The sequence below is a fragment of the Ascidiella aspersa genome, chromosome 4, assembly GCF_963924565.1.
Source record: "Ascidiella aspersa chromosome 4, kaAscAspe10.2, whole genome shotgun sequence".
Lineage (NCBI taxonomy): Eukaryota > Metazoa > Chordata > Ascidiacea > Phlebobranchia > Ascidiidae > Ascidiella > Ascidiella aspersa.
This window is the reverse complement of record NC_139450.1, coordinates 8,101,719-8,215,359: the sequence shown is the minus strand read 5'-3', so window position 1 is coordinate 8,215,359 and position 113,641 is coordinate 8,101,719. Positions and strand designations below refer to the sequence as shown.

The 113,641-nt window shown below is 36.0% G+C and overlaps 6 protein-coding genes across 6 annotated transcripts in view; 2 read left to right on the top strand and 4 right to left on the bottom strand.

Moving 5' to 3' along the window:
• Positions 1-22,987: 22,987 nt before the first annotated feature.
• LOC146146972 (solute carrier family 68 member 1-like) lies at positions 22,988-34,532 on the bottom strand. The gene is made up of 10 exons (XM_083387808.1): positions 34,180-34,532; positions 33,082-33,247; positions 26,683-26,831; positions 25,977-26,101; positions 25,693-25,867; positions 25,204-25,326; positions 24,286-24,440; positions 23,973-24,056; positions 23,755-23,850; positions 22,988-23,192 (listed from the first exon to the last, which is right to left on the bottom strand). Exons 1-10 carry the CDS (start codon positions 34,315-34,317, stop codon positions 22,988-22,990), a joined length of 1,416 nt encoding a protein of 471 aa, XP_083243934.1. The 5' UTR covers positions 34,318-34,532.
• Positions 34,533-38,397: 3,865 nt separating this feature from the next.
• Positions 38,398-66,137, bottom strand: LOC146146971 (huntingtin-interacting protein 1-like). The gene is made up of 25 exons (XM_083388501.1): positions 65,977-66,137; positions 64,450-64,513; positions 62,830-62,972; positions 62,076-62,132; positions 61,365-61,445; positions 61,101-61,177; positions 59,096-59,157; positions 57,605-57,745; positions 55,978-56,111; positions 54,038-54,139; positions 53,155-53,325; positions 52,458-52,641; positions 51,473-51,561; positions 50,866-51,040; positions 48,794-48,967; positions 48,372-48,479; positions 47,898-47,945; positions 46,353-46,483; positions 45,739-45,908; positions 44,564-44,657; positions 43,613-43,713; positions 42,722-42,827; positions 41,817-42,011; positions 40,259-40,375; positions 38,398-39,767 (listed from the first exon to the last, which is right to left on the bottom strand). Exons 1-25 carry the CDS (start codon positions 66,040-66,042, stop codon positions 39,615-39,617), a joined length of 2,943 nt encoding a protein of 980 aa, XP_083244627.1. The 5' UTR covers positions 66,043-66,137; the 3' UTR covers positions 38,398-39,614.
• A 66-nt stretch (positions 66,138-66,203) lies between these two features.
• On the bottom strand, positions 66,204-68,568 carry LOC146146970 (cancer-related nucleoside-triphosphatase homolog). Its single transcript, XM_083387378.1, has one exon. It carries the CDS (start codon positions 68,536-68,538, stop codon positions 67,996-67,998), a length of 543 nt encoding a protein of 180 aa, XP_083243504.1. The 5' UTR covers positions 68,539-68,568; the 3' UTR covers positions 66,204-67,995.
• Positions 68,569-85,097: 16,529 nt separating this feature from the next.
• Positions 85,098-102,248, top strand: LOC146146969 (sodium- and chloride-dependent creatine transporter 1-like). The gene is made up of 14 exons (XM_083387559.1): positions 85,098-85,501; positions 86,273-86,624; positions 89,135-89,266; positions 91,172-91,348; positions 91,974-92,055; positions 93,668-93,800; positions 94,906-95,040; positions 96,470-96,573; positions 97,498-97,735; positions 99,030-99,161; positions 99,613-99,715; positions 100,127-100,227; positions 100,878-101,051; positions 101,874-102,248. The coding sequence occupies exons 1-14, from the start codon at positions 85,499-85,501 to the stop codon at positions 102,138-102,140; spliced, it is 2,133 nt and encodes a 710-aa protein (XP_083243685.1). The 5' UTR covers positions 85,098-85,498; the 3' UTR covers positions 102,141-102,248.
• A 2,969-nt stretch (positions 102,249-105,217) lies between these two features.
• LOC146146968 (inactive ADP-ribosyltransferase ARH2-like) lies at positions 105,218-110,835 on the top strand. The gene is made up of 7 exons (XM_083387721.1): positions 105,218-105,437; positions 106,150-106,317; positions 107,041-107,160; positions 107,664-107,811; positions 108,154-108,274; positions 109,357-109,501; positions 110,687-110,835. Exons 1-7 carry the CDS (start codon positions 105,218-105,220, stop codon positions 110,833-110,835), a joined length of 1,071 nt encoding a protein of 356 aa, XP_083243847.1.
• A 1,564-nt stretch (positions 110,836-112,399) lies between these two features.
• Positions 112,400-113,641, bottom strand: part of LOC146146967 (17-beta-hydroxysteroid dehydrogenase type 6-like) — a 15,250-nt gene continuing 14,008 nt past the window's right edge. Inside the window, exon 5 of the mRNA XM_083387069.1 lies at positions 112,400-113,641. This exon is cut by the window's right edge and continues 1,303 nt beyond it. The gene's annotated coding sequence lies outside the window, so the exon portion shown is untranslated.

The window sequence follows — 113,641 nt, the reverse complement described above, 5'->3', positions numbered from 1 at the left end:
TTCAAGCTTACAACGCCAAACCCTCAAAATAGTTCTTAAACGAGCAAACAGGCAATATTAACAACGCGGTTATTAGGAAGTGGTTAGTAAACGTTAAGCCACGTCTACTACAAGCTACAGGACTTGCCAGCCTAACAACAAGTAAAGCCGTGTAGGTTCCGGCCTTAATCTCGTTACGCTTACTTGGCAGGGACTTAGCAGCGTCTGTATAAGTACCTTAACCGGCCAATTTTATGGCCGCCTATAAAAGCCAGCTCCCTTTATAAGGCTAGTTACGAATTCTTTGTGCACCACGTGAGTCCAAAAACGAAAACAGAGTGTAAAAAAACAAAAGTAGGCTGATAATATTATTAAAGCAAAAAACTTGCCTATTATGACAGGCTTAGAAACATTTTCAAAAGGGTGCCAAGTGCTTTTCAAATGGATTTCGTAAGCTGGGTTAAGCGCGTCTACATAAAAGCCTACTCTACGTGCTGCGGCTACGATTATGGCAGGCATTCAGGCAAGAAAACTTGCCGCATTCGCTCGCCTGTAAATTCGAGGTTTTAAACGGCGCTGTGCCTGCATAACTGGAATCTGAAGCTGGTGAAATTCGAATCACTTTTCGGGCAAACTTTTTTAGTTTTAATCCCCTTGATTGTGGCAACATTGTACACTCTGCCAACGCTAACGTCTTTTAATTAAACTAGTGATCTTTGAATTTAACAATAATGATGTGTTCAAATTGTTTCTACAGTAAACCAAAAATTACAAAACGGCATCAAATACTAAACGTAACTACAACCCTTGTCAGATAGAAAAAATCTATCAAAACTACATTAGGTCAAAAATTATAATAAAACTACGTCAAGGATTGTAGGACGTCGTACTACAGTAACGGATTATCTGATAAAAGAGAAAAAAGTACTTTTATAAAACCATTTACATTAGAATCAAAGTAATAAAAAGTATAAGCAAATATAATAAAATTCCACATGGCCCAGACCTAGGTTTCTTTAAAGTACCAAAGCATAACGAAAATCGAAACCGCTTAATCACTTTGCCCTAAACGCTGCAAACAGCTGAACTGCGTCGCGAAGAACTAGTAATAATTGCTTTAATCGATCCATAGGGGCATTCGCGAGCCAGAGGGTGCGACGTTTTAAACGAGCCAGCCACAATACCGTTCAGCCTAATTTGTGCCCAGAGCTCACATAATCAATAATTCGTAATAACAACATCACTTGTCGGCCTCTGTAGATCAGGGACCGGCTAGACTAGATTTCCCAGAAAAAATCCGATTCCTAAAAGGAAGGAAATTACTGGTACTATTGTCGGAAACTTGCTGCACGAGTGGGAAGGTATTTCTCGAAAAATGTAGGTGACACCGTTTGGACGCTTTGCATACAAATCTGAACGTTTTCAATACGCGTGTAAGCTAAGGTCAACATTGCTGCTTCAGAAAAATGATTATTCGAAATGTCTGCGAATCTACACGGGCTACGAGGTTCATTCACACTAGAGATAAACACCAATAAAAAAGACGGCTTGTCCAAATGAGCACAACCAAGCACACCAATAAAAAGAGTTTGATTTTTAGTTCGACCGTTTTCTTAAATCTATTTCAATTACATTACTGTTCGCTGCGTGATTTCAATCTTATATTATTGCGTTCATACAATACAATAAATGTTTTTGATTAACCGATTGTGTTTTATTGCGCCAACGAACAACTAGGTCGCAATGAAAAACATAAAATTTTGGAATATCTAAGCGAAACTAATTGAGACTCATTCAGTTTGACAACGTTTTTTGAGTGTTCGCAATTAAAAACTCTTGTAATTTCAGTTTTTTCCTTTTTTTCGATTTTTCTCTGGAAAATATTTGTCAAATGGGGATTTACATATTAACCACGAAAAAAGTTGAACGAGGTACAAGAATTACACACTATTATTAGTTCTCCTGCGAAATAATTACGAGCGGGAACTTACACATTGTACGACACAACAACTAGAATAAGTTAACAGTTACAACAGAAGCCTGAATTAGAGTGTTGATTGACTAGATACGGAACTTATAGCATGACTTCGCGCGTTCGTAAGGAGAATTTCCTTGAAAAACATAGCGAACGGTTCGTTGGGTTTCGATTTTTTGTCTTGCCAAGACAGAAGCAGAAACCAAGGGAGGGATTTCGTCGTTTCTTAGAGTTCCGCTATACACATTGACAATAACAACTTTATAAAAACCCTCTTACAATACAATGTTTAACGATTACGACACCGGTTGTTTAGGCAAGAAATACTCTTAAGTATACATACTCTGTTATCTTACTTATAGTACTTTTTTAAATGGTATTGACATCCTTTTTAGATTCGTGTAATAAACTAATACACACAACATAAAAAAATTATAGTTTAACCCTTTGCTTACTATTCTTATCTATTTTCTTAAACTGATAACACATGGGTTCTTAAACTGGGGTCCGTGAACCCCTTTTGGGTACCTGGACTAGCTTTAGGGGATCCATGAAGGCCTAATAAAAATATTATTGCATTATTTAAAATATGGAATAAATCTACAAAAGACATGGGTTTAATTAAAAAAAATACTTCTTCTCTTTGTATATTAGGACTATATTTTGGTTTTATATTTTTCGGTACGAAAACATTAATTTCTTAAGTCCACTTGTTTACGACTTCAGATTTTAAAATTAATTTCTTTCTGAAGCAAAACACAACTTGCAGATGTCAGCGTGAAAAAAAAGTTTAAGAAACCCTGTGATAACAACACTAAACATGCTTAGCTAGCTACGTCCAAACCAGTGTTTAACAGAAAAAACGGCTAAAAACATCGGATCCGCCGGCAAACGTCAACCATTTCCTTTCAAAATTGAAAACAACGCCTAGAAGCCTAGGCCTAGAGCTGACATAAACTCTATACGTAGACATAACATGAGAACAAGCAATACGACAACGTCGCTCGGTATTGTTGCCTCAATAAAACGACCACAAGTAGCCCAGCCCAGCTGTACGACAGTCGACAGCAGACACCCAGCACTTTCGTTCGCCAGTCGGGTATTCTCCAAACTACGCGCTCCCACTTGATGCGCAGCCACGCGGAACGGACACGTGACTACGGACCTGCGTCACGGCGATAACGGGAAATGGCATGGTCGCGAATGATTAGTGGTCACAAGTTATGGAACTAAAAATAGCACCTTTTAAACCGATTGTTTAGGATTTTTAGGCAATTTTTCGCCCTGTTGGCTTAACGTGGTGACGGGTGCGCCACTTTTCGGAGTAAATAATTATGCAAAACATTCGCAACAGAGTTCTATCATTGCCAATAAAAAAATAACAGACAAAGATGTCTACAATTTTTCGCACCTGAGGCTAAGGGAATATTAACTATTACCGTACGCAAAATGCCTTTAGAGCGCATACAGAACAACCGTCTCTAGGTCTATCCAAGTTTTCTATGGCAATTTTATGATTCATAAAGCAACAGGTACTATTTCGGGCGTAATTGTCATTTTTTAGGAAATCACGTGGCACTGTATTAAGACAAATTGTATTGAATTCTCGACAAGCTTTCGCACAACCGTGCTTCATCAGGGCAAAGTATAAATCTTTTTGTTTCTATTTTTACAAACGTTTTTACCTTTTGTTTCTAATTTTACACAACCGAACACAATATACCTCAAATGTCTTTATAAATAAGGGCGTTTTATAACTTTTACAAGAAAGACCATGCCAGATAGACTTTAAAACTTTGACAAATTAAAAAACAGAGGAATTTACAAAATAAGGTAATCAGGCAGGATATACCATCAAAATTAACTAAAAAACCTTTATTGTTTTTACCAAAACAATTAAATCGGTAGCGCTCTGTATCTTTAAAACTGCTCAATCTAGAAAAAAAAACGCATGTGGCCCTGTGAACCATCAAAACTTATCAGGCGACCTAATTTGAGCCGATTGAGAACCGCAGTGGCTAAAAACCAAGCCGGCGACATCTTAAACGTTAACATTAGGTAGGTCACACATATGGGGAAACGCACAACTTTCTCGGAAAAAAACTTGTGAATGAATGGGCACAATTTGTAAAGCGGTACTGTTACGTCATAAAGACATGCTGGTTTGAATAATCGCAACTCGGGGTTTGAGAGTTTCAGTCAACACTTTCAGCTAGCTGTGACGACATGTCAGTGACGTAGAGGGTTTTATGAATGATTTTCAGCCAGACGAATAGGCCTAGGCGAGCTGGAACGCTGACGCACAAACTTCCAAGAGCATAGCCAGAATTATTTGGATGAATTGAAAACAAAACTACTTTGCAAATCCTCGGTAAGGCGTCTGTAACTGGCCAGACTGTCTGAGCCGTCAGAGCATATTCACTTGGCTGGGAACTGGGACTATTCATGTGAAACCGACGTTATCTTGAAATGTGGTTTCAAACTCTTTAGTTTTCGGTGCAAACAAGCTCGTTCTACGATTTTACTGTTGCGATGCCAAACACAAATCACCTCTGTTCGTGGTATTGCTGTTTCGAGTCTGCTCTGCACCTCAAAGAGTAACTGGTTGTCACCCAGTTCGTCTTAAACGGTAAAACTCGCCTTCAAAAATTTGTATGCATAAAAACGTACTGAAAAACTTGCCTGAAACGTGCGAAAGCGGCCAAACTTAAGTAATAATACACCCAAGCTCGAACGTGTAATTTCAAATAGGTCAGTGCTTCTCAAGCTTTTTGATAGCAAACCTTTCAGTATTACAGCAAGCGTAGGCGACCCGATTTTCTTTGTAAGCTAGAAGTGAACAAAACATAAATAAGACAATGACATACATAAATTTAATTTTAATTCATGTGAGACAAGCCTTCTTTTTCCGTCCCTAAAAAATCTAACCATATAAAACTACTGCAGTCGACGACCCAACCAAATGAAACGGCCACCCAATTTTGGGTCTCGACACATGGGTTGATTGGGTTTGGAAACGCTGCCTTACGCGCTAACTGGCAAGCCACAAGACAAACAGTCGCTACACCCGCTGGGTACACACTTCACGATAAAGTTTAATTGCGCGAACTCAAATCCGACTTACGGACAGATGACGTAACCTGGTATTGCGAAACTCAAACAAACGAAATTTTAGTTGTCTTCCCTAAAGCAAAACTTAAAGAAAATCTCTACTTAGAGACTAGGGCTTATAATGGTAGAGTGCTTCGAAGGCTTTTTTTAGTTTTGTTACGTAAGTTTTTTTTCATACAGTGGGCTAAAACCCTGCTTTTTGTAAATTATTTGAACATTTACTAAAACACACTTAAAAAATATGGCAACAAGCCTTTAGAAGAGCCCTAGCTACCGACTGGTCCTGATATAACGCATCTTAGCGAAATTCCAGGAAATTGTAACCGTTTTTATCACCGTCACTCAACCACTAAAAATATTGTTCTCTTGTTTATCTGAACACTTAAATGGGTCCTAGCAAAACGGAGAATTTAATTTACCAACCACATCGGCGTAGTTAAGATGTTGTTAAGCTACCATCCGTGATTTCACCAGAGACTGCCTTCGTAACAATCCTTCAAATCACTGTTGCAAACTGTTTTTTTTTCTAATGGAAGAAAACTCAGAGAAAATATATAATTTCATAGAATGTTTAACCGACTTGAATGTTTAATCATGTCATTATTTTTTTTGAGGTAATATCGAAAAAAGAAACCTACTATATGTCTATATCTGCTTTATTTAACCCAGCGGTTCCTTACCATTCTCTGACAGCTTACCAACTGTTTTATGAAAAATAATTGTTTACTTAAACTGTTGAAATTTATTTGCCTAACAAATACAAAAAAAATTGCTTATATCGCCAGGCACTGAAAGGCGATTTCAGTATAATGATGATTAGTACAAGCGATGTTTTATTTCGCTTATAATTTCTCCACAGCTTTAATTCTAAACCGGTTATAACGTTCAGATAATATTGTTTTAAACGTTGTTAAGTACATATTTTGATTAAGGTAACTTATAGGCGTTTGTTGTTCTGTTTAGCTAATAACCTGCAACCTTTTTTTACAGCATATCGTAAAACGGTAACGCAATACCGGTGTTTCGCAAAATACACTAAATAGTACGTGCACACTGCACAGTTACGTGTACCCACCTTCCATAACTAGTTATAAAAGGTGGGTACACACAATTCGGAGGTAGTACTTAGTTGAAATAGTTGCGCTACCTTAGAATTTATTTGAGTTTTCTCAAAATAGCGGTCATCGAGTACAAACTGTAACCTGCGTTTCCAACAGACTTACAACCATTTAAACGAGAGTAGCGCACACGACTGTCAAAACTGAAATGCGAAAGGTAAACACTAGCTAAGACTAACACGGCCCAACCCATCTAGAAACATGACGTCATATTTAGCCCCAACCCACAACGTCGACAGGATATCTAAATTGTGCGTATTTTTAGCCCGTTTACTGGCGTTAGTACAACCGTGGCGTAAAGCGCCTATGACTCACCGAAGGGAATTCTATAAAAAGGATAGGACAAAAGTTCGCTGGGCGACAAAGGCAGGTGACCGTTGGTAAGATTTTGCTTTATTTAGATTTAGTCTTAAGATGTCGGCGCTGCAAATTTACTAAAAATATAGGGTCATCTCTGACGCTCGTCAAACCATTACACAAAACAGTTCGGTTCAGTGTTTGGCCACTTTTTTTCGGTCACAGAACACTAAGAAATATATTCTAATAATAAGGCATGGGGCCCTAACTCACAAACTCATTACTAGGGTGAATATTTTTTGACTTGTCAAAAAAGTCAAAATTTTGTCAAAATTTACACGTTAGGTCAAAATTTGTCAAAAATTTGTAAAGTCAAAATCAAATAAAAATGCACATGACTCGTTTACAAAATTAGCATTAATATATAGTCAGCTTTTTGAAATTCGTCGTTCAGTTGTTTTGAAATTAATCGTTCAATTTTATCAAAAAAATTTAGTTTTGATTTGTGTTCAAAGTCATTTTAACCGTATTATACCTTTATTAGAGCAATATATCATTTAAATTAAATCAATGTATTTCTAACAGGTCAAAATTTTGTCAAAATAAATTATATTTAGGTTAAAATTTGTCAAAATTTTAATTTTCAGGTCAAAATTTCCTATTTTCTAGGTCAAAAAATATTCGCCCTACTCATTACATTCATAGACGTAATACCTGGAGAATCCGAAGACATAAATAACCCTTTAAACCAAGGGTCTCAAACACGCGGCCCGCGGGCCGCATGCGGCCCGCGAGAACATTTTGTGCGGCCCGCGTTGAAATTTTGGATTTCCAAGTTCTTCACAATATTTAAGTGTCACATATCTTTTTTTTCAAATTTGTGAAGTTAGAATTCACTCTAAAATTGCTCTAAAAACCTGAAACAACTCATTAAACTTCACTATCACATCTCCTTAAAACGCTACCATTTATGCGGTAAAATATCTACTATTACGTCACATTGCCTATTCACATCTGAACAGTTGTCACAATACCATTGTAAATTGCACCAGTCAGGTGTTAGTGGAATTGGTCATCGTTCAATTTGATTGTCGAGGTGTAGGCTAGCCTTGTCAGAATAAATTGCTATAGTTTCAAAAGCCAAATTAGACATGTCTTCTGCTTCGAAAAAGAGAAAAATCACAGACGAAAGAAGAGTTTTTCAAGATAAGTGGGAGGAGTTATATTTTGTCACCGCGGTCAGAGATATTTGTCATTGCCTTATTTGCCAGCAAAAGATAGCTGTTATGAAGGAGTATAATATGCGCCGGCACTTCGATACAATGCACCGCGATAAATATGATGCTTACGAGGGAAAAGTAAGAGAAGAAAAAGTTAAACATCTGAAGTCAGCATTTTGCAAACAAAGAAGTTTCTTTGCAAATATTAATCAGTCCAAAGAAGATTCTGTAAAAGCGAGTTTTGTTATCAGTGAAATGATAGCAAAGTCATCACGGCCCTTTACGGAGGGTTTGTTCATAAAAGAATGCCTTGTGAAAGCAAGTGACATTTTATGTCCAGGTAAAAAAAAACTGTTTGAAGGTATAAGCTTATCCCCAAATACAGTTGCAAGTAGGGTCACAGATTTAGCTGCAAATGTGGAGAAACAATTAGTTGCGACCGCAAAGGACTTCGAAGCATTTTCGATTGCCCTTGATGAGAGCACAGATGTGTCAGACACCGCACAATGTGCTGTGTTTATCAGGGGTGTAGACTGCATTCTAAATCTGACGGAAGAGTTTCTGGAATTAATACCATTGAAGGGTACTACAACTGGACGAGATATATTTCAAGCCTTGGAAAAGTGCTTCGAGAAACATGGCTTGCCATGGGATAGGCTTGTATGTTTGGCCACAGACGGTGCACCGGCAATGCGTTCTAGCAATGTGGGTGTAGTTGGATTTGTGAAAAACAAACTAAACAGTCTTGAAACCGAAAGAATCAGCTTCGCTAGTGTACACTGCATTTTACACCAAGAAGCCCTTTGTAGTAAAAGCCTACAAATGAAGGAGGTCATGGATGTTGTTGTTAAAACAGTCAACTTTATACGATCTCGGGGGTTGAACCACAGGCAGTTTAAATCATTTCTTGCAGATATGGACTCTGAGTACGGTGAACTACTTTATTATACTGAGGTCAGGTGGCTGAGTCGTGGAAATGTTTTGAAGCGTTTCTTTGCACTCAGAAATGAAATCGCTTCATTTATGAAAATGAAAAACATGGCAGTTCCTTTGTTGGCTGATGCTACTTTTCAATGCAATCTTGCTTTCCTAACAGATATTACACATCATTTGAATGAATTAAACTTGAAGCTTCAAGGTAAAAAACAAATTATTACACAGATGTATGACCATGTGAAATCGTTCAAAGTCAAACTACGTTTATGGTTGAAGCAGTTGGGTGAGGAGAATTTGGCTCATTTCTCAACTCTGAAGTCTTTAGGAAAAGTTAAGGCTGAATGCATGAGAGAATATACAGATTTGTTGTCTAATTTAATTCAGCAATTTGACGTGCGCTTTGCAGAATTTGAAGTATTAGAGCCGCAGTTTCGACTTTTTTCAACGCCATTTGCTATAGAAATTGACAATGTAGCCGAGGAGTTGCAAATGGAGTTGGTGGAACTTCAATGTGATACTATCCTGAAGCAAAAGTATGCAGAGGTAGAAATTTACGAATTTTATAGATTTCTTTCACGAGAAAGGTTTCCGAAGTTAGTCTCTGCTGCAGAAAGAATTATTGCAATGTTTGGAAGCACATACGTATGTGAGCAATTTTTTTCATCGATGAAGATCAACAAGACTGTGCTAAGGTCACGTATCACTGATGAGCACCTGCAAGCAACTCTGCGATTGGTTTCTGCTGACACCCAATATCGAGTTCCTTGTTCATGAAAAACGCTGCCAGTTAAGTAGCCAGAACAAAAAACAACTAGCCTAATTCATCAACCTACTTATGTTTATCTTTTATTGTGTTTATATTTGTGTTATCGTTTTATTGTGACATTTCATCGTGAATTGCGGCCCTTGGGTATTTTACACGTGCCCATTTGGCCCTCAGAGCATTTTGAGTTTGAGACCCTTGCTTTAAACGAATAGTGAATATAGTTTGAAAGCAGTATTGTACATTGGTTAACACATTTAGGCTTTGGCAAAATCAGACCTGCACCGAATGTAAAATAAACCACGCCTTATCGTTAACCTTTAAGGACTTCGTATATTCACCAGTAAATTGAAGCATTTCAAATACTTAGGCTAAAAGTGGCCGTAATTGTTTCATCCAAAAGTTTTATCGAGGATTAGAAAGTGTTCAACTTGCGAGTGCCCCGAGTGGTGGTTTAGTAATAATATGGAATGTAACTAGACTAGACGAAGACAAGCGAACGCATATTACCGTTTTAACAGTAAATCTTTTCCTTTTATTTATGTAAATGTTTGTCCAATTTAACGATTGTATTATTTTAACTTGACAGGGGCAGCAAAAATTTTCGAAATTAAAAAGTTTAGCAAAGTATCTGAACAAATCGACCGCATAACACTTACTACTGAATTTAGATAACGTCGGAATTCAGTTTTAAAAGGGTTAGGTGGAGCAGATCATGGGAGGTTGCAAAAAAGGTTTTGTCTAAAATAACTGAAATAGAATGATTGATTGAAACAAAGTGCACCCATCTCACTATAGTGATTGTGTTGTTATTGCAATAGGCGCTAATGAATCACTTGAAAATTGCATGGGGTCCGCCATGCAGTTTTTTTTTAATTATATGGAAAACACCTGATCTAGCAAAGATGGACCAATCGAATGTGTCTTGCCAAATCTTTTGGTTTAGTACAATATTTCTTAACTTATGGGCCGCGACTTAAAATTGGGTTGTCGTGTGAATTTGTAGGTTCGCCGACTGCAATAATTCACATATGGTTAGTTTTATTGACATTGGTCGAAGCAAGATATCTTCTAAATTTAAAGAAATTGCTCCAGCAATATGACGACAGAGATCATAGTTACGCTTAGTATTCGGGTCGAAGCTAAAATCGTTAAAAACACTGGTTTATTAGCACCTGCCGATTTAGAAAGAAACCGAAAGCAAATGAGAACCTAATGGCTGTCGCAACATTAACAAAGCAACATCGCAACCGCACGCTATTTACCAAAGGCTCGAATTCCTAATTTGACCTTACCGCTATCCCAACAATGTTAGCGAGGTATTTACGCATCAAAATGTGACCTGATAAAACAAACCTCAAGCGAAAGTGAGTGGGACTGATAATGTTGCGCAGCGATGGCAATTAAAGCAAGCACAATCGATAAAAGCCGATAACAAACAAGGCCTATTAACATGGACAAGACTTATTTTTTAGTCGTGCTTTTTTGCGCTTTGTTTTACACGTTGGTTTGGTCATGGGCGGCTTTTTAAAAACCATTTGGCTTCATTATTCGGCTATGTATTTTGTGCCTTTTTAAACGAATATTATTTTATGCGTTTATTAAGAAAATTTGCTCAGCTTGTTTTAGGTCACACCTGCGTTTTTGAACCACTTTGGTCGGCTTGATTGTTGACCTAAAATTATCTACGTTTTATTTTTAATCTACGACTTGCGCGTTTTTTGAACCACTTTTGTTTTTCGAATGTTCGCCTGAAATACCGCCAGGTTTTATTTTTACGAAACACCTTGTGTCTTTTTTAACAATTATTTTATACACTAACATTGAAAAGAGTGTCGCTCCCATGTTTATCCATATTTCTGCTATATTTTCCAATGCTATAGCTATTTTCCAGAGACGCTTAAATAGCTTGAACATATTTCCTGGCATGTAAACTGGCCTGTGGTCCTTTAACCTTCAAGCAACTGTATTGTGTCCAATCACGCAGAAAATTACCGCGTATTACGCTTTGGGGAAATGGAAAAAACGTGATATCCGAGCGGAAAGATTATTTATAAGGACATGTAAAGCGACGGGACTTTTGGTAGGCCGGCTCCATCTTCAGACCAGTTTCGGAACCACTGAAGATCGTTAAAGTGCCACAACGAGACGAAAAACAAGTTTAAGTTAAATCAAGGCTGGAAAGAATCCAACCGGGGCTTTTAAAGTGTCATGTCTTTTTTATTATTTTTATTAATAAATAGAATGGCGAAAAAAGCACAAGGACAACAAATTATAATTGGTAAGCTTTCAGGCAGCTAACGATTCATTACTTTTGTGTATCGTCCTACCTCCTCTTTTTAAAGCCGAATAACTTAGAATGCGATCGCTGGTCTAAGGCGCACCCTTGTGGCAAATCGTTTCCTTTGTTTTTAAATTGTTTCTCATTCAGAGAGGCACACAAAAATAATTGTATTCTAAACATGTGGAGAAATTAAATATTTCATGAAGATTCAGCACCATGACGGGTAATCTGACCAAACTATTGTGATTCACAATCATTTAGGAAACTTGATTGTTGATATAACTTTCTCGTTAAAAAGAGAGCGTTAAAAAGCGCTTATTTGTGAGTTTCTGTAGAACTTATTCTTGTAGCCCCTGATTGGTTAAAACAGGAAAACGTCATCTGAAAATGAAAATAAAAACCGCAAGATTCGTCGTTTAGCATTTTCCCACACAACCGAACAACTAGTTAAAGTCTAGATCAGGGTTTCTTTACCCTTTTTTACCGCGAACCACGAAAAAATATTTTGGTTCGCGTGGATAATTTTTTTTAGAGAAAACGTTAAAAATTGACGTCATAAAATCATAACCTAAGAAACCTGCTGTTGTCGGTCTAAACTATGGGTAAATTGAAATGAAATCTGATTTTTAAGAAGAGGGAAAAGCGTTTTTTTAATTAAAATGTTTTATTATAAAAAAAACGTTTTTGAAAAACTATATTTATCAATCTATGTTACACTAGTATATCAATAAGGCGTTCATGGACTCCCTGAAACTAGTCCACGTACGACAAAGGGGCCCACGGACCCTGTTTAACCCTGCTTTAGATTGCACGTTACATACAGAAAACCAAAACTATGTTGAAAAAAATGACATATTTGCTGGTTATTAAAACCTTGCCTTAGAACTAGAACCTAGTCGATTGGAGAGCAGGCCGAAGCCATTAGGTTACTTTGTACAGTTAATGACTTAACTAAGTTGAAATTGAATGCATCACACGTGTATGTGCGTTACGTGGACGCTTTAATGGCCTACCGCTAATGAAATCGTTTTTGAATGGTGAATTTTTTCATTTTTAGCCTAACTATTTTAACGTTAGATTAGTTCTCCCGTAATGTGGGAAAAAAAGGGTTGAAAAATATTTGAGAAAAAAAAAGTCTATTTGCTAAAAAAATGGAAAACATCTACAACCTACTGCATGTTGCGAGCGGTGCAAATAACATGCTTGGCACAAAGGTAACATAACGCCACAATAATTCAATTTTTCCGCCATAAATCGGTTTCAAACAAATCAATATTAAATGTTACAAAACTCAACAACCAGCATGCTTTATGCCAGGTGGAAAATGTGACACAAATATTCGACTTTCATGTATTACGGCGGTTATAAACCAAACAAACATTTCTATCGCTTATACACACGGCCATGAAGTATAAAACAAACCAGTCAGGATGCTTTATGTTAAGTATAAAACAATTCTTTAGTAAAACAACGTTTCTACTGCACATACCAAACTAATATGCACAACGGCTATTCCGCGGTACGAACAACCAAAGCACACACTCGCCTTAAGTGTACCTTTTCGGGCGACTCGGTAAGCCTACAAAGCACAAGTAAGCATTACGCGCAAATCCCACCGATGCCGGAAGTAATACTTCCTCAACGAGCCTTACTTTTCCCACGTTGCTTTCAAACAAGGTGGCGCTCTTAAGCTGGCGAGCCTAGCGCTCTAGGTTTCCGAGCGTCTGACGCCGGCCAAAGAGAACACCTATTCTTAAAGTCACTGTGCACTTTAATATTTATTAACAGACATGTTTCAGTATAGCATCCGGGAGGTAAATTATGAATGCCAACTATAAATAATGTTAAAAGTGACCCACGTTAGCATCCAAACAGGCTTGAACCCTTTTTATTTTGTTTTCGAAACAGCTCAACCAGCTGTTCCTTGAAATAGATTGAATGATATTGTTATCGGTGCTTTCAAGCCATCTAGCGTGCGCGAACGATCTCGATATACTGCAGATTTTGCTGCTCCCCATATAAAATAAGGTGATGAAAACAAGAACAACATATAAAAAATGTATAAAAATTGTTAGAACATAGCACAACTTTTAAAGACTCTTGCTCTAATTTCTTTAACTTGCTCTAATAGGCAATCGACATTAGGCGAAAATATACAACACGTTTCCTGCTTCGAATCTGTTAAGTTCATCAGCCCTTTATTTTCTTCAAAAATCGACTTGTGTAATTTCAGCCCATTTACTGGCGTTAGTACAACCGTGGCATAAAGCGCCTATTAATCAAAGAAAGGATATCTATAAAAAGGAGAGGACAAAAAGTGACCGCTGGTAAGACTTGCTTTATTTAGATTTAGTCTTAAGGTAAGTGGTTTAACTTTACTAAAAATGTAAGATCAGCTCACACTACTGGGCGCTCTTTAAATCAGAAAAAAATGGCAGGCGGTGGTGCCCACGTCGAATAAGTTCAGTTTAACAGTCCTGTTTTCCACTATTTTCTTTAAAAATCGACTTTCACATTTTACGACCGTGGTCCGCGAACGTGGACCCACCCCTGTTTGCCATTATAAGTCTGCGAAGAATGAAAATCGGCGCAAAACAATGAACATAGCTACATATATTATCATCCTACACACAAGCGACGTTTAGGTAAACAAAACTAAAACACGCCGCTGATATTTATGTCGTCTTTGCCATTTTTTAAACTTTAGTATGGAACCTTTTGAATAACAAAAGCACTTTGAAGCATCTCTTTTATCAATAATAAATTCTTAGTAAAATAGAAAAATTAAAGATGTTTTAATCGTGATCCTAATAGACTTCAGGTTGACAAATGTTCTCTTTGTAGAATATGATCTTTTTACCGAATGATACAATGCGTAGATATGCAGCGAACTATGCTTCACTTAAACATGCGTGTGTAACATTGTGCAGTAGGAATAAAACTCAACTCCAACAAATGTAATGCAAGTGAAATTCATTTTATTACTTATTCTAAAAGTAGAACTAATAGCTTTCGATAAATAATTTAAACAAGAGAAAACAAACCAGCTGTGTAAAGTCAACAACGGACTGCTACAAAAACAAACCTCTCGAAAGTTATGCAATTTTATAACCAACTTACCTCGACTGCGTTTCAAACAAGCAACAATACGACTTGTTGCTTTGCATGTCGCAACAGTAGACAGCACAGCGAGATATTTGCCCTCCAGGTATGATATTCGGCAGTACAGCTTGCTCGACGGACGCGCAACACAAATTCCGGCCAAAACCGCTCTAAAATTTCGCCGGAAATAAATTGGTATCGTTAAGCTAGTCTGGCGCTCTGGGATTAAGAGTACAGTCCGTTATTAGTTAACAGAAAACGGTAAAAAAAATCTTTAGGGCGCCATAAGTTTGTAGTTGGGTAAAAACTATAAGTTTGTAGTTCGCTAAAACCTCTTTTAGCATCATATTTTTGTTTTTTTGTTATTGTAATTGTTAGAATTTTAGCACATGTTTGCATTTGGTGTTACATTTCTTCCGCCACATTAAGGCTAAAGGGGCAAGATGATATGCTTCGCCAAACAAACTACCAAGCTACCATAACAAGGTGCACGCGTCTACTAAATGACGTCAGCCAGTAGGTGGTCACGGCTGGCTGGCTATTGGCCATGGCAGTTTAACCCTTCAGTCACTGAATGTCGCAGGCAACAGCGTTTACTCGTTTTGACTGCGTTTTAACATTGGAATGGATAAATTTAAGAAACTCGGGTATTTACCTTTTCCTTTATCAGTTTAAACTCTTATAGTTTTGTGATTCCAACTTAAAAGTGTCGTTTGTATATTCTTTACAAAGCTTATATCGGAGAGTGTCGTAAAAATATGTTAGTAAGTTAACAACTTTATCTTCGTTAAAATATTGGAAACTAAAGTCTTTTCACGTGAGGTATTAGTCATCGTCGTCGATAAAAACATTGTACTTGCAATCTGTTTTTAGAATCTTCTACCAAAAGAGCATTATCAAGCATGTATATTTTAAAGCTTTGATGAGCCTATTACCCTTAAATATTCATTTTTAAACGATAAACACTTACAAGCATCTCGCCAAACACGCCATTTTAATACTGAAATCCTATCCAAGTCATTTGGAAGCTGATGACCCCTAGTTACCTTTGGGTAGGCGCAAATCCAATGACGTCGCCTGCCCTGATTGGTTGATCGTGTGCGCTTAAATGTGGTTCTGCACATGCCTTGAAAATCACTTTACCAGTAACAATATTGATCCGGAAAAAACGACTAAACGATGACGTAAACCCGATATGACGTCTTTTAAAACGTCACCGTCTCAAGAACTTTTATCGTTCCAAGTAATATTGCCACAGCTCAGTATACATTGCATTAATATATTGATGAAGCGACACTATCATTTGTGTCAGCAAATAAATTTTCACTTACTATTACCAGGAAAACGATCCATTTCCAGAAATCATGCATCATTTATCTAAAATTGCTATCGGTAGGATAATGCGCAGAATGTTCATCAAGCTATCAAATTATAACCGAGACAAAAAGCGTTTCACCAAAAGTTTGTTTGTATCCGTTTGAACATTGTCCACAATATATTTCTTCACTAAGTAATAAAGACAACTCCGCGCATCGTCCAATGTAACTATGCCCGCCAACAAACACTAATTAATTGATCCTCACAAACTCAATCAGCAATTACAACTTGAATGCAAAGTCCGACTTAGGCAAGCTAGAAGAAGAAGACCTACAACAGCAATTACGTGTTTTGACAAATTACAAATAGTCGGCAAAATTCATTTGACGAACTGACAACACGAAATAGTCTTAGCACATTTATCTCTCGACAAACCACAAACTATTTCATTTACACTTTAAAATAGCAACTAGATTTAAAATGTTGATGTTATTATGATTCAGCGTTACAATACCGTACACAAACACGATTGTATAAAGCTATGACGTTATTTCGCAGGACTGCCTTGAAATATCTGTATACATTCTAGCTTCAAACAGTATGTAACAGCTTCGAATTGTTTATTTGGCTGAGAAAAATACAAATAAACTTTTCTGGTTTTAGAACGCAAAAACATTGCTTTACCACGCTTTACTCGACAAAAGAATAAATAAAGTTAAATTCAGAAGTTAGAGAAAGGGAATTTTCGAGATGTTTTCCAGTGTATACGGAAAAAAAAAGTTTCTTGCGTTAAAACAGCATACTTCAGCAAAAATATGCCTTACTACACTATCACTTTCCAAAAGAACAAGGGAAATCTTTCAGCATATTTTCCAGTCAATTCGGCTGCAGTAAGACTATCTCGACTACGACCAGCGGGCGGCAGTTTCAATGCACTTCATCTCGGCCGAAGTAGAACGCTCACAGCGGCAGTCCCCCAAATAAAACGAGTCATAAAGTCGTTAAATTAAAGGTTCACAAAGCGCGGCCGTCGGACCAAGAAGTTGACTCGAGGGCGACCGTAATAGGATTAAGGGCGGGTATTTTCTTGACCAGGAGTTCACCTCGGGGTTAAACAGGTTCACTTAAAAAGTTAGGTTTCAAGATGTTTTTGTGGTCGAATCGCAGATTGCTTACTAGTCTGCATTATCAAAAGATAATTTTTTAAAGCTGTCTCGATTTATCAACTGGTCGATCGGAGTAAAACTTACAGCTCAAAAACGTTTTTTTTTCGTTTTCCTGCGTGGATCTTTTTTCGACTTCTTACGGATAATTGTGGCACCTGTTAATCATAAAACTCCGCACTAAAATGAGACAGGAAAAATCAATTCGTTTCTGTTCTATAATTTACAAAAACAGAAGAGCGACCATAATTAGCATCACTTTGAAGACCTATCTTTAAATGATGTAACGGATAAAGCCTAGTCGTTCACCATGTCGCCACTGTTACAGTTCGATAATTTTAAATTAGTTAGTAAGTTAGTATATTGTCTCTTATGCATGCAGATATAACTAAGTTAGTCATATAGGCGATTTCCATCCAAGTAATTCGATTTCTCAAATCAGCCAGGTGTAGCCTTTGAATTTTTTCAGAAGCAAATTTTTCTTAAAAAATCTGCGCGTTAAAAACTACAACAGTTTATAAAATATAACATCATGTCAAAAATACTTTTAGCTACACCAAAACGATAATAACCGAAAAAACCGTTAAGCAGAAAAATCTACAAAAAATATTTTATGTAGTTAAGCCTTAAATCCAAGTATCGGTTTTCAAAGTTAACGCTGTATTTTTAAATAGACTCGGAAAAATACCCTCGCAGCCAAACAAAAACACATAAAGCACTGCCAAAAATAAACTAGTTTAACACATGTTGATTTGAATAGTCTTATAAAACACTAACAGCAACGCAGCATATAATGCAAAAAACACAGACGATAATTTTACACATACCAATGTTTTCCTAAATTGATTTGAAAATATAACGACACACAACAACAACAACAACATAACAGAGAATGCCAAAAATACTTCTGGAAACCAACCAAGCGCAGAGCCTTCCCAGCAGCATTACGTAGCCAAACTCCATCTCCTTACATAGAGGGAGGAAGTTCGCACGCCGCGCGTGACGTCACGCAGAAACGTACGACGTCAGAGAAATGGAGATCAGCTGACGGCTGGCACGTGCTAGTTTACTAAGCAGAAAGCACCGAAAGTAGAAGTTGGTGTTTATGTCGAACGGTTAGGGTAGTGCTTTTTATATAGAACGCAAATTTATGTAAAAATTCTTTTTTTGAAAAATACAATTTTTATAAAAGAAAAAATACATTAAAATACTTTTGAACAAAATTAGTAGGTTTTTGAAATCCTAAAGTTGAACTGATCGACATTTTTTAATATAATTAAAAAAACAAAACAGCATAAATGCCATGGTCAACACTTTTTTTAAAAGAAACGCATAACTCGAACTGCACATTAAATAAATACAAAGACTTAAAAAAAAACATAGAATTTTTCAAAGACTTTTCAATATGTAAATCAATTCAAATACTTTGTGGCAACCCTATGTGTGGCTTTTCCTTAATTTGACTTCTTTTCAAAGAAAAATGCAAATTTTTAACTTCTGTTCTAGCCGGCTAAGTCTGTGCAGCCGGTTTAAGGTCCTACAGATTTTTATTTAAAAATCAATTATTCAAAACTGACTCCCATTTCTAGCTGCATAATTAAGATTTATTGGTTGGTTTAATTGTGTCAAATAAATATAACACTTTTTTTCATAATATTAAACCTGCAATAATTCTCTATACTTTGTCTCAGACCTAAATTCTACTTGCACCACACAGGTTGAGAATCATTATCTTCCATTTTATGATTTCTTTAGTTTAAACTTTTTTTCAATCAAACATGAATATCAAACTGATGTTCTAGTGCAGACCAAGTTAGTTAGTCAGTTATCTAAATTATTTATAAAATCAAACATTTATTTTAGAGGCTTTACTAGACGCTTTATTTAAAACAAATTTTTATTTAAAACAAAACAAATATTAGTTTAGTTTGATTTAAAAAAAACATAATTAGACATTTTATTTATTACTTTGAAGAGTTATATATTTAGTATAATATCTTTATTCATTTACTTTGTTAATAGCTTTGTAATTATAAAACAACATCAACATTTTATAGGCTCCTTTATTTTAGGTTCTAAAAAATAAAAACATCAAACCAAAAGATAAAATCTTGTAAAATATCAAATCATAATTTGTTCAGAAGGATATTTTTTAAACTGAGGCTTGCAACATCTGATATAACAAACATCTTTAGTGGTGTTCAAATTAACAGACACAACATCAACTAAGTCACGAAAATATAATAAATTCTGAGTATACAACTTGGTTTGAGTTATGCTCAGCATGTCTGACCAGTGACCAATCACATATTTTTAAATACTTTCAAAAAAAACAATGCTCATTAGTGTAACATGTTAAATACCAAATAAATTTTGGACTGTTTCGAAAAATACAGTACGTACAAATTCAATGTTGATTTCAATTAAGATGTCCATTGAATTGATTTTGATACACCAGACACATCTCATGGTGTACTTTACAGTCAAATTTTATGGTTTCAGGCAAATATACAATATATTTTGAAAATCACATACTATAAACAAGAAAAATTGAAGTTGTAATAGGTAATGTTAGTTTTACTGCACAAATATGCACAACCCTATAGCGATAAACTAGTTTGCAATTCTTAGCACTTCACACCAATATCTCAGGTGTGCTGTACAAAATTTTTAAGGGTGTAGCTGTGCAATCAAGTTTTCTGCACATTTTTGGTTGGAAATCCTACAACAATTTACCTTTTCTTCTAAGTTTAACTGCGCAACAAACCAATGCATGTGTGCATACCACACAAATTGCTTTAGAAGAAATATTGGGTGTGCACCTGTCAAAGAATGCAGACTGGCGATAGGTAATATACTTATTATTTAAACTTGTAAAATAAATTAAAAGAATTCAAAAAATACTGTTTTCTCAAAAAACATTTCAACTATATAAAAACGTGTTGCATTTACATAAATTGGCAGAGAAAAAACAGCTCATATTGTATCAAATAACAAACCTATATTAATCTGATTTAAATTACGGACACAAAACCTAAATAAAATTAACGTTGCATAGTGTTAAACAGCAATAACTAATTTCCTGCGAAGACAAACTTATCTCTTTATGTCCTTTGCTAACCTTTCACTACATCTACATCAACAACGAATCAAAAGTACAAAGAGTTGCTGCACGTTGAAAAATTCCCTTTTCTGCGTTTCCAAACTTGTTTTCAACTTAATCATGGCTCACGCTTGAATGAATACTATCGAAAACGTCGAAAAATTTGCAGATCTTAACAAAAAGATGCGAACTACATATTATTTAGGTATACTACATAAAAATATCAATAAATACAAAATTAAAAAATACATTTTATATTTTTTCTTTATTTTATTAAGTAGTAACTAAACATTTTTGGATTTTAAATATTTACGAAAGGACAATATTTTGGGTAAGCCCCTTATATGTTAACTAACATAGCAAAAAAAATCAATAACGATTTGTATGTAAAATATTACATTCTACATCCATTTAAATTAAACAATCATATCTAATTTAAGTTTTTTCGGACATTTGGTCTGGTTACCGTACAGGTATTGCATTAAGTCATGAAATGTGTAAATCGATTTTCATTGACGATTGTATCGACGTTTAACCAACGCCTAGATAGATAGGCGTTGGTTTAACGTTGTTTGAAATTTCGGTAGCTATATTATTTAAATCTGACATTACTGCTGAGGATTTTTTATATTTATTTACGTGACTTCGCTAGCTACATTACCGGTAGGCCTACATAGCTTACATACCGTGTGTTTTTTTATTTTTAAGGGTCACTTTCGAGCATAACAAGTTGAGGTTGTAGTGATATGACAAATGAATAATAATTCCCAGGAGGTACCGTAGCGTTTTTGTGAACGTTAGCGTTTTGTGAACGTTTTATTTATTATTCATTTTAAAGAATATATTGCTTGAAGTTAAATTTGGTTTCATATTTATGGCAAGACTGCCTAAATAGATGTACTATTCCAATTAAGACAGCGTAATTCTGTAAAAAAGATAACAACATGGAATACAAACAATCAAACATGGTTAGATCGTAATACTGCTATCAAAATTGAAATACTAAACAGCTTTAAACACGAGAGAGGGATAAGCATCTTTATTCCAGTTTTTTTTATTTGGTTTGAATTTTTTAACCATATTCTTGATGGTTTAAGCCGAATTTGCAACTATTAACCCGCACCCTTACTGTGTATTTAAGGTTATAGCCTATATCCTTACTTGTGCGAATTAAAACCAGGACAGCGAGACCTTGTAATGGTAAAGAAACAGCTTAAGGTAGTGGAAGAAAAAAACACAATTCATCGCAGAAGCTGCAAGAGTCGTGGTCGCATAAGCAGCGGAATTTCGGTTTAACATCAAAAACTTTTATGGTAAGTTAATCAGCCCACTTTCTATTACACCAAGGCTCGTATATTGCAAGCTAAACTATAGTTGTACCGGAAGAATTTTAAAACAGTTGTTTATTTCTTAGCCCGAGGCTTATCGCCCCTATTTTACCTGTCAAAGCTTCCAGTGTACTATGATGCGTAAGCCGTTATCGCTGATCAAAAAAACGTTATCGCTGATCAAAACTAGATGACTAAATCATAGTGGGTGTACAAGTATGTGTATACATGTTTCATTAACGTGTAAATTTTGACAACATTTTGATATTTTTTGCCAAAACTAAAATATTAATATTAAGGATAACCAACGGCACACAGTTGGGATAACCGATGCAAATATAGATCACCCCTTTCAATGATTTTCATCCTAAAGATAGTTTTCACAAATCGTTAAGAGATATCACGTGACAACAAAAAGCAAATATTCTTTAAAATTGCGTTGTTTTAGTTTTTAGGTTTTGCCAATTAAATTGCATAAGAAAATCTTTTAAATGTTTGTTCATCTTTAAAGGTTTCGTTAGTTTTGCCTTTTAGCATTAATTGCAACCCATACCAATCATGTAACTATATTAAGCAAGGCGTCACTTCTTCTGCTAACAAAAATATTGCAAAACAGACGAATTTTTTCGCTATCTCCGTGATTGCCTTTCTGCAATATTTTTCCGTAACATACTGACAGAAAACATTGTAGGTTTGTTAAGGTTACTTGTTTTTTGACGTCACTTTATGACGTAACTTTTTGATGTCTTCGCCCCGCTTAACAAAAAACCTATGACAAAAACAAAATGTCGTGATTTCTCAGTGTTTTAGAAGAACAATAATTGTCAGTCGTTAATGTGTTTCTCGTGTGGAGGCTAAGCCAGTGTTTTTCAAAGTTTTCTCCCCAGACCCAAATAATCAATGTGTAAGTTTAACAGCAAAGCTTCGGCATCCAATTTTCTCGACTGGACTTTTTGTACGATTAAAGTAAACAAATCACAAATAAGACATTAATAAATACAAATTTAATTAAAATAATCCATATATTTCTATTGCTTCCGCAAATTCCTTTAATTTAAAACAAATCTTGCTTCCAACCAATCTCTATTAACCTAACCATGTGATCTACTGCGACCCAAATAAGTCAAACGGCGACCAATTTTGGATGGCGACACATGTATACTTAAAGTAATTCAGGTTATTGTAAAATAAATTGCAAAAAGTCGTTTTCTCATTGAGAGAAAGGACCATCTTTTATTTATTTTTTATTTTTATACATTTATATTTGAAGCAGACCCCGCCGTAATGTGCCTTAAGCCTCAGTGTGCTTTGCTGCCACCGTGCGACCGTTCTTTAAGCTGTAGAAACTCCAAACGACGGATTGCACGAGGGAAACAACAAGCGGAATAAAGCAAAGTGCTGAAAACATTGCGGAATGAAGGACTTTTAAGGAATCTTCAGACGAAGCGTCTAGTTCGGACGACTGTGAAAGGTCCTCAAGTTGCCCATAGCCGTAACTAGAGAGATAACAACACAGAATATTTTTTTGGAAAAAAAGTGTAAAAATGGTTGCAAACAATTTAAAAGAATCAACTGTTTACAACGCACCAATAATTGTGTCACATTCTACTAAAACTTTAATCAATACTACTCAATAAAAGTAATCATAATTATATTTGGTACGCGAAATTTTTTTTTTCTGTTTGTTTCTTCTCGTATTATTTTAATAGTAAAAAAACATTTGTCAGCTTACAGACCAGGGGTACTTGATCTTTTTTAACGCAGCCCCAAAATATCTTGGGTTCACAGGGACTACAGTCGGAACAATTTTTCAGAGATGCCGTCATAAAACAAGTAAATTTAAGCAGGTCTTTCGTGAAACCTTGCAAGGTCTTTGTGAAACCCCCCAAAATAGTCTACGAACCCCCAATGGTTCCACGGACTCCAGTTTAACAACCAGCAATGAATAATTGTATGAGTAATGATTTCAATGAAAAAGTGGTTTGGCCGTGTGTATATATTTGTTTAGCCGTGTGTATAGCCTGCTTAAAACTAGGATAACACTGCTTGGGAACTCACTTGTTGAGAATGGCCACCACCATCATAGGAGCGAGGGAATTAGACGGTTTTGTGATCAACGCGTTTGTTCCAAACACCATCGAAGACTGCGGGGTACTAAAAATCAATACATATCTCCATGTTAAAAGCGTTTTCCATGGGTAACTATATGGATGTCAGATAATACCATATCAGACACTATATGAAGAAAATATTAATTTATCAACAAGTTTACTTACTTTCTGCCATGTATTTTCATATCTTCGTCGATTATATCGGATATTGGAATATTTTCCAACTTAAACGCCATTGACGACGTTGTTCTAAAAATAAAAACATAAACAAACAAATTACAATTGTTAATAAAGAAGTTACCAATTAGGCAACTTGTAAGTAGGCCTAAAATTGCAAATAAAACTGATTAAGGAAAAACTGTTTAACAATTTTATTTTTCTCAGCTCTATTTTCTTATCCCTCATATCAGTATATGCATAAATGAATTGCATGCGTGTTAATTGTTACTGTAACATTTTTAGTTTAAGTTTAACTTACTTGTCTAATATCATGAAAAAGGCCAGTGCCCAGTACATGTTCATGCCTAGAAGGTAGAGAACAGTTGCTGAAACCGCTTGTACGAAAAACGTGGACATTATAACTCTGTACACTCCACACTTGGCAATCACAGTTCCACCGAGGAAAATTATTAACTTCAAAAAAGCAAATAAATGGATTACTAGATGCAAACGGAATATTTTTGTATGATTTAGCCTGAGAAGTTATGCATTTTGCTAAAGAATTTCCCTCATAGTCAAATCGTTTTGGCAAATAGCAGGATGAAAACTATAGTACAAACTATATAGGCTGAAAACTATATAGTTTTTTTCCAAATAAACCTATAGTCAATCATTGTAGGGTTCAAAAATAAAAATATAAAAGATAGAATTTTTTTATGGGTTAACTTATTGGATTGCTCGTAATAGTTCGCATGGTTAACATCCAAATTTAGCATAAAAAGGCAAACCGTTAAAATGGTTAAAAAACTACAACGTTCCTAATACAAAATCCAGGCCACTTTATTTATAAAACTAACAAATAAAGTTCAGTCAAGACACTTATAAATAAAAAAAAATACTCTAATTATTCTCAGGACTAATACAACAAAAAGGGTCTGTTTGAGCTATAATAAAATTTGCGAGAAAGGAATTAGCGCCGACTATATCTACAATAGAAAATTCTCTAAAAAATATTCCGTCTATGTGAAGTCATTGACGTCAATTACAGGGGCAAGGAGATAACTACTTTGTAAACATTTAGTTTGATACCGGGGGGTCTGCATACTCAATTATGAGAACCACCGAGTCAAACGATTAAGAACAGTGTCTTAAGGTTAAGTCCAAGTAACACTTGGAAGCACGAAACAATTCGCAGGCTCATAATCTTCGTTCTGAAAACATTTTTTGTCAGACACACCTGTGGCAAAACAAAAGATACGCCGTAGATTGCACTCATCGCAAAAGAAGGTAGAACGCCCGCCGGAATCAAATGGTTTGCGAAGATCAACATAAAGTTGGCGCAAAACGTACCATGGAATACCTGAAATACAAATCATACTAAATATGAGTTTAGTTTAATTAAAAGGCAAGTTTTGTACTGGATTCTTAGAAACGACTATTTAGAAGCTTTATTTAGGGTACTTAGCATGGGATAATCGAGTTTTGTCAGTCTCACATCCCACATAACACATAACAAAACAATGGAATTTGCAAGCAAAACAAATTTTTTAAAGTACTTGAAAAATCTATCTTACTCTGTTGCGTCAGGATTTACAGATTAGGAGTATTTCATACGTCAATCCTTTACCAGCATCCAATATTCTATGGAGAAGAATCCAATACGATACTAATTGCACTAGTCATTCAAACTTCATTTTGCCATTTCAATTGCTGAAAAACAATTTACCTGAAAAAAGTTCATGATCACGAAAACTACAAAGTTTCTGTTGAAAAGGATCTCTTTGGTTGTTTTTAGAGCACTGCGAAAACTGAAATTCACACTATCTTTCAAAATAAGTGGCTTTGAATCTGAATAAATATCAGCGTCTTCGTATTGCGTCGTGACGTTTTTACCCGAATACCTACGTAAATTACAAAATAGTTTAGACTGTTTTCAAGGATAAACAGTATTTCGATTCATTAGAGAAAAGTGTTTGATATACAAATAAATGCGGTACATTGCATTTTTACCTGAGACAAAAGAAAGCGAACACAGCTACGCAAATACAGTAGATCTTTAAGTTGAAAAGATTTTTCATGTTGTCAGAAACCAAGCTGGACCAGAAGACGCTCGTACTGCCAATCAACGAAGCAACCTGTTTTAAAAGATTGCAGTGGGTAAAACTTGTTTTTAATGATCCCTTGTAACAGTTCACAAAATACTGATGATTAATTAATGACAGAGGTAACTCTGAATTTAACAGATTTAGAAAAAACAAAACATTCGCACTTATCAGGCGTAAAAAATAAAGTGGCTACAATAAATTCTAACAACCTTATTAAACGTTTCAATACTTAAATTCTTTTTTTTTTATTATTGAACTGAACTTGTTAACTTGGCCCATGGGTTTGGGAAAAATCTATCTTCGGGAATGTGGACAACGCTTATCGAAATTAGTCAACTAGATTATCGTGATCAGGCTGACTGGTTTCGGTAAGCCTTTCCAAAGGCATCTTGTGAACTATATAATGGGTGCCGTTGCCCTGTAGAACTCCAGAATTTCTTGATCACAGAATACACATTGTGTATATGTACGATTCAGCTGCTTTGGGAAATGTTCAATGAAACGCTGGTTTGCACCATCCGTTTAATTTGAAGAAATGTCAACAACCAGTTATAACGAATCGGCTGACGGCACATACTAGAGCAACATCTTGTGTAGAATCCTATCTTTACCTGAGTGTATTTGACGAGTCTCATCCTGTCCTCTTTCTTCTGCGATATTTCGGAGAAGAGCGCGCAATGAGCCAGAAGCACGAAAGTAAGCATTGAGTCGTAGGCGCAAAGTGTCACGATCAAATGAACCCCAGCCACCCAAGGGTACTCTGCAACAAAATTAATTGGGCGAATAATTTTTAACTTGAAAAACGACCAATTTTAACGTAAAACTATTTTTTGGCAAAATATTAGCCTTTTAGAAATACTTTGATTTAAACAACGCATTGTGGTATACAGTTCTGCAAATGACGTTTTGCAAAGAGGCAATGCACGAGAACTGACAGTTGTCTAAAAAACAAATACCTAATGATATTGGTGTACTTGTATAAATACTTCCTGTGGAATCAAGTCATTGAAATGTATGTACAAAATATACAATCATACTGAAATAGTCAAACAATATGCATTGCTCAGACGCAATACCTATAAGATAATAACGGATAGCACAATAGTTAAAATTAAAAATAAATAACATACAAAAGCAAAAATTCAATAAAATCGACATATATTTTCTTACGCGTGATGCCTCCGAAAAAGAATAAATCAGTCAGCCTGAAACGTTTTGGCAATAAACATGCCATTATCGGTGTTTTTATCTAAATTGCGGAAATTATTTACACATTTATTGCCGAGACGTTTACGTAAAAAAGAGAATGATTTGTCGATTTTTCAAACGTTTTAGCTTTTATATTTTTGATAAAATTACTTCTAAAAGCTGTGTTATTTTATTTCAAAATATATTCGCCTAGAATTGATGTATTGGGTTGCTTCAAACGCTAAAGAACACTCATCGTGAAATCCACTGGAGAGTTTTAAACTCCAAAGATATAATGGAAGATAAAGAGCTAGTGTACGGGCACTTTATAAAGCACGAGCCCCTTTGCCTGAAACGTTAGCACATAAAGTATCAGTAAGTAAAATAAACATATGGTATAGCCCGTTTTAACCGTGTCCCTCGACCTCTGGGGAGCCAAAGCGTTAATATTTTAAAATGAGTATAGCCATAAAAGGGTAAAAGGTTAAGAACCATCGGCATAGGGTTTAAAAAAAACTATTTCGGCTTTAACGTAATTTACCAAGGTTAGTTGGCTGTAGTTTCAATTTGATAGTTTAGTTGCAATCTCAATTCTTAATAGATAAGCTTTCATCTTTACCAAGCTAGATCACCTTTGTGACGTTCCATTGCGTATGTTGTTTAAATGTGAATAGTTGGCAACAATCCGTTGGGAGTAGGAATGTCTGGTAATATCTGATAGGTACCGATACCCGATGCCAAGTGGTAATATTGGTATGCGTCCGATACTAGGGTGCCGATTCAATTAAATATTAGAATGCCAAATTAATATAGGAATTTCAAGCATCATTAGCAATTCACTGCAGCAATTACTGTCTCGAAATAAAAAAAATATTATAAAAATAATAGTAGGTTAAAAACACAAGGTAACTAAATTTCCTAACTTTAAAGGGAACTTTGGCTTGATAACCCGTAAAACTTACATTTAAACGGTCCAATTTCATTTATTTTACTCGTTTAGGCATTGTGACTTGGTCATTTGTTGATCGCAATACTTTTTTTTCGGAGTATAGTGTTTTGGAATAAAATGTCAAGCATCAGACAGTTCAGTTGAAAACGAATTGAACTAGACAGGGTGTGCGGTTTTTGTATATTTTGCTAGGGGGTTATAGCGCGGTTCTACTATATTATACCAGGGGGGGTATAGCGCAGTTTCACTATACTTTACCAGGGTGTTATTCCTTGGTTATTCCATATTCTTTCAACGGGTCTTATTTGTCAGTGTCCATATATTCCCAATGTTGTGCTTCCAGTTTCGATGCTTTAGCAGGCAAAAGCGGATGTGGCCCGAAGTTGCGTGTTATAGATTGCACATGGTGCACTTTTACAAGATTGATTGCCAGTGGTCTTAATATAAATTTGGCTGCGAAGCAAACCTATAACTTGTCTTTATAATTGAAAAATATTTGACAATTTTTTCTTGCACCCCTATACGCCTCTCATTGGGGACAAAAGTCAATAGTGTGACGTAATCGAATTAGTTCTTTACAGCTATCTACTCTAATCTAGCGGCAGAAAACCTTCAATACAGAATTTGTTCATATCGCTTGCCTTATTCTGGCCGCGAAGCGGCTGGCTCCCTGCTGTGCTTTTTTTGTCCAGCGCGTGCAACATCCATTGTGCAAATAGTCTCGGTCTTAGTGAATTAACTTATTGCTCTTACAAAACAACATATTTTACCGCCGCAAGTTTAAATAAAAAATCTGCCAGGCAGTGTACACCACTTTGTTTGCAATTTTTTTTCCATCAAAAATCACTTTAATTTCTATATTTTTGGTTAATTATTTTCCCCCATGGGTTAATTATTTTGAGTTGAAGGTCAAAATTTTGCTGTGAAGCAACCTATAATTTGTCTTCATAATTGAAAACTATTTAACAATGTTTTCTTTAGTTTTTTAGACACCTCTAAACACAAAAATGGCCGAATTTTAATTTTGCCCCCCTAAAATACTCCCCTATTTTCAAGAGGTAAAATGTTTATTTTAACATACGCTTTAAATGGTTCTCTAACATTTGTGAAATTTTCAGATTTGTATGTCATTTCCTTCTAGTGTAAATATATCATTGAAATTTCCTAAAGTGTTGTGCATTTTGACCCCCCGGATAAACAGTTCAGGGCTAATGTTTAAAATTTTGTTACTTAGCATTGTATATGTCATGTATCCATCATCCATAAATATATCAGATTTTTTTTACATTTTTTCATCTCTGAAAAGTGCCGAAAACCAAAATTAACAAAAAATGACAGTTTTACCCCCCTAAAAACCACCCCTTAGAACCTAGGCAATTTTTTTTTATATTAGAAACAACTTTGGGAGGGTATTTAACATTTGTGAAAATTTCATGTTCCAACTATGTTTTTTTCCTTGTCAAAAGTGAGCCATAAAAAATTGACTGAAAAAAAAAAAAAAAAATAGACAGGGTGTGCGGTTTTTGTATATTTTGCAAGGGGGTTATAGCGCGGTTCTACTATATTATACCAGGGGGGGTATAGCGCAGTTCCACTATACTTTACCAGGGTGTTATTCCTTGGTTATTCTATATTCTTTCAACGGGTCTTATTTGTCAGTGTCCATATACTCCCAATGTTGTGCTTCCAGTTTCGGTACTTTAGCAGGCAAAAGCGGATGTGGCCCGAAGTTGCGTGTTATAGGTTGGACATGGTGCACTTTTACAAGATTGATTGCCAGTGGTCTTACTATAAATTTGGCTGCGAAGCAAACCTATAACTTGTCTTTATAATTGAAAAATATTTGACAATTTTTTCTTGCACCCCTATACGCCTCTAATTGGGGACAAAAATCAATAGTGTGATGTGTTCGATTTAGTTCTTTACAGCTATCTACTCTAATCTAGCGGCATAAAACCTTCAATACAGAATTTGTTCATATCGCTTGCCTTATTCTGGCCGCGAAGCGGCTGGATCCCTGCTGTGCTTTTTTTGTCCAGCGCGTGCAACATCCATTGTGCAAAGTGTCTCGTCTTAGTGAATTAACTTATTGCTCTTACAAAACAACATATTTTACCGCCGCAAGTTTAAATAAAAAATCTGCCAGGCAGTGTACACCACTTTGTTTGCAATTTTTTTTTCATCAAAAAATCACTTTAATTTCTATATTTTTGGTTAATTATTTTCCCCCATGGGTAAACTGATTTGAGTTGAAGGTCAAAATTTTGCTGTGAAGCAACCTATAATTTGTCTTTATAATTGAAAACTATTTAACAATGTTTTCTTTAGTTTTTTAGACACCTCTAAACACAAAAATGGCCGAATTTTAATTTTGCCCCCCTAAAATACTCCCCTATTTTCAAGAGGTAAAATGTTTATTTTAACATCAGCTTTAAATGGTTCTCTAACATTTGTGAAATTTTCCGATTTTTATGTCATTTCCTTCTAGTGTAAATATATCATTGAAATTTCCTAAAGCGTTGTGCATTTTGACCCCCCCGGATAATTGTATATGTCATGTATCCATCATCCATAAATATATCAGATTTTTTTTACATTTTGTTATCTCTGAAAAGTGCTCAAAACCAAAATTAACAAAAAATGACAGTTTTGCCCCCCTAAAAACTACCCCTTAGAACCTAGGCAATTTTTTTTTATATTACAAACAACTTTGGGAGGGTATTTAACAGTTGTGAAAATTTCATGTTCCAACTATGTTTTTTTCCTTGTCAAAAGTGTGCCATAAAAAATTGACTGAAAAAAAAAAAAATAATAATTCGGATAAAAACAACATGTGTCCAAAAAAAATTTTTTTTTTCGGGCCACATAATGAGGAACAAGCCATAAACTGTTAAAAGGTTGAGAACCACTGGTATACCGTATAGGGTTTGAACAGAAGGTGCGTGGTCTCTGGCGTAATTTACCAAAGATAGTTAGCGGTTATATACCCCTAATAGTAAAGGATGCTTAACTATAGTCTTCACCAAGTTTTCTTCTTCCGAATACGATTTTTTTAAATACTTTTCTAGTGGCAAGTATAGTTGTATTTTTTTTACTTTCAGAGTTGTTTGAAAGAGGGACAGTTAATATGCGCCTACGATCCCAGCAACAACAATAAAATATGTGGGGTTAGGCTGGTAACCGGGCCGTATTCGCCACTAAGAATACACAAAAAGTTGAGCAGACGCGAAGAAGACCGACCCTTGAAACTGAAGTACAAATGGTAAGTATATCAGGAATATCCGGTAATATTGGTCTGGAGCCGACATTCGATATCATGACTTGTGGTGCTTAACTGGTTTGCTATCCCTACACTATAGCCAACGGCTTGCTGGCATTTTTTAGTTGAGTTTGCTTACTCGTTGCCTTTGTAGTTTTTGGAGCATCTCTCGCACGGGCCAGACCAAGCGCTAATCACAACAGCCAGAGACCTTACTTACATGAAGGCCCTTTGAGCTACTCGCTTCTGTGCATCAAGACTACTTCCAAATGGTTCTAGGGAGCGCCTTGTGCGAAAAGTAACACCTTACTGACAATCGCTTGCTTTGTAGAAGTAAACGCACCCAGCCTTTTTATGTTAAATAAATTGAAAAGTAATTTATAGGGAAATAAAAGGTCTAATCAGTTTATATTTTTTGTCACTTGCGAAACACAGCAATTTTTGGACGCCATGAAGTAACAAAAACGTAGTTACTCCGAAAAAAAACCAGCCGAAATGTTCCCCTAAAACGAATAACAGCAATATATATTTTTTAGGAGTTTAGAGCGGGCCAAAGATGCCGGTTGCAAATTGTTCATTGCCGAGTGCACCTCGTTCTACACAGACAAAATATTCCACAAGTTGGGCGCGAAGTCAAGTATTGCGAGTACGTTGATCCCAACACGGGAAAAAGATATTTGCAAACTGCCCGCCACCGCATGTTTCTGCTAAACTTGTATCTGTTCAATGGTGAAAGACGTAAGGACTGTTTACAACCGTCAATTGTATATGGGTTTATGAAGTGTAACAACATACCGTTATTACATGAAACAATTAACCTAACGTAACCTTCAGTGTACTTATATAATAAAAGTCGAAACTAAACAAAAATGTGACGTGGCAGTGCCACACAAAGAAAAGAAGGATTGCTCAGATCGATTTTCCCAGATCGAATTAAAAAGTTAGGTGGGGACCTTTTCCGCTTCTGTATCGACACAAAACAATCTAAACTTGAAAAAACATGATAGCTAAGCCACAATAGATCCACGGTAAGCGCAAAAATAATTTAACTCGGTTACGTTGGCAGGACCACGATAAAAAATGCTGCCGAAACGGCATTTCGGTAAAATAATAAATTTTTGCAAGTACGTCGTATCGGTAAAAAAATATCTTTTTACAGGGCCATCATTTTCACCGGGCCATCCTGCTATCTTTTTAAATATCTTTTAACTGAAATTCCAGTTGCATATTTGTGCACTACTTTGAATGATAACCTTACCATTCGCTGTAATTACTCATTTTAGACGTCAACTACTCATTTTAGACGTTATGACTTAAATTTGCGACGTTATTTCTGAAAATTTTTTATGCGTTTCAGTGGGAAAATTTTCATCGCTTTGGTAAGAACATTATTCTACATTCACCTCTGCTTCAAAGTGCCTAAAGTACTTTTACTAGGAAAATATTTTCATAAATTCACGTATGTTTGACATTTTGGTCACAGAACTGGCGCTTGAAAGACCTTTTAAAACCAGATACCATACTTAAAAATTAAACAAGATTCTAATATAATTTGGACAAGAAAACAAAAACGGTGACATTTATAGGCCTTCGTTTTTGCTTGTATTTCCTTACTTGTGTAATCAGCCCAAGCAAACCAGGGCAGAAGGAAGGTGATCGCCCAGATAGGAGCTCCGTAATAAATCGCCCTTTTGCGTCTTCGGCAAAAAGACCAGTTGGAGTTGTCCTGGAAGTATCCGAACAGCGGGTCGTTGATCGCGTTCCAAAACATATAGACAACCTGGAAAGATTACTTTAATAAATAACCAATTCAAGTGCGATAAAGCAACGGTATTTTGTCGAGCAAAAAAAAATTATTGTTTTACTGGAAGCGTGTAAATTTTAAATGATCACTATTCAATATATGACCTATAATCTTATGAATCGAGAAAGATTGTCAAGTTATCACATTACGGGTCGGTTGGAAGTTTGTCCCGATTAGTGATTTTCTAAATGTTCCGCAAGATAAAAAGTTTAACAACAGCTGATTTATACTGTTTACTTTTCCTTAACTACGTGCCTAAAATGGTAAAACGCTAGCCAAATAATAGGGGTCAATTGTCATTATTAAGATAGATTCATAACAACTGAAGACTAAATTCAGCTGATAGCACTGCTACTAAAATTAAAATACTAAAAAACTGAAACAAGAAATGGGTGATAAAAACTTTTTGATTAGGTGTGAGGTTAATTTATTAAATATATTCTCAAAATTTAAAGCTGAATTACAACTATCAACCTAATCAAGGACCTTTACTGGGTATCTAACATCCTAAATTTCGTAGTGATGTAAACAAGTTATATTATTTTTTAAGTCCAGTCAAGTCATGTTTAACAAACAACAATTCGAGTCCCAGTAATTGCCAAAGCAAGTCAAACCAAAGTTACAGAATTGGCATTACAAGTAAACGTTTCACAAAACTGGTGAGAAATATTTAAAATAACAAACATCAAAAACCTAAACACATAACAGGTTAAAATTTACTGCTTTTTATTTTTGGCTTAAACAATCCATTTTTACTGAAATGTATTAATGAAAGCAGCTTAGTTTAAGTTAAGTTTTTTGCGTAAAATGACTGAAGTCCAGTCAAGTCATTTGTAAAAAAGTGACCTAAGAAACAGTCAATAGATTAAATTAAGTCACTGCAACATGTTCCGACACTGATAACTTACCTGTGCAAACTGAAACCAGGACGCCGAAACCTTGTACTGGTCGAGAAACAACTTGACGTAGTAGAAGAAAAACACCGAATCCATAGCAGACGCAGCAAGGGTGGTGGCTGCATAAGCAGCGGCATTTCGGTTTAACATCGAATACTTTTACGATAAGTTAAAGAGCCCACTTTTCATTATACAAGGCCTTGAACTAAAAGACTGCTAATACAAGCTACATAAGTTTGTCAGAAAGTTTACAACATTAAGTTGCGTCGTAGCCCGAGGCCATATTGCTTGTTTAACCGTAATCCCGAACAAAACGAGTTCAAAGGATCTGGAAAGATAAAACACTTTAAAAACTTTAATGTTAAAGTTTTCTATGTCTAAAACACGATTTTAACCCAATTTTATGCATCGCATAAAACAAGTCAATGTGGACCAAATTAGCGTTGTTGCAGCTTTGCAGCATCATAGCCGTTGATAATTAGCCTACACTCAGGAAATTATAAATAAGGAACACTCGCTAGCCAATAACAATGTAGGAGTTTTAATCCATCTCTATCGTTTTACTGCAAATGGTTGCCATCACTCAATCAAACTTTCCTCAAGACAGTTATTTCTCTGCTGTGTGATCCGGCTAACAACGGCTAAGCACGAAACCATTCTCTTCAAATAGTGAACAGTTTTTCACTGAACCTCGCGTTTGTTATTGTGCTAATCTAAAAGTGGGTCGTTCATTTCTTATGTTTTGTTCGCTTACAAAAAAGTTCACTGAACAGAATATAAAGTTCGTTAGGTTTGTTTAATAGTTGCAGTGCAAATATTTAAACTATGTCAACTTATTCGCTACGTGAAACGTTTCTAACCAAGTCTATGCCCGCCACCATAACGGTGCTTTTTTACTATACATTTAAACTTAGATAATGAAGTGGCGTTTTAGCTTAACCAAAAAGCAAAACAAATATTCATCGTTTGTTTAATTACGAGCTCTAAAAATTTAAAAAGTAGGCTTTGTAGCCAACAGCTTTAAAAAATGTTTTAGACTATTGGAGTATAACAAAATGTTTTGTTTCTATTTTAATGTATCTATAAAGTTTTTTTAATTTGGTTTCATTCAACACAAAATATTTATCGAAACTCCACTTAAACCACCGCCCGACAAACACAAACAAGTCAGAGTCGCAGTCTTAAATTACCTTAAAATATGAATCGCGCCAAATGCCGACGGCAAACCTGGCCTTCTGGTGGATCTAGGATGCAGCAATGGCCAGGCAATCAATTTATAGGTCGACTAATTTGACAAAGTCATTGCAAGCGACGCCAGCAAGACGCCAATTAAGGCAGCAATAAAACATCAAAATACGCACTCACATGTGAAAAACCTCGGAAAAGCGGAAAATATGTGTACAAGACAGCTTTGCTGATCTGATCGTTTGTGTAACCTCTGTACAAGATGCCTGTGCAAATTCTGTTACGGCTTGCCGCAAATAGGCAGACATGTAAATTGCCGAAGCTGCGTGTCGCCGATTAGCAACTGTTCGATTAGAACTTTACAAGTGTTATTTACACAGAAACATAAATGGCCGAACTCCTGCAAAACTAACTGATATGCGTGCCGGTCTTACAGCACTTATAATCGCTTCATAAAACGCCAAACCAAGGTCTGTGAAGCCAGCGGAAACGAACTTTACGACTCAATTGAAACACGCGGGTCAGCTTTAAAAAGTTTATGCAACCTAAATCATATTTCTAATGAAAATATCGCAATGCAAGCAGAATTCGATGAATTTTTCCTGAAGGCTCACGGACTAACTGCAAAAAGCTATATTCCAACACCAATGCTACTGCCATAACAAAAAGCAACTATATATATACAGCAAAACGTTGCTCCAAGTTGCTCAATAGGTGCATTTCTTTTTTGCTGTCCGTGGTTTGATTTCCTCTGTTCACTCATGTGTGACTGGCGCTAAAGCAGAAACAATGCAGAAAATATTTACAAGGTGATAACTCGAGTCTGTATTATAACTATGTGTAAAAACAATGCTGTCCATGTTTTAAAAACATAACCTCTTTAAGGCTAGTTAAAACGATCAGCTAAATTGTTTTTTTGTCCTGAACTCATAGAAACTTCACACAATTATTTATTGTGGGCAGCAAGTTTAATTAAAAATAATAATTAACTCTTGAGACAAAGAAATTCAATCTTTTTGGTTTAATAAGTACCTATACTAAAGTACAAAGTTAAATAAATTGAATAATATAATGCGGTAGTGCCTCGATTGATACGAGCTCTAACGTTTGTGCATAGCTTTAGTTTGCCCTCCTCTAGAGGCAATATCCATGAAACACCAGTTGTTTGCTGTTTAGAATATGTTATTTAGCACAACAAAAAATTATCTAGCTCACTGAAACAGCAGTGTAAAGGCACCTACTTGCCTTTAAAAGCTGTTATTTTTATTAATCCACTTTTTTGTAAAGCCTGAATTCCATTATATTTTGAATTTGTATTTTTCCACACTACCTCAATTTGTATTTTTAGTATGACTACACACCATAAAGTTTTCTTTAATTATGTTAAAGAACAATTTTTTAAGAAATTAACATCATAACTTGAAAACACAACAGTATATTGGTACCTAAGCACATTTAAATCTTGTTTGTTTTTATAAGTTGTTATACATTGTATTATAACCTGTTAACTGTTTTCTTGTTTTTACCTCAAACAAAACTTACTAATGTTGTTAATTGTACAGAAGGTTACAATCTAAATTCCCACAACTGCTATAATAAACTACCAAGCAGAATGCTAATACTCTGCAACAGTGTAAATTTATAAAATCAAAGATAAAAAGTACTATTTATGAACAACAAGTGCTATGAATTGGTTTGAAGATAAAAATGTTTCCAGTCTTTATTCACTTCACCGACCCACCTACACTAAAGAAATCCATGATGTTGTTATGAAATTTGCTAAAAGATTTATTCAGCCAAGTTCAGATGGAAAACTTGGCTTGTTGGTAGATGTGGGTTGTGGCAACGGACAGGCGACAAATTTGTTTGCAAACAGCTTTTCCAAAGTAATTGCAACCGACCTTAGTAGCACACAAATTGAAACAGCAAGTGTACAAAACAAATTTTCCCATGTCACCTATTCAGTAGGAAAAGCTGAAATAATCGAAGTAGATAACAAGAGTGCAGATGTTGTTCTCTGTGCAACTGCTGCACATTGGTTTGACTTTCCAAACTTCTACAAAGAAGCAATTCGAATCCTAAAAGATAATGGTTCCCTTTGTATGTTCAGCTACAGCCTTCCCAGGATTGCTAAAAGTTTCGAGAATCTTGAACAATCCACTATGGATGAAAACTTAATACATAAGCATTTGTGGAGTGTTTTGTACGCTGGAGAGCAAACAGAACACCAGCAAAAATATAGAAATATTTTTCAGTATGTAACTGCCTCACATAAAGAAAGGAATGATGAAATAACACTGAGTTATAACCTGAATCTCGAACAATCTTTAAATCTAATAAGATCGTATGGGTCCTTTGTGAGCTACATGAAAAAACAAGCTCATTCTATTCACCAAACTGGGAAGGGTTCATTGCATGATCCAACACAAGAGTTGAGAAAGGCCTGGAAAAGTTCATGGGGTCTAACTGACATCGCTGATTCAGATGTTACTGTTCAAATAAAATTTGACATCTTTTTTGTGATGGCAAATGGTCTTTTAGCCAAAAAAGTCTGACCAAAAAGTTGTTAATTAATTTTTATTTACTGGTGATGTTTTATCATTATGCAATTCTGTTTTTTTTTTTCTAAAGAACTGGTATGGTACTTTTTTTATTATTGTTGACGATGCAAAATTGTGATTCTTGCTTATTATAAACATGGATCAGATCAAAATGGCACCTATGCTCAAATGATAGCTACGAATTTTAAACCCTATTATGGGATTATATTTATTTTTTTAAATATTGATTTTATGATAAATTTTAATCACAAATCATGAATATACCTCACACTTGTGTTAACATTACATTTCAAATATATCTATATACCTCAACTTTACAAAATTGCTTGTTTTTCAACTTTTGTATTTGTTTACCACTAAAAGGCAATCACAAAAGATGAATATACCTCACACTTGTATTTCATTACATTTTAAATATATATAAATACCTCAATTTTAAAAAATTGCTTGTTTTTCTATTTTTGCAATTGTTTACAACTGAGAGGCCGAGACCTATGGTATATTTTATTACACTCTACAAGCTACGGTCATACCTGAAATGTAACGTACAAAAAACAAGAACGAATAAGTTTCCAACGAACATAAAAAAATGCAAGCTTGGACAACATTAAAAGTTGTTACACTATCGGTAACCGAAAGCGTAAACATTACTCAATGGCAGCTTTTATACAAGTGCAGTTAAAGAAGAAGAAAAAGAAAATCATGATTATCTTGTGTTAATTAAAAAGTATTTTGACGCAAGTATTAAATACCCTTAAAAATGACAAAGGCTAATATCATGGTAAGTTGCTAAATTTTCTACATTTGATATTTGTTTAAATTAGTAATATTTCTATAAGAGTTTTGAAGTAATTTAAATCATTTTAAAACATATAGCTAAGCATCTAATAGAGGCCAAACACTTCAGTACAAACTATATTGTTGATAATCACAAACCTTCATATTACAATGAATGACATCAAATTAGCTGTGCATTTTTGTCTCTAAAACATGTGGTATTACAATGCATGAAAGCTATAATCTTCACATCAATAGTTTGACCGTCCAGGCAGCACTTATCTTAAAGCGATATTTACCCAGTTGTAGACAACGAAAAATAAATGCTAAAATGAAAACACAATTAACTTAAAATGGACATTACATGATAACACGTTTATCATCACATTTTTCCAAGTAATCAACTTGTGTCTTTGGAGAAAAAATGAGTTTTAAAAACATTCTTTGTAAAATAAAAAACGTAATTCTGATTTAACTAAAATAAATATCTACAGGTACAGTGCACAAATTTCTTTTTTTGTGTGTAGAATGGGGGTGGTTAAAGAATTGCCAGCCATGGGAATAATTTCTGCTTTTGTAAACTCTATGTCTACTGAAAGCAATATTTTATACGAATACACCTTAGGGCTAGGCCAGCGGTCCCCAAACCTAAACGTTTTGAGCATGTGTATTAATGGCTAGTGCACATTGATTAACAATAGCTTTAACATGTATAATTGCAATTCCTTCAAATAGCTGTATGGCCACTGAAAATGGTCTTGTTGCCCACAGTTTGGACACCACAGGACCAACAAAAAAAATATTTTATTTAACTGCGGTGTTCAACCAAGTCTAAGTACTATATATACCGTTTGACCGGTGCTACAACAACCAGGTTTCAATCTCTCAACGATTACTGCAGTTTTTGGGCACCTAAAAAGCAACTCAACTTGTTTCGGGTTTCGGCAGAACTTGAGGCTTTTTGCCGATTGAAGGTCGTGCGTTCATCTTGTTCTGATTGTTGTTGTTGCTGTTGTTGTTGTTGTTGCTATTGTAATTGTTGTTGTTGTTTCCCTGTGGACTGCTTTCTTGCGAAGCCTGATAAAAGCACAAAAGGTTAGTTTGAAAGGTTTAAAGATAAGTTTTGTGTAGGTAAAATTGTTTTAAACTTATTATAATTAAAAAGTATTTTATGAGCGTTTACAACAAGGGATAAAAAACGAAGAAAGATCTTAAGTGGCGTTGTTTTACAGTTCGAAATACAAAATGTTAAAAATATTCAAAATACGTGCTTTGAATGGGCCGCCTCTAGTTGTTTTCAAGATAAACGATAGCTGAATAAAACACATTTTTTTAAAAATACGACGAAATTTTAGCTGCAGGTTTAAGTTTTGGCTTTAGTGACCGCTAGGGACTGCAACAAATTTACACCAACTGTTACAGTAGGCTATATTTTGAGGAAAATGTTGGAACAAAATTGAGAGCTCGTTTCAATTTTAGTGAGTTATAAATTCGTCGTATTTTTAAAAAATTGTGTTTTATTCAGCTATCGTTTATCTCAAAATTATAAAAAAATATAAATTACGTACATCAGGCGATTCGTTTTCTTCGTCTTTCACAGCAGCAAGCTCGTAGTGCTTTTTACGAAGAGTTCCCAACTTTTGTCGTTCCTGATTCAAAGCCTGCTCCAGTTCCAGCACTTTGACCTGGGTGAGGAAAAGTACTTAAATGGGAGTGCACCAAATTAATTCCAATTTCCAAAGTTATCTGTAACTATCGGTTAAGCATTAGGAATGTTTTTTATTTTGTTCTGCTACCGATACTCGATATTTTGGGCAAAGTGCGGCCGCCCCATCCTACACTAAATGACGTCATTCATAGGGTAAATTAGTAAATTTAGTAAAATTAAAGCGTGAAAGGTAGGTTTATGATCTGGGTTTAAAGGTGATCGACCGCATGGAACTGTATTGTACTTGCCCTTACTTCGGCTATCTTGTTAACTTGTGATATGGGTTTATCTTACTTATAAGTATACGGCAATATTGTTTGTAGGTACACTGGTGCTGTGATGATGTTGGTTTAGGCGGAACACTAATAGCATTGTTTTGATTTATTGGTGGTTGAATCTTATACGAATCCACTTGACCAAGAGTCATTGTGTTAATAATAAATACTTACAAACTGTCAAAAAATACTTGTATCAGATCGGATTAGCTCGTTTTTAACTGCAGTGGATTTTCAGTTTTTGTGGAAAGTGAAAGAGTATAGTGGCAATTTTAGTTGAAATACTGAAGCAATTACAGGTAAAACTTTTTTTTTGTTTTCTGGTCAAACGCTTCCGTAAAAAAACTTTTTTAAGAACATTTTATAAAAACACAAAAAATATTCCGCAAGAGTACAAATAAACAACAGAAATACCCAATATATAAATTGGTCCAACCAGGCATAATAATAATCAAATAAAGTAGTCATTCTTTCCAAAGAAGGCGACTTAAATACGTCGCCGAAACGTTAGGTGTCAATTAAAGTTACCAGAGGTGTTATTTTTGACGAAACTTATTTAAATTTACAATGACAAAATAACATTATAGAGTCTCTAATAGGGATGTGCGATAATATCGGATCAGAGCCGATACCCGATGCTAATCGGTACTCGTCCGATACAAGATTGGGATCGTTGCCGGTCCGATACCAAAGGAATATAGGAATTGCAGCCATAATTTTTAATTAAACTCAGCAATTCTACCTCGAAATTTAAATTGATAAAAATAAGAGGGTAAACTAAAGGTAACTGAACTTCTTTAAGCTAAAGCATTTTTTTCTTAAATACCTTTGGTTTTAGTAAGACGGAATAAGAATATCAAAGCCCATACAGAAGTAGGTATCGTTTTGAAGGTTTCGAATAACTGTTTATTCATTTTCAACATAGCTATGTTGAATAATAAAGAGTTATTCGAAACGTTCAAAATGATACCTATTTCTGTATGGGCTTTGATATTCTTATTTAGACCTTTGGTTTTAATTTCTGCTTTTATGCTTCAAGTACAGTAATGACGCCATTTGGTATTGGATAGCGATACTTTTTTCCAGCATATCGGTATCGGACTGAAACGTCAAGTATGGGACATTCCTATAGAAGTCTCTAACCTGGGAATCCATCTCTCGTCGTTTGATTTGAGTTAAGGTCATGGCCGAGGCCAGGTCGGCCAGCGAGTCGCTACTCTCATCCAGTTGGCGCCGGCCGGCCTTGGTCGAGGCCACCACCCGCGCGGTGGCGCCATTCACGCCACGTGACGCTGATTGGAGCTTAGTGAGTCGATCGCTGTCACGGCTGGCCTTCACCTGTCAATCAAAATAGTTTGGGCTGTTATTTAAAACACGCCTGTCAATCAAATAAGTTCGCCTCTCAATCAAAATATGTTTAGCTGTTATTTCAAGTAAGCCTGTCAATCAAAATAAATTCGCAAAAACATGTTTAGTCACTATTCAAACACGTATTTTAATCCAAATATGTTGGCCTGTCAATCGAAATACGTTAAGCCATTATATAAAACACGCCTTTAATCATGACATGTTGGTCTGTCAATCAAGATATGTTCACTTATTAGTTAAAATATATCCATTGTTATTTAAATTATATTCACCTGTCGAGTTGCAATTTTAAAGTTATGGCTATATTTTTTGTCCTTTTCGAAGATGCAGTGTTTTTTGACTTAATTGCAGGCAGTTAACACTTTAAGGTAATTTGACATTTTTTAAAGGTGCATTTTAACACCTTGGATAATAGGTCATATTTTGCCCGATCCCTGTGTACCACTAATTTATTTTTAATTACTGTAAATTAAGATTTATTCTAATTAAAAGATTTTTAAATAATGTAGTATTTTAAGGCAAATTAGAAGATTATTGTGTTCCCAACTTAGATCTTTCCTAAACTTTAAGCTTAATCCACTAAAACCCAAGCAAAAAAAACGATATTTTCGTGGCAATGCAGTTGATTATAAATAATTATTATTTTATTTAAATAAACATCTCTGCAAGTCACCCCTTACCCTAGAAGCGGCGACCAGTTGCGCTGTGCTTGCTGCGATTTCGTGTGAACAAACCATCAGCTCTTCAAACTTGCCGTCGCCCTGAATTACAAGGTCCGCTGCGTCCCTGAACACAAAATTACACTATCAACATATCATACAATATAAGCTACTGACGACTTAGACTGGGACTGGTTATTTGACTGGGACTTTAGTCACTTCAAGGAGACTTGTTTACAACACCGCAAACCGAAAGGATCTCCCAATTAAGGTTTTTCAAAGCTTCCTTACTAACAAGACTGTGATTCGTAGTACTACAAGGAAACTCTACCCTAAATAAAGCGACCGTCATTTTATATTTTTTTACGTTAAAGGGTCATCTGTAAATATCAGATCCAAGAGAAAATTTAATGACCGATTTCATTCCTTTTCGGTTTTATCGACTACGCTACCCAAGATAGGCAAACACATAGGACTTGTATAATGGACGAGCTAAAGGATTTTTTGCTAAAGTTTTTTGTTTTCACTTTTACAATATGAGGTATAATAATAATTACATATTCAACTATCTTATATAACCAGAATTTCACAAACGACCATTAGCCAAGATTGAAACTGTAATTTGTGATGTTCTAGTTGTTCAGAATTAGTTAAAAACACCTTTCTAATTCTGCATCAACACGATGCTTGGGAAGATTTTACTTGTTTTTTTCTAGTGAAACGAAAATGTCCCATATTTTTTCACAGCCAATTGGATAAATGTTGTAAGTACAAAACATTTTTTTAGTTCATCCGGTTGTTTACCTACTCAATCCGCTCCCCCCCATATTAAATTTATTGAGGAAAGCTGTTGTTTATACTTTAACAACAATAACAACTGATTGCCAAAAAGGGCAGATTGGCCGTACTTACGTGAGCATAGTGGCTCCCCAACCAACAGCTTTGGCGGCCGAGATGAGGCCTTCCGTCCAACGGGAGTTCTTCATGTAAAACTCTTTGGAAGATGAAGCGCCCTGAACAAAAGCAATGAAACGGGTTAAAACGGTCTTTGTTAACCTAAGGATCGCCGTTTGATTTTGTTGGGTCGTTCACTAAAGCAGTAAAATAGTTTTATTTTTCAATTTGCTTTTCTGAAGCATTTATTCATTTCAATTTTGGTTGTATTCAGTGTTTTTTGGGGTTTGATTTAACGGATTCCTAATTATTTTACTTTTATACTTCGTTAAGAGGTATTTTAAAACACCCCTAGACCGACGAATTGTACAAAATACTTGCTTAAAACTCCGACAGACCAACCAAGCACATACATGTACACCCAACATAAAAAATTACGTAGTAAAACTAGGCGAAAAATATAGTTTGGGGGAAGGTCATGACCAGGTGGTCCCCCGGGATTCGACCCTGCTCACAATGGTATTAGCCAATATAAAGACCAGCAATTGAAGGCTGATGTCTGCCTGGCCTTTAACATCAAACACTGCGTACTTTTAGACCAGTTTTAGAAGTCACATTTCCGCCTTGAGTGGACAAAATTTCGTATCAACGTATGGCCGCCAACCCTAGTACATTCCTAAGCACGTACACGGCCCCAAGCACGTACACGGCCCCAGGTTGGCAACCGCTGAAATAGCACAACTAGAATCCGATAAAATATCTTAGGCTAGAAATGTTTGAAGTATATTGTGACAAAACCTTGTGACATACCCCGCTAATCGCTTTAGTTACACCAGCTAATGGACCCTATATCCTTGCTAGATCCAGTTAAGCGACATATTGACTTGTTGACATAGCGACCGAAGGTTAACGAAAATCGTAATGCCGAACCCTACATATATCAGTACAAGTAGTTATAGTTGGTCCTACCCTTCCTTGGTTGACGATCTCCCGCTGCAGTTCCTTGGAGGACAAAATGAGGACTCGGATGCACTGCATCAGTTCCGTGCAAGAATCAAGGATCCTGGAAAACAACCGTTAACTTATAAGTGCTGAAATCAAAACATAAAAAAGGAAGACATAACTATTTGGTAGGAAAACATAAAGGCCAGTCAATATCAAAGGAGACTCCAGCCGTAAGACTGAAATGATAATATCACCAAGGTCGCAATACAACGCAGTTCGGAATAAGACCAAAATATGACTAATAGAAAATAGACGTAAATATAATTACGTCCAAATGAGAATGTGACCTAACCCGCTGGAATATGCCCTAAATGGCCAAAATAGGGACCACACGCCTATAACCCAAAACCCCACCCTTACTTTATCACTAACTCCCGTAATAATTCGCCGTTCAAAACTTCAAACTAGGGCGCCCAAACGTCGACACCAAGGCCGCCGATGCCAGCCAGGTAGGTCTTGTTCAGACGATTTTAAATCTTATTCTGACGTGCTGCTCACTGCGTTTTTATCTTTATTATGTCGTAAGTCTTAATCTTATGGCATTCTAGATGATTCTGCTTCAGATATTGTTGCTCGGAAATAAACTCGAGTCACTATTTTGTATCAATAAACATTGAGCAATATGTCTGGATTCGTAGGGACCTCAGCCATAAGACCGATATTAGAATAACATCAACGTCGTAACAAAACACAGTCAGGAATAAGACCAAAATGGGACTAATACAAAATAGTTGTAATACCGTCCTAAAGCAGAAAATGTCCAAAATTCGTCAGAATAAGAACTAAATGGCCATAATCGCACCTATATAACTTTTACTTAACCGAAATCACCTCTATCTCCATCACTTGGTCCCCTAATAAATTCAACCCCGACATTACCCGCCCCTAACCCCAAACAGGTTCAAACAAATGGCCAAATGGCGCTGTTCAAACTATGGCACACAAACGTTTGTGTGCAAACTGTATGTTATTCCGACGTTGGTATTGTTCTTATTTTGATCTTATGGCTGGAGTCCGCTATTACGCTAAAAATGGTCTACGTAAGTTATACTTTATTAACGTTATTAAGGATACATTAGTTTCGATATATTCCGGGTGGACATAGATTGTCCAAAATAAAACTCACTCAAACGTCCTACCTTTCGTTAACCTCGAGATTGACTCCCGAGTCCCTCTGCCTCGCTTCATTAAGCAGCGCTTCTATCCTCTGCGCGGCTTGCTCGATCGCTGATGACGTAGATGCCATCTCCTGCTCTACAAGGTCATGGAGGTCACCGCCGCGCACGTCCGACATCTTGGGCAGAAGCTCCTGTGAAGGTCACCGCGGAAAAAAATAGCATAATCGTCGGCAGGTGGCGCTAACTGGCTGATTTTTTTACGCAGGAGAAACGTTTACATAATAAAAACTTCAAATCGTGTTGTTACGAAACTTTTAACAGTGGTTTAAAGGTTAGGAAAATAGTTCGCAAAATCCAACTTTGATTAATTAATAATGTTTCCGATTATACCTGCTAATTATATACAAGTTGTCACGACTTTTTAAATATGTATCTAAACACCAAACAAAGCAAATTAACACTGTAAAAATTAACTCAAAGTTAAAAAAATCGTTATCCAATTTAGCTCAAATAGCAGCATCAAATTGAAGAAGACAGACTTCTATATACCTTAGAATAAAAGCATGTGTCACTTTACAATAGATGCTACTACTAAGCTTGAAAACAAAACTTAGTTTTTTTTATTTTCAACGAACCTGTGCAGTATTGAGTAGTTCCATCAGTTGTTTTTTGGTGCTCGTTCCATCTGCATTATTCGCGTTCAGTTTGATATCGGTAAGAAAGGATAAGGATTCCTTGCCGCAGTTTCTACAGGCGGTTTCCAACGCTGAAATATAATAGATGGCAGTTGTTACAATTTGGTAACAACGGTTTGTGTGAAAATAGGTTTTACATGGCTTTTTTAAGTTTTTACATGGTTTCTCCCGTTAAGGGATCAGAGAAAAACGCTATATTGGTTATTAAGGAAAAAAGTTGGATAGTCTTCGAGTTTGGTGTAAGAAACAATTTTAGTTCAATTGAAAACCCAATTCTTTTTAATAAATTTGTTTTACAAAATTTATACCAAAATTACATTTAAAAATATACCGTACATTGCTGCTGTTACGGTTAGTGCTCAACGAAGTTATGGAGTTTTTAAACAGGATAAAGGCACCGTTAGTCCAATTCACCGTTTTAATATTAATTTAGAAAGCTTCAGATGAGTTTAGATGATAAGAAAGAGCATTATTTGCGTGAAATTGTTAGTGAATGGAGAATGACGATTTTTTTTCCTAAAAGTCCAATAAATAGGCAAAGACATTTAAGTCAGTAAAGTAAAATAGAAATTGATACAAAATGATAAAACTTGGTAAAAATCAGAGAATTATTATTATCTTGTGATAAATTGGTATGTTTTAATTGCAAACAAACTTCACTGTAAACACTAAAACTATGTCGGAATTATAAAATAAACCAATTGGGGCACAAAATAGATAATCAGACCACATATGATTAATTTTTAATGTTTTATTTTTACAATTTTTTTTTGTCCTGATGTATATGCTTGGATTATTGAGAATATAGGTTGACGAGTTGATTAATAACTCGTTAATTTAATGAACCACCTATAGGTTATATTTATTTCTTTCGTAAAAATAACCCTAAATCTATCGCTGTTAAAGAGTCGAAATGATTACACCCAAATGATCGTAGCACTTTATTGCGACACTTCAAAAGCAAAATCACCTAAAGCAGTTCACAACAATTTAAAAATACAAGTTTGTTGCTTATAGCAAGGAGGCTGGAATGAAGATGCGTGGCTAGGGATGTCCGATAATATCGTTTTAGAGTCGATACCAGATGTCAACTAGCAGTATCGGTACTAATCCGATACTAGGGTGGTATCGGTGCCGATCCGATATCAAACAAATAAATGCAAGTGAAGCCATGGTTTGTCTTTTCAATGAAGAGTTTTTCCACTTTTAAAGGTTTATTATTACCTTATTTTATAAAAAAAAAAGTACAATTTTTTTGGCGCCAAACACTATGTATATTGTATATAAGTTGCAATTTGTCCAAGCTTGCTTGTTTGACCGTGTCATTTACAGTCAAATGGAAGATTTTTTTGCCTAAAATATCGCCATTGGCATGAAATTTATTGGACATCCCTATCGGTGACATGCAAAGTGCTTGAAAAGCGTTAATCGTGTTTCTTTGGTTATTGTCCATTGTTCTCGACTGAGGCGATAAGAGCAACTTACCCATGATCAACTGAGAGAGGCGATGTCTCCATTTGGTTGGACTTAAAGCTAAGCAGGCATGAAAATAACACACAACACTCTGTACAGGTGGGTGGAATAGAATAGGTGTATACTTATAAAAAGGGTGTTTTAGCGCCAAAACACATTGGTTAGGTTTTTAGACGTCTTGCAACTACAACTACGGTGAAACAACTCCATGCAGTATACTATGGTTGAGCTTTTAAATTATGATAACGTGCTTACTCAGTATATATCGAAAAAAGACAATTAGCAAAAAAGGAAAAACAAACAATATTATTCTACAAATAATCTAGCTTTTTTATATAGAAAATAATGAAATACTCGAAATTCTACTCATCATGCGCGACTTCAAAATGTGCTCGAACTACTGTGCAGGTGCAAAAATATATTGCAAAATACCGAATACCACATCCGTGTTTCCACACGAACAAAAACTAAAAAAGTACCGCTTACCAGCGCCCTGTTGGTCTGGGGCCATGTTACAAGTGGCTCCACCGTTTTCAACCGCCTCGGCCATCCAATGACCGAACGACGACAAGCTGCGAAGCACTCCTCCGATTTCTGAAAGAAACAAAATACGGAATCGGTGATTTACCTTGAGTCGGACTAGAGTTTATTTTTCAGAGTCGGACTAGAGTTGTTTTTACCAGACTCCGTGGTCCTGGTTGCAATAACTGATTTCGTAGTCATTGACTGACTTCATTTTAAACATAACAAAGTCAAACTTTACGAAGAAGGTCTTATCGTAAGTTTGCGCTATCGCCTTAAAAATAAAACAGTTTCGATAGGTTCCAACACTTCAATGTTGCAACATCTGATTTCGTACAGATTTTGGCTTACTAAAAAAGTTCAACTCAGCCAGTTCAATGTCTTACCATCGGTTTGCGCGTACAGTTTGACGTCATTCTCCAGGCTTCCAAGAGCGTCGCTTGCCTTAGTGGCGATGTGTAGAAGGGATTCGGCGCTGCAGGTGCGACTACTTCCAGTCTCGTCATCCAGTGAAGCCACCGCACTACGAACCATGTCGCATGCCTCGTCAGCTGCTAATGCTGTAAATGTAGAAAAAAAATTTAAGGGCGATTACAAATATTTCAGTAGAAATTTGGTGAGACTTTAGTCTTGCTTCTTAAACTGCGGCGATTTATGAACGCAGTTTTATAAGCATGCGCTAGTTAACAGCTTTAAGGCACGTGTTTTAAGTATTGCTTTTCGGGTCAATATGTCAAGCACAACGATTTGACATTCAAAATAAAAAAGCGACACGGTAAGATAAAAACGTTTCTTAACAAAATATCTCCTTACCAAAGTAAATGACGACAATGGACCTAAATTAGGGCAGAATTATTGAAATTGAAGGAGTGAAGAGACTGAAGGAGTGAAGGTGCATTTTTTGGCGAAATATATTTTTTTCTTTACATCTTATAAAATGACTGAATTTGATTACAACAGAAATGTCTTAAAAACTATCTGCAGGTCGATTTAAATCCATTGTCGTCATTTACTTTGGTCAGGAGATATTTTGTTTTAAAAATTATTTTATCGTGTCAATTTTTTAGCAAAATTCCCCAACTTCATTATCCGCTAGACCTGTTGTTAAAGAACCTATTTTAGGTACGTTGAGCGATTGTCGAGGTTTTAGTTTAGTTCGGGTCTAAGTTAAAATACTAAATGATTTCAATTCGCCGCCTATTATTGTGGTTTAAAAGCCTTCAATTTTGGATGGGATCTATTTCATTTTTTTGGCAGCTAGTGACGTGGTTCAAGATACGATTTTATAAGCGCAATAAGCGAATGCACCGCTCAAAGTTTATCGAAGTTAAATTAAATTAAAGTATTAAACAGGAAAGTGTCACCAGACCAGCAGTCCACATAGATGCTTCTTGGACAACATTATATTTTTGATTATTGTTTGCACCAAAAAATGTTACCAGATCAGTTGAAAAGATATCAAAAATCGGAATAAAAGTAAGCAGTAACGAATATCTCTACTCCCAACCAGGGATCTCAGATACTTGTTTTATCCCGATACCGGATATGTAGTAAAAACGTGCCGCCGTTCGACCGATAGTAAATAACTTAATTCTATGGCAAAACAGCGAAATTAGTCAACCGTACATTTAAGGGAAGATGTTTTCAGGATATTAGTTCAAAGTTTGTTTAGTTAACTTGACATGTTAACTTCTTTTGAGAAATTTATATTAAAACGCACAGAACTGTACGTTGATTACAAAACACGTCTGAGGTGTACAAATTAGTTTATCATCGAATCGGCACCGATATTACCGATATCAGACGAGAACCGATTCTAGCACTTGTCATCCGGCATCGGCACCAATTCGATACTAATGACGTCATTGTTTATTCAAATAAACAAAATCGATAAAATTTAAGGTTTTAAAGATAATTTGTTTAGGGTAGATCAAAACGTGCTTTACAAGTTGGAAGTTTAACCAACTTGAATCGCAAACTCAGTATTTTATATCAGTTTACATAAAAAGGTAGAAAATAAGCGTTGAGTCGCAAATCATGGCTGAAAATGCTTTCATTGATTTGGTATCGGCCAGTATTAAATTGCCACCTAAATCAAAAATATTGAACAAAAAACAGTTAAAACAATATCCTTTATCCAAATTACCACTAGGGAGACAATGTGATAATTTATGGGGTTAAATTGGTGAGTTGGGGGTCAAATCGCATAACATCCTAGCGATGTGTTATGTCAATATGTATTTGCGCAGTTGAAAAACATTGTATTTTTCAGCGTTTGTTTATCCACATCCTCACCATTTCGTTATTCGTTAATGCGCAGCTCGTTAATACAGAACAAAATAAATAAGCCTATACAAGAACAAACGTGGGGTTTGGGATGAATTTAGGTGTTGGATTGGAGAGCATTAGGATGAGGACGTGAATAAACAAAAGGTCATCTTCACTCCGCACAACTAACCTAGCAACTTCTCCTGCAGCTCTCTCTGGAGCCTCTTCGTTTCCTCCTCGCTCCTCTTGGATTCCTCCAGCTGGCTCCGAAGGAGCTGGATCTCCGCCAGGAGGTTTCCTCTCTCGCTCTCAACTGCTCCTGCGCTCTGCTGGAGGCTCTCCGCTTGACGACGAGTGTCCGCGTTCTAAGAGGAGGAATATGGAGTTGTGCAAGTTCATTCACATAAAATGCAAAAATGTATTGGAGCTTAACAGATTCAGTAAAACTAACTTATTACATACTTAGTTGTCATTATCTTGGGTCGCGAAACTTTTAAAAACATTTTTAGGAAAGTTTTTTGTTTGTTTATATTTTGTTGTTTTTTGGGAAAAATATTTATGGCTAACTTTTTTTCTAAATTAGTTACCTTAAAAAAGCGCTGTCGGAATTATTAGAATATGACTTTAGTCAGTGCACTTACGAAAAAAACAGACTCTTTAACCAAAGTGTGAAAGATCAACTCAGAGTGAAAAAAACGCTTTGCAGTAGCGTAGTATTCATTTGAAGTTTGCACTGGCAGAAACTTCAGTACTCGTCATTTCATGTAAGTATATACGGCCAATCTATAGCGACAAACCTTTCTGAGCAGGTCGGCGTGGTCTTTGACGAGCGCCATGTGTTTCTCCTTCATCTTCTTGTACATTTCCTCGCTACCCTGCGCGCGCTCTAAGGAGCAAAGTGAGATAAATGTGAGAGGAGCAACTTGTGAAGCTGGTCTGAGGCGCTAAACATTTGCATGCAAAAGTTCTCGCTAGGAGAGAGTGGGTCGCATTTTATTTAAATACAACTTTTTGGAGCGCATTTAGACTTACATGTAAAGAACGCTGCAGCAAATATAATTTCTCTGCATATTTTTTTTATACTTTAAAACTGGGGTGACCAAACTACGATCGCGGTCACAGAGCTAACTCCATTATCCGCGGAATGTTTTCATGATTAAAATTAAAGTTTTGTTGAAATGTTTTTGGAGGCAATTTTATATTAAAATTTGTCTGAATTTATGCAGCAAAGCTATCCACGTAAGAAAAATTCGTAACAAGTTTAAAAGTGAAAATTGATTACCGCTAAAATCGGTGGCTGCAATACGCGCGAGAATTGCCTTAACCATTGGGAGGTTAAACGCGCAACACTTGACTAAGTCCGTGAATATAATACACGCGGATATTAACAGACTAAATAAGTAAAGAACAAAATTAGGTCTTTCGCGGACCCTTTTTGGGCACTTTACGTTATTTTATTTGGGAACTTTGCGCACTGATTTTCGGCTCTTGCGCAAATTTGTTGGTAAAAACGATAGTGAACAGTGAACACTACTCTGCATTAAAGCTTTTGCTGCATATTACCACAAAACAATAAAAAAATAATTAATTCATTTCTTCCGACACGTAAAGTTGCGAAAAAACAATTGTTTTTATTTATTTTACACGTTTTTTTTTATTTATTTTACACGTTTTAATAATAATCATAATTTATTCGCACTTTCTTCGGACACTTTAAATTGCATGTTCAAAATACTTTCTAAATACTTTAAAACAACGCGAAAAAAAAATGTTCCCACTCACTTTCTACATTTTGCAATAGGCTCTGCGCCTTAACGGCGTTTTCCACTTGAGAATCGGCGTCGGAAACTTGCTGCCGCAGCTGTACTACGTCATTGCACGCATCACTGGCGATCATGCGGCTCTCGTCAAGGTCGCGCTCAAGGTTGGCGATTCGGTCGAGCAAGCGCCGGACTTCCTCTGAATGCTAGAAAGAACAGGTGAGAAATTAGACACGTGACACACGTTGGTGTGCAGATGAGGGGTTATGGACGGCATTTTGTGTCAACGATGATTTTTTAAGTCTAACGAAGGGTGGAAGCACAAACGTTCACTTGGACGGAAAAAGTATTTTTTGAAATGAATTTACTTGAGATTTTAATTTGTTTCACAAACATCATAACTTGGTCTTGTAACTAAATTAAAACGAATTCAGGTTATCTTTAAAACGAAATGTGCAACTTTTCCGAACGACACGATAAGTTAACTTGCTTACACACTTAATTCCTAAGTTTGCTTACACACTTAATTTCCTAAGAACTACCGCGAAAAGGCACATTTGTCCAACAATTATGACGAATTGTCAAAATTGAAATAGCAAGGGAGAAATAAGAGAATAAATATAACAATAGAACTTCACCCACCGAAACCTAACCGAAATAGTGTCAGCAATATAAACGCCCGAAAAAGTTATGCGTGTTTTCAATGTAAGCATTTTCACCTCGTTCTGCATGAGTTCGATTTCGGCCTTTAATCTCTGAATCTCGGACCTAAGCATCTCGATCTCAGCGTCCCTGTGATCAGGTTGAGGCGTCCCGTTGAAGTTAAACGTCTCTTCAGCGTTGCCGAACAAATCGTCAAAGTCGGTGTCGATCAGGGAGCCAGACTGCGCCTGCCAATGCCAATGCACGTGAAGTTATGTTGATAAGAAAATTTGTTTTAAGTTAAAAATCAGGTTTCTTAAATCTTGCCGCTTGCGTTTAACGTTTGGCAAATATCGGAGAAAACTGTGATAGTAAATGAAAGATACATTATACATGTATACGTGTAGTACACTGTACAATAACTGTGAACTAGCCTCGTTTAAGTCGTTTTTTGATCAAGGAAAACAGCTTACGTATTATAGTACATTGAAAGCCCTTGACAGACTAAAAACAACTAGCCTATGGGGAGGTTCGAACCCACCACCTCCGACCAAACCGGGAATATCGCTCTTCCAACTTATCTACACAGGCTCAGAGGGTAGCGAGTCGAGAAACAACCTTGACGCTATTATCAGTTGAGTAGGAACAACTTACTATTAAAGTTTAGTTGTTAATATTATTAGCGTTAGTACGAACAACTTAACATTAAAGGGGCTTTACAGTACCATATTAAGTCAATGAAAGATAAGTACACAGAAGGGAACAACAAATAGATCACAGTTTTCTGTCAAAGGCTTCCGTAAAACTAACAGTGCGTATTATTTGAAGAAAAAAAACGTTTTGGATTTTGAGTAGGACATACATTACGTTAAGGTTTCTTGTAGGAGTGTAGTGATGTACTGATGTTACTTACAGCATCACTTATCAAATACGATAATATCAGTCATCGGTGTGACTTACTTCGGGTTCTGGCGAAGGGGCTCTGTCCACTTCTTCGGGCATCACACGGACAGGACCAAGCTCATGGCTTCCATCGGACGCTATCAGAAAGTCCGGCACCGTCTGGAAAATAAAAATCGGACGGTTATGTTTGGTAATGGGGAACTTTTAACAGCCCTTCTGTGAAACGTAAAACAGCTGAAAAATATTGGTCTAAAATTACCGTAATTTGAATGGAATACGATCTCCTAAAAAACTAAATTGATTTGTTTGCAAGTTTCTACACTCTTTTATAAAGAAAAAAATTGTATAAAACAATGGCAGTCTTTTTAGTGCTGACCGGATTCGGTAGGCCCATCAAATCCACAGATGCCTGAATTTTATTTCGCTAAGTAGGAACGGTTACGTAGATAAAAACACAAAAAACGACTACTTAGATAAAAACACACACATAAAATTTTGTTACATAGGAATTTTGCCACCACATCAGGGGTCGATAGTGGCTCATCAGGGGTCGATAGTGTTCCTATTCTCTATTTTCATAGTTTAAAACCCTTCAAATTATAGGATGGGATCATTCAATCAATTAGGATTTGGATTGGGGTTAAGTACAACTGAACCTGTCGTAAGAGGATATATTCGTGCTGCATGAGGACATACAGATTTTAAATTTCTGTTACAACACAAACGGCATTGTTTTAACTGTAAGAAATTTAAAATTATCGACATTTTGTTATTTTCTTGAGCTAAACAACTAGAATGAGACAGTCGTCTAAGTCTACATGGGAAGGTCGTGTTTGTGGTCACAAGGACCTTGCCGTGGTGGCACAACGCACTTGAACAGAAATCACATTCGCTGTTCGAGGGGCGCGGCGTCGTTAACATTATGACGTCATAAATACCAGTTGTAATTATAAGTACTGTGGATTTTGTACGAAGAGAAGCCTATTGAAGACGGTGTCAACTCAATAGACGGTTTTGGTTCAGCTCTAGTAACAAAAATTTTGGATTTTAGACTAAAAATGCGTTGTGTTAACGATAACATATAATTCCTTTTAAGAGATTGATCAAATGGTAAACTTAAAGCGTGGGCCAAAACAAATACTGAGGGACTTTGATGTCTTTTTAGGGATATATTTGCTTTTTGAGCAAATTTTATGGCCTTTAATAACGTTAACTGGAACTGTTACCAAAGCTTCACCAACAACAAGTTCACAGCGTATTACATGCTGTTATGACCAGGCGTTGGCCGTTTGCCAATTAACCAGTTCTGTTATAAAACATGTACAATTTCATATCATAATCAAACACAATAGGAAGCATTTTTGCAAACTAGTTAATTTTATACAGTAAGATTAGTATATCATGGCATTCTAGCAACTCAACTCGCTACACTAACCTAAAGTTACAACTGTGTTTGGTTTGAAACCTAACGTAGATAAATGTTAAAACACGTTTTTCTACATAAAAAACTTAATATTTTTTGGAAAATCGTTTTAGACAATTTTAATGCCTTTTGCAGTAATACTTAAACTAAATTTAAATTAGACTGTTTAGATTTATACAATATCTTTATACGAGATTTTTCATCCTGAAACCTGCATTTCAACACGCAAAAATAATCGGCCGAAAAAAAAAGGCTTAAACGCGGGTGAAGGCTTAAACGGGTTAACCTGGTGTACGTGGACAAGTTTTAAGGGATACAATATGTCCTAAAATTTGAAAATGGAATAACTTTTTTCAAATGAAAAACATTTGCAAATAAAAGATAAAAAAAAACATTTTGCCGCCCATAACTGGTTAGATTGAACACACCAAGCGTCGTACTTGTTTTATGACGTAAATCTATAACCTTATCTTTTAAAATGTAATATAGACCCCACGCGAACCAACAAAAATTGTTAGGGGTCTCTCTGAAAACGTTTTAGAACCTCTGCACAAGATTGGTCAAAATTTTTTACCTGGTGCATTTGAGGGACTTGGATGAGTTTCTTAAAGTACTGAAGGTTGCTGCAGATGTAGTAGAACTTCTTCAGTTTTGCGTGGCAGTCTCGAAAACGTGCGCGATGTCCGCTTAGCGTGTCAGCGGGTAAACCTGAGGACGGGAATAAAAGATTGAAATCTAGCTTGCGTTCCATTTCTTTTTTCCCTTTGTTTATCGTGCACTGTATTAGTCGCATTCAGGGTTATTTACCCTGATGAAGACGACCTGTATAGGACGTCGAAACGTCGGAATAAAAATTACATTTGCCAGAAGAGCTCTACAAACTTGATTGAAATCTATGTACAACCTTTTGCTTAACTTTGTTTAACTGTGAACACAAAACGCAATTAGCGAGGCAACATACTAAAGGAAGTAAGAAAAATTAAAATGAATATTATCCCTAGGCCTGATTGTTTTAATTTTTGGTTTCAAAACATGTAGTATTTTGTAAAATGCAATGTAGATGTACAATGGTCATTGTCCTAAACTATTTCAAACCAAAGAACAAAAATTCTACCATTAACAAATATTTCCAAAGTATAGGGTAATTTCTGAAGAGAAATTTTAAACCTATTAATTATCAAGTTTGCAATTTTTCACCACACTCAAGGGTCTAGCACAGTGCTCCTCAAACTTTTCAGTTCACCACACACTTTCTATAAAACAAAGTTTCTTTTATCTGTGATACAATTAATTAATCAAGTTTTTAAGTGGGAACACAAGATAATTTATAAATATGTTGTTGCTACCAGGCATAGTATATTTAAAACAGGTTCCTCTGGCAATATATATTATTTTCTACCAACGTTTCGGCTTACTATCCGGCAAGCCTTCGTCAGGGCCTCCCCTGTTTTAAATACACGATAATTTATTTTGTTAAATTTGCAAAATTATCAATTAAAAAAAAACAATATATCTCAAAGCGGAATTATCTACGAATTACGACATTATAAAGCAAAATACGCAGTAATATCTACGAAGTAACAGTACCTAAAATAGTCGTAAAAGGTGACTGGGTTTAGGCCTTAAATGTTAATTAAATGCTAATTTCTGATGCCAATGCGGCGACTTGAAATTGACCTTAGTAAGTAACTCAGAGTACAAACAGTTACGAGGAGTCGCGATGCAATCAGGAAGCTCTAGAAAACTCCTATCAAGGAACACTGGAATGTCGCGGCACACTATGTGTGACTTAACGCTCTACGCTCTAGCACAGAGGTTCTTAAACTTTTTTTACCACAGATCCTAAAAAATTTTTTGCGCCGCATAGACCAGTGTTGGTTAGAACTTTTTAGAGAAAACGTCATAAATTTACGTCACAATACATATAGACTTCAAAAATCTGCTGTTTCCGGCCAAAAAACGTTTGAGTGAAATGGAGTCAAATAAATTCAGTGTGAAAACGTTTTATATATTTTTTTTTTAATTAAACAGTTTTTTTTTTTCTTTTTTAAATATATACTAATATTTCATTTAGACCTTCAAAGACCCCCTAAAACTAGTTCATGTACCCCCAAGGGGTCCATGGATCCCGGTTTAAGAATCCCTGCTTTAGCACACCTTTGAAGGGCAATTTGTTGGGTGGTTTAAATTCAAGTACTTACATGTGTGTAGCTTGAAAAGAAGCTTGACCACATAGTCGTAGAGTTGACTCGAGTCAAGAATGACCAAAATACATGGAGATAGCCGACATTGTCCTTGTGGGGTGAGCGATACCGCGCGAGACATGTCCATCGTTGCAAAAACTGTTAAAACGACGATAAGTCAAGTTGGTTAGAAGGCAGATATCTATTTGATCAACATCACATTTGAAATTCGTAGTGAAACTAAAAGCAGTGCTACTTAACTTGTGGGTTATTACCCTCAAAGGTACAATTTTATGGGGGTAATTTTAGCGATACAAAAACGTTATGCATCTAATTGTTTAAGTTTGTAATGCTTATCTGAATGCAAACTTTTGGTTATTACGATATTATTTATTTGTTAATTGACTGAAGGACATTACATTTTTTAATAATTAAAAAGGGAAATTGAAATCCATTAAGCACAATCTAATATTTTAACGAAAAATTAAATGTAGTGTTGGTATATCGCATGTTAGTATAAAGTCTGTGTAGCACAATTGGTAGAGCGACTGTCCCGATATGTTCGAGGTCATGAGTTCAAGCCTTGTCGCATTTTAGACTTATAATAGATATTTAAAGTTATGTGGGCTAGATTTGAAACATCAGATAAAAATTGACATTTGCTACTCTTAATAAAGGAAGGCAAACGGTACACTTTAAGAGACCAGTAAATATAAAGATGTTAAGGGGCCAGTAAGAATAAACACTGGAACTTTCAGGAAGTGGCAATTAAGAAGATGATGAACTTTATTTGCCATAGCTACGTGAAAACAAAGCGTGCCGAAAGGTTGCAGTTACCTTGTTGTATTTGTGACCTTGTTGTATTTATGTCCCCTACTGCGGAGCAAATTAAAAATAAAGTAAAAAAAATTATTTCGCAAACGTTTGATTATTTTTAAAACGAAGAGAATCATGTGTAGTGGGTAAAAATAATGTGTACCATTCACAAATTAACAACATTTTAACAGAATTCAAAAGAAAGGTTAAAATTGCTTGTCAGACTCCATTACCGACGCTGGATTACAAAGAGCAAGCAAGCCCAACGCTAGAAACCAAATACTAGGTCCATTATGGAGGTTTGGTGAGGCGTGACAATAATAAATGGATCACTTTCAGGCATTATGGGGTGGCAACGATTAAACCAAGTGTGTAAATGGCACATGTACAGTTATATTATGAATGTGAGTTAAACTGTTTTGAAATCGTATCACAAAGAATATAACTAAAACTTCAACTGAAAGTTTGGTAAACAAGCTTTAAAAATGGCAAAAAAAGGATCACTAACAATACTATTTTTTTTACTTTTTCTTTTAAACACTTTTACAAACTACAAGATTAGGCCTTTTAGTGTCTATAGTTGGTAGATGTAAAAAATGTCATACAAGTACTATAAAAATTATCATAAGTAGATGTGAAAATTTACCAAAATCGGACTTTTAAGATTAACAAAAACATTTTTATTTTTTTTACTTTTTTGCTGCAGCTCCATTAAAGCGTCAATTCCATCCAAAATATCAACGCTGAGTTCAAAGCTGGAATGAAAAGAAAATCAATTATATACAAAAAACTAAACAATTTGTGTAAAACGATAATAATGAAACAAACCTTAGCCTGATATATGAATGTGGGTTAGTTGAAATTACCAATAACCTTTAACAAAAAATGGATATATTTTCATTTTAAATAAAGGAATCCATATTTTTTCAAAAAAATTAAATTTTGATTATTAAAATTTGCACTAACGTGGCTTAAAAGTGTATGTCAAAGCCAGAAAGGTGAAAGTAAATAGAAATAAATCACCATGCCACATATGTTGACTAAATCAACATAATCTTAATAAAGACGTTGCGATACACACTTAGCTACATCAGATAATGTGACTGATATCGATTCAAACCTCACTTATAAAAGAAGAAATTCGGTCATATTAACTAATGATGATACAAGTGCGTATAAAAACGTCTTTATTAAGATGAAGTTGACTTGTAACTCAACCTATATGACATTTGTATTTATTTACAAGCTGCATTACAGACGTCTACATATGCATAGTGTACCTCAGTAACATTTTTCTATTGCATTTTGCAATTATGTAAAAAAAAATTAAATACTAAGTTTCATCATTAGTTGTTGCACAAATATAAGTTTTGCATGGGTTGTTAATTACAAAAAAACAAATTAGGATAGATATGGCTAGGAGTCCTAGGACCTATTTAAATGACATTAAAGTTAGGTTTATTACTCAGCTAATTAAGTTTCATGATAGATGTAAGATGCACTACAGACTTGAGATGCAAGTAGCATTAACTTTATGAATAAAGCCAGGTTAAAAAGGTCAGCAACAGGAAATTATGTGTGATGTCATAATACAGTGCCTATCCTGCAGTATATATACTTGACACTTTAGGGTGCTTCACTTTGAAAGTAGGCATTTAATTAAGGAATTGACTTCATACATAAAACAAAAATACATAACATTTAGTATAACTTACGAAAACTACATAGAAGCAAAGTGTTAATTCATTTAAAATGGGTTGAATCACCATATATACAAGTTAAATCTGTGATAAATTAGTAGGTATTCAGGTCAACACCTAGATTTGGCCTTTCAACCCCTAAAATGTAATATGAAAGTGCATTTTTAGGAACACTAAACACGGATCTGTTGATTATCTTCAGTAGAAAGAGAGTGGCCCAAATAATAGATAAAAGATTCATTCTTTAATTAGCAAATGTTTCGGCAATTTCTTTTGCCATCATCAGTGCAGTAAGTGAGGCTAAGATAAAAACGACTTATTATTATTATTATTTGGCCCACTCTCTTTCTACTGAAAAAAAAAAGTGCAATAAAAAAAGTGCATTTTGAAATAAGAAATCAATATAAGCATATATTATATTATTAAACGACTATTCAAAAGCAGCAAATATGTTGCCCTTTAATGAATATGGAATCAGAAACGTTGTGTGAATTTATGTTTTACTGGATTTAGGCTGAAACACAGTTTGAGTCAACTTGTTTAACAAAAGTTTCACCACAGAAGATCTAATTTAGAAGGTGTTGTTATGAGGTCCACAATTAGGTTTTTTTAAGCTCCTATACAAAACTACTTTTTACAACCATGATACCGGGTTTTTACTGTGTTGTTTTTCGTAGGCTTTAAGCAGTTAAAACACCATAATTGTTTTATTGGCTCATGACTCATATTTTATTATGTGACATAAATGCCACAGCTCAAACGTTTAGGCATAAGCAAATTTGTTATGACATTTTAAAAAATATGTTTGCATTATTTATGTCATTTACGAAGTCTTACGAATAACCGGTAAATATTCTATTTAACCTGGGCAACGCCAGGAATTTCGTCTAGTTAGAAATGGAACACACTGAACAACTTTTGTATGAATCAAGACTGCTGCAAATTTAAGGAAAAAAAACACTTTCTGAATAAAGAAAGTAACAGGCTCTGGTACTTACAAAGCATTTACATCATTTTGACCAATCTTTTCAAGTGCATCCTCACTGATGTAAAGGTTTCCAGGAAATGCATCATACTAGAAACGTAGAAATACAAACCTTGCTTTACAACGTATAAAGAAACAACCTGTCACATTAAATAATTGCCAACGGTTAAATTTTGAAATTTCCCGAATGAAATGCCGCACAATTAATACAAGGGCATCATAACCACTATTTAGAAGAATATCTCAGCAAATATCAGAGCATGAGTGTTAGACTTACCTTTTTGTGAAAGTCCATTCTACCCAGAAGGCACTGTAAATAACATCCGATGAGCTTGCCATAGCCATGTGGTGTGTGACCCTACATACGAGAAATCACACAAATATTAAAGATTTGGAAAATAACTGGAAACATTACATTACATGTATATCACATTGCATGCATTACAAACTTAATTTGTAAACACAATACTAAAAAAATAACCCTTCAAGTTTCAACATCAATCTATATACAAAGGTTAAAAAGGCAATAGGCATAAATTAAAAGAGTAAATTACAAATTAATTAGGTGATAAGCCTAGAATAATGGGGTTGAGTTAAATGTGTCATTCGGGAGTTAGAATATTAGTCATCTCCTGCTTTAGAAACAATTATGAGTTGTTACACAAAAATATAACATATATGCACCATATCACTCTTTACTAGGGATGATGTAATGCATTTCAAAATCGTAATTATCTCTTTGCATGGCTATGAATTAAACATGCTGGTTGGAATATAGCCATTGCATAATTAGCAGATAAGAGTCATGACATGTTTTAACTGGAAACGAAAACAAAATATCTCAAACTGATTGGCTTAATTGCTACAATGACATAAAAAAAATTGAAATACTATAGTATGTTTTTCTGTTTTAAATACCAAATTTGGTGAAAGGTTTGAATTAAACAGGCTGTTAAATACAGTGTTACAAAATGCCTCTTTCACTTACCCAATTTCTCCCTAAGTCTTTCAGCTGTTGACGGTATTTCAGGGAATCTTTGATGACCTGTAAAATACATATATATGATTGTTATTAAATATGGCAAATTTGCACAACACAGCACTGTTAATCTGTCACATCGTTACAATAAAATTATCAAAACAAAAATTTTAGCAGTAGAAATTTGGATGGCATTTCTCCTTAATCACAGTTTGCCATTCATATATTAAAGAGGGTGTGGTGACATCTATTTATAAATAAGGTACAGTCATTTAGCAAACAATCACTTTTGCCTTTGCTGGTTGTGGTCAATTCTTCTAAATAAAACTCCACAGACTTGTCTATGAACATTCAGGCAAACATAGTGCAGATGTTTGGAAATACCCTTGTAGACTAAATGGGAAAATATCTGCACAGAATCAAAACTATTTAATATGAGAACCCATTTGGCAACACTATCTTGACTTGGTCTTACAGGGTTACACATGTTGCTCATGGTTCACTAAAAAGATCTTTAAATTACATATTTAGCAAGCATTATCTTTAAAGGATACAATAAAATTTCTTTCAATCAGACTTTTAGAAAAAATGTTCCAACATTTCTACTTACTATATTTTAAGACAAAATGTGCTTGTCATTTAACTAAAAATCTGACTCAATGCCTACGAATCCAAGTAAAAACCAAAGTAACAAAACCTTTTGCTCTTAAGATTGTGGACAACTCTTACAGCTAAACACAGTCACATATCAAGGTTAACTTACATTGGGATGTCCATCTCGAAGTAGCTTGTGTAGTACATGACAAAACTTCCAGCCCACAATTGAATCGGTTGACAGTGGCAACCGTCGAACAACATGCCAGAAGGTCTGTGCACCCTTCTCCTGGTGAGAACCCAATATGGTGTCTGTGAACAAATCATGGGTAATATCGCTTTAATTAAATACATTTTATATTATATTCACGGTAGGGCGAAATAACACTTGCTAAAACAGGGTTGCACACCAGTTCACAGTTTACCAATTACCACCTACCACCCCTACCTCATGTTTTTATCAATCATTTAACTTCTTTATATTTGGAGTGCTAACTTATTTAGTTTTTTGCTTGAGGTACTTGCCAGTCAGTTAGTGGGTATCAATTAGGACCCGGCAAGGCAAAATGCACTCGCATTGGCAAGTGGGTGAGTGCAAAATGCTAACCTCTGATATATTCGATGAAATTTAACAATTTATCTATTTTGAATATTCCGTTACTACTGAAAGCAAATATTTAACCCTTTAAAAAGTTGGGCTCCAATACACACTCAAAATATTATCAGAATGGGATATATACATTGTACAAAGCCTTAAAACAAACAGTTATCCATATTAAACAAGTCAAGTTTAGCCAGTGTTTTTAGAAACATATTGTGTTAAAAAGGTCTATTATAGGGCAAAAAGCTTTAGGAATCTGATATATATTTGTATATTGTGAAAATCACATCAAACAAAATATTAATGTTATATTATTATCATGTGAGAACAATTTTATGCTTAGTGTAATGGATTTAAATTAAATGGTAAGGTCAAATACACCTCTTAGAACTGACCTATTTACAATGCTAAGTTAACACAAACTGAACCGCAATGTTTGGTGCCAACCAACTAACAAGTCAGGATGTGTTTGTCAAGCAAACCAGAATAAACAGTATCCTTGTTTTATGATATTGGTATCTCATATGACATCACTACAGTAAGGGTCTTTTAATTAAATAAATCATATATAAATAATGCTTGTTGATATGACGACCTTTAACTATGTTATTATATAGTTACTGGTGTAATGCTTTATGTTTTTCTATATATATATAGGAAAATAAATGTCACAGGTATCGACGAAACATTGTTGAACAACCTAATGGAAATTTTATAGAATATTATGGCTTTACTATCAGGAGGCTATACATGGGATCCTAAAAATAGCTGGATTTTGACAATCTGTTTTTACACATTAATTATTATCAATGTATATAATACAAGCTCTTAACAGAGATTGTACACAAAAGAAACCACAACCAGCTATGTACATAAAAACGTTTTTTGTTTGTATTAAATATTATAATATATATCCCAAGGGTCATACTGTTATTGGGTGAAATACAATCTATCAGTTTGAGTAGACCACAATAAAAAAGGTTTAGTATTATTTAAGCAAAGTATATATTTTTAAAGCATTGCAAGACGTGATGGGTTACAAATCTTGTCGGTATATAATTATATTCTAAAGTTAACTTAACATATTCTCAGTCTGCTATGTTTCAAACCACCACACTACTTCTTTATATATATATATATATATATATATATATATATATATCCTTAATTATGGGTATTTAAACCTACTTCGAATATGTTTTTCTTTTGCAGCGTTTTCTGCAGAGTTGATTGCCTTGTGTATGCTTGTCGTCTGCAAAATTACAGTCAAATTTACATATAGTTAAATGCTTTGCATTTATTATAAAGAGCAAAACAATTTCACATCAGACGACTCTTCAATTCCTTTATCCTTATTCATAGCCTTGGTTGTTAGTGTTTTAAAATACAACTAAAATAAACTGGCCAAGTATGAACTACAAGGTTTTCATCAATAAAAAAACAGTATAAATGCAAAATAGTTTAAAAATAAGCTAACAAAAAATAACTACAATTTTGGCAATTCAATGTGCAAATCAATTCAAAGACTATCAAAGGTATTTAAAAATTTAGGCTTGGTAGCAACGTTGAACTATCCTAACATTGAAAGTTTTTTTAAATATACATATATCTAGTTTCAAATTGTAAACTACTTGCAAAAGGTTGAGTTATACTACTCCACAATCTCAAAGAATCAATGCAACACCTAACAACTCACAATATAATCTTGTGTAAAATGAAATGCGTTTTTATCGTCAAGGTGGTCCAGCGAAGCTGCCTTCCTCATTTTGAAAACAACACTTAAATGCTACTGCTTATAAACTTTAGGCAGCCAAACAACAACACTGCTTAACTGAGAGTAATCAAAAGTAATTTATGAGAAGCACAACAGTTGTGCGAGCAGTCCCTTTTTCTAGAATGCCAATTTGTGCTAAAGCTATGACATCATGGGGCTTTTTTCACTGCTGCCGACAAGCGATGACAATACTACTGCTGACTAACGACAACAAGGGAATGTGAATGCGACAAGAAATCACACAACAGGAAATTCCGGAACTGTGTGATCGCACTGCACTGCTTTACATTGTGGCAATGCGGTGCTGTTGTTCGTTCCATTCCAGCAATTAAGTGTTTGTGCAGGATATTGAACGAGCAAGAGCACGTAAAAGCTGACAGAGTAATGTGTGTCTTAATTAATTAACAAGCAGTCAAATCTTGAATTTTTAAACATGGTATTAAAAGGTTAAATGCTTTAAAAGATCAAGAGAGAGGAGAAACCAAACTTATAACCCTAAAAATCAGGTTTAGAAATTTTCAATGAATTCTTAGTCGTATAAGAGAAATATATAATGCTTGAATATGTGATATATTCTTTTTGCCTAAACAGACGGATTTAAAGGTTACTAAGTTTTGTATTGCTAGTACAGTATGTGGCCTTCCAGTTGAATGTTTCACCTTAAGTAAGTAATTTAAGTGACTAAACATAACAAAACAGCGAAGCTGTTTATCTATGCAATGACAGGTAGCTGTTATGCTTATTCATAATATATACACTTTTAAAGGGTCTCACAGTCACATACAATACCAAATTTTGTAAGCTACATTAAAAAGGTAGGCCACATAACAGAACCATTTGAGACTAATCCCAGAATGTGCAAGGTGCAACCAGTTTATAATAAAAAAAAACAATTTTAAATCCCTTGAAAAGTGGGTATAAGAATAAGGCCAGTTACAAACCTGAAACTTTTCAAAGTTTTCTCGTTCTGCATCCAAGGTCGGTGGTCCTCTTCTTAAAATGTTCATGACTTTTGAAAGATCAGTTGAAAATACAGGTTAACTCAATGGCAGGATATTTTCATTAATATTTCATGATTAGAATTTTTAATTATAACTTTTTACATCCTGAAAAACAAAAAAAAGCATTGCTTGAATGTTTAAAAATATAAAATATAGTCGTTCAGTCTTCAAATTTAACCATGTGCGTGGGGACAAATATGTGTAAATTCTAAAACCATATTTGAACAGCCTAATACAACTTGTTTTGTACAATGATAGTACATAAAATAATGGCTTTCCAACATTGTGAATAGTTTATTTGTTTTTTCCAGATTTGTTTATTGTGACATTACATTAAGCCACTTTTCTGCAGGTACCATAAGCAATAGAAAGTTGGAAAGCACTGGTCTAGTTTAACCATGTCACATAGTTTACTTTGTACACAGTATAAAATGTGGACATCAAGCACTCACTCTAATGTATATTTATATCAATGAAAGATACACATACATATTTGATCAACAACTGTGATGTAGCCCTTCTGAAGCTTCTTTTTGACCAACAATTATGGCTTACATATCATTAGTACACCAAAAGCCATTGCAGACTCAATGAATAGGCCAATCAATCTGTGGCCAATCGCGCAATTCGTGTAAAATCACTGTAAGTTTTTACCTTGACTGTATACATACATATATGTAAATACTTCTAAACTAGCTAAACCATTAACCACCAACTAAACAAAGCCACACAGACTTAAATGTTGAATAAAAAGACAGTTAATGCAGCAAGTCAGCAGACAGTCTAGTCTGGTTTGTAAGAAGATTAAACATTAAAAGGGAAAAGTGAACACCTGCAACACTAAGTTTTCCTTATATCACAATAACAATTTTAACACCTTGTTTATAGTATATATATTTATAACCAAAGATTACATTTATTTTCAAAACAGAACTTGTTTATTTAATCATTAAGGCTTAGCTGAAAACTAAACTTTATACTGTCAGCAACTCTACATGTTGTTGATTCCATATGAGTGCCTCGCTGCACAGATGTTAGAAATGAAAAAAAAAATTTTTGTATAAAATTCTGAAACAGTATCGGCAACAAATTATGGAATGCAGTCTGACCCATATGAGATAATTTGCAAATCATTACATGGCAGCGGGTACTTCGGTTAACATATAAGGTGAGATTTGCTGATTAAAATCCCATCCAATCTACATCCAACCGGCAGCCTAACCTAAATAATATGTGTTGATTCAATAATAATATTTAAGCCCATGGTGGTAGGATTGACCACTCAGCACCAAAGAACCTTATGAAACAAAAACGCAATAAAATAACGTTGCCAACAACTCAACTTTAGAATAAAATAAATTAATTAAATAACACAATTTAACAAGTTGGCAGTGGTCATCTAAAACAGTGTGGTCCAACTGCAGGCCACTGGGCCAAAGTTGGCCCGCGAGTTCAGCTTTTTTTGGCACGCAATCTGATAGTCAGCTTTGCTTCAATCTAGCAATATCACTTTAATTTTTGTTTTTTAATTTTTATGTGTTGAAATTATTACATAACTACCGTAACTGAACAAAGGTGTACATTCATAAAGTTAATATATATACCATAGACTATAATTTGCCAGCAATAAGCCAAAGCATCGCTATTTAAAAACATTGTCCTGCAACATAAAAAAAAACTTGTTTTTGGCCCGCGATGAAAATAAGTTGGACCACGCTAATCTAAAAGTAAGGGACTGGTCTAGAATCCTACCACATTTTTGTCTGTGGTTCATATTTCTAAGATTAGGGTGAGAGTTAGCGATTGGTTGGTTTAAGTATTAATATTATATTTATTCTTGCATATTTATGCCATATTTGAAATTTCAACTTTGACAACTCTTTTGGATAGTGTTAAAATAAATGTGGTAGGATAAAAGATTGCATACCAGAGCCAAAAGTAAACTAAAACTGTTGTTCATTATGGCGCAATAACAGACATAACTTCTTCCGCCAACTTGTCTCTGTTTTCTCTGGTAACTTGCAGGCACTTGACCCTTTCCGATGACCTGATCTTCTCCACAAAAGGAATACCACTGCCTTTCCGAATCGGGATGGTGCCGAGCAGTGTGACGTCATCGCGCGTAAACAATCGCGTCACTTGCGTCTGAAAGCTGCGAGAGAAGAGTTCCATTTTTCCGACTTCGTCCAAGACAAAAACGGAATGCGGTCGACAGGAGGCCATCGTTTGACCGGCGAATTGCTCAAAGCGGTCAACGAAAACGCTGTATTTGCCGACTTTGGGGTGCTTTCTTTGCCCCAAACTTTCATCTTCGATTCTGGCTAGTGCACATCTCGTAACCCCGTCCACTGAAACAGCGTCGAACCCTATTCGAACCCCACCAGATCGTATTTCTTCGGTGTAAAATCCGGCGACCGCTACTTGATCCTTTAAACCCTCGACTAATTTTTTGACCAGCGTTGTTTTTCCCACCCCTGGTACCCCGGTAAGAAATACGTGCATCTTGGCGGCGTTCTTTTTTTCATGACTTGCCCATTTTTACGCACGGTTAAATTCCGACAAAAGAAAGTCCCAAATAGATTTGCTTCTTACCCGTTGTATTTATTTAAGCTAAATTCGCACGCCATTTTATATCATTTTAAGTGCATCGTATGCGATGAAATTATGGATGTTTTATTTTAAATATAAAATGAACTGTCATACTGTATAATTAGGTAAAATTAAATAGGCAAAGGACAATTTTAAACAATGCAATGGCCTATGGGCGACCTCACGGGGGGGGGGAGGGGTGGACACTCTGGAATTTTAAAATGCGATTATTATGATTATGGATAAGTTTTATTATTGTTTATCAGTTTTACTAAGTTACTAATGGTGTAAATTGATTTCTATATATCCTAAATTTATACTAATATAAAATCATATATACATATTAATGTCATACATAGTGTTAAATTATGTGTATATATTCCTGTTTTTGAGCAAATAGTAGCTATAAAATTGATGACATTGCTATAGTCAAATATGATCGAATTTGGTTAGATTTCAATTAGTTATTTTCGAGTAATTAGAACAAAATTTCCTTTTCACGAAAGTATTTAACTTCGATTTTTACTGTTCTCAGAATTTACCCTTTAAAGCAGTTGTTCTTAAAGTGGGGGCAGGCCCCCAAGTTTTGAAAACATGAATATGTTTTGAAGTAATTCTTGCCTTGACTGCTATGTTGCCTATTATCTCATGCTTAATCTAATTCTCTTCAGTGATATAAATTTGTAGATTCAGAAAAATTACGTAATGGAAACACAAGTATGAAGCGTAGCTGTAAAACGAAAACAAAATATTGATGACAAAACAGGCCTTTCTCGATTTCGAAGTTACGCTGTAATCCAAATAAGGGAACTGAAGTTGGCACAAGAGCATAACTGATAAACACTTTACGAAATCCACTTAAAAACCTAGACAAATACATAATAACGCAAGGGGCAAAATAGGCTTCGCAATGACATCTTATGAAATGTCCGTAGGCTGCAATGAAAAAGTCCCACTTCAAGGGTTCTATAAAATCCACTCAGGAACTACAAAGTTTTATAAAAATAGAAAGTACCTTCCCATAGTGGACATAAAACAACTCTATAGACTAGGGGTCGGCAACCTCTAGTCGCGGGCCAAAACCAAACTCAGAAAGGTCTCTGCGGGCCGCACAAAATGTTAACTAAGAATTGTGTTATTGAAATGTTAGAACACCAGTAAATCAGGCGGGGCTCGGATACTTTTGCACTTAATACGTGTTTAATTACATTTACAGAGGCAATAAAGTGTTGACGCAAAGGGCGAAAAAAAACGTTTGTTTGGTTACAAATTTCAGTCCACACGTTCTTAATCCATACTGCTAATGAAAAGTGTAATTAAACTACTTTGATTAAACGCGATAACATTTAAAGTTAATCTAGCTCAGTGTTTGTTAACCGTTTTAAGTGAAGGTCCACCTGGCGAACGAAGCAAGCGCGAATTTTTGGGGGGTATACCGGTATCTATTTTAATTTCTTGAAGTTTTTATTACATTGTCGAAAAAAGGAAAATGTTAAAAAATATGTCCAATATTTTTTAATATGTTTTCCGTTTTGCATGACGCACATGTCAGTCTTCCACGGTGCAACGGTAAAAAAAGCTGATCAAGTTGAAAAGGCAGAATCAAAACGTAAACAAACTGGACGTAGGCTAAACATTCGCGGGAAGCGCGAAGATTTTTCGCAATTAAGTGGTTAAAATAGTCAAAAGTTTGTGAAATAGACTCGTGTCTAATTTGTCGAGGCGGCGGGCCGGCCCGTAGGTTGCCGACCCCTGATATAGACGATGACAAGTGGTTTCCGAATAAACAACAAAAAAGTGACGCGTTAAAATGTGTAAATCAGCAAACACTTATTTGTCATTAGAATCCAGGCCATACAGCGCAAATTTGAAACTTGCAGATCTTGTTTTTCAGCCTGGAATACAGTGGTTCTCCGTGTAAAAACACAAAAATCTAAACACGCCCAGGCTTCGTCTATACGGTTGGTCAATATTTACTGCGTGTTAAGGAATTACTGCCTAAGGTTGGGTTAAACAGGCTGCATGAAGCTATTTCGGCCAATGAGGTCGAAGCTATATTCAGGCACGCCCACTTATTTGCTACGCCTCACCATTAAAAAACTAAAGGTTAAAATAAGGGAAATTTTGGTATGAAACAAGTTCACTATTATAAAAAAATGTAGACTGTGTTAAAAAGTCAATAAATGTTTTACAAATTGCACAGCACTATAAATCCTTTATTGCAAAATATCGCTGGTTTAATTTGAGTTTTAATAACATCGTTTTTATAAATTTGCAGATTATATAAGGTTTTAAATACAAGAAGTAGGTACGGCCGTTTTCGAAAAGTGGTTTTACGTAGTGGGACTTCAATAGCTCTGAAAAGTACCTTGGGCGGCGACCAAAAAGTTTGCCGACCACTGGTTTAGAGCATTAATTAGGTTTGGGTATATTGCAGTCACGTTAACTTATGTTGATAGAAGTTCGTATTAAAAGTCTTTAACAGGATAATTACGGGTTACTCGACCTTTATGGCTTTGAGATTCATTATCAAGCAAAATTACAGATCCGTGCATAACGTACCGAAGATATGCTAAAGTTTTAGCAGAAAAATTGATGACTTGACTAGTTTTTTCACACCAAAAATAGTTAAAAGCAGATTGAAAGAAAATAAATTAATGTATAGAATAGTAATCTAAAACCATTACGTTTGCGACCGTTTACTGCAGAAGGCCAGTCGTTATTTTCGCGTTGCAGGCAATATTTGCGATGACTGTCGCACTTTGGTCATCGAGCGAGTGACGCAAAACCAGATAGAAACATAATGCGACTAGAGTATTTCGGTTCGCCAGTACACACGTATTTATTTGCTTTGAGTTAGCAGGGAGGGGGGACATCATACCACGGCAATTCAGCGGATTTTCAGCGTGACACAACTTTATTAATTCCATCCCTGCAATTAAAAAGGCGGAAAATCAAGGTAGATCCCTGTAACCTCGGAAAAAAACGTTTGACTTGACTTGGAAATCTGTTCCACCAAGAATCAGGGCTGAAATGAATAAAATGAATAACTGGTAATGTCTATGGCGAGTTATTAAGGAGAAAGCGGACAAGTAATTGTCCCAGCTGGGCCTGGATTATATGCGATTACAATAAACATAGTTTGAAGAAGAAAGCTGAGTCAGTATAGTAACAGTCGTAAGGGTGGAATATAAATACAGCTGCTAATTAATTTGCCGTTTAGACCAGTGTTTATGTAACGTACAATTAAAGTCCAAAGTAGATTAATAACTCTGTTACGTCACAATGCTGCAAACAGCGGAACTAGCGAAGTTTAAATTTGATGGACAAGTCTTCAACATCTTACAGTTTGCAGTTTAAAATAGTAATATATTTGGCGGACCGGTAGAAAAGTTGACGCGGACCGGCATCGGCCCGCGGACCGGCAGTTGAGAACCACTGGTTTAGACAACAATCAGGTGATAAGTTTAGTGCCTAATTGAGTCTTGGCTTGTAAGCTCAATAAGCGAATCTTTTTGTCACCTTCAATTGTTATGCAATAAAGATGTCCGATAATATCGGATCGGAGGCGATACCCGAATCCACGTCATTGTGTCAGCACGCGTCCTATAGTAGGGTGCTATCGGTGCCGAACCGATACCTAAAAAATGTATGAATTTCGGACATGATTTGCGCTTTTTTTTATCTACAGTTGGTTAACAACTGAAAGTAAAGTTCTTGACGCTAAAGAAAATTTTGGCATAAAAACCTTCGCATTTTTTTTTTAAATTTTGGCATAAAAAAATATACCTGCATTTTTCAATTTTATCTATTTTGTTTGTTTTAGCATAAGACTGACGTCATTTGGTATCGGATGGCGATATTTTTTGTTTAAAATATCGGGTATCGGTATCGAAATAAAATGTCAAGTATCGGACATCCCCATAACATTTCAGCTCCTGTGTCACTTTTCAAGTTCAGGAGTTTAAAGAAGAGCCTTGTAGGATGGATTAACGTGTGGGATATTTTTGTGCAACCTCCACAGAATACGTGCGAGAAATCTGTTACGGGCCAGGCCACAACACAATGATTTTGTTAAACATTTTTTTAAAAAGTATTATACAGTTAAAACAAGCGGCGCTCTTTAGAACTATTGTAATAAGGCAATTTGTTCCGGTTTGTGTATTTAAAACCGTACTACAGTGTAATACGGAGATAAAAGGTTGTGTTTTAAAAGAGGGATGTATAATCTCCCTTTAAATCTGGGTAATACTGTTATGATAAAAAACACAAAAAACATGCCGGATGGTCTAATCTAGTTTTTAACTTGTTGATCGAAGTAATATTTTATCTAAAAACTTGTTTATATTATACGAAATTAGCGTGGAATATTTCGATAGGATTTTTCTTTTTTTCTTTTTTGTACTGGGCTTCTGGGTTATCCTCATAAATTATGCTTCAAACGTGAAAGTAAAATAGTTACCGCTTTGCTGGTAGTGACTAGGTTAAATACATGTGTTGCGAACAGAGTTGCCGTATGGGGGCGCTCTCTCAACAGACACAAAATTGACTTTCTTCAGTCTCGTCGGAATTAACATAAAGTTGGTTAACAGGGTCAAAACTCAAAAGTGCCTTAAATATCTATAAAACATATGGTACAGTTCTTTTTAAGTGAAACTATAGCCAAACTATGCTGAAACTAAAAACATGTTTTTGGTGCTTGCAGTCGATTAACGTAGATATAACTTTAAGTGCCTACGAATAATTTCCGAATTTGTTTACATACGAAAAGGCCAAATGCCTTCGTTCTATTGGTATGACCGATAAAAACTAAAACACCAACCCTATATGTTAAAATAAAGATACACATAAGACAGAAAACTGAGTTTTTGTAATTGTAACAATAAATCGAGCAAGCTCCAGCTTAAGCGTCTGTAATTCTGCTTTAGGCTCACATTAACTGTGTTAACTGGATGCGTCTATTTTAAATTCAGGAATTCGGTGTACATTTGCTGATTAAACCTCTAAGTTTTAATACTGAATATGTAACCCCAGCCTCGTCCATTCTTCAAATTCAACTTTACGTCCGAAATACAACAACAAGCGCTATTTCTACGTCACAAAAGGTAAGCAAAGTTGTTAAGCTACCAGTGGCTTTACTTTTCATTCAGTTTAGAATTAAGTATTTTGAGTTTAATGGTGTTAAAAACCGATGTCTATTTCCTGAAGAAGACGCCGAGGCGAACATTAAAGCTAAGCCGTTGTTTTTAAGTTATTTATTTCTGTTGTTATGTCTGCAGGTATCTGGCAAAGTGTAATTTATAAAAATTAATTCGACAAATGCCTGTTTTGTTAAAACCAGTCAATAAGATGTAAGGAAAAAGTATTAAACACAAAAAAGTTAAAATTTACTATAACAAATAAACAATCTAATTATGTTGAAAAAACAACTTTTTTGCGCCATAACACAGAAAAAACTGATTTTTAAGCATTTTTTATCCCACTTTTAGTCCGCCAAATGCATTTTCTGTAGGCTAGCATTTTGATACAAGTTTAGAAGTTAAAAGCTTGCGAATGTAGAAGGATTTAAAATGCCAAAGTATAGATTTTCTTTAAATAGCCCAAAAATACGTTTTATTTTTAAGGGTATAACCTCTTGTATAGCCTAAAATAAAACCATATACAAACTCTTTCTTCTTAAGCAGTTTAAAAGGTGCCTAGATAAAGACAAACGTTATAATGCTAACCAATATTTAAACATAAGTCAGTTGTTGGAGTGTGCAAGAAAGTCGTTAGGCTAAAAAGTACAAGCATTTAAACAAGATTCGGACCTAAGACCTTTGCCATACGAAAACATTTTCTTTGTACACCAACCTGTGTAATTTTAAATAGTTCTAGCGTTTTGAAAAATGATTTAATGTTTAAAGTTGTCAGTAAGGTTACAATACTAATGTTTGTCGTAATAAGAATGTCAAGGCCCATACAGAAGTAGGTATCATTTTAAACGTTTCGAAAAACTTTTTATTCAGAATAAGAAAATAAAGAGTTATTCGAAAACGTTACTTCGAAAACTTTATTCAGAAAAGAAGAAATAAACAGTTATTCGAAAACGTTCAAAATGATATACTTCTGTATGGGCTTTGATATTCTTATTACGTCTTACTACAATCGCCAACCATTATGCTTTGTCTAATTATTAGGACTTTAGGTAAATTTAAAAACTTAGGAATGACGTAATTTCGTACCACATACTTAAGCCCTAAATGTCAGGTATGAGTATCGAAATAAAACCAAAATTTAATACATCCAGGGTTGATATTGAACTAAATTTTATACTCCCGGTCGCCGGTCGGGCGAGTGTGCTTACATACATCAGGGGTGCACAACCTTTTAGCTGCTCACGGCCGCATTGACAGTCTTTATTTTTTCTTCACGGCCGCCAGTAGAATTATTTTAGAGGTGACGTCAAGATGTTAGTTCATAAAACTATTTATCTTAAAAAGACATGTTGCTCTCTAACGATCGCGTGCGAAAATATGCAACTGAAATATAGTCTAATCGAGTAAAGCGCCTATATGAGGGATGGCGAACCTTTTCATTGCGCGGGTCACAAACACGTTGTTAATCTTTACAAAATGCACAAGTGTGTCATATATTCAATTATTTACTAAATTTATGCGAAACTCTGATGCTGCTTCGATTTAAGTGTTATTGTCAGGATTCGTAATTCAAGGTTTATGGACGATTTCCAAATTATGATACCCACAAATACTAAGAAGCCAAATAGTTAACAAATTCTGCAGCATTTTTTTATAGGCTTTCTACAGAAGATCAGCAGAAAGCTTTTCGGCATGGTTTATTGGTTTAACCAGGGTTTTTAGAACTTTTAGTCTGCGAAACTCATTTTGCTTAAACGATCGCCACCCTCGATAAACAAAATGCTTTTATAGTTGTCTGCTTTTCCGCACACATTTGTTGAAGTGCGGTTAATTTAGGCCTACTGGTCTACCTAAAACACGGCCCACACGGCCCACAGATTTGCCAGCCCTGATTTAAACAGTATAGTGCTATCTAACAAAGAACTGTTTTTTACATTAATCCTTTCATGAAAATGATTGATAACACTTCGATACTTCAAAACGACAAAGTGGGCCATTAAAAATCTGTGGCGAGTCACGAATTGACCCCCGGGAAAATGGTTCGCCATCCCTGGCCTATGTCATAAAACCTCGATTAATTTTAGACTTGTTTTAAAGTTTTTTTTTTTCAAGTTTGTATCAACGTGCGGCCGCCAACGCACGGCGGCAACAGTTACACCTAGGGCGATTATTTTTTAACCTAAATAATTATAAGTTTTGACCTAAAAAAAACAAATTATAAATTGATGTAAACAACATATTGTTGTTTGCAGTACTGCATTAGTGTCTTGAAATTGTCAACTAATAGTTTTTAATGTTTTACGGACTACCGGTGAAACACACAATTCAGTTATTTTTTCGGGTTCATGCAAAGCTCTTGGGAATGCGTTCTTGATATTTTTGTCATTTCCAAAAAAACTATAAAAATACCAAGAAAAACAAGACGCTGGTTATTTTTTTAAATAATTGTGTAAACAGTTGAAACACAAGGTATAAAAGGTAAAAATAGCAAAATACTGTTCGATGCTTTGCCCAAATCAGAGATACACACCTATATAAATGAAAAACGAAGGTCGAGCTTAACCTATAGTGCGATAAACGAGGTCTGAGTGGTTTATTCTACCGACTCGCGTATACCGTATTTTGCTCTAATGAAGATATAATACAGTTAAAATGTCGGTGAATATAATTGAAAACTAATTTTTAAGATAAAATGTTAACTGAACGACAATTCAAAAATCTGACTATAATTTTTTTGACTGTAAACGATTTATGTTTATTTTTAATCGATTTTGACCTGAAATAATTTTGACAAATTTTGACCTAACGAAATTTGAAATAAAATTTGATTTTTTAACAAGTCAAAAAATATCGCCCTCGTTATAACCAATGGCCACAGGTTGTGCATCCCTGACACATCCTTCTCATATAGCTGGCTTCCAAATTACTGACTGAATGTGTAGGACTTTTTACCACGGTTGATGCGCTTGTTTAATTCGTTGTTGTAGTTCAGTGTTTTTCAACCCATGGGTCGCGACCCCAAATTGGGTCTCTGTTTGATTGGTTGGGTCGCCGACTAAAAAGATTTAAATGTTAGGTTTGTTGAGATTGGTTATTAGCAAGATTGTTTCAAAATTTAAGAAACTTGCGAAAGCAATACTAAGATATTAATCATATCAATTAAATGAAACGCTTTTATATAGTTGCACAAGCATGTATATAAGTCAGCGATTTACGCAACATTAGTTCCGTATTTAGCGTTCAACATAATTTCTCGCAAATCAACAAATTGAGGCCAGCATAGGCCAGATAAGAAAAAACATTTTTTGCTCTCGGCACTAACCAGTCAGGCGAGTGGAGTGGGTGTCAATCTAGACTCGCCCGGAGCGAAATGTACTCACATTAGCGAGCGAGTGAGTTCACAATGCCAACCGAGCAATCCCAGTCAAACGTAACTTAAAATTTCATGTTTGTCGACTTTGAGCCCACCCTGTGCTTTGCCGTATGAACATGCGTATTTTGAACCCTAATCAGTAGTCACGCTTTAGGTCAGTAATAAGGCTGCCATATGAGAGTCAAAGGTCTAAGTAAGCACAAAGTTTAAGTGATGCTGTTGCGTGCTATATTTGTTCTCCATTAGCCTGTATATTGTTTTATTGTACAGTGCTCTGAAAGATAACTCTATGTATTTATATTGTTGCAAATCCACGGCTTGGAAAAAGTCGTTTTAAGTTAGTATTTACTAGCATCGGCTATGTCAACTATATGTTTAAGCGTGAGTGTGTATTGCAACGACTCGTGATGTCACTCGGTATTGCGTCATTGCGTATGTTTATTCTGTCGCAAGGTCATGTCAAGCTGTAGGTTATGTAATGTAATCCAGTATGGTGCATGTTAAGCACTTGACGACAAATTGACGAGAAAAAATATAGTTTCTTGGAACTCAACGTTGGAAGTATACGTTTAGACATTTCGCTGTGTTATTTGTTCTCAGTTACAGTCGTTTAGGTTAGAATATAAGAGAATTTAAATTTATTTTGATTTTTTTCCTGTCTAGAACAACTTACAATTAGCAATATGGTTAAAGTTTTTTGCCTATTTAGACATTTTGCAGTCGTTTCGAATACAAATCACCATTCTCTAATACCCGAAAAAAAAAAACGCTTTTTCCCTGTAATACCAGTTCATTTCTAAAGCCAACAGCCCTACCTCGTCAATGCGAACAACTTCACCACATCAATGTGGCCTAGCATTGTAAGGCAGAAGAAAGACAGTGTTTGTCAAATCGTGTAAAGTAATACAGCGTCGCTTTATCAAAACGTGTATTTCGACCCGCGGTTTGCAGCTTTTCTTTCGCCGGTGGATGTAGACTTTGATCAGGTCCTATACTGCTTTTTTCTGACCTTGGTCGCGTTTCGCAATACAAGTGCCCGATTGCATATTGGCGCTATCAAGTGTAAGTGGGGTACGACGACCCCAAAGTCAAAGCAGGCTCCTCAACTTGAATTTACTTAGGGCCTACGTGAGATTGTCACGTAGCTCGCTTGTGTATTTACGGGAAACTTTACGCGAAAGCCCAAATATTCGTGCCCCTATCGTTTGTTTAATTATACGACCTGTAAAAACGCAGTTGTTACAAACTTTGACGCAAAAAGTCAGCCCACGTATAGCTCTCTTGTGTATTTCCGGTAGAAACTTACGCGAAATGCAAAATATTCGTGCCCTTTATCATTCGCTCAATTGGTAGCTGCAAAACCGCAGTTGTGTTACGAACTTTGACGCAAAAAAATAGGTGCTACACTGTACACCTTGTTAAGTGTAGTAAAGTCGCTCGTTTGCAATTTGGTGGCGTCTGTACAATTACTTGGAGCGTTTATACACATGACATTGTGCATGTTTGTAACTGGCACCAGTCATTTCGTAAGTCGAACTCACAATTACGGTCTCGAACCTATACGTCTGTCATCACCTTTTAGAATTTCGAACGTGTCCCGAATAGATTATCTTAATTTGACCGATATGTTTAGTACCTGTTTACCTGTTGATTGGCCGTCAGGAAGACCCGGTACCCTTTAAAGCAAGTTTCTAGGTATATTTTAACCTAAATGCTAATATTGTCAAACAACGCGTACACTGTACAGAGAGTATTGGCTGGATGCTTTTAAAGCGGTTTGGCAAACAATTAAAAAATACACAGAAAGAAATTAATTTGGATGCGCCAAAGAAACATATATGGTTACACAGTCTGATTACGAACAGCAAAGACGCGTAAAAGGCTATTAAAAATATGTTTCGACATAGAAAGAGCGTGGTTGAAACGGAGTTAAGGTGAAAAACTACCAGCTGTTTGGGGCCAATGCGAGAGACCTTAGCTTACAGCATACCAGTCTGCATCGTATACTTAAAAGCAGCAGCTGCTGTGAAAGGCATCATACAACAACTTTCCAAAGGGACGAAAAAAGCCAAGTGTTGCCAGAAAAAGTGTAAAACTACCGGCACCTATAGAAAATCTAACCTTGCTAGAAAAAACGGCCGATCGCTTTCAAATCGCTCACAAAACCTAAAGCGACGAGCGAAAAACTCCAATAACGGTGGAAAAATACCAGGATTTATTTTAATCCAACGCGCGTGACCCCGCTGCCCCTGTGAGCCTACGGCGTCCAACACGCCCCCGGTGACACCCCCCGGCCTACTCCACCCACGTAACGCCGCCGGCGGTCAACGCGGCTTTTGTTCGGGTCGTTATATGGAGCGCCGGGCGCTACCTCACGCAGCTGTTACCAGTTCGACCTTGCCGACCGAATAGGAGAGAGCGGCTGCTGCTAGGCTGTGCCTTTGCTATAAGCGGGAGTGCGCCGTTAGGAGCCGGCGCTTAATTTGATTTTTACGTCGAAGCGGCGGCCCTGCTGCTGACGCGTCTGCTTATTTGCGTGATAGTCGCTCACGTCGGAAGTATTTTGCTTGCAGTTCGGGGTTGATCGTCGGCCAGCAAAACTCGACGAACCGCGCTTGAACTTTAATACAGGCGATGGCGTTTTGATGGAGTTTGGACGAGTATGGCAGAGTTTTAGAGGATTACAGCATTGTTTTACGATTTATTCGATCGTTTGTTTGATCAGAGTTATTTCTAAAACGCTTATTATTTCAGAATCGTTTTTGGAGATTTAGAGCTGCGCGTTGAACACGAATTAGTTTTTGTTGAGAGTTTTCTTGGGCTCTTTTGTTTTCTTAGTTTACCGAAGCGAGTTTATTGCTAAGTGCTGCTCGGTTCTAACGAGCTCTGAAAAAGGGCATTTCAGTGTTCAACTGTATCGTAATTTTTCGAGAAGTTTTTTTCAGTCTTACCGGTGCGGTTTACCTAGGTATTTTGTTTTCAGTTTTCGTTGAGCAAGTTCTTATCTGTGTGGCTGTGTTTTAAAATAAGCAACAGCGAGGGTAATTTTAGCGTTCGGGACATTCCAGTTGTTAACATAGGTGAGGTATTTTAAAGCAGCGCTTAAGCAAGGTGATAAGTAGGGCGACTATTTTTCACTTAGGGGGGAAAAGGGCAAAATAATTCATAATTATACGTTAAGTCGAAAATTATGTGTAGTTGTCTGTCTTTTTGACATTCAAAAAATATCAAATAAGCTTTTTTGTTAAACTGAAAAATAACTGATTTTTGTTTCAGCGGTCATTGAAACTTGAAATAAGTGGATGAAAACTTATTTTTAAGTGAAAACTTGTCAAAATTTTAATTTGAAATAATTAAGGCCTAAACCCTATTCACCTATTTTGATAACATAAGTTTCTACGCTGAGCTCATTGTCAATTGGTATTAATCGTTCGACCAACGCAAAATCAAGTTAGGTCCCCCAAAATTTTAGGATGTTATATACCGCAGCTTGTGTTGTAAAAATACTGGGTACGGTGCAACCATAATATGCAACTAACCCGGTTTATCCTAGATAATGCTAATAATGCCAAAGTAAATTTTGAACAAGAAAAATCACGGCTTTAAGTAAATTGGTTTGATGATGTAGAAAAATACATGAAAAAGTAGTTGCACTGTTATTCGAAAGGTTTCTACGTTGCTAACACTTCTTTTTGCGCTTTGGATATTTTCTGAAAACCGTTTAACGAGTGCTTGCCTTGAGTTAAAACTTTTTTAAAGTTTTATTTTCATTTATTAGATAATTTTAAGTCCGGTTATCAGATAAAAGCCTACTACACAACATTAATATCAACGTTAATGTTAGCCATTTTCTTTTCCTTATAATTAACTTCGTTCAATTGCAGTGTGACAAGCTTTGAATCTTAAACAACCAACGAAAGCTGTGGTCTTTTTCAGCACTCGTTCCTTAAAACCGACCATCCACTTTCGGTCTCCGGCTTCTCTACCCTCTAAACGCAACGTTCGCAATAATATACAGCGAGAGAGGGGTGGTTGTGGACGGAACTTTAATTCCGTACCGCGTTACGCGATTAGTCGCTTCAAACTATTGATTTTACGGGGATAATTGCACGCGAGACAAACTGTCCTTATTGCTGTTAGTCAACCCCCATTCTATTGCTTGTTGTTTTTTGCAAAGGTGTCAAGCTTCGCACCGCTTGTGTGTTATGAAAATCTATTGGAGGTATGAAAGTTCTGAATCGGATAAACGTTATAGAGAATTCGGTGATTTTTTTAATTTATTAACCGAAATTACGATCGGTTTTGTTGTTTAAGTAATAGGCTACTCAGACTAAAACAATGCGAACATAAAATCTGCTGAGTTCTTTTTCTTATCATAACTCATATTGATCAGATTTATCCTTAGCTTTATCAAACAATTTGGAGACTTTTAAGTTTTGTTAGACTTTTATGTGAGGATATTGAATGAACTACTAAGTAATGAGTTAATTATGTTAAAGGTCGTCAGTTGCAGAGAAACAGCACAGATTAAAAAAAATTACATCAGCCTCCGCAATTAGTTTAACAGCAAAATTGAAAACAATTGGAAAACATTAAAGTTCACAGCGTTAAAGTGCAAACTGGTAGTAGGCTCAAGGTCACTAACATGCGCGTCAAGGTTAAGCCGCCGTCTGTTCAAGTATTTTACGAGCCAAGTATATACGAGTTAGCGACAAGCGAAAGTAAATAGGCTCGTAACAGCGCGACCTGAACTTGGGATGGCTTTATTGCTTGCTGGTCGCCGACTCGCAGCAATTATGGCAGCGTACATTGTGTGTCTTGTGGTTGTGAAGCAATTTCGGCTTGATATTGCCAAACCGTTCGGATGACGGTGTGGTATTTGGCCCGTGGCAGCGCAGACTAGCCAAGGGTGGGGGCCAGTCTTGTAAACAAGTCGTTTTGAAATGACTGAAGTCCCAGTCAAATTATTTGTAAAATAAGTTAGTCCAAGTCAGGTCGTTTTTCGAATAAATAACAAGTCATACCTAGAGCAAGTCAACTTGTTTAAAGGTACCTGATCCCCTTATAGTTACGTAAGCTGCCCAACAAGTGAAGAAACACAAATCTTTTTTAAAGTGGCCCAGGATTAGAACAAGCAGTTTAAACTTGCAAATCCTAAAAATAAAACAAAACTGATGTCTTTATAGAAAAGGTAAAAAAAGGAAGCCTGAAATCTGAAATGAAACCTGTTGAAGTAAAACCAGTAAAAATTAAACCTTTTTTGTGTTTTATCGCTATCTTTACCTGAATTTTCACGCTAATGGTGGCATGAGGTATTGCCGAAATGTTTTTGAAGAGCAAATTGTCTATTTTATCAAATATTATCTCTTCGCTGGTTTTAGAAACCGGTTGCTTTTGGAAAGTGTCGCGTACCTTACCCGTGGGTTAAAATATCAAAAAAAGAATTAAAAAGTGTGCCTTGTGCCTTTTGAAAACGCCCGACTAGCCCGATTAGAGCTTAAACCGCGACCGGCGTTGGCAAGCGCTTCAGTATGGCACTCAAGCAAACACTCGTGTGCCGATAAGTTGAAAGTTAAGGTCGTTGAGATTAGGCCGATGTGTGCTCAACACCCGGCGTCATTTGGCAGCCAGAAATCCCCGCGTTAGCGACCGAGGCACGCGGCGCCGTCTTTTTGTGCCTTTGCGTTTTTAGATTTAGGCTTTTTGGCTCGCTCGCGTTGATCCGTTGTTGTGTTTTGCTCGTTTTTTTGTCGTTTTTTTCTTTATGCACAGGTTATAAAGTGGTTTTGTGAGGTTTTGACGACTTTAAGACACATTTTTTTTAAAGATTTCAATGGCGGTTTGATAATAAGAAATCTCAAAGCAAAAAAGAACGAGTTAATCGAGATCACCTTGATAATTTCGTTTCGATACGTACTTGTAAAAGGGACATTACCATTAGCTCGACCTTTTTGTCTTTGAGATTCATTATCAAGCTACATTTCAGATCCGTACATAGTGCACCTAAGTCAATGGCGGTTATTTTAAAATAATAAACAATTGAGTAAATATAATTATGATATATTGTTGTAGGCTTTTACTGGGCCATGGCTAGCGTAAAATTTGGGTATTTTCTTATATTTCTGTTTGTATTGACAGCAAATTTTACGCAAAATTGAACAAGTACATTTATGCGATTGATAGAATATATAGGAATGATTAGGAAATTAGCGGACGGCACTATTAGGGTTAAGCAGCAGCTGAGCTGCTAATGCAGGGATAAGCCGTTACTGCAGCTCCATTGACTTGCATATCGATCCGCGCACCCACCAGTCAGTATAATTGAAAACAATATCTGACGACCGCCCGCTCCAGCTTTTAAAGTTTAAATATTGAAGATTTAAAACCGGGCTAAGCGCTTTTGACGACCATCCATGTTTAAATCCTGCTTTCAATTTAAACCTAATTTTTCTTTAATTGAAATACTGTTAACTTTACGCCATTTTTAAAAAAACGAAGGGCTCATAGCGCATATTGAATCCTGAGATTAAATTTAAGTTCAAATTAAAAAAAAACACTTATTTTTAATTCTCATTTTATATATATTTCACTTACACAGATTAAATTGCCTTTTGTAAACAAACTGAATCAATTTCGGATATTTTTATTGATTTGAAAACCAGAATAGGGAATCCCTCTATGTGTTGGTCTTTATTAACTCCACCCGCTGTTTAGGCCTTTGTTAGGTAACAATCGCGCACGCGTTGCTCTACGGGAGGGGTTGTTTGTTACGTCACATAGGGCGTCTCGTCGAGTCTTGCCTTTGTCCGACGCGCGTAACGATTGTTAGTTAGTTCCGCTAACCTAGGCTTAAGAAATGCGCAACAAAGCATTAAAATCCTAGTTGGTTAGTTTATACTCAGGTAGTGTGACCGTCTCAAAAACGTTTAGCACCCTTAGCTTAGCTCCGGGTAACATTGTAGTTTAAATCGATATTAGTCATTGAACGATGTATGCGTACCAAAACGAGCCGGGTAAATATCCCAAAGACACTTCTTGAGGCTATTTACCCGGCTAACAAAGTAGTTTAAAAAATAACGTATGGAAATAGTGCGAACTTTGGAAAGTAGATTTAATAATTTCACTAGTCGAACCAAAACGCTAATCAATGCATGATCACTATTCGATGTATGTGTATTCGAGCCATCCAGCAAATAGCCACTCTTTTAAAATGGGTGTTTTCGTATAGGGTTCTGTAAACTATCCTAAAGGGCTTACTGGTTTCAAGAGTATGGATATAAGCCCATAGAACAGGGGTTCTTAACCAGGGGTAAGTGTACCCCTTGGTGGTACGAAGCACCAAAGCAGGGGGTACGACATGCAGTGTGAAATTATGCGCTATTTAGGCATATTTGGATTTAGGCAAGTAGGAAAAGCAACATGAAAAAACAATATTAAATTGACTGATTTTTTGTGTGTTGTAAATATTGTTGCTCACAAGACTGTATTTAATGCATGCATTCAACACGGAAGTTAGAAATACATTGAGTTTAATACCTATCATTACAATTTAATTTGCTTTCGTCGGTCATTGTAGACAGGGGTACGAGAAAATTTCATGAAATCTAAAGGGGAACGTGCGCCAAAAGGTTAAGAAACACTGCCATAGAATGTAATAAAAACTTACAGCCTGAGATTGGCGTGTTAAAATGACGTTATAAGCAGGGCGATTTATACGAATCTTTGTTAGGTGTTCTTCAAAGCTTATTGCTAAGCTGGCCTCGAAATTTAGAATGTTTTCAAAGCTGAAACAGATATATGAAGCATTTTTAAAAGTTTCGAATAAATCTTTGTAGAATTTTTTTTGCTACTCGAAATCTTTATGCTCGCTTTATGAGTGTATGGGCTTTGCTATTCAATATACGTTTATAGCTACAACCTTCAGCCTTTAGGATTTTTTCGAAACGTTCACAAAATAACACCTCCTTCAATATGGGTTTTACTATTATTGTACGTCTAAGTACAACCTCCGGTCATATTAAAGGCCAAACTAATGTTGTTTGTATAATTGCAGATCTTTTAAGTGAAAGTAATACGTGTTGTCTAGTCGAAAAAAGTGCGTCGAGGAGCCAAGTTATGCCTCTTGCAGGCGCCTGCAATTGAGTGTTGCGTTAGCGAAATGAGATATTTCCGTCTTTTCACCTTCAAGTGTTTCATCGACTGCTTTTAATACCACAAAACAAGCGACCCAATTTTTTTGCCGTTGCGATCCAATCCCTTACACACTTGCTTCCAAGCATTTCCGTATTTTGACTTCTAGACCCTGAAGAAAGAAATAAAGAAACCAGCGAGTTTAGGAGACATCCTGTCACCTTCTAGTCCGATGGTGAGTCGCTTTAAAAATATTGTTTCTTTTTAGCAGTACCTCAAGGTAACTGACAATAATAGTCTATTATATATCAGTTAATTGCGATGTCTTATATTTTGCCACCATCATATAAATATAAATGTCATTTAAATGTATAATTGTCTTCAAGGCTATATGTTGGGTCCCACCTCTATGGTAATACCCTAGTTACCATGACGCCATTTTTTGAGTTATATTATCAGAAGAAAGTATTCTTTAACGAAACCAGTTGTTTCCTATTAAACATGAGACATTTGTTTGATGGATTTTCGACAAAAACGAACTTTGATCCCACATAGTTTGGATGGAAAATGTAACTGCGTTCAGTTTTGTAGAACCCGGCTTTAATGTGCACAATTTATCGCCTCGGTCGAATATTAGGAACAAATAAACTTCCGGCCAATCCGAGCACAGGCTGGTGTTACATTCGGCGCACCCCTGGTCGTTATGATCGTGAAATTATAAAGTATATTTGAAACCACTTAAGCTCTTTAATAGTGCCACACAACAAAACTCACAGTCGGGTACTAAAAAATGGCAATCCTCGTGCCGAAACCAAGTACTCGGGTTGTCCTCGTTGAACTGGCAGTTATTACCCGTAAAAATGTTTTTCACTAAATTCGCCTTACAACACAAAAAAAAATCATACAAGCGTTCAAAGGGCCTCTAAACTAGTGGCAGAATTGAAACCGTAGCCAGTAAAGCCCTAGAAAAGATGCCAAAAAAATTTAACCGTGTTTTTTCATTAAGGACATCGGCCAAATGGAAAGTCCCGAAGAGAGTAGACGCCTTGTGCCAAGCACAGAAGACGCGAGCGTTGTCAGCAGCGAGGAAGGGAGAGAAGAAAAACGCACCGGCGCTGCAGACCCGGATACTTCTCCGGTCCTCGTCCCTTCGCAACGATGCGAAGAAAAAAGCGACGAGGCGCTTTGCATCTCCTCCTCGGAGGAGGAGGAAGTGGGAGTGAGAGTGGGAGAGAAGAAGCTGAAGGAGCGAGACACTTGGGACCACAAGCTGGACTTTATCCTGTCTTGCGTTGGATTCGCAGTTGGACTTGGAAACGTTTGGAGGTTTCCATATCTGTGCTACAAGAACGGTGGAGGTGGGTTGGTTGGTGGTTTTTGTGGGAGCTTTTATACGAATAAGGCTGTTGTTCTTGTCAGCTGAAACATTCCTATGCACAACGTGTGTTCTAAAACTTCTAAAGTCGTACCGACCAACGATAACGGTCTTATTTCGAGTCAAATCATTTAAAAACAGCGACTTAAGTGCACTTGTCCGACAAACTATATTCCGAAAATATCAAAACAAGCGTAGCGCAGTTTTCCAACCTGTAATTCAGCAGAAATTTGCTGTTTAATAAGACAAACTAATTTCTATCAGCCCCGGTAAAAGAATAATAAAAGTTGATCTCTGCGGTGTTAAAAGTTTCGTGCCTGCATTTATTTTTTTTCTGGCCAAACTTCAAACTGACATTCGAAGGTTTTATTTTTATTTTGTGCCATCAGAAGGGCAACAAACTCGAAATAAACAGCGTAGTATTTAAATCGCGTAACCGCAAATATAGGTTTTTTAAACCTCACTTATATCCCAAGAATTTCGGCGGAAATTATATAATTAGAATTATAAGCGATAGATTAGAGGTAAAACTCGTTCATGTGAAATTATCACACGTTCTTTCACTTTAATTTCTCTCTTGTTAATTTCACTGTTCATAATACCTACCTTTATGCGATTAGGAGAACTGGAAAATTGTTCTTCTCACAAGTATGTTAAACTTTTTTTGTATGCCTCAAGAAAACCTAAATGTCAATGGTTCGACGGGAGGGCCTAATGGCAATAAAAAAAAAAAAAAAAGTTTATTCAGGTTCCGTGCTTAGAACGCTTCAAATGTACCTGATTCTAATCTAAAAAACACCAATTACTACTGTCTGGCGTAGCCCAACCAGCCTTTTCAACAGACAGAAAGAATTGCCCTGCGACAAAATGACTCAAAGATTCGATAATTACGATTGCCATTGCGCTGCGGCGTCTAATGGCTTTCACCTTAACCCGACTCTAATCCCACGAAAAAAGAATTGCCAAGATTTGCCTGGCCCCCCCCAGAAAATATACGGTTATGTCAAAAATTAAAATTCCACTCGCGTGGTCTTGCATAACTGACTTTCAAGTTTCAACCAAACCTCGTTCTGTTTCAATCCACTAAAAAACATATATGTAGGTTTAGAAATCGTTTTTTGCCGTTGAAATCCAGACTTTTAGATGGGTGGGTAACATTACTCATATATGGCTTGTAAACAGCGGGAACGCTGATTTTACGCATTTTAACGGCGTTGAGACTTTAGTGACGTCATCTTTGCTGAACGCGTGACGCCATGCACCCACTGGTGGCGACATGCACCAAATGGTGACGACATGCAGCCATGTATATGAATACATGGTATCTATTCCAACTATATATTATTCGAAATGGAATGGGAGCGAAAAGAAATACAAGGTATTAAATGTCAAATTAAGCCAATACCGCCGGCCATATACAGGAGAAAAACTACTAAAGACGCCCTGAATCGAATCCAACGTCGACCGTATAGCTAACCACTGTAGTTGGTTTCGCGGCAAGCCAAGTGTTAGGATATAAGGGCTTTCGACATTGCAACAAGAAATGAAGTACTTTAATATTAGGCGTAAGGGTTGGTGATGGGAATCGCTAGAGGGTAATTGACCCACAAAGGGCACTCGACTTGCGAAAGATTGTGCACGTCATCAATGAGGGGCTATTGGGGGGTCGGGTTATCTGGGGGTGTTTGGGGACAAATGGTCGAGCAATAGGCGAGACGCTTGGTTGCTAAAATACTATTATAGTCGTATAATTTGCAGTTTTTTTATAGTTTTAACTTTTAAGTGATACATAGTTTTTATAATTCATTCTAAAATCAAAGTTTTTTTTTAATATTTTTCATTTCTCAAGTCATAATTTTTGCTTTGTATTTTATATGTTAAAATCATTTTTTTTAAATAAGGAGCTGTAAAAACACTGCAAATTTGTGTTGAGTGCAAAAGTTAACAAACTGTTTTACTAAAAACAATTTTTTAAAGTTGAACATGTTTTTAAATAATTTAACTTTTTTTTCGTTTTGTATAATCTTCAAGTAAATGAAGTTCGTCACAAAAATTTAAATCCTGACGGCTATCGCCAAATCCTAGGGTTATCCGGTCCTTTATTAAAATGACTTGACTTGACTTAGGTCTTTTGAGCAACATTACTTAACTTGACTTAAGTCTTTTATGCAAAATTACTTGACTTAACTTAAGTCTTTCGGGTAAAATGACTTGCCTTGCGTCCTTTGGGCAAAATGGCTTGACTTGACCTAAGTCTTTTAGGCAGAATGATTTAACTTGGATCTTTTGGGCAAAATGACCTGACTTTAATCTTTTGGGCAAAATGACTCGACTTAGATCTTTAGGGCAAAATGACTTGACTTAAGTCTTTTATGCAAATTCACTTAACTTGACTTAAGTCTTTTGGCAAAATGACTTAACTTGACTTAAGTCTTTTGGCAAAATGACTTGACTTAAATATTCGGTAGTTCTTACAATCCTATTGTTCCCCAGGAGCCTTCCTCATCCCTTATTTGCTCTTCATCGTCACCAGCGGAGTCCCGGTTTTCTTCCTGGAGGTTTCGCTCGGCCAGTTTATGAAGCAGGGAGGGATCGGAATCTGGGGGATCTGTCCGCTCATGAAAGGTGAAACTGTATGAGTGGCTGTACTGAATATGTGATAATGGAAATCACCTAGACCTGGGATTCTTAACCAGGGGTACATGTACCTCTTGGTGGTACAAAGCACCAAAGCACGCAGTGTGAAATTATGCGCTATTTAGGCAAATTTGTGAAGAATGCGTAACAAGTACAAAAAGCAACAACAAAAGAACATTAGTAAATTGATCTATATTGTTTGTGTGTTGTAAACATTGTTGAACTTACAAGATTGTATTTAATACATGCATTCAACTCTGAAGTTAAAATTCCTATTATTACAATTTAATTTATTCCGTCGGCTATTGTAGACAGAGGGTACGAGAAAGTTTCATGAAAGCTCAAAGGGTACGAGCGCTAAAAAGGTTAAGAAACACTGACCTACACCCTTGCAAGAAAAATGTCTACCTTAATTCCTGATCATAAACAGCAAAATCCCTAGCGAAGCTAGCATTTGATGTTACTACAATTTGATGTTTTTTTTTATGTTTCATTTTTTTATTTTACTTTGTAGCATAATGGTTGGAGGTTGTAGTAAGACGTTATAAGAATATCGTTATAAGAATAGCGCATGATTTTAAGACGTATTTTTGAACAGTGGCAAGAAAGGACCGACTTGTTTTATAACGAATATGTAAAGAGTCCAAGGGTTTAATATTTTGTAGACCATTCAGTTCCTACTATTTTGCTTTCCAACTATATCCAAAACACGTCGAGCGATCCAATTTTAGGTATTTTAAAACCCATAATTTTCCCTTGAAAAGTATTTAAACTTCTTAAGTGTGCGGCAACCCTGGGTTATTCTTTAAGCCGGCACAGAAACGTGTACAGGGGTCAATACGTATCACACGTCGCCAAGGTACACGTCCTTTCGCTCGGGTGGAATTTCACCGTGGGCTGCCATAACAGCGTCAGGTTACACATTGCGCCCGATTATGACGCTATAATTAGCGCAGCGGCCATTGTTTCGCGCCCTAAGCTCATTGTGACGTAGTCCAGCGCTCGCGCCATCCACGCTGTCGCTGTCCGCGCCGTGGATCCGTTTTCGTTTGGAACGCAGGCGATGCACCTTTTGTGTTTTCTAAACTGGACAATCGCGTGTCGGAAAAGGGAGTCGTTTTACATGATAGCCGCTTATTTTTTGTATGTCCTTTAGTCGTGTGTACACCCCAGCGTACGTAAAAGTTCGGGCCGGATTATTTGGAAGGACCAAAAAAGGTTGGCCAAGCAGCCATTCTTGACAAGACAAAATAGTGACCAAAATAGTGTACTAATGTTGCTCTTGGAATGCCTGTAAAAAAACGTTGTTTACACATAAAATAACACAAGTTGTATATATTAAGCCAAGCTTTAAGCCTGTTTCTTTCCAAGTATACTCATAAATAACTTAAGTCCCCCCAAAGACACAAATTATAAAAACATCAATGTCGGAATAAAACACACTTCGGAATAAGACCAAAATAGCACTAATACCTAATAGTCGTAATAACGTCTAAATCGGAATATGACCTAACCCGCCGGAATAAGACCTAAATGACCAAAATAGGGACCTAACCCCAAAGCCTACCCATTATTTTATCACTAACTCCTGTAATAATTTGCCGTTCAAGCTGGGGCGCCCAAACGTCGGCACTAATGCCGCCGATGCCAGGCAGGATCTTCTTCAGACAATTTTAGATCTTATTTCTGTCATGCCGTTTACTGCGTTTCTATCTGTATTATGTCTTAATCTTATGGCATTGTAGATAATTCTGTTTCACATATCGTTGCTTTGTATATTAATTACGTGTTTTACCTATTCAATACAAACCCAAACAGTCTGGAGTTAATTCGATACTATAGGTATAGGACGACCTTAACTGCAATAACTTTATCGTCCCCTTTCCGACCCAGGTATTGGCTTTTCGTCCACGATAATCGTGTTCTTCTGCAACTGCTATTACATAATGGTGCTCACCTGGGCCATCTACTACCTGTACCGCTCCTTTAATGCGGTCCTACCCTGGGCCACGTGCGGCAATTGGTGGAACACTGAGGCCTGCACCACCAACTTCACTGCTCTTGCCAACGGTAAGGGTCGAAAGTTTAATGAACACCGTCTGCCTGCGGAACGGTTATTATCGAAACTATAGTCGGGTCATCAGGATTGTGGTGCTAGCAGAGCTGTAGGCGAGAAGAGTCACAAATTGTGATGAATTGACGTGTTTAGTATGTGTTTCCACAACATAATCTTGCACTCCAACAGAACACATAATGCCGACTATAAAGTTCTAAAATTTTATAATAGCTTGAGAAGCGCTCCGCTTCAAACCAAAATCAGCAAGGTTTAAAACTTTTAATGTAAATATGCATTTCGCAATGTAAATAAATGACATTATCAGTTTATCTAAATTGGAATGAACTGACGTGTTGCACTGAATATGTGATAATAGGAATCACCCTGACCCTGGCAAGATAAATTCCGACCTTAGTTCCTGATCAGTAACAGCAGAATACTCAAAGTTAGCAATTCTGGTCAGAGAGGTCAAAGAATTGACGTGTCCTAATGCAAATTAAAATATTAGAGAAGTTTTCTGTTACCAGGCTAAAAAAAAGTTACACAAACTGTGTGTGTGCAATGCCTTTTTTAATTACCAATTATGCATTTTAGTGGTTTAAATGTAAAAACAATGACTAAAATGGTGTGTTTTTGCAGGGACCAGTGTGAACCAGACTGGTTTCAACCAAACTTCTCACAACGTCACCACTATGACGTCACCAATCATCGAATTTTGGGAGTAAGTAAACCCTAAAGCCTTTGGTTAAAAAAGGTTTTGAATGACCTTACACAACCTGAAACCAACACTTTCAATACAATTCAAAATGCCGCATTTGACCTTGCAACAAACATAGGACTAAATTCACTAAAAGCTTTAAGTGGACTGTTTCGATTTTTTTTGATAGTTTGCGTGAACCCAAATGAGGCGCGATTATATTTGCGTAAACCAATACACAAACACATTAAAAGTATTTCTTGGGTTATAAAAACAGCATGCCACGCGCCGTATAGGCAGCCGATTTTATACGGCCTCAAGGACTAGACTTCCCCATAAACCAAAAACAATACACATTTTTGCCAGAAAAACAACCTTTAAGCGCTAATTAACTTTGTTGACCAGTTTACAAAGCCGGCTTAAAAAAACGTCCCGACTTTTCCAACTCTTAAAGTATATTAATCTCAAAAGCGAGCCGAAAGCTTTTTATTGGCCGCTTAAACCCGTCGTATTCTCGTGTGACCCGAACCCAGTAATCCTCAGTTCCAAGAAAATCAAGGAGGCTCTATTAGCTATGCATGGTTTTATATGGACCTCTTCTGAGACGGTATAAGCGCGTATATCGTGGGAGTGTAAATGCCGATAGAAACATCCTCTTGGTATCTCGGCTAATAACTACGGTAGTGAATCCATGTAAACTTTATCGTGGCCTTTAAAAGTAACCTTTGGGTCGTCAGCATTTTCTCTGAATCGCGATTGTTTTATAGTTGTTGTGATGCAAACTTGCCATTGCTGCAATTGTAAAGACTGATATACACTTGACTTTGCTGCTTTTTAGACATGTTTTACTGTGTTACAACAGAGTTCCAGTTCCTAAAAAATTCAACTTAAATCCGGTGCTTAAGCACAGAATCGATGAAAGCCATTGCCATTTAAAGCTAAATAAAAATACCGTTTTATACAAGCGGAAAAAAATTATCTCCTAAAAAAAACAATTTAAAGGTAAAAGAAAAACACCCAGGTATACATATTACACAAACGTGAACAACGCATTACACTAAATTAAAAGTGTCAATCAACATATACAAAGTTCGCACCTTGTAAAACGCTTGTTGAAAATGCATAGTGAATTCGCGGACAACTGTTCACAGATTGAGTGATGACATCATTTCATAGGGAAACACTTTGTATACGTACTCGGTTTAATTACTTGGTTAGGAAGCACCAGTCACATATGCATTATAGACAGTTGTCACAAAGTCTATGAACCTTTAAAGGTCTTTGAATGTATTTGAATTGATTAACGTATTGAAAAGTCCTTGAAAAAGCCTATGTATGACCAAAAGTATTTGAATATGTCCAGCTAAAGTTATGTGTTTTTTGAAATAACGTCGTTAAAAAGTTTTTTTTAATTATGTTGACCGTGGCATTTATCTTGTTCTGTTTTCCAATTACATCCAAACAACGTCGAGCGATCTAATTTTAGGTCTTAAAAAAAACTCCTAATTTCCTTTAAAAAATCTATGAATTTTTTCAAAAACTAGTGTGGCAATCCTGCATATAGATCACTGATATAATCAAAAGGTAAATCACTAAAAAATGTTTGCTCCCATGACATCTTCTTCCTCTCGGCCAGGCGTGAAGTCCTTCAGATCACCGAGAAGATCACGGATCCAGGAAGCATCAGATGGGAGCTTGCCCTGTGCCTCCTCATCGCTTGGATCACCGTGTACGTGTGCATCTGCAAGGGAGTAAGAGCCACTGGAAAGGTAAAGCGGGAAATAAAGTCAACTTTACTGTGTGCGGCAGTGGTTCACAACCGGGGTGCCTCGGCACCCTGGGGTGCCATTTCTAATGCTTAAGGGTGCCGAGAGGTATTTAAGAATCTTTAGGTATCTAGTTCTTGCTCAACTCTCACAATTTTTTTGTTGTAAAGATTAGGAGTGGAATAAACCCTATTATAACTTCCTACGTTGTGTAGGGTTGGTGGGTGTTGTTCCAGTTCCGTTTATTGTGACATTTAGTGAATTACTTACGGGAAAATCTTGTAGGGGTACCGCAATTTATTTTTTATTTCTAACGGGTGCCGCTAGCCATAAAAGGCTGACAAACACTGGTGTACGGACTAAAATCTTGACTGAGAAGGGGTGACCAAGTTTTTTTTTGAATATCAGTTTTGGCTTGGACGTAACATAAAAACTTAAAAAAATGCTTGGAAATTATACGTGGTAAATTTTGATTGCAAATGACTTGAACCCAATTTGTGTTGAACAGAACGTTGTAGTTTACCTAAGGAAATATGTTATCTTTATAACCAATTACGTGTTTATGTAAAAAATGAGGTAACCAAAACTTACAAAAAATAACAGCCCAAAAAGCTACCAATAATGCGCCTTTTAAGATAAAAAAAGCTACAAATAATGCGCCTTTTAAGATATTTCTATCGTCAACTTAAGTATGTCTTCCTGAAAGTGCTACGCAACCTGAAAACAAGAGAACGACCCTTAAATCCGTAAAAAGTGAACTTCGGCAGATATAACTAACACGCGACATACAATAAAACTGTGCGATATTTTAAGGACAAAATAAAAACACGAAAAATACCGCTTGGTTTTCCCAAGTAGAATCGAAATTATAAATGAAACTTGTATTTAATATTATTTTATATGATACTATACCTACACAGAAAACGTGAATGCTACGATTAACCAAAAATCAGCTTTTCCTTCCTTTGGTAATAGAAAAATAACAGATGGTATGTGAGATAAAATGTGCATTCAGCCAAGCGTGCCAAGTTCTTTTTGTAGCCAATAAACCTTGTTCGCGATGTTCGATACTTGCCATTTCATTCCGATTGTAACCTCGACTTTTTAGGTCGTCTACTTCACGGCGCTTTTCCCGTACGTTGTTCTCTTCTGTCTGATGATAAGGGGAGCCACCTTACCCGGGGCGTCGGTTGGGATTGAATTCTACCTGAAGCCAAACTGGACAAAGCTGCACGAAGCCCAGGTACGGCAGTTGTTGAGAGTCGTACGATAATTTTCGGATCGCGGTCAATACCCGACTCTTCAGATACTTTGGAGATTCTCAACCTATGGGTCGCGACCCGCCGTTTGATTTGGTTGGGTCGCTGATTGCAATTCTTCACATAGTTAGATTTATTGAGATTGGTTCGAAGCAAGATTTCGAAAACTCAAAAACATACATGTTTCTATCGAAAAAAAACTAAATTTGTTTTGTTTGTTAATCTTGTAGTATTGCTTACTAAAAACGGATTCCCCAAATACACTTTATTTCTAGGAGAAATTTCAAAGCTCATAGATATAGATTCAAGCAAAACCACAAGGGTTGTAAAAGAGATCCAAAAACAACTTTATTCAACAAAAGCAGAATACTATAGTTACGCAAAAAGCATCGTCAGTTCTGCTAATATACTACAAACACAACGAAACACCAAAATTATATATAAATAAAATAAAATAAAACTATTCAAAAGTTTAAAAAGCCAATAACAGAATTACAATACAGTTCAGTAGAGCAGTTAACCAATACTGACGTTAAAATGGCAAAATAAAGAGCTACTATAATAAACGGAATCACAATGCCTGAAGCAAAACAACGCCAAGAAAACGCAAAGAAATTCTGAGGTCGCGCAAAAGTAGGTCAAGAAAAGAGAAAAAAACGTAAGGTGCAAGGATTATTTAATAGTGGGTGTTATAATGTTCTGAATATTGATGGTAGCTCCTATTTTATTTAACCAAATGTCCTCATGAAAGTCCAGCTGGACCATTTCGGGTTGTGCAACAAATGTTACATTGTAACACTCGTGTATTGGGGGTTTTCTTTCTAGTTCATTAATGTGATGTGTGGCGTAGTGTCGTAAGAGGGCAGATTGGTCATTATTGCCTGAAATGTCAAACTTTTTCCAATGGTTTCTATGTGCGGTCCATCTTGTAGAGAATTTATTTTTTGTTTGGCCGACATACTGATTTTTACATAATTTACATGTCGCGACATAAATCCCGTAGTTAGAACACGTTAGATTGCGTTTGAGTTTGATATAACCTTGTGGAGTGTAGAGCTGTTTAGAACAGTTAACCATAGAAGTTTTATATTTTCCATAATTGCCACACAAAGCACTCATAGATATAGGTAACATTTTAAATGTTCGAATATCTCTTTAATCATTTTGGACCACGTTGAAACTTAATAAAGAGATATTCGAAGCGTTCCAAAAACTCCTACTTCTATATAGGCTTTGATATTCCCACTACGTCCAACTAAAACCTCCAACCAATATGCTCTCTTCATTTAACATTGAAATCAACAACGTAACGGACACGTACAAAAAAACTGATAAAAAAGTTTTGGCAAACGTCAGTTGTGTAACTGAACCACTGCGAAGTTTGTCGCCTTATTAACGCACCAATTGCTGTAGGTGTGGATTGACGCTGGAACCCAAGTATTCTTCTCATACGCGATCGCACTGGGAGCTTTATCGGCCCTCGGAAGCTACAACGTCTACAACAACAACTGCTACAAGTGAGTTAAACAGCTGTGCTCTGATCCTGGGGCACAGGTATTACGTGGAATACTCTGTCCCGGTTTTCAGCAGGTCTAGCAACGTGTTAAAGTAGGGGTGGACAATTCTTTTTGACAGGGGGTCACATGAGAAACAAAAATTGTCTTAACCAGGGCTAAAAGGGGATCTGAAATACACGTAATGCAAAGGGTGATGCCTTTAAAGAAGGCTACCAATATATTTGATCTGACAATCTGGTAAAAGTATGATTAGGCGAGGACGCCTTACAAGTGCTACTTCTGTATGGTTTTAATATTCATTCTACATCTAACTACAACCTTATCAATTATGTTTAAATTTATGAGAAAATATTGGCGGTGTTGAGAGTTTCATAACATATTTCATGAAAATGAACAAATATTTATTGGAAACGTTTATAAAATGCTGCTTACTTCTGTATGTTTTTTTTATATACGCCAAACTACAACGTCCAGCCATTATCTTAGGATTTATTCGAAACGTTCAATAAGTATCGCCTACTTATGCACTGGCTTTTATATTGTTTCGATGCCAAACTACAACACCGAGGCATTATCTTAAGATCTTTTTCAAAAAAAAAAAATTAGAAAGAATTTGGAATTAGGTAGCATTTTATGAACGTTTCCAATAAATATTTGTTCATTTTCATGAAATATATTATGAAACTCTCAACACCGGCAATATTTTCTCATAAATTTAAACATAATGGATAAGGTTGTAGTTAGACGTAGAATGAATAATAAAACCATTAGTAGCACTTAGGCATCCTCGCCTATCCTACTCTTGCCAGTTTGTCAGAACAAGGATAATTCTATACCTACTTCTGTTTGGGCTTTGGTATTCTTTCCATCTAACTACAACCTCCAGCCAATATGCTCTAATGTCATCGCGTTTTCTACTTTCAGAGACAGCATGATCCTAGCCCTGGTCAACTCGGGAACCAGTTTCTTCGCTGGTTTCGTCATTTTCACTTTCCTGGGCTTCATGGCCCACGAGCAGAATGTTCCTATCGACAAAGTGGCCGAATCGGGCCCTGGCCTGGCCTTCATCGCCTACCCCAAGGGCGTTACAATGATGCCCCTGTCACCCCTCTGGTCCTGTCTCTTCTTTATTATGATCCTGTTGCTTGGACTCGACAGCCAGGTATGGCAGTTGTTCTTGTTTTAAACACAAATTTTGTTGTTAAGCGATCATTTTACTCAAACACTCATATCCATGTTTGTAGCCGTATTTGTCGAATTCTAAATCCGGAAATCAGGTGGCACTTTTAACGAAAAATTAAATTAAACTCTTGAAAAGCTTTCGAATAACCGTGCTTCTTCAAGCCAAAGTAGAATTGAAAAAAAATTGGACCACAAGCAATACGTCTTATCGCCTATTACTCGCGCTTGTGCTTCTACTCCATGTATTTTAATTGCTTATAGGGGGCTCAGGAGCTAATGCGAAATTAGTTGATTAATCAAGGATTGTCTTGCCTACAACGTCAAACTAGAACAATCTGACATGTAGCGAGATTCCAACTAACCACCAGTTGTTGTAATCGTTTGTCATACAACTCAAAAAGGCCATATTACAATTACACGGTCACTTTTAAATAGTTATAAAGTAGCCGATACCCTTAAGTAGCCGATACCCAAAGCCAAGTGGTAGCATTAGTGTCGAACCAATGCTAAATTAATATAGGAATTTAAGCTTTAATTTGCGATCCAACGGGACGATTCTACCTAAATATATATTGAATGTAACGGAATAAGACTAAAATAGCACTAATACCTAATGGTCGTAGTGCCATTTAAATCGGTATAAATCCGAAATCTGTCGGAATAAGACCTAAATGGTCAGAATCAGGCCTAAACAACACTTCAACTAACTCCAAACCCCACCCCTAAGTACATCACTAACTCTCCTTATAATTTTAACCGTAACCCAATTTCCAACCCCACCCATTAGCCACCAATAACCTCAAACAGGGCCACAAAATCATGTATATATTATATTAAAATGGTAGGTTAACACCAAAGTGTAACAACATTTTAACGCTAATGCAAATTTTGGTGAGATAACCTAGTAAAAATGCCTTCAAACGTTTCATTTTCGTCTTTATTGCTTATCTGAACAAGATAATGACGTCATTTAGTATCGGATCAATTAGCGATATTTTTGTATCGGTATCAGAAAAAATGTTTTGTATCAAACATCCCTACTCTTTGTTACAATCTTTGAGCCGAAGCATGGCAATAAGTAGACATTCAGATAATTCTGCTTAATTTGGGCGTTTTACAAGGTAAAAACCAGCTTTAGATTCAGAAAATCACCGCACGTGTTTTTTTTTGGCTCGGCGGGGAATCGAACCCGGGTCCGAAGATTAGTGTGCTCATGGCTTCCCCACACCCTAAAATGTTGGCTCAAAATCGCAAATTGTAATTGCCTTTTTCAGTTCGTTGGAGTAGAGGGACTGCTCACTGCATTGATGGATCATTTCCCGAAACAACTTCGACCAAGAAGGATGCTCTTTGCTGCCATCGTGTGCACGGTCTGCTTCCTTATTGGACTTTCCATGATAACACAGGTCCGCCATTATCAGATGTTTTTCTCGATTAAATAGGACGATTATTTCGTTTTAAAATTTAGAAAAAATTGTAGCATTTGTTAAAAAATATATATTTATTATTTCAATAAATTGGACACCACCAAACAATATAACTGCAACACTGGGTTTCTTGTTCATTAAATTGCGCTTTTTAACTTCAGTTACGTTAAGGGTATTGTATAAATGCATCCTGAATAATGTCACTAGCTCGAGATGTATGCTATTTGCATTATGTTTTTCTCGCTCACACAAGTTCAGTGAATACAATTGGGTCGCCAAAGCTTCGCCATTATATTGTTGATTAATGTTTGGGTACCATGATTTCTTGTATCTTCGACGTTAATAACGGAACAACAACGTTTCATTTTTCAGTTTAGAATTTTTGGCTCTGTCGGCCGGTCCGTATATCACCACGTTTTGTTTGTTCCAGGGCGGAATGTACGTGTTCCAGATATTCGATTACTACTCGGCCAGCGGAATGACTTTGCTGTGGATGTCATTCTGGGAATGTGTCACTGTGGGTTGGCTCTACGGTGAGACTTGCTTTTCAGTTCTTGGTAGCTTGGCACCCTTGCAACAAGCTGAAAAATTGAAATCATTTCTCAGTGACTGAAACGTTCATATACACCAGGTGTATTCTGCGATCAAGCCCATACGATAACGTGTGCCGTAATGCACGTTATGGTTTTTGTGGCCCTTCAATTTCGAGATAAAATTTGTTACCAAACTTTACGGACAATAACGCGATTTTCCATTGTATAATAGCATTTTCAGTTCTTCTTAAAAAAAATTTCGTCATAATTTAGAGCAAATTTTTATAAATCCGAACAGCGTAGTTTATATATTGGGATAAAACAAAGACCAAAATAGTTTAATTACTAATGATCGATTTGCCTATTACAACAAGTTAGTCTGGTTCTACAACCGTTGTTTTTTAACATTAGGCGCCTCCCGTTATTTCCGCAACGTTGAAGACATGATCGGATACCAGCCCTCACCTCTTATCAAATATTGCTGGCTCTTCGTCACACCGGCTATAGCAATGGTAAGCTAACATTGAACTTAGCTCTACAGGTTTGCCACAGAGGCTTTGAATCTTAAAAACTCGTTGAATGTCCTTGAATTGTATCGAAATGTCTTTGAAAAACCCTTTATATTACGCAGTGCGCAATCTCACATTGCGTACTTCTACTAATTTTACGCTGCTGTTTTGTTGCATAGAAATTTTTCGTAGGCCTACTTATATTCTGTAAAAATGCTGCATTCAACATACCAAATAAAGTTTTAAACTATGGCAAACGAATTTATTTTTATCTCGTAGCATCCAAATTATTTTCCTGTTACTTCACAATTTACTTGATGCTGATTATTTTGATAATAATCGATAGTCTAAAACAAGTTTTTACCAATTGGTTCGTTTTCGTTTGTTTTGCTGTTTTCCATTTTTTTGCTATTTTTCACGATACTTCTTTGCTTAATGGAAACTTTTTGTGATTCTAAAAAATCCTTCGTGAAACTTTCTGCATAAAGACTACTAGCGACAAACGAAGTGTTAAATCAAGGCAAGCGAGCTTCTGTAAAGATTTCTAAAATACTTTTTTTACCTACAATTTTTTTCCGACACTCTGCCATTTACTTGATGCTGATTATTTTAAGTAAGGCAAGTCTAAAGCATTTTGTTTAATCGATTCGCAGGGGATCCTTATTTTCACAATGGTCAGCCACAAGAACCTGACGTACAACCGCACGTACGAGTATCCGTGGTGGGCTCTTTCCTTCGGTTGGATGCTCGCCCTCTCTTCGATGCTATGTATTCCCCTGTACGCCGTGTATAAGATCGCAACCACGCCGGGGAACTCCCTATACGAGGTAAGAGTGAAAAGTGTTTTTAGTATGACGTAATGAGAATATCAAAGCCCATACAGAAGTAGGTATTAGTTTGAACGTTTCGAATAACTCTTTATTTAGTTTCAACATAGTCAACATTCATTTACAACATAAAGAGTTCATCGAAACGTCCAAAATGATTCCTACTTCTGTATGGGCGTTGGTATTCTTATTACGTCTTACTACAACCTCCAACCATTATGCTCCAATGTTTTTAGTATATTTTGTTAAATTATTATTTAAACTGAAGCGTTAATATACACAATGTGTATATTCTCTAATCTGGATTTGACGACTGATTTCGACAAGCCTTTTCGAAGACATCATGTTCTTATTTTAAACTTTTTACAACTTTGGATACTGCAAGTTCTTTTTATTTAGTTCACCTGAAATCATACCTAGATATCTCGATGACTGCATTGTTTTGCTTCATATCACAAATAAAAAACTAGTTATTATTATTAAGGTAGTCTATAGTTTTTAAGACTTTTGACAATATATTCTTATATTTAAGTCAAATTTGTCCACCATTTTCATGATTTAACATTTTAAAGTCCATGGGTTGACTTTATATGATTATTGGCCGATCATGCTGTAATTTGTTATTTTAGAGAAAAATGTCTAGTCTTTAATTTAAATATTAAAATTTGCAAGTTAGTTTCTGAATGATTCGACAAGTCATTAAATGAATACCTAACTTTAAACTATGTTCCGGATTAAGTTTTTTCATAATTTTGTAAAACCATAAAGTTTTACCCTCCCTAGTTTTTTCCTCTTGACTAAAAAAAACGTTTTTCTCGGCAGCGACTCTCCACCGCCATCCAGCCAGTGTACCGCGACCACCACGGCCCGATGGTCCGCAACGGGCCCGGGAACTGCCGGAGCCGGGTCCGGGACATTTTCGGCGGATCGTCGGGGTCAGGGGTCATCGACCGGGTTAACTTTGACCCCAAATCGGGCGACATTTCGTCGAGTAGTTCGTCCGAAGAAGGTCGATCACCTCCGCCTTACAAAGAATTCGCGGGGGGTTCCCCACGAATTGAAGTGAGCCAGATTGTCACCACAATGTAAAGGAAATAAAAGCGGCATTTTTTGTCTGAAAGCGGCATTTTAAAGACGAAATTTTTTGTGTGTCGAAATCGGTTTGCGGTCGCTTTTGTGTTTTTCGGTACTTTTTTAATGTAATTTTTTCTTGTGTTTTTTTACCACTTTTTTTTTTTTGTTTTTTGTTAGGTCAGTACTGGGCGTTTTGTTTCACTTTTTAAGTCCTGGGCGTTTTTGTTTCACTTTTGTGTGAATCTAAGGAAAAATCAGTATTCAGTATAATATTTAAAGGTTGTAGAGGATGTAGGCTAGTAAGACGTATAGGTAGAATAGCGAAGACCGTTCAAAATGCCCCTACTTCTGTATGGGCAATAATATTTAGTATTTCTTTTTCGCTGCGACAAAAAAATTCGCAATTAAGTTGTAAATAAAAACAGACATTTCGATTTCTGTCGTATGAAAATGGTGTCGTAGTAAAATTCAAGCTGTGTGCCAGTCCAAAATCCAGAATTCACCACGGTTTTGCATATTTACCGAATATTTTCATTGTACTTTTTATACTTTCCTATTAGTAAAGATCAAAATAGAAATAAAATGTTGTGCTACGCATTACCAAGCACCAAATTTACTCTCTTTCATTTGCTATTCTGGGTATTAACGTTTAAACACTATGTACACTTGTACAGGTCTTTTCTCGATAAAAATTCAACTGACTTGCTACTGTTCAATTTTGTCATGCTGGCGTATTTCTGCTTAATTACTGTTATATTCCCACTCGATTCTAGTGCGTTGCTTCAGTAGTTAAACAGTTTTTTGTTGCCGAACTTGTTTCACAAATGTCAACGCACCGCTCACGCTTAAATTTGCCAAAAAACGATCAAAAATGTACGCAGTTCTAATTTGAACAACTCGATGTGCTTATTAACAGTCGTCCGCTTCAAGTTTCATCACATATAGAAATGTTCGTGTTCACGCGTGTAACAAAGTGTAGCCAGCTTTTCTCGTTTGTGTCACCTAAACTGAAGAGAACGCCAAATATATGGATTTCTGTGAAGTTGTGTGCTTGTTTTAAGTGACCGTGCTTCGTTTGGACTGATCAGAAAACACTGCAGCCGTGATATTTTCTGGTTTAGATTGCAAGACAAGGAATCGTCAGGGAAGTAGATAAACTTGATTTATTGTTTTTTAATTTTACAAATACTGCACATGTATTATTGTGGCAGAAAAAAGTATAATTTTGGTAGGTTTTTTTTAACTGTAGGTCATTTGTTAGGTTTGCATCCATAAAAGGTAGACATATATTCAATTAGCATCCAAAGTATGCCTTGAGTATTTTATAGGTTTTACTCGTCGGAAAAACGTAATGTAAACTAATTTCTGTACAAATTGCAGTAAAAATGTTCAACCAGTAAGGTCATCTAAACCACAAAAATGACAGGATGTTAGTTGTTTTTATAGATGTCCGATACTTGACATTTCATTTCGATACCCGATATTTTAGACAAAAATCCTGCGATCCGATACCAATGACGTCATTGCTATCTGCTTAAACGAACACAATACATTGATATAAAACGTCCAAGGATAATTGTTTAGGTCAGATTTGATTTGCAGGGAAATGAAGTCAAATTTTCTTTAGCGTGAAAAGGTTTAATTCACATCAGATTTAACCTACTATCTTTTGATGGATTTACCTTTAAAGTAAGAAATTGATATACTAGGTAGAAAATCGCTAAAAGACCTCTTTTAATTTAGCATCGAATCGGCAGCGATACAACCCTAGTATCGGACGAGTACCGATATTACCTTGGCATCGGGTACCGGTATCCGATAATATTAAACATCCCTATAGTTGTTTTTAAACTCCATTGTTTGGCCGTTTTGTTAGCTTATACTCAAGGTATGGTACTTCTCAATACATGTGATTGTGAGTCGCGTCATGCGACTGGCCTCAGCGCCTAGCTCAACAAATACAAACGGCGAAGACATGACGTCTGCCTAATGTGCAGGAGTTGACAGCAAGATAAGTATGCTTTGTAGTCACCAGTGTTTAACGGTGCGGACAACGGGGTATATCAGATGATCTAGCAATTCGGAAGGTAGCCCTTTTTATAGACTCTTAAAAATGCTCTACTGATGAAGTACGGTAAGGAATTATATTCAAATTTATGATTCGGAACTCGACACAACCAATAAACTAATTTAAAACTCGTTAGCATTTCGATAGTGTGAAGTTGACTGGCGCCGTAAACAAGTTAGTGTTTCGTAAGTAAGTTTACGTTAGGATTTTTGTTTAAATTTGACTGCTCTACATATTTATCTTGAGTTTTAGGCTTAGGAAATTAATCTTTAAACAGCTACTTATGTATATTAACGTTGTTTTTACCATAGGAACAACAAATATAATATATCTGCACAATGTTATATTGTAATAATTTAACATTTTTTGAGTATGCGTGGACCAGGATCTGCTTGTATTTATTTTATTTTAATTTTATTTTTTAGACGTCATAAATTGACAGTGTATAACAAGTAGCCTATGAAACCTGCTGTTTGTGAAAAACAAATGTAAACTGGTAGTCGGGTAGTCTACATACATATAACAAGGGCGCGCCTAAGCGTTTTTTGTCGATTGAACTATTAAGATTTCAATTAGGCCCTAATGACCCCCCTAAAAAACAACGTACACTAGTTTGTAAATCCATGGTTTAACTAATTAACCCCGTACATTTAACAACAAATTTCAATGAATATTAGTAAACGACAATAACGAACAACAGCAAAATATATGTATCTTTGTATAGTTGTAGCCTGACTATAAAAAGATAAAAGTTTGCCGAAAATAAATTAGATTTAAAGCCCTTTAAACAACACAAGAGAAAAAGTTTTTGTTGTCACCGTGGTTACGACAAATTAATCTACTTTTCTTGGCCCTTGCAAGCTGCTTTTTGACCAACGATCTACCCATTCAGTACTAATTTGAACAGGCAAAAATATATTTATACTTTCTCATCGTATAGGAATAACTAAGAAATAGTAACGATTTTTTTCACTGCAAGTTTAATACGATGACTGTTTTCTAACAAGTTGACAAAACCCCAAGAATGGAAAAGTACATGAGCGCCTTTTTGCTCTCGAGCTCCGGTGACGCAATCGGCTACAAGAACGGTGATTGGAAGGCGCGCCAGAGCGGAACAGGCATTATGACGCAACTGGACGAGCTGGGTGGACTCGGAGCTCTCGTTCTCTACCCTGACACGTTTCCCGCGTCTGACGAAACATTAACTCACATGGCGACAGCTAGAGCACTGGTGGAACACAAAAGTAGGAGTGTAGGCGATACTTGGTTTTAGGGATGTCCGATAATATCGGATCGGGGCCGAAAACGGATGACAAGGTATGGGTATCGTCCGATAACAGGGTGGTATCAGCGCCTATCCGATACTGAGTTGAGGTATTTTGGCGATGATTTGCATACAATGTTATGATTTCTCCAATGAGTGGTAAATATATCAACAAACAGTAGGCTAACAACTGGAGATAATTCAACACAGTTAAGGCAGTTCTTGACCAAATAAACTGAAAGAAATACCTTTCAACATCTTAGTTTAATATATTCTGCTTGTTTGAGCAGCATAGTAATGACGTCATTTTGTTTTGGATCAGATCGCAATACTTTTTGTCTAAAATATCAGGTATCGTCAAGTACTGGCCACCACTAGTGAGGATGAGATCCGATACTCCAAGTTATAGTATCGGTTTTCGTCCGATACCAGGGTGGTGTCGGTGCCGATATGGTAGCAATTTTATATAGGCTTTCAGTCGTTATTTGCTATACATCGCAGCCATTTTATAACCTGAAAAAATTTCTTTAAACGTTTCAATTTTATATCTATATATTTTTTTTTTGAGAATAGTAATGACGTCATTTGGTATCGCTTCGGATCTAATATTTCTACTCAAAAGTATCGGGTATCGGTATCGGAATAAAATGTGTATCGGACAACTCAGTATTTTATTACGTTCATGTTTCTAGAATCCAAAAACAAGGAGGACTTGTACAACTTGATGGCGAGCGAATACCAGGCGACGATCCCAAACATTCTGACGCTGAAACCAGACCCTGCTTTCATTGAAGGCTGTTCCTACTTGCACCCAAACAAGGTGTTCGGCTGGCACGCCCCGTTCAATAAGTACGGAACAGGTACGCTGTGTTGGAATTTAGAGTAAAATGATAGATACATTCGTTTGATTTTGCTCGTATAAAATCGACTTAACATAACAGCTTTGCATAGATGTATTTTTTTTCGCCTCTCTTTCAACTTGTTTCTTTTTCAACTTGTTTCGACTTTTTTCCATCTGATTCGCTTTACCACTTAGAAATAAGTTCCTCTGCCGTCAACTTTTTGTTGGCCCTTTTCTAAGAGTGTTGTAAACAAGACTCAGTCATGTTATTTAAAAAACAACTCAAGGTCTAATCTTCTCCAAAATGTCAGTTGTCCCAGTAAAATCTTCTTGAGAGGGAGTCAACTCCAAGTCAAGTCATTGACACAAAAATAAAACGTCAACTAATATAATTGCTAAACTCATCCGATTATGAGTTAACGTGCACTTGAGATAAGCAACCCAATTTTATAAAAAAATATTTTGAATAAAACTCCCAATTTTACTCAACTTATTTAAGTTAAAGTCAAATACATTTGTCCGAAACTCTTAAGTCAAGTCAAGTCAATTTGGTCAAAAGACTAAAGTCAAGTCAGGTCATTTGAAAACAGTGACTTAAGTGCACAAATCATTACAACACTGTTTTTAAATATAAGTTTATTATACGGTCAAATATATAAACTATTGTGTTAAATCGAAAGAGAGGTAATAAATATGGAGCAACAGGTTCGTGAATTTTACCTCATTGAGCATCGCTTTACAGGTTTCGGAGCAGCCACCAAGGCTCTCTGCATTGGACTTGTTTACTGGCGGAAGGAGGAGATGAAGGACCTCATTGCCATAGCAACAGAGTGCGGAAGAATGACGCACAACCACCCGCTGGGTATGTGACGTCATTTATTTGAACTTCATACAACATGGTGAAAGTACCTGTATAACAGTTTGGTTCATAGCAACGTTTTTTTTATTTTAAGAATGAATTAAGAGGCTGGGATAAAAATATTAATGGAAAAAACTAACGACGTTCTACATTAGAGGGTTTTACGTGCCAAACATACTTAAGTCAAGTCAAGTAATTTGAAAACGGTGACATAAAAGCCCCCAAGTCAATTAAATTTCCTTAAGTTACTACAACACTAATGTGACCATAATAATCTAAAGATGTCATGAGTTAAAATATCAATTTTAATTTTGGGTAAGATTGAATTAAGATTTTCCGTTACAATCAACAGTTTACGACGAGAGGTTTTTCATTTGCGGTAGAACAAAATTTAAGCTGTGCGTTGTAACAATTTAAAGAGTTCAACACTAAACGCTTTTGATATGCTAACTTTTCTTTTGAAGGGTATACGCTGTTTTTGAGATATCGACTTTGTTTCTTTGTAGGATTTACAGGTTCAGTTTGCACAGCCCTTTTCACGTCCTACATTCTGCAATCAAAACCGGTATCAAGTTGGGGAAGGTCCATGCTAGCCAACCTAGACTTAGTAAAGGAATATTGCAAGAAGGCGATTCGACACAACGAAGAATACAAGTCGGTTCTTACTAATTTTATTGTATTCAAACATGCACAAGTATTTTGTAACCTGTTATTGACCGTCAAAGAATATGCTTGAGTAAGGCTGTATAATTCAGATAATTAATTAGAAAGTATATTATTTTACTAGGAATTGTAAACTTTTAAAACGTAGCATTGCTTTTAAGGAAGACCGCCATTTTTAACAAAAATAATCCGGTTTAAACAGCCTATTAACTAACACAATGCTGTATTGATACTTTATTGCGGCATTGCATTTAATATTAAAGTTCAAATTTTCTACCAGCAGTTTCTGGTGTAGGAGTTTTGATGTAAGAAGAGACTGTATATATTTTTCAGGCCATACTGGTCATATTTTGAAACAAAATGGGAACTCTATCTCAAAGAAAGGGGAATATTTAAAGATGGCGAAGATGTGCTAAAGTTCCCAAACAACTATGATTTCGAACTACGCGATAAAGTAACCAAGATTTCGATTCACTAATGAATTTATACTAATGATTTTTAAGTGCTTTAAAACCGAACGTTCTTCATGCAATAGACAAAACCTTTAATATGTAACCAGTACCACTTACCGATTTGCATTTAATTAACTATCACAAAGTTTCCCTAATTTACCAAGATATATTTCGGAGTTTGAAGACTTTATATTTTTTGGAACAAAAGAGCTCTTTGTACGCAAAACAAGTTTTGTCATAAAAAATTGAACATGAAAAACACTTGAACCCCCTTGATTGTTTAATTTAATAGAAGCCACTCCTATTCTTAAAATTTGTGATTTTTGTTTACATTCATATATTATGCCATAGGGATGTCGAACCACAGACCGCGGGTGACAAAGTGACCCATCACAGACCCAATACTTAATTGAATATTTATAATAAGGCACTATTTTTAAAGCCATGCTAAAACGCAATCCTTAATACTCGTGCGCATCCTACTTTTTTAAGTGAAATTGATTGGCTCTAACTACGATCCAAGGATAATGTTATTTGTAGAGAAAATGCAGTGGTAAAATTGCATTCATATTCATATGAAATTTAACGTATGACCATCCTTGTCCTACGACCTAGGAAGGGGTAGGAAACGGTCGTTTTTCTAATTTTAATATTCGATCGAAGCGCAAAAAATCCACTTATTAGGCTAAGTTTGACCAACATTCGTTTGAAAGAGTGTCACAATGCATAGGGCAATATTTGTCTGTAAAGACAGCTCAAAACGCGTGGAACCTGAAAGAAAGAAATAGGATATTCGCGCGAAACGTTTTTGCAATGTTTGTCATTCAAACAGGCTAAAAATGAAGTTTGGCGTGGTCACAGTTCTGTCGCTAGACAGAATGTATATGCTATATATAGGCTATATGTTACAACCAAACATGTAAAAAGTCGCCCTGGTTTGTATTTTAAGAAAAATATACCGCGGGCGGATGGAACTGCTTGGCGGGCCGGATTCGAGCCGGGGGCTGTATTTGTCTGACCTAGGGTGATGTACAATAATTGTGTCTTCAACAATTACCAGTACAAGACTTACCTAAATATGCAGGTGTACCGGGGCTGGAGTTCCGAGGGTCGGCCCGGCAGGAGAGGCCACGACGCACCAATGATAGCTTACGACGCTCTTCTGGCAACTAATCAGATTGAGGGAAATAAGTGGCAGGATATCTGCTATAGAGCAATGATACACGGAGGTAAGTTCAATTTGAAGTCAATTGCTTTTTGCGACAAAAACTAGAAAAATATAGAAATCGAGATATATAGGCCTATGATAATATCGCATTAAAGTCACCATGGTAAAATAAATTATACTTTTTAACAAAGTTTGGTGACCCAAAGTAGCGATTTTGCACTATTTCTTTAAAGGACTATCTTTATGGAATCCAAAACAATTGGCAGCAGGTTTCTGCTTATCGACCACTGTTCCGCTGACGCGTATATAACAATAAAACTCAAAGTTTTTTTAAATCGATTTAAGGAACTGACGATGCCACTATAGGCGAAATATAAATTTATTTAAAAAATGTCTCATCCTGGTTTCACTCAGGTTTTCAAACTTTGAGTTTTGTTCTTACTATTATGGTCACAAACTATTATGGTCACAATTAAGTGAAATTACGACAGAATAGCATGTTTTATAAGACAATTCTATAAAGTTAATTTCACATTGATCATACGAACGTGATAGTTAATCGGACTGAAAATGCATGATTTTCAGTTGGATAAAAATACAGATGCGAGCAATCAAACATATAGCTAAACATAAAAACAGTGACGCGAAACAGCAAGTGGAATACTGATTGTGGTTTTTATGTAAGACTTTGCAGCATTTCATGTCAACTGTCACAATAACAAATACTGTACCAATAATAAGCGAACGACCAGCGTAAAATAAGGAAGTGACTGTTCGCATGGAACGCTCTGTTACGTATACACCTATTTTAGCGATTGTACATTTATTAGGGCTCGGGCTGTGGTTTGCGATTTGGTTCGGCTTACAGTATAATATTATATTTAATTTTACGAGTTTTGCATTATTTTCATGTTTTATTTCCTAACCCATTCAATGACTTTGTTAGCCTGGTAAATAGCCTTTAGGAAGCGCTTATTGGTCATTTGCCCGGCTCGGTCGCATACTCATAAACCAATTAGGTTTTGTAGATTAATTTGATTTTTTTAAATTGTCCAGGTAAAATTTTTGTAAAATAATGAATTAAATTGCGTCGACACAACAAAAAGAAAAAGGCGCCATTGAAATGTATAAATGATACCCAATTAGTACAAATGTTTTATGGCAAGGTGGGTAAAACATTAGTCTACATACACTTTGATACAATTGTTCTGGAAAAAATCGTCTATTTATTATTATATTACGACAGGCGAGAGCGACGCTACCGGTTTTATTGCGGGTTTCTGGTTTGGTCTGTTGCATGGAACGTCAGGCGTACCGGGAGGACATTACGAGAAACTCGAGCACAAGGATGATTTGGAAGATTTGGCAGAAAAGCTCTACAACTTAGCTCACTGATGATTTACAATCAGCGCAATAATGCGAATTTGTTTTAGAGAATATGTTTACATTTGTGCGGATTTATTACTTTCCTTGCATGTTTATAATAACAGTAAAACGTCGCAAATTGGTTAAACTGGTAAATTTTTACCTAAGTTGTTGTTTAATATGTTAAAATCATGCGTCTATAAAGGTATAGATTCTAATGTCTTACTTTCAACTGAACGATCGTCGCTTGGCGGTTTCGCAAAATAAAAACAATCCACAAGGTGACGTATTGTAGCACTTTAGTGCCGAAATAACGGCCTTTTTATAGTATAATTTAACAGAAATTGGACGGTACTTACGTTTGGCCATAGAGGTGTGCTAAGTTGGGCAGTTGTTATTTCAACAGGGGAGACATTCTCGCTCGCTACACAGTCTACGCAAAATCTGTTGGTACAGCTGCTTTGATTTAAAAAAATATCCAAACAAAAACGGGCGCTGGTCTAGAATCCTACCACAACCCCACTTATTTGGGTTAGGGTGAGTCAAGTATTATTATGAAATAATGAACATAAAAACACTTGACCCACCCACACCCAAATGCTAACTCGTACCCTAACCCAAATATTGTGCGTTGATTTAATAATTGTGGTAGAATTTTAGACCAGCGCCCGTTTCTGTTTGGATATTTTTAAACCAAAATTGCGTAACAAAATCCCCAAAAAAGCCGTAACCGTTTATGCGACTTAAACAAACTGTTTTAACTAACATCACAAGTCCAAGATCTGGCTTCGCTCTACATGTCTGCAACAATTTTAAGCAGGGTTCAAAATATAATTACGTTTTACAAATGCGTCTTACAAATACTGCTTGTCATTATACAAATAGTGCTACTCAAATTTACTTATTGCCAGTTACATTTCAGTCAACGTGGACATTTGTTTCTTTATACTATGTGCGCCAAAAGCCTCGACTATAACTAGAATAAATACCAGTAAAAACAGCGCATGTGTGACAGGCTCATCAAGCAAAGAATGTCAATCAGTCCTCGTGACAATTCTTATTGAGTCATTATGCATGTTTGCGCAACAAAACTTATCGACGCACGATATGGTCATTAAATCTATTAAAACATTAACACTAACAGTCGAGCGCAATTTCAGCAAATTTTTGTGACATGCAACACCTGAGCTGCGCTTTGATGTCATTTTACATTAAGGCGGACGTGTCAGTCAGTGTTGTTAACAGTCGCAGTCAATCAAAGTCTCTATAGTTTCAATAGCAGGTCAAGTAACATGCATCAAACAATTAGGTGAAACTATTGAAGTAGAACTCATTCCATTTCAAGCCATATTGAGCATAGCAAACACCTAAAATTAAACAAATATCAAGAAGTTTTTAGTATCAAAATTGAGATATATATAAATAACATTTTTAGGTAAAAAGTATTTTCAATCAACATTCCCAAGATTAATGTAAGTAATTTGCCTAAATGACTTAAGTCAAGTCATTTGAAAATAGTAACATAAGTGCACTTAAGTCAATACGGATGTCGGTCAGACTATGAACAAGCAGAAATTTTAAAGATTCTATTTATTGCATAACAGAATGACCACAAGGCGAATAGACACAGTCGATACGGGTTCGTCTTGGAACCAAAACGGAGCTCGAAGTACATTGAGCTAGAATCAGTTGCAATAGTGCCACTGACGACCGTATAGCCACGAGACATGACTGCGAATGGAGGCAACGTGAAAGTGGTCTTATGAGTTACAGTCCAAAAGTGATTACAATAAAAACGCATTTAAAACAGCAAGACGCAAAATATGCTATTCGGGGAACAGAATAAATATATTTTTTATTATTTTTTGTTGTTGTAAATTAAATGCTTCTAAAAGTTTGTCGGCCATGGACACTTGGAAAGTCTCTGTTTTTGTTGGATAGTAGTTCCTAGCCCTTTTTTAAGTTGCGGGGTTCGGTTTGGCTCAGTGGGTTAAAATTGCAAGAAAATCGCCGTATAAAACAAAATTGCGACAAGGGAAAATTTGTAGTTTGTAATTAAAAACTTTTCAAATAGTTTGTTTTAGTTGCTCGTAGAACAAAAAAGGTGATCGGTGATATTTTGGTATTTCGAGTTTTTACGCCAAGTGCATCATTCAAGGGTGAAAACACATAAAAACTGTTGTTAGTTGTTACACCTCTCGTGTTTTTTGTTTTCGACCATTGGAAAGTTCTTAAACATCACAGTGTGTGTCGTTTGTTCGATATATTGACTTTGTACGTTGTTTAAAGTGGAATTTAATTAAGGTCAGCGGTTGATTTATACACCAGGCGTGTTGAATAGTTTTCGTCCAGTTTTACGCGGAAAATCCAGGAAAACGTAAAGTCGCGGTTAAAAAAACAACAGAACGACAAAAAAGCGTTTCGGCAAATCGAGTTATTGAAGAAGACAAGAACGAAAGAACAACAGTTCGTCAAGAACATACTTTTCGTTTTGTTTCTCGTAGCAATATGCTTCAACCGAACGTGCATAAACTTAAAAATAAAGTACTCACAAATTGCAATCAGTTCCACACCAGGGTGCCATTTTAAAATATAGGGGCCGCGATAGATTTGAAAATTATTAAAAATGTGAATTTTGCTTTATTCATAAACCTTAATATATATTTAACTTGGTGTGTACGATTAGAGTAAAATAAATCACTCATTTTTCCTACATAGTGCAGAGTTGATTACGTTATTCCAATTTCGTTTAAAGTAACTTTTACCAGTAAACTATTCAGCCATAATTCTAGTAGTGGTGTCGCAAACTATTTATTATTTCGGATGGTGGCCGTTA

Coding starts and splice junctions, on each gene's coding strand:
- LOC146146970 (XM_083387378.1), bottom strand. CDS start 68,538: ATGCACGTATTTCTTACCGGGGTACCAGGGGTGGGAAAAACAACGCTG.
- LOC146146968 (XM_083387721.1), top strand. CDS start 105,218: ATGGAAAAGTACATGAGCGCCTTTTTGCTCTCGAGCTCCGGTGACGCA. Junction 107,161..107,663: donor GACGCACAACCACCCGCTGG/GTATGTGACGTC, acceptor GTTTCTTTGTAG/GATTTACAGGTTCAGTTTGC. Junction 107,812..108,153: donor CGACACAACGAAGAATACAA/GTCGGTTCTTAC, acceptor TATATTTTTCAG/GCCATACTGGTCATATTTTG.
- LOC146146969 (XM_083387559.1), top strand. Junction 93,801..94,905: donor GAGTAAGAGCCACTGGAAAG/GTAAAGCGGGAA, acceptor TCGACTTTTTAG/GTCGTCTACTTCACGGCGCT. Junction 99,716..100,126: donor CACTGTGGGTTGGCTCTACG/GTGAGACTTGCT, acceptor TTTTAACATTAG/GCGCCTCCCGTTATTTCCGC.
- LOC146146972 (XM_083387808.1), bottom strand. CDS start 34,317: ATGTTAAACCGAAATGCCGCTGCTTATGCAGCCACCACCCTTGCTGCG. Junction 33,248..34,179: donor CCTGGTTTCAGTTTGCACAG/GTAAGTTATCAG, acceptor TAATCTTTCCAG/GTTGTCTATATGTTTTGGAA. Junction 24,441..25,203: donor TATCTTTTGTTTTGCCACAG/GTGTGTCTGACA, acceptor GCTTTTTTGAAG/TTAATAATTTTCCTCGGTGG.
- LOC146146971 (XM_083388501.1), bottom strand. CDS start 66,042: ATGAACATTTTAAGAAGAGGACCACCGACCTTGGATGCAGAACGAGAA. Junction 61,178..61,364: donor GAATGGACTTTCACAAAAAG/GTAAGTCTAACA, acceptor CTACGTTTCTAG/TATGATGCATTTCCTGGAAA. Junction 42,828..43,612: donor TGGGGAGCCACTATGCTCAC/GTAAGTACGGCC, acceptor TTTTGTGTTCAG/GGACGCAGCGGACCTTGTAA.